We start from the raw sequence: 120656 nt of genomic DNA on the forward strand, positions 1-120656 counted from the left end.
GGAATACTACAGCAAATGCTTTCAGTACATGAAGGACCTGCAAAATCAGCTAAAGTACGTTTTGTAGTTTTAACTTTTTTTTTTGTTAACAATACTAGAGAGTGTTAAAATCCAGATTAAAAGTTAAAAGATATGCTAATATAATGAAAAACATTATATAATGAAACAGTTAAAATAAAAATATTGTCATTGAAATTTAAATATTTTTCTCCTTATTTATTTTGTAGTTTAAAATGCAAATTGCTAATGTAATGAAAAGTTTGAAATACAAATGTGGTCATTAATATCTAAATTTATTTCTCCTTTAAATATTACTTTTGAACAAAATACTGTTATGCATATAAGTCAAAAAACTATTTACATTCTTTTGTGTATGTCCATTGTATTCATATAACTTTTACCCTATTACAATTTTTTTTATAATTTAAGTGTTATTGTCAGATTTTATTTTATAAAGTATATATTTTAAATAAAATTTTAAGTTCTTTCAGATAACAGTTTAAGAAATTAGATCATTGTCTAATATTTTAATTTATTTAAAGTGTTTTAAAATTTTAACTCTTTAGTTTAATTTTAAAGGCTTAATTAATATAAGAAACTTTAATTGTTGTAAATAAAAGTTTTTTTATTGTATCTAACCATTTTTATTTAAAGATTTTTTTTACAAATAATATACCATTGTTTTAAGTAACTTTAAACAACATGAATTCAAAAGTAATGATTAAACTCAAAAAAACTTAAGCATGTATCTATTAGATAATTAATTGTAAATTATGATTTGAATATTAACCACTTAGTTTAAATTCAACTTTTATATTAAAAAAAAGTAAAACTAATTATACTATATTTGTTCTTGAAAGATTTTTTTATTTAACATAATTAGTATGAATATTTTTAAAGAATTAACTACCATTTAGTATTAATAGATATATATAAACATTTAGTCAGTCACATTATAAAAAAAATAATTAAAAGTTTTTTTTTTCAAATTCCCGTTAATTTTTCTTCTAACCAAATTAAACAATTTAAGTTTCACTTTATTTTTTATTTATAACAAAAGTATACTTGAAAAAATTCTAAGCTCCATCATACTCGAAACAACGAATATATATATATATATTGAACAAAAATAATTTTTAATAAATTTTCAAGCAGAACAACATAAATGCAGAGTCACTGGTCCTTCTCCTCACTTTCAAACATTTTCACAGGTCACAATTAACACGAACATTTTCACAGGTCACATTCACACGAACATTTTCACACTTTTCACAGGTCACATTTCACACGAACATTTTCACAGGTCACATTTCACACAAACATTTTCACAGGTCACATTTCACACAAACATTTTCACACTTTTCACAGGTCAGATTTCACACAAACATTTTCACAGGTCACATTTAACACGAACATTTTCACAGGTCACATTCACACGAACATTTTCACACTTTTCACAGGTCACATTTCACACGAACATTTTCACAGGTCACATTTCACACAAACATTTTCACAGGTCACATTTCACACAAACATTTTCACACTTTTCACAGGTCAGATTTCATACAAACATTTTCACAGGTCACATTTAACACGAACATTTTCACAGGTCGAACGACCATTCTCCTTCGTTCAGCAGGAGCAACCAGGCCGGTGACAATCACCACGCGAATAATGTCAATAGTGTCAATTCTCCGCCGCCCTACGAGAAATGTCAACTGAAGAGCGCCAGGGTGTTGTACGATTACGACGCGAGCGACCAATCAGAACTGAGTCTGCTCGCTGACGAGGTAAAGTTGTTTTTTGTTCTTTAAAATTTTGATTTTTGAGATAAACTAATTTTCAAACAATAATATTTTAATTATAACATAAATTATAACTGATATATTATTTTTTAAATTGTTAGATAGTTTTGTTTGGTAGTTCTAGCTTTTATTACTTAGTAAACCTCTAAAGCTTGTAAAATCCCAATGAACAAAAATTATGTACATATACAGATTAATTTTTAACATGTTCCAATAACACTTGTGTAATAAACATCTCAATCTTCAGTTGTTAGTGACAATTTTTTATTGAAATTTATTTTAAAACACCTAAATACAAAAAATTTAAATTTTCAAACAAAAGTACTTTGTAATTCACAACCGCTAAACTTTTAAAATATTTTATTAAACTATCATTTAAACAAACCTATAAGAAAAACATTTGTCAAAAAGTACTAGAAAGCTACTACTTAAAGTCGGGTATCTTTTGCTTTAGATTGAATATTTTTATTTAGTTTAAGAAACTATTTAATAAAATCTTAGGCTACCTAGATTTCAATATTTTGCAAATCTTTGATTTTTTACAAAATTTAAAACTCATAAATCTCTAATCCAGATTTGGGTCCACTGTGCAGTAGAAGTGTTTTTTTTAAGCAGAAAGTTTATTTAAAGTTTTGAATATTTATTGATAAAAATGTAGCACCTTAAGGAATATTCTTTTTTAAATAAATAAAAAAATTGTTTACATTTAAGTTGAAAGTGATTAATAAAAAACATGCAAATATTAATTAAAATACTTAACATGCTACGTTCTAATACTGTTGAGAGTGAGTAATATAAAGATCTGTAAAATATGTTAAAACATGATGTAATCTTGAAAGATGTTTACAATTTTTGTTTTACTACAAGAATTTAAACAACAGTGTTACTTAAAATAGATTTTCTCAATGGATTTAAATTAACTGGAAAGCTTATGAAAAATATTTTTTTATTTAAAAATAATTTTTAAATAAATAATTTTAAAATTTAATAGTATAGTGATTTGAAGCTGGAAATGAATGAATATTATAGTAAAAGTACCAATGAGACAATTTGAAATTTAGAGTTTTTTGCCTAAAACTTTTTCATGCGCTTAGGCAACGATCACGTTTAGAAATAAAATCTTTAATTCAAGATTGTCTCATTTATATTTATATTACTGCTATTCAGTAGAGCTCTCTTTTTTTTGTGGAGTAATAATTTATCTAAAGTTTGTAATTAATTTTTTGTAATATTTTCTATAATATTTACTTTTATCAGGTGATTGAAGTGTACGAAACGGAAAATCCCGATTGGCTGATCGGCAAGCGTGGTTCCAAGAAAGGGAAAGTCCCATCTTCGTACCTGACCATGATCGAGTGAGAAACTTGAAGTTCTAATGATATCGGTGTTGTTGTTTTCTCTGCTGTATTTAAAACGCGAAATTTGCTGATCAGGCAAAAAGTTTTGTTTTCTCACTTGTAACTACTGTTAGAAGTATGTAGTTGTTTCTATTAACCTTTTCCGTTGGTATGCTTTTTAGTTTTTTATAACTAGTACTGTTACTGAACTGGATTTACAGTAGCATATTATTCAATATGTGTCCTTTTTTACTTGCTTGTATTTATATGTATACTAGTTCACAAGTTTTTGAGATTTGGCTTATAATTATTAGTATATGATCTGTTGTTTAAAATTAAATTGGAATTTTTTATTTAATTGTGGCTTCTTTTTTAATCCTAATATTCCTACTTAGTAGTAGTTTCTAAAAACTTAAATAGCAATACATACAGACAAAACTTTAAAATTTCTTCAAAACGCTTCTACACAATTACCAAATTACTATTATATTCCTATAAACTGACACATTTTTACAGGTAGATTATTATTGACTAATAATACTGCTTTATATTTGGAAACATCAATTAAAATCTTAGTTATTATTGCATTTCGCTTATAACTCATACTTATTTTACATCACATGACTATTTCTTTATTATTTTGTGTTTTTTTCTACATTACTCAAACTTTCATTAAAATTTTGTATCATAGAAATGTTTGGTTTTTATTAATAAAGTTGCATACTTAACAAGTTTCTTAAATTTTTTATTCAAAATATTACAAATTTAAAAAACAAATCGTAACATTCATTTGAACACTATAACTTTTTTAATTAAATAGTTAAAATAATTAAAGATTGATAACTTTGTGTAGACTTTCATATCAATTTCTTGTATAAAGAAAATATTTTCAGAATATTGGAAAATTGTGTTTAATAACTTAGTAAATTTTAAGTTTTTTATTCCTTAATTGTATTTTAGAATTTGTGAAAAAATTATTAAAAAGTTAAACAACTTTTACTTTGTTAAGAAAGTAAAGATGTTTTATCTTTATGTAGCAAAAAATACAAAACATCATCAAAAGAAATTTGGAAAAGTAAATTTTTATTCAATCAAAAGTATAAGTATTTAAAAATCGTACTAGACCACTTATTTTACTTAACTCATAATAAATATATAACTGAAAAAATAAACATTTAATAATTGCTCGAGTGAACATAAAGAACTTAACTAATTTCTTTTAATCTTCTTATAAACGAAAGAAAATCTGCACAGCAGAAATTTGAATTAGTTCTTATAAAATTTTAAAGGCAGTTTTGGTTTTTCCACTAAACCTGAGTTTATAAATTGTAGAAAATGTTCGACATTCAAACAATTAAGTGTGTCGTTTGAAATTCTTGTTTTGTTTAAACCCATATAATAATTTACTAGATAATTGACAAAATGATGATAATGTTTTTTTTTTTATTAATTTTTTACTCTTCAGTCAAAAATAAATGTTCAGGTTGAAACATCTTAATAACAAAAGATGCTAAGTTAAATACTAAATGTCTTAAAATTGTTAAATAAGTAAACTTTGGTCTTTTTATTTAAACTTTCATTTCTAAAAAGTTGAAAGCAAAAAGTATAATACTGATCTGTAACTTGAAAACAAAACTAATGTTCTTATAATAAATGACTTAATGACTTCTAGAATGAGACTTCTTAAATTTGTAGAATTAAATAGATTAAAGCTCATAAAGTTTCAACTTACTTCCTTGCTTACTTAATAGTCATTAAAGTTATCGAAAACTATCAGAAATAATAGACTAAAGAATATGATTGACTAATTTAGTTTATGAAACAAGTATTTGACTAAATCTTGAAACAAGAATTAAGTTTTAAAACCAGTTTGTCCAGTAAATTAAAAACAAAATATTGCATACTTAGTTTACATATTTTGAAATCTCAAAACTAAAAAATTGTATTGCATAAAGTGGGTACAACGCAGTCCTTATTTAGAGCGGTAAATATATTCAAATGTTAAGCTATACAAAAAGTTCGTTTAAATAACTAGGACACTGAGTTATAATTTATTTTATTTTGATAGTACAATATGAAGCCTTTTTTAGGTTGAATGAGGTGCGCATATTTGTATGGTTTGTGTAATTTTCACAGACTCAATAATACTCCATTTAACTGAATACCTTATACTAATTTTCTTTAGGTTTAATTTTTTTTTGATAATTGAGTACAGTTTTGGGCTTGTTTTTATCGGCCTTAGGGTGTATATATAATAAAAAGTTTCAGAAGTATAAACTTTTGCTTCGTAGATTACGTTCGATTAACGACACTTTTTGTTGACTGGAAAGTTTTTTTTGGATTTATAATTGCATTAATTTTTTTCACAATTTTTCATGTTCTTGAGTTTTTTGCTATGCTTATTTATAAAGACCAGTATAAATCAAAAGGACATTAAAACAATTAGTTTTAATTAAGTTAGTTACGATGAATCTTAACTTACGATATAATATAAAGTACTATTTAAACTTTATACTGAATTTCAGTAAGTATTTTTCTGTTATAAAAATTTATAACATTTTAACTTGTTTTAAAAAGGTCAAACAGGTAAAGATTAAAAACTTTAATAGTTAAACTGAAAGTAGAGTAAAAATAAAAAACTTCATTTTTACTACTAAGTTAATCAAGCTAAAACTTTTATTTAATTATAATATTCTTAGCATATTAGTTTTATATACTTATTACTGTACTATATTTTTTCTACTAGTACTACTTGGTTATAATACTTAATATATATAATGAGATATAACTTAGTTATCATTAAAAGAGCATCAAAAGCTGTTTTTGTAACTTTTGTTTTGCACATAAATACAATTATATTACATTGCTCTGTTCAACTGTTAGCCAAGTTAGTAAATTTTTGTTTGTTTTGCTATAAATCTAATTTATAGTGTTTTAGTAAAAAACTGATATTTACCAAAGCAAAATTATGTTAAATAAAAAGGCGTTAAAACAGACGTTTAGAACAAATAAAACTTGTTTTTATAATGTTAATTAATTCTTAAATATATTTTTTACAGCTGAAAATTCACTGTTGTGCCTAACAAGAAACAATAGCTTAATCTACAAACTGTCTAGTTTATCATCGATTGGTTAAAGTAGGGCAACGTTTTTTAAAGGCAGCCAATGAAAATTTGTGAAAAAGTTTAGTCCTTTGCAGGCCAGTACATTTCACTTTCATTCAATTCACAAAATTTACATAGTTATCCAAATCATTTCGACAGAATACTAAAATAAATATATAAAATAAGAAAAGGCTTAAATTACAGACTAGGCGACCTATTTAAAACAAAGGGAGGTAAAACAAAACGACGATAAACAATACATTTCCTAATCTCTTATGGTTTAATATCTATGTGACTTTTTTACTACATCTAGTGTTAGTTTAGAAATAGTTTCCGAAAATAAAATTTGCGTAAATCTTGCTGTCCATAATTCATTTGAGTTGTTCATGTCAGTTCTTGAAGTATAAGTAGCTCTCTTGACGAAGGATTTATGAAATAAACAAAAGAAAAATAATTTTATTCACAGAAAAATAAAAATAAAGTTTTTCAAAGTTGATCCTACGGCATAGGGTTGAAAAAATCCAATATGAACTATTAATGTAATGTTCAGAGATTAAGTTGCTAGAAATAAATTTATCTGAATACTTAACATTTAAAAAACTTTTTTTTACATTTAAGTTTAGTTCTTAAATATTATTGAAATCTAAATAGAGACTCTACTGGTATTGGCAAGTATGGTTAAACAAACAATATATCATTTATACAATAGCACGAAAATGGTAGGAAATACTTCTCAAGAGTTTTTTACAAAAAAAAATATTGACTGTTTATTGATGTAATAAAAGAAAAAAAAAACGCTAGTCTGTAATATATAGTAAACCTAAGTGTTTATAAAAAAAAGTAATATTAAACAAGAAAAAATAAAAGTATCCTAAACACTTACTTTAGTCGAGTTTTAATGGAATATATTTTTTATGTGCTCTTTAATTGTTTGAACCTTAAATGTTAAACATTTTGAATTTCGAGTGTCACAAAATCAGTTGACTAAGTATCTTAGGCAATGTTATCATTATTATAAGATAAAGTTGTTGGTAAGACCTAGAGACTGAGATTTAGACACATATTGTATATTTATAACTGCATATAAATTTATTAGTGTTTTTTTTAGTTCAAGTATAAGAAGTATCATTTTTAAACAGCATACAATATTTTTAGAGTTCTTTAAATGTTTTATAGTTGTTACGCTAGTTGTAGTTTATAATGTTTTTATTTCACTTAAACAGGGTTGACAAAAAACCTGGAATTTGACAATTTAGACTAAAAAATCTGGAATTAGGGAAATTTATAAAAAACCTAGAAATTTGAACAAATATTATATGTTAAGAAGAAAATTTTTAAATTGACACAAAAATCTACCATAAAGATAACATTTTTTGTCATCATCAAAAAGTTTTCAAATAAAACTAGCCTAACAGTATATTTTAATGTTGTTACACTACTTAGCACAGTTTTTAACCTTAAAGTTAGCTTTAGACTAAAAACAAACTCAAAAAAGTGTACTTTTAAAAACCTAGAAAAAATTCAGAAAATCTGGAAGAAATTTCTCAAAAAAAAAGTAAGGCAACCCTGCTTAAAGTGAAATTGTTGTTCAGTTTTATTTAGTCCAAATTATTTTTATAAGTGACTTTTTTTTTGAAATAGTGTTCTTGTAATAGTGTTTTGTGGTTATTTATATAAAAAATACAATTTTGAAACTTTCTTGTCTGATTTATATAAAGTAAACTAAAGTAGCATATAGAATTTATAAGGTAATAGTTAAATAAGGTAGGATTTAATTGTACCAATAAATTAAGTGTACCATCATCCATATTTTACAAATGAAAAACTTAGTTTATTCTTTTTATTCTAAACTGACTTTTGTACTAAAAAAAATTTAAATGCCTTAAATAGTGCAGAAATAACTATTTTGGGAATTTAGACTTAGACGAAGATTTTTCATTCTTTATTGGTTGGTACCATTAAAAGAAACAAAATGATTATACTTGCTGGTAATACTGAACGTACAAAAACTAATACTTTTTTATTTTATCTAGTGTTTTTATTTTGAAGAAACACATCTAGCTTTAGATAAATTTAATTTAGTAACATAAAAAACCTAATCTTTTTTCATTACTTAACCTAAAATTGTATAGCTTTTTACTTCACTTCTACCTGGCTAATTTTTACAGCGTTTAGTTATTGTAAAGGATTGTTTTTATATTTAAAGCAAAGGTTTCTTTTGGAAGATATGTTTTTTTGGGTAGCTGTATAAATTGCACGAGCATAAGAAAGTGCACGAAGGGGAAAAAATTAAACGAGGAGATAAAATTGCACTAAGATACTTTTGCACAAAGACAATTTTGCTCGGAGACAGTTTGCACGGGTTAAGTTTTTTTAATTTTTTTTAAACTTTTAAATTGATTTAATTAACTTTTTTTTAATTATTTTTTTTTTAGTATCATTCTTACCCTTAACCCTTACCCTCTGTCAGTAACTTTTTTTTTATTAGATTTTTGTTTTCTGATTTTTTAAGAAAAAAAAATTCTGTATTTTTTTACTCTCGTGCAAAAATTTAAATGGTGCAAAACTGACCCTTGGTGTAAAATCGTCTTCGTGCAATTTTTTTCCCTCGTGCAAATTTGGCTTCGCACAATTTTGTGCACTCGTGCAATTTCGTTCTCGTCCAATTTAGTAACCTCGTGCAATTTTGTCTTTGTGCAATTTAGACCCATTCCCGTTTTTTTTGCTGTATACTTTTATTAATAAATATACTAAAACTGTGAAAAATAAGTTCAAGTAATGAAAAAGCATCATTTGTTCTACATATTACATGCTTTGAAAAATATAAAACTATAAAGCTTTAAAAAAAAATAAAAAAACTATAAAAAAAAATCTACTTGATTAAGGATGTTGAGTATGTTCGCATTCAGACTTGCTAATATTTCATTTTTTTAAATTAGCTTTATAAACTCTTGTAGTTTTTATAGTTTTTTGAAATTTTTAAATCCCTCATTAATAGATTTAGTGGTATAACAAATAAGTAAAACTAAAAAAAAAAAAAGCTTTTTCTTTTAATAATTCTGTAACAATTAGTGTAATTTAAATAATAATTTTAAATAAAGTTATCTGTAAAAAGAAAAATTGTGGTTTTTTAATATATTTTTAATGGTTTACTATGGTATTTAAAAATCAAAAAATAAATTAAACTTTAAAAGTGAAACTTTTTTAAAGTTTATTAAGTATTAACTAAGCCAAGTTTTGTAAAAAGTTTTACAAATACCTTTTTTTTTCTCAACATACTCGTAACAACAAAAAGTTACTTAAATATTAAAAAAAAATACACAATGATCTTTTTTGAATAAATAACTTAAGAACTTTTTTTCGGTCTTTTATTTTGTTAACAAGTTTATTATCAAGTTTTCTATGATTAGGTTTAAGCTTGGTATTCAATTTAGATAATATCTTTACAAAACATTAACTACATAGTATTTAATTTTTTAAGTTCTATCTATTTTTTATAATTTTGTTGTATGCTAGTTTAGTTTTTAGTCTTTAAAAATTGATTTTAACCAATTTTTAAACTTTTACAGAGAACACATCAGTTTTTGGATAGTTTGTTAAACAAATCACAAATTTTAGATTTAAATTAATTTTAATATTTCCTTGAAACAACCATACAAGCATTATTTCAAGAAAACATTTAGCAACAAAATAGTTTAGTTCTTAAAACTTATGTGACAAAACATCAAAAGTAAAATAGTAAGAAAGACTTTGAGTAAAATTGGTCTATGAATGTACAATAAGAAAAAATAAACAAAGTTTTAACTTGAAAATTTTATTAAAAAGATTCAATCCAACTTTATATACCACAAAATGTCATCAATAGTTAATAAAAACTTTTTTTAGTGTGTTAACACACTATTTTATTAAAAACTTATAATTTAAGTTGATAACATTCATAAATACAGTAGATGCTGTGTAAACTTAAATAAGTTAGTTGTAATATTTTGAAAAATGTATTTAGTTATGAAATAATTTAAAGTTGTATAAGAACTAACACAAAAATTAGTTTATTGAAACTTTTTATGTTTTTCTAGAAGTATAAGTTTCTTTTCTTTTTATGGTCTTTTATAAAACCTCATTACTTTACCTCATAACTCTGAGTATTAAAAAAACATTCTGTAATTGACAATAGCTTTTTTTAAGAATATTTTCGAAATTTTCATTTAAATATTTTAATGCAAAACATAACAGTAATACACTTAAAAAAACTGTTTAAGCAAATTTATTTTACAAATAAACTGAACTTGATAAAAAATTGGTATCAAGTTTAAACAAACAGTTGAAAACGAGCTGATTTAAAATTTCGTAAATTAAAAAGTAATTACAAACTTTCAAACCCTAGAAATAAATTTATTAAACTTTAATTGGGTGCCTAAATCATTACATTGAGTATAATAATTTCTTTAGTTTTGTATTTCTAATAATTTTAATATAGCGCATTAAACCGCAATGTTCAATATGTGAACAGTTCTAATAGTACATGTAAGGAGCCGAAAAGTATAAAGAAATATAACTTAAACTTTAAACTTTTTGTTTTTTAAGAAAACTTTAAACCAACTGGTATTAAAGTTTGTTATACTGTACAAACATTAAAAGTATATGTATATATTTATATATAGTTTGTAACGTTAAAAGGCGTTAAATCCTGGAGATCCTGATAAGCTAAGCTTATCGGAATAAATACCACAGATGTTTTTGTGCTAAAACTTTATTTCAACTAACGGCGTTTCACTGCTCTCAAATAAATTTAAGAACACATCTACGGAGTCTCAAAAAGCTCTAAGAATAGCTTATGAGCTTTTTGAGACTCCGTAGATCTGTTCTTAAATTTATTTGAGAGCAGTGAAACGCCGTTAGTTGAAATAAAGTTTTAGCACAAGAACATCTGTGGTATATTTATATATATATATGATTTGTTAAAAGAAAAACTTTTACTTTGGTAAAATAATGAACTCTTTCATAATTTCCATTTAGAGACTATCCATTCATCTTAATTCGTCTTTTTAGTTACATACTATTGTTTTTGTTAGTTTTCTACCTTTCGAGAAAGCCGGTAACAATACTCACCAATATAAAAACACTTATAAATTTATATTAATTGTAGTTTTTCGAGTTAAAGTATATAAAATATCATCAAGCCATGTTACCAGAATATTCTCAGATTAACTTTTGTGCAAAGAAAATAAAGCTTGATAGAAACAGACAGAATTGTGAAGATATTTCGAAATCAAGAATCTTTGATTTGGTGAATTTATGCAAGAAAAACTATTTTGAAAAATATGAAAATAAACATATTTTTGTTGATTCTCATCAAGGTAGTCATAATTTATGTTAATACTATATAAACTGTTACTTTTTATAGTAATTGGTTACTAACAACTAATATTTTCGTGTTTTTAATAATGTAGTGATACTTAGTTAAAGGCAAACGATATAAGTATGTAAATACAGATATTTTTTAAATGTTAAAGACATAAAAATAAATAAATTAAAAAATTTTTTTACTTAGTAGTTTCAATTGCATAATTTTTATCTTAAACTGAAAGTTTTGAAAATTTTTATGTGTTTAATAGTCGTTAAAAGTCTTTAGTGTGTTTAATAATGTTCTTTTTTTACAACTTCAAACCAAAAAGCAAATAAGCAATAAAAAAAAGCTTATATGTTAAGCTAAATGACTGTTAATTGAAATCAATATGTCTTTTTTTTCACAGAGCCTTACTATTTTTCAAATTATAGTGTTTAATTTAGGTTTTCGGTAATAACAATGTTAAAAAATTAGGTAAGTATAAACTTCTCCTTGTACGTATTTTTTTAAAGCTTTAATTGTAAAATTTTAATGACAGTAATTTTTGTATACAGATAGCATACTTCCAGATGTCAACAACCTCATTACAGTTCTGAATTTACAAAAATTTTTGCTAAATGAAGATACGATAAACAGTTATATCGACCACATTAAAAATAAAATAGTTTTTCAAAATGTGGTTATTTTTTTTCATTTAGCAAGTTTTTACAAAATAACTATTCTAACCAAACAGATGATTGCTTATATAGAACGTTGTTTCCCATTGATAGTAGAAACTAAAAGCTTTTTAGAGCTAAGTTTCAACGTTATTTCTAAAATACTGTCAAGTAGCAACTTAAACATCACATCAGAAATGGAAATATTTGAAGCTGCAAGCAATTGGGTTGACTATGATGTTAGTGGAAGGAGCAAGTTTGCTTTAGATCTTCTACTAAAAGTTCGTCTCCCTTTGCTCTCTGAACATGCTTTGAAATATCTTTTAACTAAAAAGTCACCGATCTCTGAAGTTTGTGAATGTTATACAACTTTGAAACAAGCTTTAAAATGTAAAGAAAAAAAACAGTTTCATTGTATGTCTAGTATCTGTCATGAAAATAGATACTGTATGCAAAAAAGCTTCAACTTATTAATTTGTGATGCTAATATACTCAATTCAAAACTAGATCATGAGAGAAAACAAAACAGAAAGTTTACATTAGTTGATGGATGTAACTTTAAAAATATCAATGTTCTTCCACCGAGCATAAAATTAAGAGATCGCTTTTTTGCAACTTGTGTAAACGAAGAAGTTTTTGTTTTTGGCGGCCGAGACATCGCGGGAAATGATATTAATTCCATTGAAAAATACTCTCTCAAAACAAACGGTTGGAGTAAAGTAGCCGATATGTTTGATAAACGCGTTGGATTTGCTTCATTCAGCTTATGTGCATTTATGAACAAAATACTCGTCATAGGGGGAAGAACCGAACATGCAACTAGAAGAATGTGGTTTACAGACACCTGCCTAGAATTTGATACAAAAGACTACAAGTGGAAAGACATCGCCAAGATGAACGAGGGAAGAGAGTACGCAGGTTGTGCGGTTTTCGAAGGGAGGGTGGTGGTGGCAGGTGGATGTGTGGGTTTTGATAATGATAGAAATGATGAATTCATCCAAGAAGCAGCAACAAACACCGTTGAGTCGTACGATCCTTTTGCAGACAAATGGACGCCGATGGCCAGTTTGAGTGAACGTGGGACCGATATAAATTTGGCGGCGGTCAGAAGCAAGCTGTTCGCGTTTGTATGCAACGATGATGGGTTCACGTGCGAAGTTTTTCACAGAACTTGTAACAAATTTGTTGTTGTCAAATCAAACAAATCGCCGCGCAGTCACAGGCCTTTACTAACCACTTCGGCTTCGATTGGAAACAAAGTATTTGTTATTAGTTGCGACAAAAATCATCCGACGGTGTGTTATGATATCGACAAAGGCAGTTGGTCGGAAGTGTCATTTGAAGTTACGAAAAATACGACCTTAGAAGAGAGAGGCTTTAATTGTTTGAAAACACCCAGTTTGAAATTTTTATGTTAGAAAAACAAAAAAACATTTCATTTTTAACAATACTATGTCTTGATCTTCTTTTGATTAGCACAATTGTTACTTTATTAACATATTAATAATTTTCACAAAATAAGAAAAAAACATTTAAATGTAGTTTTTACTTAATATTTTTATTAACTTTTAGTGGCTGAGTTATTATCTAAATTTTGAACTAATTTTTTTCGGTGCATAGCTTGTTCAAAAAATTTGAGGAAACACTTTTTTTAAGTACCTTCGACCAAGGCTTATCAAAACTTTAATTTAAGTTTGTTTAGGATCAAATTTAGAACTTAGTTTTTTTTTTAATTTACACTCGTTTTAAATTACGCTTATACGACACTTTATATTTTATAAACTTTTGAGGTGGTGACTTAAGTATAAACTTATTTTAGTTTTAATTCACTTTATCTATTTAGATGAAGTTTTTGATAAGCCTTGGTCGAAATAATTTAAGTAAACAAATTTGAAACGTATTTTGTTATATTTTAGAAAAATTAAATTTTGCAAGATACCATTTTACTTAGTATATAAAACTAAACTTTTAAGATTTTAGGCCTTTTTTAAAGCTAATTATTTTTTCGATTTTAAATAATTTGAATTTTTAATTGGAAATTTTTTGTTTTGAAATTGCTGAAAAAGCTTGTAATAAGCTTAAAGTTTTAGTTTATGTGTTTGTTAGATAGATTACAATAAAATATTAAACTACACAACGCTTGTTATTTTGTTTATATTTTTTAAAGCTTTAGAAAACTTTAGTGATTAACATAAGTAAGCTAGGGGAGAATTAAAAGATATTAAAACTTAAATAGCTTTAGTTTATGAAAATAAAACAACTTGTGCCTAACTAACAAGTCCCATTCTACTATTACTCACCTTTATATAGTTCAACTTAATAGAAATATTTTTGTTTCAAGTAAGTTACAAATCGGGGTTTTTGAACTTTTTTAATTTTACAAAAACTTAGTTGACAAAATAAAGCGGAAACATTCAATTTAGTAAATTACTAGGACCAAATTTAGGACACTTGATTTTTATCTGAGTCTATTTTTGATAAATAGCATTGTGATATTATCAGTAATAACTTATACTGTATTTCTAATATTTAAAATTTTCCCTATCTTAGTTTTAACAACTTGTTTATGTTTAAAAGACCCACCTGACTTTTCAAATAAGCCCTTTTAATTTAAAACCATTTTATACTACATCGTGCAAAATAATACAATGCTAAACCGTAACAACTTATGTTGTAAACAAAATAAATTATGTTTTATATACATAATTTTCATAAACTTTAACTCAAATTAATTTATATATTACATTTATGTGTTCTGTACAAAAAACTAATTAACCATTCTTTAGTATTCAAATTTATAAAATTTAAATACATTTTTACCGATGTTTTATCAATTTTTCCATGAATTGTCATTTTAATAAATTCTTATTGCAAAATCTCAGTTTGGAAATACGTTTTGCTATGAAACTGAATAAATTTTAATTGCGTAATAAATATATTTCTTAATGGTTTAAACTGTTGTCTTATCATGTAAACTTATAATAAAGTTATAAAAATTAATAGTCTTCCTTTTCTTTTAAACATTTTTCAAAACAATCTTAATAGGTTTTATTCGCTTTAATCACGACTAAGGTGAAAACTTAAATAAAAAAATTATTTTAAGTTAAATACATTTTATATTATGGTTGTATTTGTTATTCTAGTATCAATCCTTTTTTTAAATTTATACGTTTTACTTAAAAAAGTTTGTAAAAACTTCAGTTAAAAAAAAAAAAGTTTGTAACGATAACAAGTAGAAAATATAGATAGATTCCAAAAATTTAATACTTCTTATAATTACCGTTAATTTACGTAACTGTTTCGCAGAACAATATAGCTAGTGTTTTGTATCAAATTTATTTTGATACGTACAAAAAGTTATATATAGAGTTTATATAACTATTTTTTATTAACTTGTGAGAAGAAAACCACTTGCTTGGTAGCAAAGCAAACAAGATGCAATGTGCAAGAATTCTCGCGCGTACAGTATAAATACTGCATCGTAAAATTCTAAAAACATAAAGTAGTTCAAATACAATGAAGTATTTAGTAGCACTTGCTCTCATAGGCTTGGCCTTTGCCAAAAGATTCGACGGGTAAGCCATAACATTGTGTTAACAACAAAAATATATTAATACTTTTTTTTATCAACGAAGTAATAAAATTAAAAATATAAACATAAAACAAAAACAAGTGAAAAATTTCAGCGATCAAGTTTTGACGTTGTACCCAAAAACCGAAGGTCACCTTCAAACCATCAGATCATTCGATGCTGTAAATGTAGGTTGTTTTTGAAACTAAATTTTACACTGCTTTGAATGTAAATAACTGTTAAGGTCGACTACTGGAAACCAGACAGCTCAGAATCAATTGAAGTTAACAAGATTGTGGAAATCAGAATTCAAAGGTTTTATTTAAACGTGTTTCGATACAACAAAATAAACATTGAAAAATACAAGCAACGTTTTTAAACTGTGATTCTCAATTTTTTAAGAATAATCTTAACAAAAAGCGCATGTTTAGAACCTTCACAACATATACTTTATCTTTAAAACTTCATCTCTGCAGTGAGTACGTGAAAAATGTGAAGAGGTCCCTGGTGAAGGAAGGCATCAGCTACAAGGTCAAGATGTTCGACGTTCAGGAAACCATCAACCAGCAGTTTGACGTCGTCAGGAAGAACAGGGGTATCTTCGGCGACCAGTCGTACGACTACGACGTCTACCACACCGCTTCAGAAGTTTGTGATACGTTAATGTCATATGTAAACTATTTTTATCATGAATAATGTCGTAACAAAATGTTTTTATTAAAATCAACATTATTTAAATATCGTAAATTTGATGTGACAAAAAACTATTTTAAATGATTGTAATAAATAAGAAAATATTTAATGTTTATACTGTTTCCTTAGCTGGTTTCAGTATTTATTTGATTTAAAAATCAATCGTATTAGAAACAAATAACAATAAAAACTTAAACCACTTATTTATTTCAACTTGTTATATTTTTCAGATCGAACAGTGGGTTTCCGACATCGCCGCCGCCAACCCCGAACTCGCCCGCGCTTCCGTGTTGGGGAAAACCACCGAAAGCAGGAACATCAACATGCTCACCCTCGGCAAATCGGCCAACAACCCCATGGTTGTGATCGACTGCGGAATGCACGCCCGTGAGTGGATCTCACCAGCGGTGTGCCAGTGCTACGTTGATCACGTGAGTAGATATTTCTAACAAAAAACACATTATAAGGAATAAACACGTTGTCGCTTGAAGATGAAAATGTTTGAAACTTTTTTACCAGATTTTAAGTAATTTTTTAAAGTAAGTTCTATATAGTTATTTTTCTTAACTAATAAAAAATTCTCAATTCACTGATTCGTAGTTTTTTTGTCACTGAAACCTTGTTGTAAATAAAATATTTAATTTGCACATCTTTGATTAAAGTAAGTTTTATAAATGTTTCATTTGGCTTAAATTAAATTTCATTCAATTACTTTTGTAGCGTCTGTAAAGTTAATCGGGACTTTTTATTTAGTTGATCTCTGGATACGGAAAGGACCAGGAAGTCACCGCTTTGATGGACTCTCTCACCTTCGCCATCATTCCAGTTCTCAACGTCGACGGATACGAGTACTCGTGGACCAACGTCAGTTACTTGTCATAAAAAATTTAAATATTTTTATACATTTTAAAGTAGGCTAATGTGAGCTGAAATTATAGATTAAGATTTTTTTTTCTCTTCAGACTGAATAAAAATTTAAAATTTACCAATTTAAATAATTACCAACATTTTATATATTTTATATTTTTTCGATATATTCAACTTAAAAACACGTCGCAATGTATTTCGTTCAATAAGCGCGCCATCAAAGGACATAAAAAAGTTCAATTTATAATAGTAAACACTGATTAGATTTTGAAAGTGCAATCAACTTTGTAACATGTTGTTTTTTATCCAATGACCAACAGGACCGCATGTGGAGAAAGACTCGTTCTAACTACGGAACATTGTGCGACGGAGTCGATCCAAACAGGAACTTCAACGCCGGGTGGTCCGGTCCGGGCGCCTCCAACAACCCATGCTCCGAAACCTACTACGGACCATCGGTCGCCTCCGAACCGCTTTCCCAGGCACTCCAGGGATTCATCGAAGCCAACATGGGAAAAATCAACGTGCGTTTTGGTTTTTAAAAAATCATCAATCATTAACAGAACTTTACTGTATTTTTAAGTCAATTCTAACCATTTTTATTAATAAGAAAAGTTTTGGATCAAAGTTCATATTGTTTTGGTTCAAGTTTTTAAAAGTTATTGATTGTTGGTTAAAACAGAACAACCATAAACATTTTTCACTTTATTGCAACTCAAGTTGTTGAGCTTAATTAATATTAATCATAATTTTTTTACCAGATGTACGTCACCTTCCACTCTTACGGACAAGTTTACATCTACCCTTACTCATACGCTGTTGCTGATGTTGACAACAAGGACGAGCATGTTTGTTTAACTATTTTATTTTTTATCACTTCGCAGTTTATAAAAATTATTAAGGTTCACAGACTTATAAATTTTCAAATCATTAGAAATAAGCAATTCTTAGAAATACAAAAATTATCAGAGTTGACAAATTTATTGTTTGTTATTTTTGGATCAATACTAGCTCGAATTTGAAACCTTTTGATAATATATTTTTTACTTGAACTGATTTGACAAATTTAAAAATTTTTAAAAATAACACCCAAAGCTAAAACTTAAAACTAATCGTAAATTGATTTTTATTTATTTTCCAGGAAAATCTTTTCCAAGACGCTGCTGCCGCCATCAAGGCCGTCCACGGAAGAACTTTCGAGGGAGGCCCGGGATACGCGTCCATGTGTCAGTTCAATTTAATTACATTAACTATTTTTTATTGAAAAAAATTAAGAATTAAAATGACAACTTTAACCGTAAATAGTTGTTTAGGGCGTAAAGTGAAAGCTTCTAACATGTACTTCTAACAATTATTTTAATCTGCCTTAATTGAAACTTTCTGCACAATTTTGTTTATCAGTGAACATTTAAAACTGAACATTTGTTTGAGTTATCAATGTTTTTCAATGTTACTTTAGACTTGGCCGCCGGTGGATCCGACGACTACGCATACGACTTCGGAGCAAAAATGTCGTACACAATCGAGTTGAGGGATCAAGGAAGATACGGATTCATTCTCCCAGAATCTCAAGTAATTTGCTTTTGTTTATATTTAACTTTTTTAGTACTTGATGAGTATTATGTGCAATTAGAACTTGATCCAAAAAGATTAGTTAGAAAAAATTATGTTCATTTTGAATATCGAAATATTTGTACTGCGTTAGACAAAAAAAAACTGTTTTAGCAATTAGTAAGACTAAAAACTTCAATAAATAATATTTTTAAATAATATTTGATAATATAACTAAATACTGAATTTTAAGTAACAAACTTTTGTTCAACTTGTTTGTTTTTTAGTATTTAAAAAAAACATTATAATAAACATTCAAAAGGGCCTACTTTCCAATTAGTTTTGTTACAAAAACTTTTTTTGTTTTCTATAAACTTATATCTAATACTATTTTAATCAAAAAAACTACGGATCTTAAAACCAACAACTTCATGAATTTATTACATGTAAGTAAATACTAAAATATTATGTTCTAGTATTTTTTAATATCATAAGTAAAGACAATTTTTGAAAAAATTTATAAGTTTATACATAATATTTAAGTATTTTAAAATTTAATTTGTTTCAGATCCATGACTCTTGCGAAGAAATCTACGCCGGATTGGATCTCATGTTCAAACATGCTAAAGACATGAAATAATTTTAAAATGATTGTGATTGTATTTAATGAATAAAAAGATATGCTAAACAAACGTAGTCTTCTTTTACTTTTTATATGTTAATAAAAATATATTCAACTTTCTAAACATTAGAACAACAGCAGTCAATTACTAACAAATAACTACTATTTTTTTTGGAAAATCCTTAGAGAATCTTTTAGTTTATCCTAAGCTAATATACTTTGAATTGTATGGTGTATTAGCAAATACAAGAATAATAAACACATTTTACAAAGAAAATGTTTAATAGGTAACATAGAAATATTTTAACAAATGTTGTTTGTTACATAAAATCCTTACTTTTATTTCGGATCTAAAGAGCTAAAATCAAAAAAGTTTAAGATGATGTCTTTTTTCAGTAAATACTTAAAATATTTACTTTAAAATCTAGAATCTAAAAAGATTTAGGTTTTTTTAATGCAAAACTCTTTCTAACAAAAAAAACCTATTACATTTATTTAGTTTAGCTTTAGATACGAATACACAGCAAGGTTATGACTGTTCAAATTAAAAAAATTACGAAGTTTGTAAATAAAACTTTGAATATTACTTTTAATATAATCAGAATCCACACTACTTGAAGCAAAAAACCTTTGAAAAATAAACTTTAAACCTTAAAAAAAATAACTTTAATCAGAATATAGGAGCCACAATAAGTTAATAACACCAACTTTTTAAAATTGAACTGTTAATGTTAACATCATAAATCTCAATTTAAACTTTCAAAATACTTTAAATGTTATACCAAAGCAGAGTTACATACAAGACTGATAATTTTATTTAGTAATCGAGACTATCTATACAAAGTAAAGTAGAGAACAAGATAACCAAAACATAACAAGTATTGAAAAAAGAATTAATTCAATCTAGTTTGAGTTTTAACTTAAAACTACCTTCAGTTTTTCGAACAAACTCAAAACTTTTTTCAAAATAGCTTGAGTTATCTAAATTTCAAAATATCCTTATAATGTTGTTATAGAATTAAAAATCATCAATACCTATTTTCAAAGTTTTTTAATGCAGAAAAGTCTAGATTTAATAAGGTTACCTGGAGTTTAAAGCTTGGGATTTAAAGAACTTCAAAGACCTTTTTAAAACTGGTACCATTTTTTACAATACTAAAAAAATAAAACTAAAACAAACAAACTGATAGTTATTTAGTTTATTGTCGAACAAAAACACGTCTAATGACAGAGTTCCTAATACTTCAACTCAAAATCTGATCTAAATACGTAATAAAAAAACTGACTGAATACTTTTACAAACTGAATAGTGTAAGCATGGGTTTGAATTAAAACCTGTTTTATAAAACTTTCTTTCAGATTAATAAAAGATTCACTAGATTATTTATTCGTGTTACTTTAAAAAGTAGACATCTTTTAAAAATAGAAAGTTTGTTAACAACAAAGAAGACTTATTATACAGTTTTTAAAATTTTAAATCTCGTTTATCAATTGCAATCATAGTGCGTCTGTGTAAAACTTTTTATTTAAATCTGTAGGTAGAAAAAAAAAAGAGTTTTTAAACTTGCTTTTGAGGTGAATTTGATATTTTGACAAATTTTTTTTTGCTTATACAGAATTATTTTTGTGGCAAATCTCACAAAATTCAATAATAAAACTGTGGTGATAAAACAAATCAGAAAACTAAAAATAAAAACAAAATATTTTCAAGAGAATTTGAAATATCAAAATATAAAAAATGCTACCAAAAGTTTTTACATCATTTAGAAGTTCAATCCATTTTAACAAATCTAATATGTTAAAATTTTTATGATCATACATTAATTTACAGGCCTTTTTAGTAAAAAAATATTCTTCATCAAAAATATTTAGATATTATCTACTACAAATCGTATTTCATTTAGTTCAAAATACAAATTAAAAACAACTATAACCATTGAAAAATATAAAAAATGTCTATACATATACTTATAAAATCCATTTGGTAAAAATATAGTAAACTACATTAAGTTTATTTTATAAAAACCATAATGAGGTATAACGGTATAATATGTATTATTTATACTAAATTTATAGACCTTAAACTTAGCTAGCAGATGCTTTTTACTGCTTTGTAAAATTCAAACTAGTTTTTGAGATATGAGGATAAAAATTCGAAAAGTTAATAGGTTCCTTATGTAAGGACCAAGATTAAACATCAATGCAAAAAAAAAACTTATTTAAAAATCTACCTTCTTCTACAGTTTTTAAGCAGTCACTCCGAAACTTTCTTAGTTTAAACCTAATTTATAATAATCAACCTTATTGTAGGAATATCTTTTTTCGGTCATAAAAGTCTAGAATTTGAATCTTTTTATTCATAAAAATACAACTTTTTCTGTTAATTTAAGGAAAGTAAACTAATCATATAAATAAAATAAATACAAACTAAAAATAAAGTTAAATAAAATAAAAAATCAATAAAACTACCGACCAAAGGTAAGGGTTAAGAGTGATAGTATGAAATAAAGGAAATATAACTTATTAAAAACATAAAGTAACAAAAAAAAAATAATTTTAACTCGTGCAAAAGTGTCTTCACGCAAAATTGACCCTTTATTCATATTTGATATCTACACATTCAAATTAGAATATTATGAATTTTAATAATTTTATTTTAACTTTATAAATTTTTAATGCTATCATGATAAACTTTAATTTTAGCACATTAATCTAAAATACTAAATAAGAGTAGAGCTAGCTGCAGGGTAGAAAATTCATTTCAAATTACTAAAAACTAAGTGATAGAAAACAAATTAACAAAATATCAAAAACTGAAACAATCACATTGAAGTTATCAAGGTTGCCAGAGGTTTTTTGTAAATTTCTTACAGATATTCTGAATTTCTTCTAGGTTTTTTAAAAACAAGTTTTTAGTCTATTTTTTGTATAGAATTAAACTTAAGTTTTAAAAGAATTCTTGAATAGTAGAAGTACATTAAAAACATACTACTGTAAAGCTACTTTGTATTTGTATTTTTAGAAAAACAATGATAAAAAATAATTATTATTTTAATGACAGCAGATATTCATATCTAATCGAAAATATGTAACTTTATGTGTTAAATTGTTTAAAATTCCCGGTTTTTTAGTGATTTTTATTCAAATACCAGTTTTTTTCAAAAAATTTTAAGATTTTCTTCTTTTTTTTTGCCTAAATTGTCAAATTCTAGGTGTTTTGGCAACTCTGAGTTATGATAAAAATGACTGATCTGTTAAGACATCATTTACTTAGTCCAATTTCTAAAAAAAAAATTTAGACTCAGTTAACCTGGATTTATTTTTTAGTTAACGTTTAAACTAACCTGAGTTGGCTCAAGCAAGCCTGTACAATTTTACAAGTGTGGTAAATTTTTCGGATCACATAAAGAAATATTTTTCCTTTTTAAATGCTGGGTCTTTATTTTTACTTGAATAATTTTTTCTTTCTTTTTTTTATGAATATACTTACAGTTATTAAAATAACTCATTCTTTAAAAACTGAGGCTGCTGGGGCAACTTTTCTAATTGTTTGGCATAAAAATCCTTCTTTCAAAACTTAATTGTTTTTTTCAATTTTCACCAACATAAAAGCTTAAAGTAATCTGTTATTAACCTCCACAAAATAACATAACCCAGAAAACAAACTGTTGAAAACAAAAAATTGTTTAGTCATTCAATACATTTAATACTGTAGTAGCATGTGTATGTGCTCATAATCTTGGGAGTTTCTTTTAATCAATCTTGGCAGCTAATTGGATTTAAAAACTTAAGCAATTTAACAAATATATATTGTTGTCAACTAAGAGTGGACTTGAATATGTTTTTTCAGATCATTTATTGCCAGCCAGCTAAATTAGATGGTTAAAAACGTTTATTTAATTTATGATGGTACATAAAAAGCTGGAATAAAAAAGTATTCAAACGATACTTACTTGAATTTTTATATTATGTGTTGAAATATCACAAATAAAATAAATTACAAAAATCAAGTGCATTTTTATAATAAACCCTTTTAGTATTTTTTTTTAATTTAATTAAATGTTATTTTTTAAATTGTAACCAAGCATTTGATTTTTGTAGCCTTAATTTTAGGGAGAATTAAAAACATTCCGGAATGTTATGTTCAAGCTCTGGAACTAACAAAACCAGACATTTTTACAATGTTGTAAAACTAATTAGTCTAATGCGATGCGAACAAACCCTGTATGCTACCTTCAAACTATTATGGTCTTTTGTACGCCCATGTTTTTGGACCAAAACTTTTAAGCGCTTTTTTTGTTATTCAATAAAATTTGTGCAAGACCAGCAATAAAATAGGACATAGTCTGACAAATTTGACAAAATATAATAATTTTAAATTTCATTTTCATCGCAGGTTTGACAAATGTTTTTGGAAAACTTTTTTTAGGTTTTCAAAGTTTCCTCCAGGTTTTTAAAATTACACGTATAAGGGTCTATATTTGATTTAGAATTAACTTTAAGGTAAATATATGTTAATTAGTAGAAAAACGTTGAATTGATACTGTAAAGCTACTTTAAATGTATTTTTTGACAACAAAAAATTTGATGATGACAAAAAAAAATTATCTATAGGAATTGATTTTTATGTCAAATCGAGATTTTAATACTTTACATGTTGAATTTATTAAAAATTTCAGGTTGTTTATTCTAAATTGTCAAACTACACGTTTTAAGTTTTTTGGCAACCCTGGTATGTGAGAAAACATATTTGTCCTTTATTAAATATTGATATTATATTTTAAACATTAGCTAACTCAAATTTATCTGTTTATCAAATCTAAAATCTTGAACACTGGCTCAAAATTAAAGCAACTCTTCACTAAATAAAATGTTAAAATATTATATAATTCTTTTCAGTTTTAAATAAAAAATAATAATAATTTAAGTACAAAACAAACAAACTAAATCACAGATATCTTAAAATCTTAACACGTAAAACCATCTATAAAAAAAATTGACAAGTTTGATAAGTAATTAAACAAAACTAGCCAAAACTTGCTATTATATTTCTTACATTAGCTAACTTAAATTTATCTGTTTATCAAATCTAAAAACTTGAACACTGGCACTAAATTAAAGCAACTCTTTAATTTTATTCCAACAACTTCACTAAATAAAGTGCTAAAATATTATATAATTCTTTTCAGTTTTAAAGAAAAAAACAATAATAATTTAACTAGAAAACAATCAAACTAAATCACGGAAACCTTAAAATCTTAACACGTAAAACAATCTATAAAAAAAATTGACAAGTTTGATAAGTAATTAAACAAAACTAGCCAAAGAATAGCTGTTTAACTAGGCAGAGGAAGATACTAATACTGATGACAAACTCAAAACTTATTTTTACTATAGTTTAAAACTTTTGTTTCACATAAACACTGTTTAAATAACTGAAAAAAGTTTGGTTACACAAATAATTTATTTAGAACTTTTGAAAAGATAGTTGTAGAGTTTTCTGAAATGATAATTTAGATTTAGATCTGACTTTTGATAAATGACACAACAAAAGCCATATCTAAATCTTAAAGTATCATTTAGCAAGAACTTGATTTAAGGAAGCTTGTCTTGAAATTTGGTCAAATTTGATAACAATAATTTGTCCATTTTGTAAACAAGCCAAATTAATGTTTTTTCTTTGTAAGTAGGTGTTTTGTTCATAGTTAGAAATAGACTGTTTAAATGTATTAGTTAAGAGCCATTGTTTTTGACTTATACTTTATACTCTGAAGCTGATGGTGAAGAGCTAAAAAGGACCTAGGATTTGAGCTTTAGTTTTCTTGAAAGGGGGGATATAGTTTTTAATTCCATCTAAGGGGGCAAGGGGGCTCTATGAAAAAAGTTTGGGAAACCTTGTGTTAAATATTATTAAACTATCAATATGAATTATAGACATTAATATACATGTACTACAAATTAATCCTTTAATCTAAATCATTTAGCTTGGACTTTACAGCATTAAAAACTGAATATACTTTTTGTGCTTTGAAATAACAGCAGTGCTTTAGTTATCAATTATTGTACAGTTTGAATTCAACTCCTTACCGACATGTTTATAATTGATATAAAACTAATTATTGAGTATACAAACTCAAAGTTATTGCCTGGTTTGTAGTGTACCGAAGTTTCTTTGACAAAATTAAATATAACTTTACTTGTAGGGGAAATGAAGTAGGGGAAAATTTCAAGTAGTATAAACAACATTTAGGTTTTTATTTATAAAACAATACAAATCTTTAACATTAATTGTGAAAAACTTTAATTGCTTATCTCCTTAGAGATGGTTTTACAGTGTTTTCAAATATGACTTAAATAAATAAAAATTTATATATTTCAACATAATATTCTGAAATATTTTTACAAAAAATTCATGTAGTAAGCTATTGCAAAACTGACGTGGATTTTTGTCCATTTTTAGTATGGCATTAAATTTAGGTAAAAAACACTCCCTAAAATTGTACATCAATTTTTGAAACATACAGTAATGCTACTTTACAGGTTTCCTATAAAACAATTAACTATTAATAATAAAAAGTTATCTAGTTTATAAAATAGATTTTAAGTAAATTAAGTCTAAATTGTAATACTTTAAATTTTCTATAACTTCAGTTTTTATGACAACCGTGTAATTTTTATAAACAACACGTATACTTTAAAATGCTGAATGCAACTTAAATTTATATCTCTAAACCTTTTTTTGAAATACTTTCTTACAATCAAAACTTTTGCAAAGTAGTACTTAACCTTTGAAAAAAATGTTTACAAAATCCCAGTTGCCTTGAAAACAACATTTTTATTACCTCTACTTTCAAGTATTTCGTTAGTATTTCATAACTAAATGTAAATTTGTAATGTAAATTTATTTTGTTACAATTATTCAAACTCTTATATAAAATTTGACATTTAAGGGTAGAACTGCTTTTATGTATTTGTCTTATTTTTAAGTTTTTGTACTTTATTTCTTTATAACAATTTAAAACAATTAAAGTTTTTTTCTCTTAATTTCTAAGTTTAGAATATTTATTAATAATAAAACTTTAAGTTTATAAATCTTTAACAACTGAAGCTTAACTTAACTTAAATTCATAATTTGGAAAAACTATTTAAACTCAAGTTGAGACATAAAAAATCTCAAGCCTATTAATACAATTTTCAAATTATTTTTCATTATTTTGATTTCAATTAATGAAAAATTCCATTAGTCTTAAGGTTAGATGGTCACCCTGTTAAGTTGTCAAAAATTTGTTTACATAATTTCAAAAAAAGTTTTTTGTTATCAAAACACTAATTTTGATTTAATACTTCATATATAATATAGTGTTTCCATATCATATCAAATATTTTTTAGCAGTTTAGGGGTGTATCACTTTTTCTAAATTTTGACCTTGTATTAATTTGATAGCTCTGATAATACCATACAGGGGAAAAATCTATTTTTAAAGCAGGTCTAATTTTTTGAGATGCATCAAGCTACATGATGCAATTTTACTATATTCATGTATTAAGTTTATTAAAAGTTTATATTCATGTACAACTTTTTAATATTTTAACTAATTTAAGAAGTAGCCTATTCAAATTGGAGATGGCAACATGTTCCTTACGAAAGGAAAGGGCTAATTTAGTTAATAAATAATTATCACTAAAAATATATCCTCTCCTGTGGTTTTAAGAGCTTAATACTCAAACTTATAGGAATTTTTCTGCACAAAGTTTTAAAATTTTGTTGTCAAATTTTTTTTATTCAGAAAATAAAAATTTTAAGTCGTTCCTTCTATAGGTAAATTTTATTATTTTTGAAATATTTTTTTTAATCTCAAGATCATTTTCCTGAATATTAGAAATGTTTATTCCCAAAAGTTTATAACTACACTTTTAACTTTCTTTTTTCATAAGGAACCTGTTGTACTCCCAGATTTTAACATTCTAAAGTTATTTTAACATTTTTGTTAAGATTTTTTCTATTCAAAATTCCAACTTTCTCAAATTAAACAAAAGGACTCTCCAGTTTACAATAGATTTGCCACTCTTTAAGGAAAAAATCCCAAAACCTTAAAACTATTCTTAAAATACCTTTAATTATCAATACAATAGTTTAAGGAATCAATTTAAACATAATTAAATATCAACTTTATTTTTAAGTAGCCTTAGAAGCATAAATTGTGTGGGAACCCTGTCTTGAAATTGCATATTTTAATAAATATTTTTATTTAATTTATTTATTTTATTTGTGTCAATATATTTATATTTTGGTTATTTTAAAATAATTTACAGGTTACTATTTTCTAAATCAAATAGTTAATATTTTCAAATGAATGGCATAATTTTAAAAAAACTCATTTAATCAACCTTTATATAGTAATTATGGTCAACTATTGTAATACTAAAAAGTAGATTGTTTTCAAGTTTTCTTTAACCTTTTTTTTTCAAACAAGTTTGCCTATCCTTCAAAGATGAAATTTTCAATTTATGGCATAAATTTAATTAAGAGATATTTTAACTTTAAATTTTTTTCTTTATGTGTATTTATTTATTTTCAAAATATCATTACTTAAAAAAACTTGGTTAACTTATTGGTTTACTTTAAAAAAATTACCAAGAATTTAGGTTGCCAGATAAAATGGGTACCCAAGCGTTAATTACTTTATTAACTTTTGTCTTAAATCTTGGTGATAAAATATACTTGACTATACTTGATTATAATGATAATACTTTATTAATAATAGTTGATTTTAGAACTGAAAACTATTATTTAACTTTTACCTCCAATAATTCAAGTCATCAACTTCAACAGAACTCCAGATGTTCAGATCCATTTTAATTAAGACAAAGTACCTAATTGTTTATATATTCATTAATTTTGTTAAATTTTTTAGTTCAACAAATTTATCAAAATACTATTTAAGAAATTTTCTTTTATAAAATTATTTATTTAAAATTATTTTTGAAACTACATCTTTTAGAGGTTAAATAATATAAAACGTAGTCTAATACAAATTACTAATTTTAAAAAATTTGAGGTCCCTAATTTTTTTCAGCTACAAGAATTTTATAAGATATACTTTCATGTTTTTTATGTGCACATATAACAAAAAACAACAAGAACTATAAAGGAAATAATTGCAGTGACTTAACTTATAAAAATCATATAAAAATTCACCAAACTTCATGATAAAATATTGTAAAAAAGCTCAGCTTAAAAACTATGTATAAAAAATGTGGCTAACTCAGTCATATAAGAATAAAACAACTGTTTATTTATGTAATTTTTTTATTGTAAATTAGTGTAACTTTTTTTTACCATTTAAAAAGCACACAGTATTGGTCTTATTAAAGTTTTTTTTTTACTGGGAAAATTATAATTCTGTTTCTGAAGAACAACCTGAACTTTCACTATCATTTGTGAAAGCAAGTTGAGATTTGGCTGAACTTTTTTTGGAAATAGAACTTTTCTCAATAAAATCAATTACTTTTCTAACATTTTCTTCCCACTTATCAGGACAATTAGAATCACAATCAACTACGAGGATTGGAAGCCTTTTAAAAGACTCACCAACATTGGTACTTTTGTGATAGAAGAGGTCTTCATGTTTTTCATGCAGCGTTTCAATGTAACTCTTGGGTATGCTTTTTTCCTCAGGTCTACCTCTTATCATCCTGCGGCCTATGCAGGTCTCAGGTGAAGCCTGAAGGTAAATTAATCCCTCCAGGTCGTAAGATCCCATTGAGTTAACCCAGTAATCACAAAAATCCTTGTAAATGCCCCACTCTGTTGTATCCATGTGACCAGAGTTGAAGCAGTTTTCTGCAAAAATATACCTGTCTGAGTAGTATGAGCGCTCATAGATTTGAACTGGTGAAGAGTTATTTACTGAATCTACAGACTTTGAATGTAATCTGAGCTTGCTGAACAAAGCATAGTACTGGAAAGTGAAGGCCCACCTGCTCTTGTCATCATAGAAGCTCTGCAGCAAATTGCCACCGTTTTGCTGAGACGCAGTCAAGGTTTCAGTGTTTGATGAAACACTGGTCCATCTGGTCACTGGTTCTGGAAAAATTGACCACTCAGGCCTTCGTTCTTTCAGTGCATCAACCAAAGTTGACTTTCCTGCAGCTATGTTACCATCAACTGCAAACTTCAAAGGCTTAATGGAGATACCATTTGAAAGTTTCTGCTTCTTCTTTAATGGAGAGTGAACCATAGTTGTGTTTGGCTTCTGCATTGAATGAATTTTGGCTCTAATAAATTTGCTTTCCACAAATGTAATTAACAAATCGAGCGCGAAAAGCAAAGTATCTCATGTCCAGCTTGTATCATGTCCCAAAAAAAAAAGAAAAAAACTATTAACTCATATAGACTTAAAAGGTAATCGTTAATGTTTCTACAAATTTTTAGAACAACGTTTAGTTAGAAAAAAGTAATTTTCATTCACTTAAACTTGATAAAAAATTATTTTTAAGTCATTTCTTTAAAAAAGAAATAACTGCTCAATAACTGTAATTAAGATAGCCCCTAGTCCCCACAATTTTGTTAGCCATAAGTGATGGAACAAAAATTTTTAATAAAGTTGTTATAATTTATTTTTTCAGTCGATTCGATTTAAAGCTTCTACTATTTTATCATAAAATTGTCAAACTAGACGCTTGACGTCCTTAGTTAATGAAACTATAAAATTCACAACCGCTTAATTTACACCTTACTCTAGCAACTAATCTTTTGGGTTTCTTACTATTTATAACTACTTATCAAAATATTTGAATACATTTGTTAAAAATTCTTTTTTTATCGTGATTTTTTTGAATAACCAATCAGACTATAGCGGTGAATTTTTTTAATGTCTACTAAAACAAGCTTTTACCAACTACAATTTTAGTATATAGTCTTCTAAAAAGCTCATACTAAACAAAAAGTACAAAGTTTGACAAAATTTTATCAACAATTAAAACTTAGCTTATTGACAGTCAACTAAGATTGCAACTACGGTTTGTTCAAGCTTTTTTTATAGCTCAAATTGTATCTTTATAACGTTGGTAAAACTATTTATAGTATATGAATTATATGAAAGTTAAAGCTTATCATTTAGCTTTTATTATCTTTTAATGTTTTTCAAAACTTTTTTTCCAAGTTTATAACTGTTACTAACAACTTTTTTTTTGAAACTATTATTACTTTTTTAACACCAATACATAAAAAATTAAAATTAATTTTTTAGTAGAGTTTTAAATATAAGTTTTTACAAAGCTGATTTTCAATGGTGAAGTTTTCTTTGACATGTAATCACATTTATAAAATATCTTATGTTCTATACAAATTTTGCTATAAGTAGTACAATATGCTTCTTTTAGTATTAGGTATTGTTAACTGAACGACAAAAAAGTGCTCAAATATTCGGTCCTAGGACCTGGTGCACAAAAAAAAATATTTCAGTTTTCGAGTCGCACACCACTTGGATACTTTTTAACGTCTTGTCTAGGACAGTAATCTCATTGATGTAGTTATTGCAACTAAAATTAAGCAATGATAGTTAATCGTTATTGTATTATTAACTACTTTGAAGTGCTATAAAATCTATTTAGTACTAAAATAGCTTCATAACTACATACTTATAAATTGCAATTTAATTAAAAACGACAAAAATACTCATAAAACTATTATTTTGTTTTAAGTTCGTTTAAAAAACTGTATGATTAAAGTTAATAAATTTTAAACGCTTAACTTAATTTTTAGCAAGCAACATGAAATGTTTTAGCAAGCAACATGAACAAACAATTTTGAAACAGTTTGTATATATACAAGTATAGCCATTGCAAATGCTATTGTGTTACTAAGATTTTCATGCATATAGTCTTGCAAACTTAAAGCAAAAGAAATGTATGATTTAATTCACCGAATTCAAAGAAGACTATTTTAAAACAGATCTACTTTGAATTTAAAAGAAATTAAACGTACGAGATTGTAGTAGACACCTAATCTCACAAGGATAATGATATGATTGGTGCTAAAAACTAAAACTCTGGTAGACTTATACAACAAAAAGTCAATCTTTTTCTGGGATACAGTACTGATAGATATGTGTTTAAGTCTTTAATTATGCCTTTAATAAAAGCTTTTCTTTTCCTATACTTGAACATATAACTTTATTGTGTACTTTTTACTTTGTAGATCACAATAAAAGTTATCGACTTAATTCAATTTAAACTTACAAAAAGAAATCGTCACGATACTATAGTTGGATCTTTTTAAACAGTAAAAACAGTAATTTATTATGTTGTTTTAGTTGCAAGTGTTTATTTTTTGTTGTAAACAAATTTTACTAGCCAAACAAATTGTAAGTATGTTTAATTGTTGCGGTTTAAAAATTTATAATATTATTATGTAGCTTATTTCTTCTAATCTTAGCATGAACTAATCTGGTAACAGTATGATTTTCTTAAATTGATAGTTTTAAATTATAAGTTTTATTTATTTTTGTTTCATACACACAAACGAAAGTTTTATTTCAAGTTTAGCCTAATGTCTTCTTGCATGTTATAGATTATATTCAACTTATGATCTTGTTTGATTAAGTTCAAACAATAGAAACATTGTTTTTTTAATGAAATTAAACTTAAAAAATTTAAATTGATAATATATTTTCATAAAAAATTAATCAAAAATAATTATAAGAGTAATAATTCCATAATTTAACGTCACACAACTATCAGTTGTAATGAATACTAGAGTAGGGATCCGTAGTCTTTTGTAAGTGTCAGGATTTGTTAAAAAAATCTTGAAAGGGATTTAGAATAAATTTTTCGCATGCACCCGTAGATTAAAAAGTTATATTCGAAAAAGTTTAAGAGCAAAAATGTAATAAAATAATTGTTAATAAAACTCTTTCTTTCCCTACATTTAAACTTTAAGAATATCTAAAACCCTATGTTTTAATTTAATTTCTGTTATATCAGCCGAGTCTAGCACACGTTTTGTTGCCGTTGTTTGCCAATTTTTCGAAAATTTAATGTTAACGAAAAATATAGCGCCAATTTTAAATAGCTGATTTCTACTTTTAAGTCAGTAGTTTTCCAGTTGTGAGCTAGTACGTTTTTAGTTAGGGCCTACTACTTTAAAACATATGTGCGATAAAAACTTACGCATTAACTCAAATATGAAAACAGCAATCGCTAAGTTTTAGCTCCGCCATGTTGTTTTTGTGGACTAAATGCACCACTCCTTCAATCAGGAACAACTAAATGCTTACTTTACAGTTATACATATGAGATAATTCTAAACTTCTGACGCAAAATCAGGGTTTTCCAAAATGAGCAATGTCGTCCCTTGAGGGGACATTTTTCGCAATGATGGGACATTAATTAGTTGGGGGGGGGGAGGGCGAAAAATTAAATGGCTTATTAACTAGTAAATGGGTGATGTCCAAAAAATTTGGGCGATGTTTTCAACTTTGCTTAGGGAAAATGAATATGGAAAACCCTGCGCTAAGATGAGCTAAAAAAAGTAAAAAATTTCAGACAAGTGTGATTACAACAAAAATCAATTTGTAATAATATAGATCAAAAATATATTAAACAAATAAGGGTATATTTATAAATCCAGCTCTAAATGAATAAATTTGCATAAAAGGATTAAGATCTTTATTGTATCTAATAATAATTAAGTTAAGAAAGATTTATATTTAATATTACAAAGTTAAACTATTACTTCTTCTGTGAAATTTGCAAATTGTTTTAAAAGAACAAATCAAGTCTAACCTATTTGTTAAGTAATAAAAATTCTGAAACAGAAACTACGAGCATCAATTATTATAAGCTACCAGTATTATCATTGAAAATTTCAAGTCTGACTTAAATCTATGAGAACATAAATTAAATTAACAGTTTTAAAACTCTAAAAATAACTAAAAATCTGATAAAACTCTAAACTTTGTTAAATGTAATTCTATAGATACTGCTTAAATTTTTTTCTTAATGCTATAAAAACTACTGCCTAATGTGAATGTCGATAAAAGTCTAACTATTATTCTGAAGTCTAGATAAACTCTTTTAATAAAACGTTTTTGTAAACGTTTAATTAGTTAAAAAAGCAAGCAGAGCTTTTGGTACGATTTACAAAATATTGTATTTGTTGTAAAACTATGCTAAAAAGATTAACTTATTTGAGATTAATATAAAAATACGGTATTTCGTTTTGATTTTTTAAAATTAATTTTATGGATGGTTAGAAATTTTTTAATTTGTATAACTTCGCACATTTCAGTAAAAACTGGATTGAAAATTCAAAAATATACATTGTTATACATATTATAGTAGATTATTTCTTAACTAAAACTGCTAAAAATAAGCTTATGATAGTTTCAACTTAGAATAAATACATTTTTATCAACTCAAACCTTTATGTAGACCTATTCGTAAAGTGAAAAATAATTTAATTAAAACTATTGCATTTGTTATGTGTTACTGTGGTATTTAACAATAATGAGTTCTTTCTATTCTAAAATTTTTTTTGGTAGCAAGTTTGTATAAGTGAAATCTGTAAATAAATAAATCTTAAATCAGGGTCGGAAAATTGTGGCCCGCGAGCCAAATGCGGCTCTTGAAGACAAAACCTGCAGCCCGCGAGGTAAACTTCAGCTAAAAGCATTATTAAAAAAAAAGAGGAAAACTTACAACTAGGGTTTATTTTAAGTAATTACTCATTACTAGTGTTATCATATAGCTTGTTTTGTCCCAATTTTTGGTTAGAATAGTATTTTTGTATTGTTTATTACAATATTTTTCTATAAACTGCGGCCCGCAAAGACTTTTTTCTGTATAGTGTTGGCCCGCGAGCAAATTTTTGTAAGAAAATCGGCCCGATCTTTATATAAGGCTGTCAAAATTCAAATTTGTTTGTGTAATTGTTTTTTAGTACTTTATTAATCTAATAAAAGTATTGGTTAACAAATATTTTGTGTAAAACTCATTGAAGACCCGTCTAGTTTATTTTTTATCTTATTACGAATTTACTTGATAAAACAATGCATGATAACTTAGTTTTGTTTATTTAGACATAAGAATATACATTTAAAGGCATATTTAAACAGCGAATTGGTTTGTATTATTTGAAAAAAAAAACTTTTACTAAAAAATTATTGTAACAAAAACTTTTGACCGAAAAAATTAAAAGCATATAAAGTAATGGTATATATATCAAAATAAAAATTTGTAACGAATTTAGTTTTCAGATTTTAAACTTTAAAACAAGATGTAAGATAGAAAATGTTTTATTTTAAGCAGTTATACTGCTAGAAACATGAATCGTAGAAGAAATAATAATTAAACACGCATGTAAAAACAAAATCGACTTTTATGAGAAAGTCGTACACATTTTGATTGTAAACACTATAAAAGTCGTATGTACTCATGATTTTATGTAAACTTAATAAAAAAAATTGCAAAAACTTGATTTATATAGCAGCTTTAATGTATTTTCGAGGGTGAAAGTGTTTATTTCAAATTTAAAAGTATTTATTTTCCAATGAAAGCAGGATTTTCCACACGAACTGATGCTTTGTTGAAAAGAGGATTTTCTCCCTGGATAAAATTTTCAGTCAGTTTCGTAAATAATAAAACGAAATATCTCACAAGTTTTGTACAAAAAAACTGAAAAAAGTCTCTAAACACTGTTAAAAATGTTTAGTTGTTACAAATTTAAATAAGACTCAAACTTAAAAATAAAGTTATGTGTTAAGGATAATACAAAACATGAAATATTGTGCCAAATTGTGAAAAGTTCGTGTTTTTTATTGGAAATGTTTTATAAATCTAGAACTAGCGTAATATCAGCTCATTTAATTCTTAATCTACTAACTGTTGTAATATTATTTTTTAGCATTAGCAGGTCGAAAAAGTAACAAACTTAATGTGTTTAAAAAACAACTTTTATACTAACTTTTTTAACAAATAAAAATACAAGATTTTATATTTAAAGACAACACTAAAGTTTTTGATAAGTTTTTTGAAAACAAATTTATATTAAATAAGTTGAAACAAAATTTTGTATGTGGCCCGCGGGCTGCAGTTTGCCGACACTTGTATATAGTCAACTTAGAAAAAGATTTACATAGGAATAAATGAGTAAAATATAACTAAAATAGATTAAAATTATTTAATAAGTAGTTATTACAGTACTGATTTTTTGTTTGAAAATAGTTAAGTATATATTTAAAGGATAAAATTTGTAACACACGTTTTAAAATAATTATATTCATTAACTAAACATACATTGCAAACTTAAAAATAAAAGCTAAGAATTATTTATTTAAGAGTATATTTATACAAGATTATATAATCAAGATTTTTATTTGCAAACCTATGTTGCACCCTTTTAGGGATCTTCAGTTACAGTTAAAATCAGAAAAAATAAAAGTTAAACAAACATGTTTTTGTTACAGAGTATATTTACTATAATGTATTAAACATAATTAAAATAGCACAACTATTTACTATTTTTTAAGCTTTACAGTTTGTTCAGTTTACACTTTAATTAAGTTACAATTTCTTCGGGCAACAACCATATTAAAAAGCCTTATAACTAAAAACAGCAATTGTCAGTTACAGTTTTCTACAATACATTATTTATTTGAAGCAGCTTTTTTTAAAAGTACTGTATAAAATTAAAGTATTTTTTTATCAGCAATAACATAAAAAAGTAATTTATTTTTTTGTAAAATACTATTTAAACATCTACAACTGTTAAGGTGTGCAGTTTTTTAAATCGAATTACTGTAAATAATTTAATTAATTCTGATAAGTTTTTTAGTAGATGTTATAGGTCAATAAAACTTAAAGTTGATTGAATTTTCGAGTATAAAAATTTCAACACTTAGAAAATATAGAATGTTTAACAATGCTGCACGATTATTCAAATTCTAACAATTCAAATTCCGACAACTCAAGTTCTAATTAACTCTTAGTTATTGTGAATTATCTCTATTAATAAGCATTTTTTTCTAGTAGTAATGCCATCATAATTTTAGTGATTAGACTTTGATGTTATAGTAAAATAAAATTAACTTTTGTTTAATAGCTAAATAAAGTTTTTAAATTAGTATACAGGGTGTTTTTTTTTAATTATAAGTTTTTTCTTTTAAAATGAATTAAAAAATCTTACTTTTGTATTCTTATATATCTAGCTATTTTAGTTTATTTTTGGTTTGAACTTTTTTTAAAGGATTTGGGCTCTAAAATTCTTTGTAACAATTCAAATTGTTGTAGTTTGATTTTTTATATGGCCATGATTTAGAGAGTAAACTTATAGAAAAGTTGTAGGAATACACAGCATGATTTTACAAAAAAAAAAAGAGAAAGAGTTGCATAAAACTTACTTGAGTCCATCTACTTTTCTTTTGGTCTTCAAGAAACTGTTTGTACTCAACTTTGTCCCTGAAGTGGGTGTACATCTTCCACACAATAAGAAGAATGAGTCCTATTAGCAGTATAGCGCCAACTACCGAAAAGACGATTACCAATGGATTTATTGGCTGAGCACAGTCTGTTAAAATTATTGTATTAAAAAGTTTGTGACAGATTTAAAAGTATTTAAAGTAATTTAGGTTGTAAAAAATAAACTATAAAACATTTTAGATTAAAAACACGTATACAGAATATTTTTTAAAGAAAACTTTTATTTTAAAATACTTCAGTTTCAAAGTTTTAAATTTAAGTTCCATTTCTTAGTTTTTAAGTTTTTCATTATGGACAATAGACTTAAATTAATTTTCTATATTTTATAATTTATGTTCTTGAAATTCATAATTTATTTAACTTTGTTATGTTTTTTTAACAATATTAAAAGCACATTTCAATGGTTTTTGATGAAATCAGCAATATCAAAAACAAATTCTTTGTAATTATATAGCTGATCTATTTCATCTATAGATATACATCAAGGTTTATAGTAAAGAAGTTTTTTTTTAGTAAAGAATAATGAATGATCTATATGACAATTTGAACCTAAGTTAAGTTTGTTTTTAAGTTGGATTCGGAATAAAATTATAAATGTTGTATTAAGCATTAACAAATACAAATTTGCTTGAAGTTTATAAAAATTAAGTAGCAGGTAAACTTTTAATTTATTAAACGTTTAAATAAAGTGTTTATCATATTGGGCAGATTTTTACTAAAAAGTGTTATGTGTAAAATTTTAGTAACAAGTTTTAAGAATATTTATACAGATTATATAATATAAGATTCGGACGGTTAGGTTTTGTTAATTAGTTTTTAGTATTTGAAGTTTTGTATAAACTTAGCAAGTTAATGGTGTTCTTCTACAATTAAGTTTACCAGAAAGCTTAAATTGTAAACAAAATAAACAAATAAATGTTAAAAGTAAGAACAACTAATTTTTAACAATTTAAATCTTAAAAATACCTCGATAGTTATTGACTTTATCAATATAATTGATATTATTATTTCATTATAAAAAAAAAAGAACAAGTTTAAGTTGTTTTATTCTTAATTAAAAGCTTAAGTAGAAAGTTAAAAAAAATTACAAAATTGAATTGTTTTAAATCTAATCATTTAGTAAGTTTGAAAATTATTAAATTAAACTTACCAGTTTCCTGATTAAACTTTTTAATGTATAGAAAGTAGTCTTTTTGTTCGATATCCCATACAATTCTATAAATCACATTACAGGCTATTTCCGGATCAAGTTCTGTGCACAGGTCTGAACCAAAGTTTACACTGTAAAAGTATTATTTGTTTACTTATTTTTTATTTAAAACAAAATAGCTTAGTTAGAGTAGTTCAAGTTATTGTATACTTCATAAGTTCTTATTTAATTTAAATTGTTAAAAGTTTGTTAAACAAATTATTCTTAAATTTTTTGCTAAATATTTCTACTTATCATAGTTTCAATCTCATTTTGTACGAGATTCAAATAAACAATCTGAGTTTAAACTTTTTCAACTTAGAATTATGATCGAAATTGCATTGAACACTATCATGTTTCAACAAAACAAACTTGAGGTTTTCGCATATTTTGCACTCATCAGTTACGAAATTGCTGGAATTGCTGCATGCCCTCGTGCAGTCAGGTAGTGTGTCAAACGTTTTGTATCTCACATCCTCACACAGTTCCTCACAGTTCGCATCTGGATCCTGGTTAGTATAGTTTGTTAAGATATAGCAATGAGTACAGTGTGGTTTACTTCTAAAAAATCTCAACAGTTTTTAGTACTTTAAAATCGTTGAAAATTAAATTCTAATGTCATCTTTTATTCAAAACTTTTTCATTTGAATACAAACACATTAAGGAGAAACTAACTAGCTATCGTATCATTTGGTATAAATAAATTCTGTAGATTATACAAGCAAATATTTTGTACACGTAAATATGATTTTTTTTTCATTTATACGCAAATAGTATGTAGATAGTTTTTTTATAGAAATACAATTAAATTATTCTTAAATGTTTCATTGTGATTTTTGCAAACCAAAAAAACCCTAACACTATAATTTTATGTACGCATTGAATACTTACTAGGTTTTTATTATTAAACAGTATAAGAGATGTTAAAAAACTAGTTATGATTTAATAATCAAAGTTAAAGTTCAAGCTGTAGTTTTTAAGCTTTACTTAAAGAACATTAAAAGGAAAAAAATATTTATCTTACTACTTTTTTAGTAACTTTTAGAAGTTAAACTAGTTTTATATTGTTTAGTAAGTTGGTTTTTAACATGAATATACATTTTTCGAAACAAAAGTAAACTACAGGTTTTACATAATAAAACAGCAATTCATTTATTTAGTTAATTAAAACGGTTTACATTTATATATGTTTTAAGTCTAAGGATTGATGATTAAAGATTTCTTTGTTATTTAGATTATTAAATTAAGTTTGCTCATGTATTTAAATTTTAATGAAAAAAGATGAATATTAAAACATTTATTGATAAACAAACATTTTGCCATATACTAAAATTGAAACTACTACATTAAAACTCTTGAAATACGGTTTGAAAAATTAAAGCATATTAATTTAGCATTAATTTTATAGTTGATATAATGTAATATTTTTTTCATGAACAGACAACATTTTTTACTAACTACTTAGTGTATATAAAAATACTTAAACTATAGTTTTATAATAAACTGCACGTTATACATATATCTAAAATAATCTGTGAAGTGTGATTAAAAATAGACTAATTATTTTCTTCACTTTTTCAAATCTAAACAACAAGTATCTTATATATGAATGATTTATACAATTTTTTTTTGATAAATTAAACCATTGTAAACTATCAACTTGTCCACAAAAACTAAAATAAATAAGTTTTGGAAAGCACCAAATTTGCAATGCTTATAAAATGTTTAAAGTGTTGAGACGGCAGCACTTCATCAAATGAACAAAATTTAACCTGGCTGGTTCTGATGCTGTCAGAAACGCACTTTGCACAGCTCTTGAATGTCTGGTCGGAACATTCGTTCTTCAGATCTTTACATTCAGGATGGATACACTCCTCACAAAATTGTCCTTCGTAACCGGGCTTTGAAAACGTAGGTTGAATTAGTTTTGACTAATAAAATGCTACAATTTTTAGAGTAGACTTGTAAGTTAAAAAACATGTTTAAAAATGTACTTAAAAAGTGTTCCTGCTATCTTACAAATAGTTTTGACTTTAGTGTACTTTTGACAAACGAACTATAAATGTTTATTAGGGTTTGAAATAATTCTAGAAAAAAAAAAATTAGATTACTTGCCTTGTAAAAATTGTAGGCTTATTTTTGCTTAGTTGAAATTACTAATAGTGTTGTAAATATAAGTTTTCCGAAAGTGAAATGTTTTACTTACTAAAAATACTACAAGTATTATATGTAATAGAATAAAGCTAAAGCTTAAGTAGTACTTTTAATATAATCTTATAGAATAAAACATGGTATACTTTTTTCTTTTTGTTTTCATTTTAAATCCATTTTACTTCAATTACTAATTAAACTTTAATCAAATATAACTCCAAGTACCATTATCTTAAAAAAAAACTATTATAAAACTAAACTGTGTACAAACGAAAAATTTAATTTTAAACCACCCAAATTATGTATATTTTTTTGCTGACTCAGCAGATATTAAGGGAAACACCGTTACATTACAACAAAACGACAATTCAAACTCACCAGTCCGTTGAAGAAGTCGCACTCGCACTTGTCGCAGTTGCAGTTGCCGTTGCCGCTGCACTCGGGCAGGCTCATGTTGCCTCCCACCCTGCACAGCCTCGTGTTGCACGTGCACAGCTTCGTGTTCTCGTTCAGCGTGTATCCGTTCTTGCACTTGCACTCCTTGTTGTTGTTGCAGTTCTGGCAGTCGCCCTTGTCCGGACCTGCACAAAGAAAAAGTTCAAAAAAAAGTTTAAGAAATGTTGAAGGCTTATTAAAATGAACGAGTGATTACAAACAAAGAATTAAAATCAACAAACGCGTTAAAGTCTTAAATGCATTTTTAACATCGTTAAAGATTTTTTTAAAGAGCTTTTTAACTTATCTTATATCAAATAAAGTTGTTGTTAAATTAAATTTTAAATTCCTTTTTTTTTCAACTTAGCAAGTAATAATAATATGAAGTTTTTTGACAAGTTTTTTTTTGGATTATAGAGAAAATTTAAACTACTTTCCTAATACGAATTCGAAATATTTAGATGTAATTTATTTAAATCTCATTTAATTGGTATATAGACAGACAGAAACTTGTGAAGAAAATGTTTCGCTTGTGTATTATAGTAAGATTCTTATTTTTATACAGATTTTAATACTACCATAAAGTATTTGCAACGATAAGTAGAACTATTTTAAATTTAAACTAAATTATTAAATAAATACAAGCTAATTGGTTGATTTACTTTTTGCTAATCATTGCGAATTAATGGTTTAACACAAAATTAAGCCTTTGTTTTTTTAGACGTTTACATAAAATTATATTAAGTTAACAATCTAAACAATTATTTGTATTTTTTTAAAATAAAAAATAAAAAAATAATATTTTGCAAACCCGTAACCTTAATACCTGCTTTAATTAGTACTTATATTTAAAACAAAAAAATTAACGAGTTAAACCTCCGCACTCTCCTTCATTGTTACCGCTGCACCCGCTGTTTATGCACTCGCAGTAAGTTCCAAATCTGTCGTTGTAGCATTGGCACTCTCCACACTCGCAGTAACCATTTCCACTGTAAAGTGTTTCAGTTTATTTGGTATTCAAATTACTGTCGGGGCTATTTTGAAACTTTAAGCGATAACTAGTAAGCAGTAAAAATTAACATATTTCTGTATATTTCAATTTTTTAAAGTAAGAGTAAAAAAAAATATCTGAGAAATAATTCACCGAAGATTTGAAACTTACGCTAAATAATTATTTTAAATACCAAAAAAACAATTTTTGTGGTAAAGGCTCACAATTAAGCTCTATTTAGTAATTGCTTTTTATTGCTTATTTGAAGATAATTTCGGTTTATGATAGTATTTTTATATTTATTATTACAATTAACATAGATTAACTGCGGCCCACGAAGACGTATAGTGCGGCCGCTGAACGTTCTAAGAAAATATTCTTTGGAACGCGACTTATTAAAGGCTGCTGAACCCTGGTTTGAATTCATATGTATTAAATATAAGTTTTAGTCGAACATTAAAGCTAAGTTAATTACTTTTTTAACTATATTAATAACAAGAAGATGTTGTTCTACAACTTATTAGGTTTTATTTTAAACATAAAAAGTATGAAGAGGTTTATTTAGTTTTCAACCTTACAGATTTATTAGACTTATACTATAAAATTGTGGATCACATGATATTAATATAAATATATGATAACAAAAGTGTACTACAAATTATACAGTTTTGTCTATCACATCTAACATTTAATAACAAATACATTAGAAATAAACTTTTAGACTAAAAAGCAGTAAATAGGATGCACAAATTAATATTGTTTCCATTTGAGCAGACGAAATCGTAACAAAACTTTGTTTATAAAATGAATAGTATTTCTTTCAACAAATATAAATTTAATTTACAATAAAGCTTTGTATTACAAATTTCTCTTAAAAAAGAAATCACTTAAAGTTTTTTCTAAAAGCATAGAAAAATAATAAACACTTAATTAACTTAGTTATATTTTATGGTTATTTGTTTTCATATTTTTAACCTGCAAATTGGACCTGTTTTACCGGTGGGGAAGGTCTGTTTGCACTGATCGTCGAATGAGACACCTGAATTGACTTCACATTGGCAACTTTTTCCTGTGAAACCATCACCACAAATGCAAGATCCACACTTGAAGATATCAAGACATAAGTAATCGTCATAAAAATATATAAACTAGTTTGTCGAAGTAAAGATTAGTCACTGAAATTGATTATTGTAACAAATTGTAAAAATATAATGAAAATAAATTAAAATGAATGAAGATAATTGATTTATTTTTCGGTTTTAAAAAGCACAGTTCGTATAACAATTAAAGTACAAACTTGCTTATTAATAAAACATTCGATCATTAAACGGTTGACATCTATGTCTAGCAATTATTTTTTAATAACACTTATTTACTAAATACTTCTTTAAGAGTACTGTACTATTATTTCCATAAGATACTGCATTATTAGCAGTTTAAATATTTTCTAATGTTGGCATAGTTTAGTTTTCAGTACTCTTTTAAACTTATATAAGTTGGCTTTTAGATAACTCTTGGTTGTAGTTGACTGACTAATAGTTTTTTTACATAAAAAAAACAGGTTTGAACTCAGCTGTGAGCGGTTAAAGTTTAATTAATTATTGTTTTTGATAACTTACATCGTACGTTCCCCTGCCACTGCACTTGGCACTGTTCGGTTCTTGTGTTCCTGAGCACTCACATTCACATTCGTACTCTGTTGTCAGCAGTATAACATATAAAAAAATTTAAAATAAAGTTTTTAAGTTTGCTAATATACTATGCATAAAAATTAGATTCTTTACGGATTTGTTTTTGTGATAAAAAAGAAATCAAGAAAATGTAAATTTATAATATTGTTAAGGAAACTTTTTGGGTAAAAAATCTAGCATTTTTAGTTTATATTTTTTTTTACATAAGTAAATTATATTTTTTACAATAAAAGTAAACAATAATTATTTTTTTGATCATTAATATTTTAAAATTTACAAAAAGTAAGTTAAAAAGTTACAAAACTTTATATTAAATTTTTCTTAGTCATTTTGTATTAGTTCATCAGTTTTACTTATTCAGTAATAAAACTATTTTGAATTTTTTTTAGAGCTATTAAGTGTTAGTGTATAACTTTTTTAAAACATTTTTGTTTGTTATCTATCTAAAGATAAAAATGTTTTCGAAAAATATACTTTTATGTTTTATATAAAGTTGTTAGTATTTAATTTTAAATCGATTTAAACTTGACAAAAAATAATGTTTTGACTAGTCTCCAACGTAAAGAAAACAATTTGAAAGAGCAGCAATCGATCGATTAAACAGGTTTATAATTTTCAATTATCAATTCTTAAAAACATTTACATACAACATACACCGATTTAAAACTATGTAAAATCTTATAAAACTTTTTACTCTAGTAAAGCATGTTACACATGCACATAAATATCTTAATTTACCAGCTTTTATAAAGTTTGATAAAAGCTGATAAATTAACTTATTGTGTTCAATTTAAAAGTTAGCGCCTGTTATTTACGAGTTGTTTTAGTCTTTACAAATTATATTTTATCACCTATTTAGATTGTTTTTAACTTGATGTAATACAGCCCGATAAGATAGAAATATTTTAAGATTAAAAAACTCTTAAACTATATTGTTTACATTAGCCATTATTAAAAAAGAGATAACCAAATATACTTTAACTTCACCACTGTCAAAAAAGGTTAAATGATTTAAATCAAATATTAAACTTTTACTAGCTATTTAAAATTAGTAAAAAGAAGTTTTTCTACAAAAATGATTAAAAGCTAGCTTGCGCAAACAATCTTTCAAAACAAATACTATTGTTTCAGTACACCTACCAATTTCAATTATAGTTTCATCTTTCAACTGAGGAGACTTGATATTGAGCAGTTCCTTTTGAGAAGTGTCACTTGGACATTCTTTAGCGTTAAATGTGAATTGAAACCTTACCTGTTAATTTATTTGCATTAGATGTTAGATGAAATAAAGTGATACTTAAATAAACATTTAAGTTAAAAATCAAACGAAAAAATAAAATGAAGTACATATAAAGTAACTTTTAATAATTAAAGAATGAAAAGAACCTTTAAAAATAGTTGCTATTTTAGTTGTTTTAAGTAACATTTTTAGGTAAAATATCTAAAGCTACTTAATTCAAAACTTGTTCTTGAGTTTTTATTATATATTACTTTACTACTGGTGTTTTTTAGGTCATAATGGCTAAATTTTGGAAGCTCAAAAATTCCAATTGAAATCGTGCTGCATTTTAATTCTAATTCTAGGAATTTTATTTGATAAAACCTGCAATTTCTTATTAAATTATTTATAAGATTATGGCTTTTCGTATGTCTCGATTATGTTAAAAACAAGTATTTCAAAATTTACAAAAACTTTTGTAAATTGATGAAAAAATTTAACGTGCACATTAAAAACAAAATTAATTACTATTTACTTAGTTTTTATATGAAATAATTGTAAACTTAATTTTGGATATATACAAATATTTAGGGTTAAAATCTATTCGTTCGAACCTCAAGTGTACAAAATCATAAACCTTTATTAATGATTGGTCGTTAAAAAGTACCACAATAACATAAAAGCGTATTGTTTTGATTAAAAAAATCTTTAAAATGGCAAAATACAGTTTAAGAATAATAAATTTTAAATTAAACCTCATCGTCTATATCTCCCGCATTGTTGCAAGTCAAAGTGTTTTCAGTGAAGTCAGCACTTCCCGGGCATTTCACTCTGTACTGCATTTCTATATTGGAGGATACTTTCGGAGGTGTCAGAGTAATAATGCTTTTCAGTTCCTGTGCAAAAGCATAGCTTAATAGGTATTAGTGAATTTTGTTTATGACTTGTTTTAAGACGCAAAATAACAAAAAAAAACTTAGTTGAGAATTAAAATGCACAGAACAAAAGAAATTTTTATGAAGTTTTTAATAGTAATAGCTTTCATTTTTTTTAAAACTATGTAACAGATGAAACTTTGGATTGTAAAATTTATACTTTCCTTTATAATAAAAAAACTTAGTTATAATAAAATATGTAAGTAAAGTATAAAAGCTTGTTACAAAAAGAAAACTACCCATAATATTTTTAGTTTATTGTGAGCTAACCATCAATCTAATTAAAAGTTCATATGGACTGCTTTGAAAAGTTTTTACCCGAATTTATTAAGCTATAAGTTCTTTGTATGTTAGTTCTTTATAAATTAAGTTATTAAATCATGTAGTACATCAAAAGTAAAGTTTTTAAAATTTATACCTTTTTGTATTTATAAGTAGAGTTTATTTATCTTTTCTTAACAAATACTTTTACTTTGTATTCTGTATAAACAAAAAATTAACAAATTAAGTTGCGAATGTAAAAAAAAGTTGTTTATTTAATTAGCTACATGAAAAAAAATTAGAATAACTTTTGCAGATAAGTAGTAAGTTAAAATGTTATTAAAAGATAAAAGTTTAACTTATCACGGCACGCAATATTCATGACTAAATAATTTAAAGATTTCACGAAACTTTCTATACTAATTACAACTATTAAAATAATTGGAAGTTTATTGGAAAGTTTGATATAAAATAGTATCAGTAGCTAACGTAAATTAACTCAACGGTACAAATAAAATTCTTAAAATTAATGTGATGTCGTTAATTATAATACATCGGTACCGATACTTATAAACTAATACAATTTCTGAAATATTTGTAGTACAACAAAACTTGATAGTAAGTTAAATATACAAGTTGTAATATACTTACTTGCATATTGTATTATAAAACATAATCTTTTTTCTAATGTTTTATCTTTCGATAGTTTTTTTCAACATTACTGAGAAAGTACACTAAATGTTTAACAACTGTATAACTTGAATATGTAACAGAATAACTATGAACAATGACACTAAAAGTTCTATAAAAATATTGAACTACCATTATACCAAGTTCTCGTACGTAAGTTGTTATAAGACTTAGAATTAAAAAGCCGTCAGTTAATATACTACTGAGGAAAGTTAACTACGCTTTATAAATTTTTTAATTTATATTTTTTTCAAATCTAATAAATAAAATTATTTAAATAAGGTTTTGACTTTTATATTACTTATTAAATTTAAAGTTGTTAGTATTTCTTTTACAATTTTTGATAATATTGCATTGAATTGATAAGATGAATTAATTCAATACTTAATAGAAAAAGTTTAAAAAACCTTTGATATTTTAGAGTTTTAATTTTGTCTAGACAGTTTGCTAGACATTTTAGAGATTTCTAATTTTATAAAAAACGAACAAAAATTTTATTAAGAAATTTATTTTAATTAGTATTATACTTTTTGATTATAAACTATCTAGCTTTTTGTTTACCTTTATGTTAAATGTCAACTTTTATGACTAAATAAACTATAGACACTATGAATTTCCAATGAATGGTAATATTACGTCATAACAACGGAAGCTAAGTCATAACTTAAGTTTGTATATGAATGACTACAAGAGTAGTCATAAAAATAATAAATCTGTTAATTTACTTTTTTTAATGAGTATTTTATAACTATTAAGAAATAACTTTAAGTCTATTTTTCAAATCAAACACTAAAGAAATTTTTTTTTTATATCACTTAGTATAAAAACTTTTATTTATGTATGTTTTTGAAATTCTTTGTTTTTTTTCCTAATTACAATGTTTTTTACTTATTCGAACTCGATTTTTTTGAACTGACAAAACAAATAGTTTTTCTAATTTAAATTTTCAGTATAAAGTTTCTCTTTTGATAAAACTTCAGCTACAAAAACATTGTTGTAAAGTTGCAACAGTCTTAATTTACTATACCCTATAAATATGCCTGAAATTACACGAAATTGAATACCAAAACTTTTAACAAAAACATAATATAATATTTTTTGTCAAAATTTATAGTATGCGAAAGTTATGAAGTATAAAACTGACTAATGTAAACGATAAAACTTAAAAGACTATATGTAAACTTAGTTGTACAATTTTCATTGTCTATGTTAAGAAATTTGTTTTGTTAAAACATATATTAAAACTAATAATAATTAATTAGAAATTTTACGACAAAATAAATATATACATTGCATTTCATTATTTTTTTTATTAACTGACTTGTTGTAGCATATATATTTCGAAATTTTAAACTACTATTTTAACTATTCTAAAACTTTTATGCAAAAATAAATACAAACTGAAACACGTGTAGCTTTCCTGGTATAAAGAAACGACTTACATTAGAAGTGACAGTTCAGGTTGACTAAACTCAGCTAATTAAAAGCAGTAACTTACGTTGTAGGAATCTTCAATAACTTGGACGACGTTTGCTGAATCAGCAGCAAGCTGGCCGGCGAATGAGGTCGTGTCCAAAACCTTTGTCAGCTCCTGAAATTTAAAACTTCTGCTACAGTTTAATCAACTTGAAAGTATTTTCAGCAGTTGTTTTGAACAACATGATAAAAAATAAATAAAAACTTCATTTAGATTATTGTTTTACATACTACTTTACTTGTAAACAGTTGAAAGCGCCTGAAACAATGTAGGGATACTTACTTCGTAAAGCGGATAGACCTCTTCAGTGACAGCGAAGATAGTTTGAATCTTGTTGCCTCTGAAAACATCTCTTAGCTGACCAACCGAGGGATAGTCCAGCTCTTTACTTTTAGCGTAAACGATATCGTCTGGAAGATATGTATTATGTCCCTGTTGTGTAAATTACCCGTTGATTTAACTTTAATGACAATAAATGTTTTTACAATTTGTTTATGCTAACATCGAAAAACATTTTTTTTTAGTTACAGTAGATCAATTTTACTTTTAAAGATGTTTTGTTGGTTATAAAACAAATAAAAACAGCAAGTCTCGACAATAAACACTTTTAGTAATTGGTTTTATCAAAATAAGGATGTTTTTTTGAATAAGTTCAAAGTCATCAAAAATGTCGAATAATCTTAAAACTTAAACTAAAGTAGTTTTAGAAAATTTTATTTTTAATTTTTCAAACCCGAGTGAGGTGGCACTGCTTGTCGTTGGCTTCCAGTATCGCCGCCAGCTTTCCGTCCAGGGCAATGTGGGGCGAGGCGTCGGACGCGTACAAGATGACCCTCAGCGCGTCGTCTCTCCACCCTATTTCGCTCTGAACAAGTTTAAGAATGAGTTAACTGAACGAACTCCATTTATAAGTTTATCGGCTGAAAACTTTTACGTTTTTATTGGATACTTTTACAATACGCGCAATTAAATTGTTATTGCAAGTTTATTGTCCTACGATGGACCCATTGGCATCACAATCTCGGCCACTTGTTATGAAAGAAACTCAATGAAGAGACAAAAATAAAACTTATTGCGTTTGAAACCAGAAAACATAATTTAAAAATTAAGAAAACATCAGTGTGATCGAAGTAAAAATTTTCAAAGACTTAACCAAACAAGCTTCTACCTGGCAAACAGCGATCTGCATGAGCGCGTCGAAACCCCCCTCCGGGGAGTCGATGTTGCCTGATATGGTGGTGTTCTTCACCGCCGTCTTGAACTTCTCGCCGTCGTCGGTGATCGTCAGCTGGTGCTTGAACCCGAACACCGGGCTGCAGTCTCCCTTGTCGCACGGATTCTTCAAACTGAAAAAAATTTTGGTTTGATATTGATCATGCTTTTGAGCTTAAATTACATGTTATATGCAAACATGTAATTCACACTAGTTGTAAACTTTGTTTAAGTTTGCTTCTACAGTATTTATTTATGAAAACTTAAACACTGTATTTTCTGATCAATTTGTTTAATTATTCTTTGAGTAAGCTAGTTTAATTTTGATGTGCTACTTTTGTACAGAAACGTTATTAAAACGGTTTAGATAAGTTTCAAACTTAGAAAAAGCTTGTAGTTTTTAAGCTGAGTAAAATAAAAACTAAACTAACAGATGACTTTATGTAAAACGTAAAGTCTTAAAATTAAAACAGTAAAATATAAATACTTAAATTTATAACTTAAAAAAAAGCTTATCTATATACTTTTTTCATTTATAAAAACTTTATTTTATTTTATAGTTGCCAAAAAAAAAAAGACAAAGTATATTTCAAGAACCAACTGTTCAGTGACGGTACTGGCGTAGGGCATCATCACCTTATCAACAAATGAACCAAAACCAAGATGGACGTTGCTTGTAATTTGCTTAATGTCCCCAACCAAACTGTCTCCAAGACCCTATCAGTTTGAAAAAAGACTACAAGTAAGATTTGTACTACAAAGTAAAGGATAAAAATAAGTCAGGAGGTTGAAACAAAAACCATAAAGTACATAGTAAAAAGTAGAGTATTTTGAATGTTCTTAAAGTTCACTGGTGTAAAAGTAGTACAAGTTGTCTAAGTTTTACTTAAAAAATAATCAAACTTTTAGTGTTTGTAAATCATCGCTCATAGAGTTCGACAAGTCCATGACATAATACAAATCCAGCGGGTACTCAACAGTCTTTTTGAAGTCAATGTTGACTGTGACTGAATTTCCTAATAAAACACAAAAAATTTTAAACAAATATATATTATTATTACACTTTTAAATTGAACTGTAGTTAAGCATATATAAACAAACCAGGGCGCAATTTAATGTTCATTTTTTGAGGTTTCAACTGGACGGCATCTCCTGCAGACTGGTCGGCGAAGTCTTCGTCTTCGGTGTTGTCCGAACTCGATCTGGGATTTTGCCTGTGCTCAGCGGGGCACGAGTTGTCGCTTTGAAATATTTTCGTTAAGCTCTTGTAATACAATAAACAGTGTTATGAAATATACATTAGTATATATATATACTTTATTTATTCATACTTTATAATTGATTTAAGTTTTAAGCAGTCCCATACAGACAAAATTTATAAATTTTAGTGCATGCAAAAATAAACACTATACATTGATGTCATTCATTATTACATGATTTGCTTGATCTAAAATTCAAAAGAAATTTTTGTAGCTTAACAAAGTAGCTCATACTTATAAGCTGTACATAAAACACTTACCTGACAGTCGAACACCTGAATATGGGAGCTGTTGAGTTGTTCTCTTGGGAGCACCACTGGCACTCAGGGTGAACTGATATGCACTGTTGACAGTTCCTTTGCGCCCTACATATCGATGCAGCTGCAAAATTTGTTAAAGTTTACTAGTTTTGTTGTTGTTATTAAATGGTTAGTTAGACATACTTTGCATGTTCTTAAAGTCTAAACTTTTACTGATATGTAGTAACATATTACACAATTTAACGCTTTACAAAATTAAAATTTAAAACTATCAGTTTCTAGTAAAATGTTTTAACTTACTTGATACTGGCGCCTGAGATTTGCTGTAAGCAATTAGTTGAATTAAAAATACAAATAATAAGTATTTTTTCATCTGAAATATTGAAACTATGTGTTTAAAATAGTTGTAGTAATTCTTACTTTGAAGCATTTGTTTATATCTTTATTTGAAAAAAAAATTTTTAAGTAATATTTGCTTGTGAAAGTATCTTTTTAGGTAAGTTAATAATAAACACTATCTAAAATGTTTTAAAACTGTATTTAGAGTGTAAAAGAGATTTTTAAGTTTAGTTTTATTTTAGAAAGTTAGAAAATCTATTTAGTTTTTATATATCTATAGAAGTTTCAATTGCTAGAATATTTTGATTAGGTTATTTTAAATCTTATAAACTTATCATTTGTTAAATTATATCTAAATTCTTTGTATTTTTATAATAATATAGCCTCGCAGTATTTTGTGTCTTTACACCAAAAAAGCTTAATTACAAAGGTAGTTTGAAATTAAAGAAAATTACAATTATTATAAATTGTATTATGTTAGTTGCTATCTTTTTATTTCAGTCTGTACTTATGATTTTTGAACTTTACTTATGGCGTTTTATTTAATAAATTTAAAGAAAACATTGTTAAAACTTATTTTTACAAACTAAAAAACATTACTATCTAAAAAAATACATTAGTTAAACTATAAAATTGAATACCTATTGTCTCTGTATTTAAAAAAAATTAAGTCTATTATCTAGCTCTAATTAAGTAAAAGTACAAAAAAAGGAGATGATATAAGCACAAGTATACAAATCTGCTTTAGAACTTTTTAATGTAAAGCAAAAACGAAATAATGAGAAAAAAGCAAAGTGCATGACGTCACTTCCGGAGTAGTCACACTACATTGCGTAAATTAATATTTCTATATTAGTAATTACTTTATATCATACACAGAAGATATCGTATGTATAAAAAAAAGTAGAAATTAAATCACAAACTTTTTTCGGTTGTTATGCTTTAAAAGAAAATACCTTTTTAAAACAAACATATAACGAAAATGTTGAGAGAGGGGGTAGAGAAGGATTTACATATAATCAAATTAAAAAAAAACATGTACCTAAACTGAACTCTTTTAATTTGTTCAAAAAATTTTTTTTTTAAATGTACTTGCGAGAAAAAGAAAAAAAAGCATAAAAACTGTACAACTTGTACATTTAGTAATGAATCTTAAATAAAAATAAATCTGAAAAAAATTGACAATGCAATAACTTCTGGAAAATTGTTTGTTGAAAACTTTGGTAAAAAAAGTAATAAAATGTTTGAAATATTTAACTCTCCAAAATTTAATGGAAAAAAGAATTATTAAAAAAAAAGAATTATTTGAAATTGTAATTTATTTATGCTTTAAGTATTAAATCAATTAAAAAAAAATAACACATTTTAGCACTTAAAGATGTGAACTATACCATAGCCAGTTTCTTTTTAATCAAAAAAAAGTTAGAATACTTAAAACAACTATATTTTCAACGACATAAACTAAACGAATAAGTAGAGAAGGTATGAATAATCAAAAACTTTTATTCGTAGATTTTAAAAACATTTTACCAATTTTTACATTGGTTAATCAAATTTACATTTATTCTTCAGTGTAAACAAAAAAAAAACATCTTTAACAGTTTGTAAAGCTTATAGTTCTCAGAGTTTTACTTAGATTAAATATAAAAGCAGATATTTTTTTTCAACTATAAAATCGAGCTTAATTTTTTTGTTTGTTCTCTATAAAAGTAAGTACCATTGAAAAAAAAATCATACTTACAAAAATAATCATCCTTGGTTAATTTAATCTATAAAAATTCTAAACGTTTCTTAAAACTTTACTGTTCTTAAACAACTTCCTAATTAGATTGAATACACAAAAGATATTTTTAATAACCCTAAAGTCGAACTAAATCATTTCTTGTTTGTTATTTATAAAAGTAAGTAACTGTTTTATAAAACTATTGTTGTTTAACTATATCAATGAATTTTTTAAAAAGTTCGGAAAGCTTATGGCTCTCAAATTTTCTATCTAGATTTAATATAAATACCGAATAGTGGTCCCAGTTTTGACTAATTTTCTAAAGATTTTTTATTAGTATTGTTTAGCTCTATTTGTTAGTTTGTGTTCTCGGAAAGACTCTTATTAATTTTATAGCCATCTGCGTGTAATAAAATAATTTTTTATAATTTAAACTTAAGCTAACTAAAGTAATTGTTTACTTTATGTATCAACTTGTTTAGTCATCACAAGAATGCAACAACTTATTTGAAATGCTGAATAAATTGTTTTTTACCTCTTTCATAAAGATGGTTTAAGTAGAAATCATTATGTCTATAAAGCCCTACAAATCGTTCGAGATACTAGTCTATTGAATTGAACAAAAAAAAAGCATGAGTGATTAGTTTTATAAATAAGCCACTTACTTTATAAAGGAAAAACAAGAAAAATTTATTATTAAAAATATTTTTTACAAAGAGTAAATAATTATAACAAAAGCTTAAACATGATTTATTCATAAAACGTATTTTTTTATTAATGATTTTAAAATAAGCTCCGGATCATTTTTACTAGTCTGGATCTGGCCGGATCTTCATAAAAGTTGGTCCTCACCGGTCGGATGCCATTACCATAAATGGATCCTAAATTTTTTGATCCGGTAGAACACTGGTTTTTCCGTTTGGAAAATTTGCATATTTTTTTAGTTTATGATTTTTATTCAAATTGAATGATAACGTTCATTATCATTACTGACGAAGTTACCATATCCTTATGGTAAATTTCAATAAAATTAGCAAATAAGATTAAAACTAAATAAACTGTTTTACAGTTATCGTTTTATATAATCTAATAAAAAAATATAATTTAAACTTGAATCAGTGACAGAATAAAGCTTATTTAGAGTACTTATTTAAAGTATTTATTTATTTAAAGTATATTTGAAATACTAAAACTTAAGAAATTAACTAAATTTTTTATTTTGTATAACGTTTCAATACAAAGAAATATTTTAGACATTTTTTTTTATAAACAGTTAAAAAAAAATCATAAAACAAATAAAAAAATTTCATAGAAACTCTATTATCTTTGTACAGATTTTTTTGAGTTGTCATAATTCAATATTATAGGTAGGTGTCAAATACGCACGAAGGGTCACTTTAGCTCGAAGACATTTTTGCACGGGTAGAATTTTTTTTTGTTTTAAATTTTCTATTAATTTTTATCTTTTTTGTTTTTTCTTTCATCTATTACTGTTACCCCTAATTCCCTGGGTAGGTAACTTATTCTTCTATTTAAATTTTAATTTAGTTATACTTTTATTCTATTATTTTAACTATCACTGTTACCCCTAACCCTTACCCCTGGTAAATAACTTTTTTTCTCCTTTATTTTATATATATTTTTTACTCTCGTGCGAAAGTGACTCTTCGTGCAATTTGACCCGTCCCGAAATATTATAGTGTTTGTAAAGGATAAAACAATAGTAAAGCTAGATTTGCTTTTCCTTAAAGGTACTGTTAACTCAAAGGCATGTTTTAAAAATATATAAGTTGGATTAAATTAAGCTTATGTTTTATTCTTCACCTGAACGTTTACCTAGATATTCTTAACAAAACTCTAAAACATTTGTCTTTATATTAAACACCTAAATGTAAAAAAAATCTAACATTATAAAACTAACTTTAATACATATTCTAAAACTAGTTTTATAACAAAGCAATTTAGATCAAAAAAAAATACTGAATAGTTTAAAACTATGTTGCTAACTTTGATTTTATATTATCTACTTGAGCTTTAAAATCAAGTTTAAAGAATTCTTTATAAAAGACATTAATTTTAAATAAATGATAATTTTTTTTTTTGATCTGCCAATAGGGCAGCTGTTTTAACTTTTTTCATTGATAACAAGTTCTTCTTAAACTATTTGACTTTCAAAATACAGGGTATACTTTAAAAAAATATTGCTTTTTTATCTAGTATTTATTATTTAAATTAATTTTTCCATGTTAATCATCGCTTAACTTTTACAAATAGCCGAACCAACGGGCGATCAGGCCCGCAACAGCGGCTGCAATTACAATCGTGGCTACGATGGTTGCAGCCGCTGTTCTCTCGATTCTCTCACCAGCCGCCTCACTCGGCCCGCCATCTGTTGCCGCACCTGCTGGGCCGGTCCCGTACCTTCGCCAGTATGTGTTCTTATCCAATCAGCGATTACACGGACGTCCGTTCCGTAGCTCCACCCTTCAGGAGTTTTCTCTGAGTCTTGTACTACCTACACTGTGAATTGCGAACACGGGCCCTTCTTGCATCGGATCCTGAACTGCTCTCATCGCGCACCGATCGGCACACCGGTGACGAGCACTGCCCCATTCGGCAGCCGTAAGAAAATATCGCGGTGCTTTCCCAAAAGAATCATGCTTCCTTGCCTCGCAAGATTCGCATCTGCTGTTTCATCATATTCATAACTCTGGTCTGGATTCCATACGGAGTGCCTGATCTCTGATCTTCCCCACCCTTGAACGACGCACCTCACGTCAACTTCAGGTTCTCCGATGCCGTATGTGAGAAGCCTCGCCGGTTCAATGTACCTTGGGACTAATTGGATCGCTTCATCAATGTGGATGAGAGCCACGTCGAGAGTGATGCTGTATTTCGATCGTACTGGTCGTGCAGGTCAACTCGCGAATTGTGTCTAGTTAACCATTTTATCTCCGAGAAATCGCCACCTACATAGTCTTTCGTGCCAGCGGTCACACGTACGCTTTCTTGCCTGTAACCTCTTAACAATTTTTTTTGGAAGCAGTGAGCCGCAGTCAGGACCTAGTCCAATTTTATAAGGCAGCCGGCGCAAAATTTTGTACCGAATTGTTCTGGCTGTCCATTATATGAGAATGTTATATCGCTTAAGTGCACCAAATGCCTAAGCGTCCTTTCCCTGGCGACCTGATCTGACAAAAGAACTTGAGTCTTCGCTACATTGAAGATTATAAAAACAACGGCAAAGCGACAACATGCCTTTCTTGCGCTCCAACACATTTGGAACTTACTGAAACGAGTGTGTTTGTTAAAAGTATTAGTTATTGCTGCAAAAAGTTAGAATGGTTCAAAGGGAGTCTGTCTTTCTCATATAAGAAATCGGACAGCTTTGAAATCCAGCATACAATAAAATTGGTTACAAAAAAAGCTCAACTTTTTAAAAACAATAGATTTAGAGATATTTCGGTTTATTAAAACATTGTAAAAAAAAGATTATAGAGAAAAAAAAAAAACATTTTTTTAGTTAGACTTTTTACATATTTATATATTATTTTTGATAAGTTTGAATTTTATTCCTTACTTATACATATCGAAACCAACAAATGTTTTTATTATATTTCTTGTAAGTAAATAATTTTTTAACAGCTTTTTTCTATTGTTTTTTTAAAACAATTTTAATGTATATTGCTGCAAAAATTTAGAACATTTGAAAAAATTTATATGAATGACATTACTATTCATACAATATCTGCAAGTTTTTTAATAGAAATTCTTTTATATGACTTATCAATTCGAATATTACATTATAAAACAGTATAAAAATAAAAACCAAAAAAATCAACTACATACTAAAAAGCTTAAACCTTCTTTTGGTAAAGTTATAATAGAAACTTGCTAATAAAATATCAAATGAAAATACTAAATAAGGTCAGGAGGTTTCTTAAAATGAAAATTCTAACAAAAATTATTTTATTTAAAGGTAAATTCTGACTTCGTCTTAAAAACCAAAAGAAAAATATAATGTTAACTTTTTAAAAGGTGATAAAAACTCGTAAAAGCTTTGGTTTACTTCGGTAAAGTTATAGATAAAAGTAGTAGTTAGATTATTTTAATCTCAATAAAACATTATAACTTTAAGTGATAGTTAAAATAAAGAGTTACTCAAATATCATTAATAAATCAACAATTTAACTTACTAACTATTGCTAGGAAGTTTCGAAACTATAGGATATTTTAACAACTAAACTGAGGTGCTAATGAAAGTTTAAAAAAAAGACTTTTGTTTAATATGACTTAAAATTATGTTACACGGGCTTAACTTGAGCAAAAAATTTTGAAATACTTGCTTGAACCTTTTAAATAAATAAAGCAGTAAAATTAGAAAAAAAATAGAAGTATATACAACAGAATTTCAGATTTTAAGACAGTAACAAATCGTTATTACCTTAAAGCTGATTTTCTAATACTAAAGTAAAAGTTTTATATAAATGATTAACATAAGCAATTTAGTTTATATCCATCCATTATTTCATAAAAGTATTTCGCTCAGAAGGTTTTTCGAAAAATAATTTTTTATTGAACTGTGTAAATTTTAAATAGTTTTTACCAGGGTTTCCAAAAGTTTTTTCAAGGTCATCTAAATTTCTTAAAGGTTTTTAAAAATACAATTTTTTAGTCTGTTTTTACTATTTACAGTTTAAAATTTATTCGCATGACGACGTTTCGACTATCCATTAGTCATTATCAACAAAATACTGTGCAAAAATAACTAAAATTAGTGATAAACAACTAGGTGTACAAAATTTTTTTTTTTTAAGTGATAAATTATATAAAGTTTTTTATAAATTAAGATTATAAACTATAATAAAACAATATTTTACTTGAATACTAACAAATTGTTAAACTATTATATATCAAACTAATCGAAAATTCTTAGAGTATGGGTAGTACCCGGTTTAATTAATTGTTTATTTAAAATTGGATTATATCGTTTAATTAGTAAAGCTTCACTTATCAGGGTCTCATATTTATTTCTACATTCTTTTAAAATTCCAAAATTATTAACAGTTATATTTTCATTTTTACAAACATTACATTTACTAATATGGTTCGGTACAGATGTTTTGCCTTTTAAATGTTCTTTAATTCTTTCTACTAATGGTCGTGAAGTGAATCCAATATACTGGATACTCTTATCATAAGAGCATTTATACTCATAGACCACGTTTGATTTTAATTTATGGGGTGTCTTATCTTTATTACTGAAGTAATTGCTTACTTTTGTTGTGGTGAAAATTACTTTGAAGTCTTCGATGTAAATGTTTAGAAGCTTTTCTAGTTTCTTTTTATACTCGATGCTAGGTTTTCCAATATAAGGTACATTTACAATATTTTTGAAGTCTGAGTTACTTAGTTTTTGTTTAGTGCAGTCTTCATTAATACTAAGCGATCTTTCAATTATGTCATCAACAAATTTCTTTGGATAACCATTTTTAAAGAATTTTTCTTTTAAGTTTGTGATTTTTACTATTTAGTTAAAATTAAGTTCTTAAATGAAATAGAAGTATTTAAAATATGTTGTAATGGTACTTCAAATGTGTTTTATAAGAATATAACTTATTAGAAAAACATAGATTGTTTGTGATAGATTTTTCTTATATAGTCTTAGTTTCCTTACTTTACATGTAAAATTCCAGGTTTTTACAAATTTATAAAATTTGACTTTTTTTTGCCTAAATTATTAAGTCTTTTTATGCCCCTTTTGGTTTAAATTTAGTAAAACTTTTAAACAATACTTTTGAACTTTTGGGGAAATATTACTATACTAAGTAATAAATTTATTAATTCTATAGTTTATTTGACATATATTAAAGCTATTGTAATTTGTTTTAAATCAAACAATTCAAAGTTCACGAATTAAATAGCTTTAAGGAGATTTTTATCTATTATTTATTTTTACAGTTTATTATTAACAAAACAATGTTTCATCAATTGTTACAAAAACATCTTATTTAAATAGAATCCATTTGTTTATAACAACTGATGATCTCCTATATGCCAATAGAGGAGTGAAACATTGTTAATAATAAACTGTAAAAATTAATAATAGATATATTAAAGCTTATTAATTAAAATTCTTGAAACACTTTATTTACTAAATAAAATGTAAAAGTTTGTTTTTTTTGTTAAAAAAAGCGTTAATTGAAAATTAATTTGAATAGTTAATGATTTGTTATTATTGATAAACTTTACTAGATACGATGTTTGAAAAAATAAATACTAATAAACAACTTTTAGCCTTTAAGTTAAATCGGGAATTTCATTTTACAATATTTTTTTATATGTGGATTTTAAACTTGAAAATCATAACAATAGTAGAAAAAATTTAATGCCACTAAAAACCACTAGCGAAAAGCTTAAATCTGCGTTGAGTAAAGTTATAGTATAAACTAGCTTATAAAATATCAAGTAAATTTACTGAACAAGGTCAGGAGATTTCTTAAAAAGAAAGTTCTAACAAAAAACACCGCATTTAATGGTAAATTCTGACTTCGTCTTGAAAAACAAAAAAAAAAAAAACACAATATTATTTTTTAAAAAGGTGAAACAAACTAGTTAAGATTACCAAAAGCTTTGGTAAAGTTATAAATAAAATTGTTCTTTATACTATGCAAATCTTAATAAACAATACAAAACTTTTAATGCTAATAAAAATAGAGAGTTATTCAAAAATCATATATAAAACACGTTAACTTACTAATTTTGTAAGTTGTATAAATGGCCAGGAAATTTTGAAATACATTCTGAACAACTGAACTGAAATACTAATGAAAGATTTTAAAAGAGCTTTCATTCTTTATAACGTATTTTAATGTTAATTTCATGCTAAAATTGAGCATACTTACTGAGCAATTAGATTTTAACTGAGACACAAATATGTTTGCAAGTGATTTGTTTTAACATTGTTTACAGAGACTGAAGTGGATGCATATTTATTACTCAGATCTAAGTTTTAAAGTGAAGCTTCTCAGTTCTATGAAACCTTTTTTACTTTCTATTATTTATCTGTAAGTAAAAAAAATCAACCACCAGTTAATAGCTACTAACAATATTTGTATATTTAACAAATATTACTTAATTAAAGTTACTTAGTACGTGTTTCAAACTTATAAACTGTTTTATATTAAAGTTTTAGTTGATATTAATGTCTGGTCTACTAACTTTATTTTCTAAACTGAATAACTTAAATGTTTTTTCAGATTTGTTTACTTAAACTCATAAGTTTAAACATTTTTCCGCTGTATAACATGTTCAAAAAACATATTTCATTGTTATTTATTTAACTTATTTCAATTTCGTAATCACCCGCTTGGCAGAAATTTATCAAATAATTTTACTTTATATTAAGTATATATAGGAATATATTAAAAACCAGCATTCCACCAAACGCAATATAAACTAACATAAAGGTAAAAACGACATTTTATTGACTTTTGAGCAAGGAGGTCTGCCATTCTGTATCGCCAATTTATTAAAAATAATTCAGCTTTTGAGAAGACAATATAGTAATTTTAATTTTTTCAATCTATTAAATGTATTAACAACTTTTCAAACTTCCTTATACTCTTGACCTATTTTAATAAGACAAGTTTAGTTTGGTGGTAAAGCAAGTAAATTTATTTAATTTACATTGTTTTCTTTATAATATTCAATTAATTTTTTTATAGAACTGTATTTTCTTTTCAATCTTTTTGTAAATAACTGCTCTGGTATTTTTTCATTAAATATGTTATCAGAAGGACTAGAATTGTTCACAGTTTCTCAAAACAAAATTTTGAATACCAAGTATACCAACAAAAACAAAATCGCAGGGACAATAAAGAAAATAATCTTTAAACTTAACAAATCTTAAAGGGTAAAAACGATACTTTTTGCTGGCTTTCTGTTCATCTTATTATATACTAAGAGGATCAACTCCTCCTAGCAGTTTTTTCCAGTTCCAGTTTTCATTTACTTCAAAAGAAATTAAAATGGGATGAAGGTAGTCTGCCTTTTTTGATTTGAAAAATTGGACAGGATTGAAAATTAGATATAACAAAAATAAAAAAGGTTAGAACCATCAAAAAAAAAATCAGTCTCAGTCTTATATACACACTTAAAAGATGTCTTTCTTTTATTAGAAAAAACATTTTCAATTCTTATTCAAATATAATTCAATTAGATTATATTTGAATAAGAATTGAAAATGTTTGTTTTTTAATAAGCAAAAGATCTCTTCTAAGTGTGTGTATAAGACTGAGACTGTTTTTTTTTTGGTTCTAACCATTTTTTTTGTTAGTTCAAAAGACGGATAAATTTACAAAGATTTTTACAAAACTATTTTTGTTCTGTTTTGAATCGATAAAAATACATATTAGGCATACATAGACTTTTGAGCAAGGAGGTCTGTTCTGGTGTATCGCCAGTTTTGAAACTAGTGAGTTTTTGGCGCGGTCTATGTTAAAAGAAAAGTTTGCTGTGATATTCATCTAAGTGTTGAAAAGTTTTTATTTGAAGCATAATGCGATCAAGGAATTTTAGTTAGAACTAAAACTTATCAAATAACTATTCCATTGCAGTTTAGTAAAACGTTTTTTTAAAACTACTGCGGCTTTCCTAAAACTTTATATAAGTTTAAAGCCCGCAAAAGATTTTTTGGTTAATTTGGTCCCTTGATTTGAAAAGATTTAGATGTTTATATTTTAAGAGTTTAATATTGAAACTACTATGCATAAAATATTTTCGTGTACAACATAACAATTTAAAGATATGCATGTTTTTTAACTTTCTTATTATTTTCAAGTCTTATCAAACAGTTGTTCAAAAGATTATTTTTTTAAAACTGAATTAACGTTTTATTAAAATTCGTAAACAATAGTTGTGAGTTGCATTTGTAATACATGACTAAAATTTAATTTGATCAATTTTTGCTTCAAAATATTAAAGTTAGTTATTTAGAATACGAGATTGAGAAATCCTGGTTTCAAAGCAAAACTTAAACGTAATTAAAACTTGAACGAAACCAGCCAAATAAATTGAATCCATATTAAATGATAAAGAGCTGAACATTTTTTAAAGCCTAACAAAATATTTAAATATTGCTGAGTCAAAGGTTAAGCTTAAAAATTATTTTAGACTAGTCACTTGGATAGTGAAAACTAAAAGATTGAAAAATAAGTAGACTATTGAACTTAACTTCTGTATGATGAGATAAACTATACAGTAGATGTTAAATTATCAAAATAAATACAGCAATTCAAGCCAATTTTAAAATTAATATAGAAACTAAACAAAGTTACGAGAATTTTTTTAAGTAAACAACGAAATAAGTTAAAGTAAAAAAAAAAACATAAAAAAAATAAAACAAAAAAGAAAAAGGTTGATTATACAAGTAAAAACAGATATAGTTTTGAATAAATTAAATTGCATTCATAACTGAAATGACTAGAGACTATAAACTATATTTAAGTTATAAGTTTTTATGAGTAAAACTAAGCTTTGATAAAAAAAAAACAGAGAAAAATTATAATCAGCGAAAAGACACTTCTATAACTGTTATATGATTATCTTAAATAGTTTTAAGACAGTTTGTAATTACGATAAGATATTTATTTACAAAAGTAAAGTTTTTTACAGTGATAAAGTCTCACATTTTGTTTGTACAGTATTTTGCATGTCTCAAAAATTTTACTACATAATTATTAAACTACATTCAAAGTTCATACGCAATATTTCTCTCGTTGAAGACAACATCAAGCTGACGTTCCAGCCGCTCGTTGGTACCACGCAGCCCGTCCACCACTTTGTACGCCCATCTGAAATACTGCTCAACCCTCTCTTCATCCCAACCTGTATGTTTGATAAAATTATTAACGCTTAGAAATATATGGTTGTTATCATCTGACTGGTTATAAGATTTATTATAAATATGCAACTCTATATTAGTATATTCTTATTTCTTCAAACATTCTATAGGTCTACAACAGGGGTCGGCAGCCTCTAATTTTCTAAGAAAAATGCTCGAGGGTCGCAATCATTTAAAGATAATCACAGTAAAAAAATACTATTTAACAAAAAAGCAGTAAAATATCACCTTTAATAGTATTTATTAAACTAAAAGCCTAGTTGTAAGTTTTTATTGCACACCCTTTTATTTTTAAGTTTTTAAAAAGTATGCTTTTAGATAAAAAGTACTTCTTAGGCAGCATATTTTGGCTTTGAGGGCCGCATTTGGCCCGCAGGCTGCAGTTTACCGACCCCTGGTTTACAACAACTGTTGTCCTGCATTGTTTTAGTTTTAAACTTGACACGAAAAAAAAAAACAAAAAGGTTCATAGGTTAAAAAAAAGGTTAAAAGTCCGATCTAATTACTTTGAGTTTTTAATTATTTCACTCTGATAGCCTATGTTCTATTGAGTTATTTTTATGTATGAGTAATTTGTGAAGTAGTCATTAAGTTTAAGTTGACAAAACAACTTTATTATTCAGTTACACCAGTTGAGTTAGTTATAGTTATGATAAAAAAGTTTCATTTAGACAGTATATATCTATATTTAATAATCATTTTTTTTTACAGATTTATACTATGACAACAGTTATTATTTTACTTACTAAATGCACATATCATTTAAAGTACTAACATTTTTCTTTGATTTTATAAAAAAATTGTTTAAACAGTTTGTGTTCAGAAAAATTCTAAACTATTTTGGCAGGAAGTCTAAAAAAAGTTCACATACTACTACAATAAATTTTATTTAGTAGTAAATAAACTTTAACTTATTAATTCTTTATCTGAAGTAGCTGCCTCTAAATACTAAAATATAGTTTTAATGTCTTGCTCAGGTTTTCCCAATTTTTTTTTCAAAAGGCCACCTTAAAAAAATTAAAAAAGCTATGGCCTCCTCAAACAACTCAAAAAACTACCATCAAAAACTTTAGACCTTTTTTTGCTCTTCATCATCAACTCCAGAATATCTAGTGTAAGTATCAAATTATGACCTCATGAACCTCCTCTGGCCTCTTTGCTGCCGATTGCCCCCTAAAATTCTGTCATGGCCCTTTTTTGGGAAACCCTGGTCTAGTTTCCGATTAATTCTTCTCATTTATGTGAAAGTAACATACAATATGTAAGATTAAATCTAAGTTGAACTATTTTAGTGGTAATATATTTAAATAAAGTTTTTCAATTAAGTTTTAAAACATTGAAACTTTTTTTTAACAATATACACGCTTGTACCCTTAAAGTGTTGTAGACAATAGACTAAATAAGAAAATAAAGTTTTGAAACAAAGTTATGACTTATTTTTTTTAATTATATTCTTTTACTATTAATTGTTAAAGTTAAATGAATAAAATAGAAATCAGTACATTAAAGAAGGTTCTCTTTTTAAATAAGTATTTAAAAACAACATAAAACTTCCATTACACACAACATCTCATAAGGTACAATAAAAATTTTCAATATACATAAGTGTTGAAACTTTCAAAATCAATTAAAATTAAGACTAGTAAAAAGTTGAAGTGATTGATGGCACTACTTACAAATTAAATAGCAAGGTTGGTTTTACATAATAGTACTGAGTTTATTTAATGAATCACCAAGACCTATTATACAACTTTAACATCATGCACGTTTTAACTCAAAATACTAAATAGTTTTTGAATTTTGTAACATCACATTTATATATATATAACTTTTGTTAGGTTATTCTTAAGTAACTTATCACTTTGTGAAAACTTATATAGTCTTGCTTTGTACCTAATCGTAAATATTAAAGTAGTAAACTTGGTTGTTTTCGTTTTTATACTCAAAATCCGACTTGGATTTTACAGATATTATAAAAAATTGTCTAATAAGCTTTAAGTTAAAAAACTAACCGCTCATAAAAAAACTGTTAATGATATAAAAAAAAATTATGCGGATTTTATCTTAAACATACACAGCATTAAAAAGAAACAAAATTTGAAAATTGTAAGTTTTTGAAACTTTTGTAAACAAATAAGCTATTTATCTATTATTAATACACGCACATTTGATTTTTTTAGTTTAAAAATTTTTAAACAATATTTTTAAATTTCTGATATGTTAAAAAACTACTAAGTATCAGCTTTTAAAAACTTACAATTTAAACACAGTTATTTTTTTAAGTAATCCTGACAGTTGATTTGATAATAATTGTCTAACAAATATAAATTCAATTTGTACCAAAAAAGTTACAAAATCTACAAAAACAGAGTATTATAGTGAGAAATATTATATACACCTAGAACTATTAAAAAAAATTGTATAATAACGTTGTTTAAATTTTGTTTACTTAAAACATACTTAGAATAAAAAACAGACAAACTAAAGATTATAACATAATTAATCAGTGTTGAGTAAATTCTTTTATTTTACTTTTTTATATAGGTCAAAAATTTTCACTGTAATGTGTAATTAAGTTATTTGGTTTGAAATAAATGTAGAATAACCTTGTGGGGTGCATCTTTTTAAATCGCGCAAATTGTAAAGCTTATCTGCCAGTTTTACCAGCTTGGCTTCCCGACTTTTGTTCGGAGCATTCACTATTTGAAGACGTTTTCTTTCCATCTTGGGCAGACTTTTGTCATCAGTAACTTCAGCTACTATTGATCTACAAAAACACTATTGTTAATACACAAACTAAAATATTTAAATCATTTTGTTGAGATTAGTCGAAGCAAAATCAAAAAGTTTGGAAAAAGTCAGTAGTAGTGAAAAGTTGGAAAGGAAAACGCTTTGCTATCTAGGTTATAAAGAAAATATTTAAAAGCTGAACCTGATTGTTTGTCTTAATTTGTTGAAAGTTTAAGTAAATGTTAATGAATTACAACTAAAAAGTTTGCTTGTAATTTATATAAAGTATCTATTGGTTACAGCAAACAAAACATGTTCACTTCAAATACAGATGAACATACTTTTACAAATTTTGTTTAAATAGAATCTACCTACAATCTATTATTCGTATTTTAAATTTTTTAAAATTTAACACTAAATTAGAATCTAAAATACTTTTGTGAGTTTTAATTTAATGAACTTGGATTTAAAAACATAAACTATAAAAAAGGAAAAGACATATCATCTATGCTAAAAAAGTTACCTTAATAAAGCTTTGAGTAAAACAAAAGAATTCCTACTACAAAAAATTATAACCACAAGACAAGTTCACATTTTTTAATTACATTATTACAACATGTTGTAACATTATTACAACAAATAAGCCTTATATAACTATAAAAAAAGCTGATTGCAAATGAATTTGTAAATACAAAATTTAAAAATAAGAAAATAAAACTACATAGTAAATATAAAACTAGATTAGTTAGTAACAAAAACCTGAATAAACCTTGTTGAATCCAATACATTTCTAGGGTCTTATAACATTTAATTTATAAAATCAAGAGTAAATAAGAAAATTAAATAAATTTAAGTTTCTTAAGAAGATTTCAAAAATGCTTTTCATTTTTAAACTTTTGAACATTGTTTGAACTTAAACGTTTTGGCGTAGAAGCTATTATAAAGACCATAAAGAGGTAAATTACTTTATTTTAAATTTAGTAGATGCTTTTCAGCATTTTTTAAAACTCAATTTAAATTCTAAGATTTAAAGGGTTCCACAGGCTCCTTGTTAAAGGCACAAATTAAAATTTACAAATCTTTCACAAAAGTTCGTTTCTTATAAGTTCTAAGCTTTTTTTTCAGTGTAAACTTAATAAATATTTCAAAAATTCTGTTGAGTAGATTTTTTTTAAATTTGCAAAAAAATATAATTCGTTTTATTTTAACTTTATTCATAGAATTATTATGAAAATATATTATTTGACAAAGTTTTAATATAATGTAAGGATAAATTTTATGTAAATTATCTAAAAAATGTAGTGGGACTGGGAGATATATTTTAAGTACTTTTCTTTTAATTCAAAGAAAATTGGCCAAAAAACAGATTCCTTTATGGTTGTTTTTGTTTCAAACATTAATTGAAAATTATAAAATCAAAAAAACATTATTTAAACTTATAAACTTCTTCTTCACGTTGTGCAACTGTGCACACTAGTGTGCATAGAAATTATTTTACTGTGCACAGAGAATTTATTGAGGTAAAAATATATTTATTAAATAATGTTTTTTAATCTTTTTCAACAAAAAAAAGCAAATTATAACAAAAGCTAACAGATTTATTTCATTATTTGTATATTCAGACACTCAAAACATAAAAACAGTTATTTTTTATAGTTTAGTGTGCACAGAATTTATTTTCCAGTTATTTAGTGTAAACAGCTTATAAAGAGATTGAAGATACACTATAGGCCAATGTTACTTTAAAAAAAAAGTTGTGCTTTTCAATGGTCTTAAATGTTACTCAAGCATAAAAAGTATTTCTAGTATTATAGTGGTAAATTATTTAAAAATAGGTTGCAACTTTTTCCAGAAAAAAGTATCATGAGCAATAATTTTGTAGTCTGAGTGTAAATAAAAGCCTTTTAAGGCCATAGGGGGGGTCCGACATTTTTTTTTACAAAAAATAACTTTGGCTTTTATATGAAAGCTTTAAATACAAACTACAAGCCTGTTTTTACAGAATTTAAAAATATTGTTTAACTTTTGAGATATTTTATTTTTTGTAAATAGTTTCCAATACAAACGTATGGACCGCAAATTTTTTGGGGTCAATTTTCTCGGAAATTTAAAAATTCACTAAAAATCTATCTCCTCCTTCATTTTTTAAGCAATCTTCTTCAAATTTTCAGGAAATGTTCCTTTTAATATTTTGAAGAATCTTAATGTTGGAATTTTTGAAATTTTGAAAAATAAAAATTTTATCCAAAAAAAACTAAAAAAAAGGGCAGAATTTGTGCTTACATTATATTTCCGTTATTCTTTAATATTACTAAGGGCATAAACTGAAAAATATATGCTTTAAGCAATTAAATTTACATTCATTTTATTGTTATATCTAACTTTATTTTCTAAATCATCATAAATTATAATTTCAGAACTAAAAAAAATTTTTTTATCCTAATACAGAAGTAGATATACTTGAATGTTATATAATAAATTCAAAAACATTATAACATTAACAAAATATAAATGGTTGAACATTAATTAATTAAGATGAACAAAATTATAAAAACTAAATCAACTATATATTGTTTAGTTACAAAAATTTAGCCAGAATTAGCCTGATTTGTAGCAACCCTAATAAAAGAAAATACCTTATTTCCTGTCCAAACTTTTCTTCTATTTCATCTATAGTAGTTTCTGTATCTTCTACTGTATCATGAAGTATAGCAGCTTGTAAAACTTTAAGTTCTGTTATCCCACCTTCTGTACATAATATATTTGCTACACCTGTACACAGAAAGTTTAAATATTTTAGTAAATAATAATTTTAAAACATTCAGTCTTTTTTAGTATAAAGTTTGTTATATACACATTGTAGTAATTGCAGAACAGAAAAATTAATTTTTTAAATAGTATAAAGTAATTTTTACCAAAGTTTATGAAAAAAGTTTTTATTGATAAGATATTATACTTTTATTAAGACCAAATTTGATAACTAAAAGTTTTGACGTTAACAGTATAAACTATTATTTATCAATTGTAATATAACAATTGTAATATAATAATAACTAAATGTATTTATCAATCCGAATATTTTATGATGCTTTCATTATCTTAAGTATTACTTTCAACCGACAGTGACCTAATAAAGGCACTAAAAAGTGCAGCTACTAGATCCAATAAAGCATTTTAGTAAACAATTTGATCTAAAAATGGCATTATTATCAAGAATATTAAGCACACTTTGTAGAAATCTACTAATTAATTTTCTGGATTCTTACTCAATTTTGTTGTAATAGTTGTATAAAATTAGTTTTATAGGTATTTTTATAGCAAATATAAATTGAAAGTTAATTTAAATGTTAGTTGAGTTGCCATTCTTTAAGAGAAAAAGCTAGCCAAAGTCTTTATAATCTACCTTGACTTTTAAAAGGCTAGCCTGAGTTTCTTAAAATCAATAAAACTATCAATAAATAGCTACACTGAGATTTTTAATAAGCCTCTTAAAATTTATACCTAGCCTGATTAAAAAATAGCTTGAATTTATCCTGGGTGTGTGGCAACCAAACAAAGAAGAAAATTTGTACTTATTTTGATGCAAAGTTTGTTTTTTAATAAAAACAATGCATTAAACAGGTAACTACTGACAATAAAAAAATAAAAAGTAATTAGAATATTTTCAGGTCAAATTATTACAAAAAACGTTTATGCTAAACAAGATGCTTAAATCTAGACAAAATGCTCAAAAATTAAAGGTGTTTATTTCAATATGTCACTAGATCCTTTCTATCAATTTTAAATAAAGTTTTGAAGATAATTTCAACAAAGGAATACATTTTTGGAGCTTAGGTACTTTTACTAAGAAGTGGTGCAGTAAGTACATTTAACCAAAAAAAAAGTTGGTATAAAAATACTTTTACTTTTTTAAAATGCTTAAAAAAAATCGCTAGCAATACTAGAGTAGTACTTAATTTACATGCAGATATGTTTCCATATTAAAAAATGACTTATAAGTTTTACTGTTTAATTTACTGTTTGGTTTAAAATATTTTCTAATTTATATTCAGTTCATGTAGGAAGTTATAGTATTATTTTTGCTTTTAAATGTACTTCCAGTAAAACTTTTTGTTTAAAGCAAACTTTGTTTAAAATTTTGATTTTTGTAAGTTTATTTATTATGCTTTAAGTTCTTGTACTTAAAGTCAATTGAAAATAGTATTTTGTATATTTTTTGAAAACTAGTTTTTTATTTAATATTTTTAAATATACAACATTTTCTAAGGTTTTGATTTAAAAATTTAATTTAGCTCTATATAAACGTGTAAAAGTAAAGTTTTTCTGTGATTTATTATCAAATGTTTTGTTATAAACTTTAAAGATTTTAAGTTATTCAGTTTTAGGAACATACATTTTTATATTTATTAAACTTAAAAACCATAAGTAGATCATATTTCTATCAATATTTCTAGTTGAAAAATAATTATTTCTAGTTTATTAAAATTTTTGCTCACTGCAATTCTATAAACTTATAAACACATAAAAATAGTTACTTATATACATAATGTGAGTGGTAATCAATTTATAATACTTTAATAATTAAAATCACATCACTTAAGAACAATTATTTAATAGTTTTAAAACGGAAAATTTTGTCCAGTTAATTTGAAAACTTGTCTTTGGTTAAAAGCAGATTGTGTTTCTATCAAAACATTTTTATTCAAACTACTCATAAAGTAAATGAGTCTGGATTGGATTGGATAATTGGATTAACATAATTATTAAAATATGTATTCTGCGTAACAACATAAGTTTGAATTTTCTAAACTTGAAAAAAAAAATACTTTGAATTAAAAGTACTTATAAAAATACATCTAAATCATTGTTTACAACATAATAAAACAAAAAATTGTTAAAATTTGTATTGCCAAATATCTTAATAGTTAAATGTGCTCATATTACTCAAATTCAATTATTAAAAAATAAAAACCACTAAATAATTTTTTTGAGCAACAATTACATAAAAATACAATTGTATTACCAGAAAGTATTTCTATTAATAACTCAAATTAAAAAACTAGCATAATCGAGTTGAAACTAGTAGATAAAATTTACAGTAATAAATAGCCGTTCTTAATGAAAAAAAAAAGTTATTTCTCCCACATATTAATGATTAACATTATGTTTTTGTTTTATTAAAATCTATATTATATTTTTTAGAACAGTAAGTTTTTATGGTAGATAAAACTTTTTTTTACGTATTACTGTAAAAAAATAATTATTTTGAAATAAAAAAAGAAGTTTCAAAGTTAAATAATTTGTACTGAAATTATTAAGCTGTTTACAAAGATATAGGATACAAAAATGGTTTACCTATGGGATGATTGATATATGGTGTCTTTTCCTTATCTAATCTTCTTTGATCCCTGTGTTTTTTTGCAGCAAAATCTATTACATTTAAGAGATTAGCTAGTTCCATTGTTTATTATTATTTTATTTATTAATGACTATCAAACAACATGTTGCTACATAAACTTAGTAAAAGTTGTTTGAAATAATAGTCCCTAGTATAAAACAGCTTTTACTTTTTGCAGAACCGTTTTCGAAGTAGCCTACAAAAATTTGTAGTAAATAATAATTCAATGCTTATTTTTTTTTTGTAATTATTAGTCTGCTATAAAAGTTTATTAAATAAAAGAAGCAAAAAAAATTATAAGATACTTACAGAATCAATTACTGTAGCATTTTATTCCTTTAAAAACAGATTATACTTTAAGGATAATAAAAAACTGCCTACAGTTATAGTAAAACTTATTCTTAAAATGATAACCAATATGGATACTTTTTATATAAAAAAGTTTAACTATATGAGATTATATTAAATTTTAATAGAAATTATAACTTAATATTATTATTAACTTAATAACTATATTTAATAGAAAAAAAAACATCAAATCAACTAATTTGTATATAAAGAAAAGAGAATGTAGATTCATCGTATTAATATATATAAAATCATTAAATAGGATTGGGTTGTTTAATTTTGACTTGCTCACCAGAAATATTGAAAAAAAATTGAATAAGTATTTATTAACCAAGAAAAAAAAGAACAAATAAATTTGCAATTAAAATTTAAAGAGCTTCTACGAAAGTCCTTATCGATTTTTTTTTTAAACAATAAACAAAAGTATTATAAAAAAAAGTAAAATCAAAAGAACCTTTAAGTACATAGAATAAGCAATGTTAAATTATACAAAAACTTTTTTACTAGCTTTAGTAGTGAACGGACTATCAAGTGTATGTTTTTATATAAGCCTTGTTTTAAACAGAATGTATAAAGTTCTGAGAAAAAACTTTAAATCTTTTTTTTTTGCGTTTTAGAAAACTTGCTTGTGAGTATTTAGTTTGTTTTCAAAAGGGAATAAGTCAAAATATGAAATCAAGGCTCAGATGTATTAATAAAATTAAATAAAAAGTTTTGTTTTATTTGTAATAAGTAATACTTAAAAGTATTGCTTTACAAAAAAAAATCACTGTTTTTGATTTTATGTCTCAGTTTTAAAAGTTTTGCATTCATTTAATGTTGGACTTTTATTATAAAAAAAAAAAAAAAAACAGGGTTTTATTAAGTTAAAGACATTGCTCTCTTTTCTAAAATTCATGTATTCTAAATATAAATTTACTAAGTTTTGTTTCATTAAGTAAAGTGTTAAAAAACATAAGATATTGCATTAAAAAACAAAACATATAAAGTTAAAGTTAATAAAGCACTGTAATGAACTACCAATCTGTTGTATTTATGAGCAAAATGTTTGTCTTCAATAACTTTAACTTAATATTTTTTGATAAATTAAGTTATCCTTCACAAAAGACATTCTTTTAGTTTGACTTTATAAACACTTTATGATCTTACTATTTTCAGCAAAAGTGGAAATTAAAAATTTTCCAAGTTTATTTTTTGTTGTTTTAGCATGGTGTTATAGTTTAATTATTTATTTTAAAACTTTTGTTTTAATTTTCGGTAATTGCCACTTACTTTTGCTATAACTCATGTACAGAAAAAACATAAAACACGAAAACTTATTTGTTTTTATTATAATTGAATATGTTAGTTAAATTATAAAATATTAGTCTTTTAAACGATTTTGTAATACTAAAGTAGTCTAATTGATAAAATGTTTAGTTTATTATGTAAAATAAGGGTGGGAAACGTATGGCTTGCTAAGAATAATTTTATAATGGTCACATGTTTTTTAGTTTTACATAAATCTGAGAAAATCAAGAAGATTTGAGATTATTTTAACAGATTTATTATTTTTATTGATCATTCAAACTAGTGCTAAATTAATGACTGTTTTATTACAATTTTATTTTTGAAAAGTTTTTTGCTTATAACTCGGTCGAAAATTTTCTAAATTAAAAAGTTGTTAAGCCATAGTGTAAAGGTTTAATCGCTGTTGTATAGTTGACCAAAACAACAACTAACTATCAAATCTTTCGATTAGTTCACTTTACTTTTAAATACTTAATAAACTTCTAATTACTCTATCAAACAGAAATTAACATTAGGAATTAGTTAGGATTAAAGTTTCATTAGATTTGATAAAACTGTTGTTTAAGAAAAACTTGTTAGCATTGCTTTTCTTCATGCTACATACAAATAATTAAAATACCAAGACATTTTGTTTTTGAAACTTAAGTAAGTTTTCATATGTGCTATAAGTATCAAACATCATAAATTATAATATTATATTTAAGTTTTTTGACCCAGAGCACAATTAATAAAAAAAAAAAACATTTTTGACCATGAAAATATTTCAACTTTATAAGACCTAACAATTAGTACTTTACAAACAAATAAATAAAACATTAAACACAAACTTTTATATGATAATTGTATGAAATAAAAGCACAGACACTTGTATTTTTTCTATAGTTTGATCAAAATGTTTACAGTTCATAGAGAAAAGTAAAGGTCTTAAACTTCCATAGTAAAAATTTGACATCAGACAAAATTTGTTTTCTACCTTAAAAAAAAAATTAAACTTCCAAAAAAAAAAGTCTTCGAAAAAGATAACACTATTTTATTTGCAGATAGAAAAACGACGAATCAAACAGCAGAAATTTTTTTTGTCTAAAAACATCTATTTCAAATATGTTATTGCAAAATAAAGGGTAAATGAATCAAAAATAAGTTTAGCTCCTGATATGTACAAAACTTTTGATATCTTAGTCACTTTTTTTGTTTTCATAAATGTTTAATTAAAAATGGTTTTGTTTCAGTTTTTTCAAAAATAATTAAATTAATTTTTTGGTAAGCAGTACTAAAAGCTAAGTAACTTGTAAATACAAACAGTTTAGTAATAATGAAATAAAATAACTTATTAGTATAAATTTATCACTGAACAATTTAAGATCTATAGATTAGTCGAATTTTTTTTTTCTTATATTTTGATAATTAAAAACAGTTGTAAAAACAAACAAAGAAACTAGTTAAGTAATTAAAATCAAACTTGTAAAAGTTCTATTTTAGTTTGTAAAACTAGTTTTTTTTTTTGTTTTAAGAAAATAAACAAAAATGCTCAACCAAAATCAGTTTGTTTTAAACATATGAATGCTGTAAACTTAATAAATAGTGAAATAAAAAATTAGCACGAAAAATGTTAGTTTTTCTACCAACGGCTAAAACAAGTCTAAAAATTCAGTCGCATACAAGAGTCTCAAAATTTTGACTACCTACTCAAGCATGACGAACGTCGCATGCATTGTAATACGTATTTATGTATCAAAACTGCGTACCATCTGATGCATTAAAAACAAAACAATTATCTTCAACGTTTTTTTGATGTTAGGTTTTTTGAAATTTATCTTGTATGCATTTGAAATTAAGTATTAGAGTTTTAAAAATATACATGTGCATAATAAAACATAAGTTAGTCATTACTAAGTTAAAAAAAACTGGCATTTTGAAATACAATGCTCGTTTTAAACTTTAAAATTAATTTAAATAAAAACCATTCCAAAATTCAATTTCTGAAAATTACACTGATCTACTGCAACAACACATTAAAACACTTATTGCTAAAATTAATCATTTCAAAACACGTCTATAAAACTAATTAGCAAAAGATAAATGATATGCACAATAAAGTGATAGGCAAAACATGAAAAGCACACAACAATTGAACGCGGCACCGTAGAAGTGTCCATCAACATCTGATTGAAAAAACAATTGAAAAATGAGTGCAAATTCGCAAATTCCGACTTTCATGATTCTTCATTCCACCTAAAAGTGAAATAAATAATTTTTTTTACTGACTTTGTCAAAAAAAACTGAGAGTTGGAAGATGTTAATGTTTATAAACAGATATAGCAGATCTTATAATTTGAAAATTATATATCGATGTTTTACTTAATATTTCTAATAAACTGTTAATCATCATTTGGAATTGAATAACTATTATAAAAAAATAGATGGATTAAAATCATAAATCTAAACTGTAAGTAAATGTAATCTGGCCAGATTTGCGTTAATTTTTTGTAATCAAATCGATTTTTAAAAATTGGTATCGGCATACAGTTGACAAACTTTTGAGCTAGTTGAGTGGAAAGTCATAATAAACAATCTTGACTTAAACTGAATGTATCTAAAGGACTATACAAACGTCTAATAGTACTTTTTAAAATTTAACGTATATTATTTTATGCTGTTATAATATTTTATTTTTAGATACCTTTGTATACATTTTTGCATAATGCGTGTGCTTTTTATTAATTTAAGCTGGTCTTCTAAACTCTACATTTTATAACAAATCAACTATATTTTAATTATAGACTACGTGGTGTTAAAAACACCTCATTAGTTATTTGTTTACTAATTAAAACTTTAATTAATGTTTTTTATTAGTATGTTTTACTATAATAAACAGATCTCCAGGATGTAAACAAAAAACAAAATATAAAAGTCTGAAGTGGATATATAGAAAAATAATTAATATTATTAAAACAAAAAAAAGTAAAAATAAGACTAAGAACAAAAGTAGTCATGAGATAGATGATCTTTAGAGAGACAATATTTTAAATTTTGATGAATACATAGACTTTCCTATCTTAAACGTACTGTGATTTATAATTTACCTAAAATATAAACTTTCAAATAAGATAATTCTGTAAATTTTATAAGCTATTTTTTCTGAATCAAAATTTAGAAGTTTTTAATTTTGTGTGGATAGCAAAAGTGCCAATCGTCTTGGCATGTTATTGTTTAAGATTAAACTTAAAATGATCAAAAAATTATGGTTAAAAAATTTACAAACATAAGTACTTATTTTAGTTTACAGAAAGGAGACATATTTATTATTTGTGACACAAAAATAAAGCACAACTGTCACGTCGCTTTACAAACACAGTTTTTTAAGCTGCATTGATGTGAAAATGACCGTGAAACGTCCAATGTAAGTATTGCGATTGTTAAACGCGCGAAACTTTTCAAACACAGTTCTCCGACAAGCTCAATTTAACAACAGGCTTTAAAAAGAAATATACGACTTCATAGAAAAATGAAATAAAGTATCTTAGCGTAGTTTTAGTTTAAACTCAGCTCGATAGACTGAATTAGAAGACTCACCATTTAATGACTTCATCTTGATTATGATCCGTTGTCGACTTGGTCATTCTCCGGCGAATCGCACATCTCTTTTTCCTGCGTTTCCAGCTTTATACACTCACCAGTGTTATCTTGAAATTTTGATAAATATAACTGGTAAACTAAATACTTTAACGTTAATTAAGACTTGGAACTTGAAAAATTTTTAATAAAAAGCCCAACAGTTTTAGCTTGTACTTTACTATTAACTTCAGTGTACTGAAACTATTAACACAATAAAAACAAATTTTGTTGAAAAGTAACCTTTGTATTTAAACGGGGTGGGCCTTATTTCAAGCGATTTGAGCCACTTCATCCTCGTACCGACGCTGCTCCTCAAATACTCTGACACCTGTGCATTAAAATTGATTACAGGTTTTAAAAAATTTCTAAAGGTAAAAACTCACAAAACATTTGCATAGTTTACTAACAACTGTGCAATAAAGCGAATCGACAACAGCATTTCAGTAAATTTCAGTACATTTCAGTAAATTAAATTTCACTGAAATTTTTAAAATGTATTCATTTTTTTTAAACTAACGGATAAGCATTCATTTAAAAATAATTTTCATTAAAAGCAAACTAAGAACAACCATGTATTAATAAAATAAAATATATAAAAAAACTTGAAAAAATAAAGAATATAAATAAATACAACCTTGCTGTCTCTCTCAATTGTGACATCACATACATCTTCATCATCGTGCAGCGGTAATCTGAAGGATCTGTTTTTCAACACGTGCAACTTGCAGTCCGCATGCTGCTCGCAAACGTACGCTTCCTTCTTCTTCGACTCTGCAATATTAATATTTTTTGAAAAATAAAATCATCATTAACAGATTATCTAAATTGAAATAACCTTACTAAGTTGTAAACAGTATGTACTATAAAACTTCAGAAGACCATTAACTGTTGTGAACTAAAACATTTTGTGAAAATTATTTAAATTAGTATGATTGAAAATAAAGTATGAAACAAAAAACAAACTTTTTTTATATTAAAATACAAACAACTATCGGTTCACATGAAAATAATCTGAAGAATATTTAGCTGAAGTAAAAAAAAATTGAATTGTTAGTTAAAAACTAACATCTTCATAAGAAGTTGAGTTAAATATAAAAAAGAGGTATTAAATTACTATTCTGAAAGTTAAAAAGTCAAAACAGTCTAGCAATATTTCTTCATTGATGACTTTTCAAAGCGACCATGTAAAAAAACAAGCTAATTAAATATTTAACATTTCTAAAAGTACTTTTGTTGCCACAAAACTCGTAAAAACAAAATTTTGTAAATAAAATTGTTTCAGGCTGCACAAAATATCAGAACAAAAATCCTTTTGCAGCAAAATACAAATATTTAACTAATAAAATTTCACTAAAAGAATATCTTATCAGAAATGTAAAAGTTTAAATTTTAAACAAACTTTTAGATGGAATATTTTTAGAGGTGGTCACGTGACAAATGCTCACCACCGCCTCAAGCGGCGCGATTTCGCAAAAGTGGGTGGCAACCAGCTCGTTGCCATAGAAGAGATCGTTGTCATGGTGAATGGTGTCCTGGTGCCGGATCAGGTGGTACCCGTACAAGAACTTGTCCCCACTGAGAATAATAGTGATTCAAAACATTATAAAAATATAATTTACGAAGAAAACTATATGGAACCCAATTATTTAATTGAACAATATATAAAAAAAATTTTTGCAATTTCGTGCAACAAAAAACTTTCGATTTATTTTTTTGTTTCTTCAGTTTAGTTATTAAAAAATAGTTTCAATTCTTTACATTGTAATGATATCTTTTTACCTGATTTACTCATGAGCTTGATGTTTCACAAGTTAAAGTAACAAATTAAGTTTCAAATAAAAAAGGTGTACAGTTTTAAAGGTAATATTAAACTTTGTACTCTGTAATTGTATTTTAGCAAAATGTTTATCTGTGCTGAAAAATTATTTCCCTTAAAAGTAAGTACTAAAAAGCGCTTAAAATCTCAAGGAGTAGTTTTTAGAAAATATTACTTTATTAGATCGTCAAGAATTTTGTATTTAAAAGCATCAAAAGTTTATAAAAACAATGTATTGTACAGCAGACGTAAATTGAAATCAACAAAACTAAAAAACTCTTTAACAAACCTCTCGTCAGTCCACAGCTTCTCAATGACAATAAAGTTGGTTTGTTCGTTGCTGTTGGAATGGTGACTTGATTTTCTGTTCGAGCTTCTGGTATTCGAGTTGTTCGTGGAGCACTGACGCAGCCTGTGCTTATGGATCAGCTCCACGCAGTCTCCTATTAATATTTATTATTGTTATTATTTATTAAATATTTATAATTCATTACGCCAAATCAACTTGGTTGAACAAATGTGAAAAATGTAGTAAAGAGAAATTGTTAAATTAAAAGTAAGGGCAAAGAAGGAATAAAATTACAAACATTCTTAAAATATAGTTTAGATCTTTAAAAAAATTGTACAATATCAAATAAAACTATATTCATTAGTAATTCCTTAGAAAATTACAAGTATGATACTTACAGTTACAAATTGTTTGTGCTATCGTGTCGTAAAAGCTTAAGTTTCTTGATTTTATTGTTTTCTTTTTTAGTTTTCTACAATAAAGTAATTTCACAACATAAGAACGTTTATATATGTTTTACCCAAAAAGTATTATCTATTTTGTTGAATAAAAAAAAAGATACCCTGAGCATATATAAATTATCTAATAACTTATCTAAGTTAAAAAATTCAAATAGAATAAGTACGTAATGTAGAGCTTTATCTTTTTTACTTTGGTATAATGCAAAATTACAATTAAAAATAAAGAATAAGCTTTTTTAATGGAAAAACTAATTTTCAACTAATTGTCAGATATATCGTTTTTTTTATCACCAACCTATCTTAACAACAAAGTTCTGATTGGTCATGAGCGAGCTGAAGTACTTGTGGCCGGGCGGAGAGTTGGGCGGCTGCGGTTCCAGCTTCACCTCCTTCAAGCTCCCCTCCTTCCTGCCTCTGCGCATCTTCTTCGGTTTGGGGGAATTCCCGAGATCGCTACACTGCTGGCACGTGTAAGCGGTGTGCTTCACCTTGAGGTGGTCGATTTTGACGCATTCGCAGTGCTGCCACATCTGGTGTAGTAAATAAAAACTCAAATTGACTGTACTAAATTTGAACTGTGATGTTGTAATAAAAAGCAATTATTACAAAATTTAAAACTAATAACTGATACACGTTTGAATGAAATTAAAAAAAAAAACTGATAAAACAAATTTGCACCGAGCGAGATTACATCAGCATATGAATTAAACAAACGTAATTTCATTGAACTATTTGTTTTTAAAGCTACTGTATACCATTACATACCTTTTCAGATTTACAGTATAATACGAATTTATAAATGTATGAAAATTAAATAAACAACATTTTTTTTCATACTTAAAAAAAGCGGTTGAAAGTGACAAGTTTATTTAATTGTTTTAATAAATTCTAATATATATAATTACATTTTGTTGCAATAAACCGCAATTTTATTCTTAATTAAAGTTTTTGATAGCAGATAGGGAACAAGGTTTTGTTTTATATGAGCAGAAATCATTGAAGCTTAAAGTATTCATTTTATAAAAGATTTCTCTTTGTAATAGATGTCAGTAGATATTATACTTGCTCTTTAAAGTTTTAGTTTACAATTTTGCAAAGTGAATTTTAAATTTAATTAGCTGATCAAAAGTTAAAACTCAATACAAAACATTCATTTGTGTAATAGAACTTTGTAAACGGAAACAAGCTGTTGTCTGTATTCAAATATCAATAACAAAAGTTTATACAAATAATTATACAAAACTTAAGTTTTGTTCAACTAACTTCGCACTTTGATACATTCATTTGTTAAATAAAACAAGCTGTTGTCTGTAAATATCAATAACAAAACTTAAGTTTAGTATAAATTCAACTAACTTCGCACTTTTCGCACTGCACCATCGGACCCTCATCGCGATTCGAACCGCAAACACAATTGATGACGTCTTCCACCTGATATTTGAGTTTTGTATATTCAACATTGCAAATACATATAGAATCAAAAAAGAGAGGTTTGAGCTTTGAAAATATCTTTTAAGGTGAATTTTAATTAAACTTTTGTAATTTCTTTTAAAATTGTTCATTACCTGACTTCATTTCAACAAACTATTAAGTAAAAATTTATAACTTATTAATGTGTTTTCCAAAATAAATAAATGGGGTCTAAGATATTTTTAAAACACAATATTAAATTAGTTTTATATAAACAGAAAGTTTAAAGTGAAGCACAAAAACCTTGAAAATAAAGTCATATTGGTACATTGAATTTAATCAAGATAGCAAACAAACAACTAACTTTTTTTCGTTTACGATTTTCTTTGGTGAGAGACCCTAAAAAGTTGTTATACCAGTTAAAAAAAACTCTGCTTACAATCAAGTAAATAAAAACTTACCCGAGATAAGATTTTCATTGTGGTTTTTGTCCAATTCTTTCTGCTTGAGCCAATACTGTTATATAAATTGAAATTAGTTTAAATATTGCAACAACGTAGATATTAAGTTTTAGAACACTTGTTAGAAAGTTCGCTGTATACTAAGTCTTATTTTTTATGGATTACAATTAGATTACATAATAGTAATAAAACACATTCTTTATACAATTTTTAAATTTATTTATGCATACACAGTTTAAATTAACATATATTTTCATCCATTGATCATTTGACAACTCTATATCAATTTTTATAAAACTTAAGTATCCCTTTAAAAACTATAAGCTGGTAATTAAATTAAAACATTTATTGAAGTATAAGCAGATGTGATAACTTTCAAATAAGGTAAACTATTTAAATAGGAAACTGTTTTGACAAATTTGTAATTTGTTCAGCTAATTTATTTTTAAAATGTTTACTGCAAGTTAATGTACTTTATACTCATATAAATAGCTATGCCTTGGTAAATTACTTGTTTTAAAAAACAATCACTTTTATAATTATTAAATATTAAAAACACATAGGTAATTATTTTGAAGAATAAACACATATTTAATTGAAAACAATAATCTTATTAAAAAGCAATGTTTGATTCAACAATAATACCAACCTTATACGCTTGCCTCATATTTCTCTCCAAACATATTCTGTTGTTCTTTATCAGCAGCTTTTCATTCTCAGTGTACGAGGGAAAGCTCTTCTGAAACGGGTTGAACAATCTTTTTGTCTGTAGATTAATGAATTAATTATTTTTAATTGCATATTCAATTTAAATTAGTGAATCTGCGTATCAATGCTTGAAACAACAAGTTTCACCACAAACGTTGCCTTTACGATGAGCTATATAAAACAACCACATGCGGAATCATCTCGTTAATTTTAAGGAAATGTATTCCCAAACTTACAATATAAACTATTTTGATCTTATTTGAGCAAAGTGTCCAGCTTATAATGTTTTTACTTTTTTTTAAATTCATTTCAACAACGAACAAAAAAGATTAACTTAGTTTTCATTAAAGATTACTAATACTTTTTTTTCGTTTTTTTTTTTAAATAAGTTACGACATATTTTTTTTTGAAAATGTTTTATTCAATCATGAAACGTTTAAGCTAAGTTTTATTATAATCACAATTTGCAGATTTTTGATCAGCAGTAAAATAACAAAATGTTTAAAAATTAGTTCTATACAAAATGTAATGTTTACATATAACATAAGTGAATAAAATAAGTCATCTACTCTATACTTCAAGTTAATTAATTCAAGTATATTGAAAACTTGTACTGTATTACATAAAAAATTAAAGTATTTCGAAAAAAAAACAGCCTAAGCCAAGAAAACTATTCCGCCAACAACTAACATTGGTTCGTAGAGGTAAAATATCAACCTAATCACTTATTAGTTTCATATAAAAATCAAAGTTCTGCTCTAAATTGAGCTCTTATATTATCAATAAGTAAATATTACAAATTAATATAAACTATAACTGTAATTAATAAAAAACAAACGTATGGTTGACTCAACTTTGTTAAATTTTAAATAAATTATTAGGTATAAAAAACATTAAAACAATTCAATTAGCTAATTTATTTTTGCAAAAAAAAAGTAGCAAATAAATTAGTCAGACTAATTTACAAGTCAGTATAAAACAGAAACTAATTTTATACATAAACACTACTTAATTTTTTGCTCATAGACAACATTTTGTATTAATTTATTTTTTTTAAACGTAGTTTTATAAAAAGTGCTTAAGGTGTATTACTTATATATAAAAGATCATGTGATGCAACACAACATTATGATGCTTTTCACAATTATAAGTGAAGATATAGACTATAATTTTAGTATTAAAGCATTAACGATTTTTTATTTATATAGTATAACAGTTAAAAATTACATATTAAATACTGATTTCACTAGCTTTAATAATGTAAATTCAAACAGATTATTAGTAAACTCTTGTTTTTTAGAAAAAAAAGACAAACTAAAAACTATCTCGTAAGTTTTTTATTGTCAAAATATTATAAAATATCTAAAAGTTATTAACTGCAGAAAAATTGAGATTATTTTAAAAAAGCACTAGTTTATTAAGTTCAAACTTACATTGTTCAAACGATGTGTTCCGTTCAAATTGTTTTTTTGAGTGGAAATAAGGCTGTGTTGTGGCTTTTTGAGTCCGCCGAAACTCTTTTTGCAATTCGTTGAACCGCATCTAAAGATTATAATTAAATTTTAAGAAACATTAAAAATAAACAAAATCAGTTGTAATTAATTCAAAAACAGACCTAATTAAAATTTAACTTACTTCCAACATTAAAAATTAACAAGTAAAACTTAGCTTAACAGCAATTTTAAAATTATCATAGACACTTTAAACTATATATGATATTTTAGCAAAACTTCAGTTTAATTTCAAACCATAAGTTTTTGAATAAACTATCAAGTTACGTGGAATACAGTTCCATGTGTAAATATTATCATAAAAGCTTTATATTTTCCAAAATTAAGTCTAAGCAATAGAAACCTTAAGCTAATTAAATTTTTATGTGGTTAAAAGTTTTGGAATTTAATTTATAAACTTGTATGGTGATATACAATCATATCGTTGCAGATCTCAAGCTGTCAGCTGCAAATTTAAGGCGCTTCTAATTGGCTAATATTTTACTTGTTTTATTACAAGTATTGATTTGAACTTTTTTTGTTTAGTTTTATATATTTGGTTAAGGCGGGCTAGGGGTAAGATTAAAGAGGCTAGAAATAGGGATTTAGATGTTTAAAATATACTGTTGTATCATTACTTTATCTCTTTTGCATAATGTTACAAATCAAAAACTACAAAATCTTAAAACTGCAGCCGACCCATCAAAAATACTACATATGAATAGTACTAAAAATTAAAAATACAATTCTATAATTTTAATTAATAAATTTAATGTATACTTCAAACGAAACTTCTATTTTCAACCACTTTACGATAATATTAAGTTAAAATAACTATACTAAGAATGTTTACATAAATCTAACTTAGAAATTTCGAGTTGTAAAACCCAAAACGAATCACGACTGTAATTTTTCAAACTTATAACTAACAAACAATAAGTCTTTTAAGTAACAAAAAAAACTAATACCAAAATAACTGGAGTGCCAACCAGTGAATTCAAATAATCTTAGCACTTGTAAATAGGTGAAAACTAGGTATATTTTAATAATGTTGTATTATTACTTTACCGCGTTTGCATAATATTTTGATTGGAAAACTCCAAAATCTTACAACTGCAGCTGAACCATCAAAAATGCTACAAACGAATAGTACTAAAAAATTATTTTAAATAATCAATTTAATATAGAATTTTTTAATATTTATAAGAGGGTTGTAATTTTTTAAACTTATAACTAATTAACGTAAAACCTAATGTAGTTAAAATGACTAATACGAAAATCAGGTAGGAGTGCCAGTTAAAAAACTTTCAACCAGCAAATCTAAATAAATCACCACAAAACACTTTTGGAAACCAACCTGCAAACTTCGCACTGCCCGTAATCCACCATGTGCTTGTTGTAGTCTATGGTGATCTCGCTTCCCGATTTTATCGACTTCTTCGACACCACGAACAACCTGCCGGATCTTTCCACCAGCGAACAGTTCTCATCGCAGCTTGAAAGTACGATGTTTATTATAACTGACAGCCACAGTTTTGTATATAACAATGTACCAAATTTAGTATTGAAATTTTTATCAATAACAAGGCTGCCACTGTCCTGAGACATCCTGAGCTTTTTTTTTTAAATCATTATATCCTTAGATTTTCGTAAGTTTCAAAATTCCCGAGTTACCCTGAGTTTGTGGCAACCCTGCAATAATAATATACTAACAAATACGTATTGCATATACCTGTGATTGATGAAGCGACTGAGGTTTCCCGCGGAAACTTGCGATACGACGCAGAACTCGTCAACGTGCGCGCAATACGACCTCCCGCAACAACCGATCGCGTGCTTCTGCTTGAACTGCGACGTCTTCATCAACTCACCGACGTATTCTATCACCGTATCTCCTGTAAAATGTATATAGAAATTTAATGCATTTAATATTTTATTTTGTTTTAGTTTGCAAAGAGTATGAATACAGTTTAAAAGAAAATATTCAACAGAATATGATACTGGTGATGTTAAGTTGTAAAATATGGGATTATACATCTTTTATTAAAAAAATTTACTTTATAGAGCTTTCATGTTGCTTTACATAGTATGGTTTTGAAGATTGTAAGAAATTTATACATTTGATTTTTCTAGCATAATATTATAACTTAATAAAATATTTTTTTTTAGCTTGCAAAGAGTATAGATACAGTTTAAAGGAAAATTATTTCACGGAATATAAATAATACTTGTGAAGTTAAGTAGTTTTTATATAATATTTACAATTTTTGAGAACGTTTGAAAATCAACAATAAAAACAGCAATATATAAATTATTATAAAACACGTATACTTTATTTAAGAATCATTATTTTGTACATTATTTTTAAGAAGAAAAAATTTTACAACATAATACAAATTAACATACAAATGGCAATGCTTAAACAAAATTTTTATTATGCCAACTTTTTTCAAATAATAGAAAATAAAGAAAACGGAAGATTTAAAACTAATATTTATAATTTGTTAAGACTATGTCTTAAGTATTTCTTAACTTTTAAAAATACATTAGGCATTATGTATCTAAAAACTTAACACATTTATAATTTTCATATTTTTGTGAAGCATTTAAAAAGTTATCTTTTTTCTTAAAACATTACCACCTTAAAAAAAACTTGAAACTTATAAAAACACAGTTTTTTAATCATTATACAGAAAGAAAATAAACAATAAGTATACATAAAACTTGTTGAAGAATTTAAAATAAAAGTTAATTTTTAAAAGAATGATAACTCAAAACTGACCTTTTCGAATATTTTGTAAAAGTCGTAAACAGAATCCTTTATCCGTTGTCTTGATTTTCTTTACTTGCACTTCTTTAAATGACTTTGGGGGCGCTATAAACATTATGGAAAACGTATAAGAAGCAATTGCATGTTTTCAATTATTTTGGATAAATTTTACATGTAAGTTATATGTAAATAAAACATTTTGTAAGTAGTTTAACGCAGTTTAAGTATAAATTTTATTAATAACTTAGGGAAAACTAGAAGATGAAACACGTTATAGTGAAAACAAATTTAATAAAGCTAGTCTCATCAAAAAATACAAAAACTCTAAAAACATAAAAGCTCATGGCTGAATACAAACACACTTAAAAATATGTTGTTCAAAAACCTGATTCAACGTGGTGGTACTTTTTGAAGATGTTCTGGCTGAACGAGCTGGGTTTCTTCAGCATCGCGCCCCACAGGTCATAAGGGAGCTGAAATTCGTTGTTGTACTTCATCATGTTGCACGGGTAGGCGGGAATTTGCGACGGTGTCCGCTTCACGTCACCTGTCGATCTGTATTTGAAATAAGTGTTTGAATTTTTAAAAATTGTATGTTTAAACGTTTTTTATGTAGACAAGACTAAAAATGTTCATATTGTGGCTCTGATGTATTAAAAACTAATTGTTTGTGTTTTAATAAATGCACGCTTGAAAGTGAAATTTAGAAAATAATAAAACGTCTTCTTGTAAGTGTGTCGGCATAAGAATTACAATTTGAAAAAAAAAGTCAAAGTAATAATGTGTTTTATTCACAGTTTAAAAGTACACATGATTTAGAATGTTGATTTTAAACGAACATTTCGTCTTCTTGGGGGTGCAGAAGTCCGTGGTACGAATAATCTGCTTTCGAGGGCAAACTCGTGGACGGGACAACGAAGCAGGAGGGCAGTGTGCTGAAGAAAGTTGAAACTTTTACTTTAAATAGTTATTTTTTACATTTGAAACATAAAATGAATATTTAAGTTGATTCGTTGACACACAGAAACATATGTTGGTAGAATAAAGGAAGATTACTGTATAACTTGTTTTTATTTACGTTATATAAAATTAAAATTAACATATGCAAAAAGAAAGAAAAACTTAAGAGGTTTTTGAATGAAACAAATGATTAAATGTTCATTCTTATTTAACTACTAATATTAACACCTTAAATTTAAACATTTAGATATTATGACATTTTTATTTTAGATCTATTTCTTATTAGCAACAGGTTTCAAGTTTAAATATTAGTTTTCACGATATTTATAAATTTAAAAATAAACAAGTTTCTGCACCTGAATAATGAGGAACTCAAGAATACTCAATATGATAACTAACAAGTAGAACCTGGAAATTCTTAATGGAGGAACAAGTTTTAACATTCTAAATTTACTGTGAACCTAGAATTCTAAACATCAAAAAGTACAATAATTTTTTATTGAACAATATTTGTAAAAAGGTTTTCAATTTTATTAATACAATAAAACATTATTTTGAACTTTCTGTGTGTATAAATAAACTGTATTGTTAAATATACTGTTTAAACATAAATGCAGCTATATTTTATATGAATATTTTTTATCTTTTTCTTTTTACTTTAGAAAGCTACTAAATTTTCAAAATTTTAATTATTCTACTAAAATTTTTGAAAACATTCAGTATGGCTAAAAAACTTCTTTAAGTTATTAATTAATTATTAAGTTATTATTAAAAACAATGAAAGTTTTCTAATTACTCTTACATTATGATAAGCAACTGTTTTTGTAAATGCTTCAAAATTAGATGGTTTCTTTTGAACATCAGTTTTTAAGTTTTATATGTATATCTAAAAAATTTAATATATAACTACCAATTATCAACAGGATTTTGATCACTCAAGACAGCTTCATCATATTTGTGTACCAGTGGCTTCTTTTGGCGTTTTATTTTACTGAGCGAAACCTAAAGCATATTTAATTTTTAGTTACAACATTAAAAAATAAAAAATTGTTCTATTATGTTTTTACAAAATTAAAACTTTGTGTAATGTATTTATTTTTAGTTTATTTAATGATCAAAAATAAAAGCTTAAAAATTATTGGTAAATAAAAAGAAACTTTAAGCTAGCATATTTTTAATAACTTTCTGATGGTAGTAATTAAATAAAAAATAAAAATATTATAATTTTTTAATCTCCAAATACAAAAGCATCAACTCAATAGTAAACTATTATACTAGCAAAACAATCAAAAAAGTTGATTAAAATAAAAAATACTTAAGTCGTTAGTTTGTTAGAAATTAAGATTTAACTACTGTGATTAAGTTCTTAACGATTAACTAGTTCTTACTTACTAACCAATTATTATCGCAATGAACTGACCTTGTTTAATGTTTTTGAAGATATGTTAGGTGAAGTACTTATATTAATTCTTCTGACAACTTCTTCCAAACTTTTCTTTTTGATTTCAAGATCAGCAGAGGAAAGGTTTTTCTTCAAAGATTTTGAGAAACTATGGATATTCAGAGGTGGAACTTGTAACACTTTTTTACCACGGTTGTTTATACTTATAATATTTGAACATGTTGACCTTTTTCTACTTTTGGAAGCCTTGCTTGCCCGTTTACTTTCAATATTTTCAACTGGGCGCTTGTTTGGATTTCTCAAATTTGTTTCCCTTAAAAGTTGACCTGAAAAAGTTGTAGTTTCTTCCGGCTTTACTTCAGGCTCAGATTGATGAAGCAAAAATTTTGAAGTATCACCCGCAGAACTATCAGGATTTTTGTTGTTATTTATTTTGTACTGTTTGACTGCCTCGTGAAACGTCGTGTTCAAGACATCTGAAGATATTTTGCCCTCAACCAAGTTTTTGTCAAAAGCTGCTTTCAAATGGTTTAACAAGTCAACATCGACTGGTTGAGTGCTTGTTTGACCATCTTTTTCTTCTACACTTTTCAGTTGCTCAAGGTTCAAGTCAAAAAAATTACTGCTTTGTTTTTGATCACTTATTTTTAAAGCTGTATTTTTATCATTTAAATCTTTACTTCTATCATCTGAGCTGTCATTAGAACACACTGAATAAGTTTCATTTCTGTCAGAAAATTTCTTATTTTTTTTAACTATTTCTCGGTCTGCTTTTGTGAAGGTACTCAATTCAGTTCCATTATTTTTAAAGGTTTTGTCTTTAAATCCAAAACAAGATTTCTCTTGGTTGACAGTAAATATTGCACTCTTTTGCACAGGAGGAGAAGTTTCTAATGGTGGTTTAATCCAACCATGAGTTTGAAAAAATTGTGCATAGCAAAAAACAGATAAGTTTTTGTACATGCTGGGAACTTTATTGACTTTTGGAGTATTGCTAAATTTTAAAAACTTATAATCTAAAACATCATTTGGAGGCATGGATTGAATAGAATTGGAGTCTATTTGTGTGCTGTTTAAAACACTAGCTAGTTTATCCATTTCATCTAAGAACTGAGGATCGAGCTTTGAACGCCTTAAAATTTTCTTTTTTCTGATTTTTGCCTTTTTGAACGCAGATTGATCACTCCCAAACCTTTCTACGGGATCTACATTGCTAAAATTTAAAGTAGAATTTTTAATCTCTTTCATGGAAGTTTCATTAGTGTTTTCAATTGTTGAGTCACTGGTTTTTAATCCACCAAAAGTAGAAACCTTATTATCAGCTAAAATGTTAGATCCAAATACATGTTCTACTGACTTGACAGAACAATTTTCATTATTTGACTCCATATCTACAACAGAATCAACTTTTGCTTCTTCATTTGTAGCTTCGATTAGTAAAGCCTTGTCTATGGAATTTGGACCCAAGCTACTTAGACTTTTTTGTTTTTTCAACTTCTTTTCAGACTTTTTACTTTCACTTCTCTCTTTGTTCTTTTTTCGTTCTTTTTTAGCTTTCTTCTTTTCTTTTTTAAGTCTCTTGAGTTCTTTTTTGAGCTCTTTACTTTTAGCTTTCTTTTCTTTTTTCTTCTTTTTCTTAGATTTTTTGGATTTCTTTTTAGTTTTACTAGGTTTAGGCGGACTTTCGGATTCTACAGGGTTAGATGGCTGAACTTCAGAACTTTTTTGACCATCTTGCAAGCCATTTAAAAATATAAAAGTATTTGCCAAAGCCTCTGTTTCCTTTATGGGATTAGCGCTTGGCATTTTCAGTTTTATATTTGATCCATGAAGTGCTTTATCGTGCAAAGTGATGGATCCTCTTACCTTTGTTGGGGACGTATCTGTTATTTTGTAAAACGTTTTCGTAGATGTTGAATTTGTTAAAACTGATGACGAAATCAACGAAGTGACTATAGAACTGTTGGCTGCCGTGCTGGAAACTACTTTTGTTATTTCATCATTTTTCACAGAACTCTTTTTCGAGCTGGGAACTGCATCCAAGTGGCGGTCAATAATAGAGTTGGAAATTTTGTACTGCTTGGCTAGCTCCTCAACCACTGCCACATCTTCCTTGTTCATCCTCCTTGGAAGCTGACTCGAAACCGTGGGAATTGTAGAAGTAGGATGGGTACTTGGTGACAAGCTCAACAATTTTGGTGGTGAGGGAATACTGACAACGCCCACGGGGGTTGTGATGCTTTTCGTGCCTTGAGCAATCTGGTCAAGCAAGCTCTGAAAAGCTTCGGCTCGGACTTTGTTCTTCTTGTTTTCTTTAACTTTCAAGTCGACTTTCTGCATTCTGCCGGAATCAGTTATAGTGTAGGTTGAAACAAGCTCGCTTATGGTGGCGGGAACGTCTTTTATCTGAACTTTTTCTTTCTTTTCAACGTGCTCTGCAATGGAGGACTTGTCAGGCCTCTTGAACTTCAAATTGTTTTGCGCGATCTTTTTAGACGGGCGCCCTCTCTTCGGAATTCGCTCGTTGTCGGACATTTTCGGGGGCATCTTCAAAGCTTGAATCGCCGTGACCGTCTGCCATTTTCCTGAAAATTATTTTTTTATTGCAATTACTGAGAAATTTTAATGTTTTTTGTTAAATTGTCAACTTTTGTTGCACAATTATAAACTAAGCTGGAAATATGGTAAAAGCTTTATAAATGACAATGAATGAATAATTAACTTTTTAATATATTTGAGTAAATGGAAAATGCATTGTGCATCTGTATAATAGCAAAAAATTTAATTGATAAAATACTAAAAATATTTTCAAAGCTACAGTTTAAAATCTATTTAGTAAATAAATTTTATATATTTTTATATGTTTATGACTTCTTTAAGTTCAACTTTAAGTTTTGACAACTTTAAGTTTTTTTTCAAAACACAAATAAAGTTTAAAAATACTCTTTTAAAAAAGTTTTTATAGTATGGTAACACATATATATGTAAACTTAAATATTTTTCAAGTATCACAATTAATAAAAGATGAAGAAAATCATAAAATATGTGGTAAGTAAGTTATCAGATATTTCTGTTCTATAAAAGATAATAATAAAAGGTGATACTTAAATTATAGGTAAAAGCTTTTTATAAAATTTGTAAAAAAAAATAACAAGTTTTTTTCTTTAAGGAAGGAAAAAAACAAAAATTAAATAAGCTCGACAAAAAAATATAGTATTGAAAATTATTTTCTATTGTTTAAAAAACACTTATATTGTTGAAAGCTTCATTAAAAAATTACAGCAGCGAAAATTATAAGTTTTTTTTTATTCTATCAAGTTTCCTATATGAAATTAATTACATAAAAAACTGTCTTTAAAGTTTATGCACATCATGAACACTAAAAAAAAAACTTTTATAAAATTCCACGTTTTTAACAACTATTTGTCTAAAGTGAAAACTATTTTATTTCAATACAAGTAATTTGAAAGTAAAAACAGCAAAACTAATTTTTAAGAGATTGAAAACACAAAAATAAGCTATTTAAAAAAACACTGTAACAAAAATTTATTTTTTTTATATGAAAAATAAAATTACTTTAGACAAATTAAGTTTTCTTACCAGGATCTGGGTTGTTTTTGTCTTTTTCTTTCCTAATAATCTTTGTTGTTGGCTTATGGTTTTTCAAGTATTCTGGATTTTTCATTCTTAATTTGGAACTTTTATTTCTTTTGGAACTTTTTTTATGTTTTAGTAAATAGTGATTACTTTTTTGATTATCATCAGTATCTTCATCATAACCACTACAATTTTCAGAAAAATCTTTTGTGAAGCAACTATTTATACCTGTATTTTCCGCAACTAATGATTTATTGTTTAAAACTTTACTTAGATTAGCATAGGATTTAGATTCAGTTTCTAATTCTTCGGAGTTACTGTTTTTACTTTCAGGATTGTCAAATGAACCAGAATCTTTATCGTTTGTTTTTTTAAGATTATTGTTTTCTACCGTAGTATTATTTTCTTTTATCTGCAAGTTTATTAAAATTTTTAAATATTATAAAATATTATTTTTTTTTACCTAAATATTTTATATTAGAAATTGCAAAAAAAATAAATCAGGAGATATAAAAAACTATTTTACAGCTAAAAAGTATAATTTAATAAATTTTTGTAAAATATTATTAATGTATATTAAGTATAGACACTTGTTTTTATATAACAGTTAGAGATTGAAATAATCATCTAAAAAAGTAAACTTTTTTAGGGTTTTCTTTTATGTAAAAAAAGTTTAAAGTAGAAGTACAAGAAGTATGTGATAAATGTTAAAAAAAAAATTTAATTATTAAAACTTAGTTAGGGAAAGAATAAAAAACTGCAAATTCAAGATAAATTAAAAAAAAACTATACAAAAGGTTGAAAAAAAAAGTTAATTTTGTAATTATTGTTTACAAAATAAAAAAGAAAACTATACTTTTTTTTATAAAATTTTCTAGATTTGAATAAACATTGTGTTTAATAAACAACTGTATTTGAAATTAATATTATAATTAAATTCTACTTAGATATTTTTTTATTTGTACTGACGAGCTCTTTAAGCAAACACTACTTATAACAAAAGTTTTAGAATAAATTAAATAAAAACACTTATATATTTCATTTACAATGTATAAATAACTGTGTTTTGTAGGAAACATCTTATTAAGTTCTAACTAATTTTACAGATTATCTTGTATAAATTTCTTAAAAAAGGGTTTCTGCATATATTTACTTCTTTAAACCTGTTAATAAAAAGTCAAATTAATACTTTTTTAAATTAAATAAACACATTGCTTTCGTAATGAACGACTCAAAAAATGACATTTGAAAAAATCTATTAGTTATTGAAAATAAATTAAAAAATAACATCATTATACTATGAAACAAACTTACTAAAAATATAAACTAGTGTCATTTGATTTATATATTATATACACAATTTTATAAGTGATATACTACTTTTAATATTAAGAAAAAAATAAAATTAAAAATTTTGAATATACTTACTGATCTTATACTTAAGCATTTGAAAAACAAAAGTTAAATAACATTTAGTATGAAAGTTTAAAATAGTACAGTCGTAAATCATTTGCTATACTTCAACTTATATTTTTATTTACCGTACTTGCAGTTATAAAATCTATTTAATAAGTATGCTTCAGTAAATTAACTGAAAATACTCCGTAGAAAATATCCTTTTTTATGAACAAACTTCATAAAATCAGTGATTATCACTAAATATAAAAAGTTTTACCTTGATTGGAGACTTGGAAGTTTTATTTTTTGATGTGTTGTTCATGATTTTAATATTTCATTTTACTGCAAACATTCTGAAATATATAAATTAAAATTATTGTTTCTATCTGATATTATTAACTTAAAATACAAGCTTATTCTGTCAGACTATTTTAAATTACTAGATAAAAATATATAAATTAAATCAGCAGTATATCATTGAGTACTGTAATTGTACTTAACCATGGTTTTTTTATAAAAAATAATTAAATAAAACTATGAAAAATTGCTTTTCTTATTACAAATTATTAACAAAGAAAATTACTTAGTAGTTTTTTCTGAAAGTGTTATTGACTCTTATTAAATTTTAATTTTCTATAATGATATCTTAAAAGATGTTGTAGTAACAGGATTACCACTTAAACTTAGTAAAACAATGAAAAATTTAATAAAACTTTTTGAAACAAATTAAATCCTGCTGTTACTGTTATATTTATTTTGAAATTATTGTTAGAAATGTTTTTGAAGTAAAAGTTTAGCCTGAGACACAAAAACTAACTTGAATTTATGAAAAAACAGAAAAGAGCAGCATGAGCCAAAAAATGAAAAAAACTACTTTAAGTCATAAAAAGTTTTGAAAAAAATTCAAACAAGCTTGAGATAGATTAAAATAAGCAGAATGCAATTCCAACAACTCAAATTCTTAAAAAAAAATTAAAACAGTCACAAATAAAAAATAATGTATACTTTTCAAATATAAAAATTATACATGTAGGTTATATTAATATCTTATAATATATTAAATATTTTTTTAGATATAGGTTAAATAAAGTAAAAAAACATAGTTATTTTTAGTAATTTTAGAAAATCTTGAAAAGTATTTTAGATTTTGAAAATATGAAAAAAGTGGCTAGTAGATATTAATAAGATCTACATATGTGTTTTTTATTTTTTCAAATTTATATTAATATCATTTTGAGATATATTCTTTTAAATATTTTTTTAGTTTGGAATTTGAGTTGTCTGAATTTAAATTGTCATGTAACCAAATAAGAATGATTGTGTGGCAGGTTGCAACTCTGATATTCATTATAACTGCATTTACTTGACAACTTGTACTATTTTTAAGAGTTAAAGTAGCAATTACTTAAGCTATTGTTCATATGCATCTTTAATTACTTTTAAATAGCAATATATTAGTTTTGGTACTTTATTTATTATTTATTTGGAGTTTATTTAAAAAAGCTTACAGTATTACAACACAGTTTGACAAAGTAGAAAATAATAATTCTGGCTATCAAGGGGTAATAACTAGTAAGTTTACAAAAATAATAGATTAATTGATTAGTAAAGAGAATAATATCTATTAAAAATAGCAACTATAACAAACTTCTGCCAAGTTGGCAATTACAAAAATGAGTCAAAACAATTTTGATTTACAATTAAAAGGATTATTAGGAGCAGCATTTAAGTGGATTACAAAATAAAAAAACTTTTTAAATAAATTTTATATAGTTTTTTAAAAGCATAACTTTACTTTTAGTCACCCAAAAGTTTATAAAAATTGTTACAAATAAACAAATTAATATCAATAACAAAAGAACAAAAATTATTTATCAATAACAAAGTCATGTAAACAATAAAAATTTTATCTATAATGATAAAAAAATGACAGTTTATTTAAATTATTTTTTCAATATTATTCAGTACTTTTTGGAATAAAGCAATTATCCAGGGAAACTCATCAACGAGTAATTGAAATAGAATTTTAACTGTATTGTAAAACTTAAGGCACAGATTCAATTCTAAAACTATTTTTATAGTAATAAATAAATATTATTTTAACTAAAAAGTAGTTTCAAAACAAGTTACTATAAAACATAAGAAATTAAGTCAGTTGATTATATAGGGTTGGATTTCTTAATGTTATTTAACACTATTACTTTTAAGTTTGAAATATATAAAACATATACAAATATATAAATGCTTGAGACTACAAAAGTTTGCATTTTCTTATTAGCATGAACTTCATGAAAACACAAAATAAATTATATTTTCTAAAACTTAAAATAAAAAAACAACTTGAGCCCTTGTTGTGAATAAAAGTATGCTTTAAAAAAGACCATGAATAAAATAAGTTTTGATAAGTGTAATTTGAGGAAAATTGTTGCAAAAAATTAAGTTGTTGTAAAAATGTTTTGAAAGCAAATGATGCTTTGTTTATTAAAATTTTTCCTGTCAATCTATTAAGAAGGTGGCCTTTTTTTAATTTCTCCCATATTTTAAGATTTTTTTGTTAGCCTTCAAAAATTAAAAGCTGCCTTGTCTCTTAAAAATTATTTTTAACAGTATAATACTACTGAAAACATATAGTAGTGCTACTTTTAATACGTTTTATATTAAAAATTATTAATAATGTAAATGTTTCTGTGTGTAATTGTTATTTTTATCTAATCAAAATTTAATTTATTTACATTTAAAAACTGTTCGGAACTTCAGGTTTGTCAAATAATTTTTGTTAGAAATTCAGATTCTTTTCAAAAAGTATCGAATTCCAGGTAAAATACAGTTTAAAACAACCCTGTATTAAAATTGAAAACAAATAGTTTAAACTTGATACAACTTTATATGTACATGATTGAGTGTTTGATTTGATAGAAATGTTTTTTTTTATTTACTTTGTAACTAAATAATCAAATGCAACTTTTGGTTAGAATTTTTAAAATAGTCTAGTCATAATTTTACTCTATTAAAAGAAATTTACTTTACAAAAACTATTTAAAACATTTATTAAACAGTTTTATACAACTTGTAAAACATATCCAACACGTTTTAATAGTTCAGATACACTAATATGCTTTTAATTTTGGTTTAAAAGTTTTTTATGATAAGACTGAGAGTTTTTGTTTTTGAGTTTTACTATATCGTTCTAATGTAACCTTTTTAAAATTATAAAGTAGTCAGATTTATTCTTTGCTTCGAAGTTAAACAAAACATTATTTGATAATTTTGCTTTGATATTGAACTACTTAAATATCTAAGAATTTTATAAAAAATCTTTTTAGTTTATCAGACATCTCTCTATTGGTTCAGATGTCTGAATTTCAAGTAATCAAGAGCATAATAGGTCCAATGTTTTTATATAACTGAATATAATAGTCTTAAAAAATAAATATATAAAACAGATTAAGTAATAATATATCTTAAGGCCATAGGGGGGGGGTCCACTTTGTTTTTTACAACTTGATCTTATTTTGTAGAATTTAATCTGTGCTATCAGACACTTTTAACCGCTTAAAAAAACTCAAAGTAACTTTTGAGATATAAGCGATCAAAGAAAGGGCGTTTAATAGGTTCCTTATGGAAGGCAAAAACTAAAAATGCAAAAAAAGACTATTTCACTAAAAATCTATCTCCTCCTTCATTTTTTGAGTAATCTTTCTCAAATTTTTACAGAATGTGTATCATTAAACTTTAAAGAGATCTATTGTAGGAATTTTTTTAATTTTGAGTAAAAAAAAAATTATTGTCAAAAAACTACCCTATTTTTTAGTTTTTTGTAATTAAAATTTTTATTTTTCGAAATTACAAAAATTCCAACATTCAGATTTTTCAAAATATTAAAAGGAACATTTCCTGAAAATTTGAAGTCTCTAGGTCAAAAAATGAAGGAGAAGATAGGTTTTTAGTGAATTTTTAAATTTCCGAGAAAATTGACCCTGAAAATTTTTCGGTCCATACGTTTGTATCGGAAACTTTTTACAAAAAATAAAATATCTCAAAAGTTAAATTATATTTTTGAATTCTATAAAAACAGGCTTGTAGTTTGTATTTAAAGCTTTCATATAAAATCCAAAGTTATTTTTTGTAAAAAAAAAAGTTGGACCCCCCCCCCCCCTATGGCCTTAATACTTAATCAGTCATATATATTTACTTATTTTGCACAGTTTTGTTAATGATTGAGGAAAATTCAAAACGGCGTCAACATTAATAAACTATGAATTTGTAATGTGTACCTCTTTGAAATGGTTTTTAAAAGCTCAAGTATCCCCTCATTTATTTTAGACTGAATATCAGTTATCTACCATTCTATTTGAATAAGATTTAGTGTTGATGTTTTAAATTGTTTGTGTTTTATTTGTCTTAAAAATGAGTAGCAAGGATATCCAAGAAGCTGTCAGGTAGCACAAAATGAGAAAATCTGTCATGGATCCAACTTTTTCCAGCCATATTCAATGGACCGTGTTAAGTTTGACCAAAAATTTAAAGAAAATCAGAAAGTTAAAGAGAACTTATACACCCTTCACTATTTGAAGATAGCTAGATTCCTAAATGTTAAGCTACCAAAGCATCCAAGATAAAGACTATTTCAGTTAGTAGATTTTACAATAGTTAGTAGACTTAAATCTTTATAAAACTAAATGAAAGTTATGTTTTTTAGCGTTTGTGATTATGACATTTAACTATTGTAATAAATTGTTTAGTAATTTATGGCTTAACCTTAATGGACACTTGCTTAAGGATTTCTTGCTTAAGGATAAATTTAATGTTATTGGACTAAGTAATTTCTAATGAAGAGTTGTTTAGTTATTATTTATAATTAATTTATAAATGTCATTAAGGACATAAAATATATATTTATATTTGGTTAAATAAAAATTAAATACTTAAAGCCTAAATTTAGACTAAGTGAAATGATAAGGTAAACTAATTGCAAGGGAGAGTGTTATCTACTGATGGTTTTTATCTTTGAGAGGTAGTCAATTTTTTTTACTTAAATGAGAATGAATTTTATAAAAAATTAGCATTATATTAAGGCCATAGGGGGGGTAGAAGCCATTTTTTGACCAAAAATAACATATAGACTTATATTATAGTAAATTTCATAATCTTTCAGATGCTTTTTTTAGATTTTAAAAATATTAAGTAACTTTTTTTTTATGACCGGTTATATAAAGGGTTGTCTTTATAAAGGGTATATAAAGGGTAACTTTAAAGCCGTTTTTCTCGAGTTTTTAAAATCGGGCTTTAAAATCTATCTTCTCCTTCATTTTTCAAGCAATCTTCTTCAAATTTTCAGGAAATGTTCCTTACATTATGAGAAAAAAACGTTATTTGTGAATTTTAATAATTTTAAAAAATAAAAATTTTATGACAAAAAAAAAAAAAAAAAGTGATTTTTTATCAAAATTTTTTTTTTTTTTTCAAAAAAAAAGGTATTTTTACTTGAAATTTTTTAAAGTCACAAATAACGTTTTTTTGTTATTGTATAAAGAATAGACTGTAAAAGTTTGAAGAAGATTGCTTAAAAATGAAGGAGGAGATAGATTTTGAATGCATTAGTCTTTTTTCGCCGTTTTAGTTTTTCCTTCCCTATAAGGAACCTGTTATGCGGCCCGGGTCATATCTCAAAAACTAATTCGAATTTTTAAAAACGGTAAAAAGCTTAGAAAAAATATCTTGAAGCTTAGTAAAAACTCTATAAAATAAGATCAACTTGTAAAAAACATGGCCTACCCCCCCCTATGACCTTAATTGATCAGCGTATAAATTCCTCATTGTGCAAATAAAGAAAAAATCATGGATAATGTACCCTAATGAAGAGTCAGTTATACTAGTTAGCATAAATCTATTTAAACAAATAGAACGTTTTACATGGTTTAAAACTTTTGGGACAATTTATTTCTATGAACTTGTTTTAATTTTGCATAGACATAACCTATTTATTGAAAGTTATTTGTGAACAAATTCTATAAAACAACAGCTTAAGATACCAGCATGTAAATTCCTTGTTGTACAAATCAATAAAAAAACTATAGATTATGTACCATGAAGAATAAAGTTAGCATAAACCTATTTACAAAAACAAACATTTTAATGTTATAAAATTTAAAAGAGAAAAAGTTTTTTGAACATAGTCTGCAATAGCTTAACCTATTAGACTTATTGAAAGTTATTTATTTTGTGTTATTTTCAAACTTAGGCATGTTGAAATTTTATTCAACAAAGTACAATTTTTAACAAAATGTATCTTATCATATGTGGTTATTATCAGGAGTACGAATTAATATTTTGTATTAAATTTTTGTTTATTAAATTTACTAAAACTGCTAAAACCTGACCAAGGAAAATTAACTATGTTAATATACAGTAAAAATAATTTAAAACATTGTTTTTTCGATCAGCATACTTTTTTCGGAAAAAAAAATGCAATTGATAAAATGTGTACTAAAATGCATGAACATGCTAGAAAAACATTTTCTTTCAACAAATCTTCTTTACTCTAAAAATTGCGATACTTTTTAAACAAATATAGTCATAAGTTAAAATCAGAATAAAAAACATAATCCTTTTTCTGTGGTATAACAAACAGTTTAAGTATGTAGCTTTTTTTATGAAAGTTTGCTAACTTAGTTAATTGTATTTAATATAACATAATTAAATGTTTAAAATAGAAAGCAAACATTTTAAATATTTGAGAATTAAAACAATTAGAAACTTAATTCGTTTAATACAACTATTTTGCGCTTAAGTACAAACTTTAAAGACAGTCCTAAATGGCATACTCAAAAAGTTCTGAACAAAAAACTTTATACATTAAGGTTTATAAACAATTGTTTTTCAGAAATAATTGTAATTGTCTTAGTATACTAGTAATGTGAGACGGCAGACTAATTTAAAAATGAAGTTTTGCGGTACCTTAATTTGAAAACATGTTATAAAAAAAAGAAAAATAAAGAATAATTTAAAAACATGGTTTTTTAACATGTACTTCTGTCTCTATCTATATTATAAATATAAACAAAAACAAATTTTTGAAGTATACTGTTAAAAAAGCCTATTTTTTTGTGTTATGCAAAAACTGTAATATAATAAGCCGCATACCAAATATTTCCTTTTTGTTGGTCATACGTTTCCCACTATTTATTTATACAATGATAACCAACAGTTTTCAAATAAAAACTTTCATAATTTTTTAAGGGTGCTGTTTGTGTTTGTTAGGAAAAGCAGCTAATACTAACAATGCCTCGTAAAACATCTGAAAATCTTTTATGAAAGCACATTTGACAAGAAATTAAAACAATTTTAAGTACTTGAAATAAAAGTATTATTGAGCTTTTTATTAATTTTGATACAATAATGACAGTTTTTAAAGGTTTTCGACTTTTTTTGTTACATCTTTAAATGTAACTCGGTACCAAACACAATGTTAGCAGTAGTGTTTTCTAATTTTATTTTTAGATGAATTGTGTAGTATTGAAAAAAACAGCAAAAATTATTAAAAGAACAAGACATTTATTTAAAAGAAGTTAAACCAACAAAAAAAACAAGTTTTTTTAGTAATATTTGCGATAACATATCCTTAACTCTTAAGTGTTTCTGGTCGAAAGAATTTTTAATGCAAAAATTAAAACAACTGGTTTTATTAGTTGTAGAAAACTGCCTTTGATAAATTTTAAAACATAATTTAAGACATAAATTTTGAAAATAAAATAACACTTTTAGAATAAATGAAATTTTTTAACATATTTCAACCTTTAGTAATTAAGAATTTTTTTGAAATAAAGCGATAGTGCAATGTTGATACTACTTGCAGTCACTGTAAATTTTATATAAAGTTTTATTTATACATTATTTGACGAAAATTAGTGTTTTACATTTAGTTACCTCAGATTCTACCTAAAAAAAATTTAAGATAAAACATAAATTAATAAAAAAATAAAAAAAAAAGGATGTATGATATAGTTCATAAAAAGTATACATAAAATTAAATAAATATAATAAATGTTGTTTTCATAAAAGTTTATTAATATTGAAACAAGTTCTAGTCATTAGTTAACCTTTAAACTATAAAAAAGAAAAATACTTATTAGTTAAAGTAAACTAAAACATTTTTATTTAAACGTTGTTAACAATTTATTAAAAAAAAACGTGTTGAATTTTTAAATTTCTATAACAAAAATAAACATTTTTGTCTACTTTAGGATTTTTCTAATATTGTGCTTGTCGAACATTTGTAAGTTTTGTTGTATTTCCTATCTTAGTTTTTGCATTATAAACTTTTTTTATTGCTTAATTTTTTTAGTTTAAAGGTTAGGTTCTGCAGTTACAAGTTATAAAGACAACTTGTAAGAAATCAAATAGAGTCGACAAACACAACTTTAAAAAACAGATAGCTTAATCATTAAAAACAAGATGTAACAAAGAATAATCAAAATATACAAAATTAATTAAAATATAAAAAAATATTAGTTTCGAAGTGGGACATATTCTTCAGAGCTAAAACTTCGAGAATAAATAATATATATACTTTAAAAGATTCAAAACCTAAAAAATAACTCAACAAAAACAAATAAACAGCTTATGGTAGAGATCAATGCAACCTGCTAAGAAAAATTTTTTGGTCCCTTGTACAACATGCAGGTAAAATCTGGCTTACGACATAATTTTTAATGACAACAATTTGTACTCATCAAATATATTATAAACAATGTTCGAACAAAAGTTTTGATGTATGGTATAAACTAAATTTAGAGTAAGCAGTGGTAATAAATTTATTGTTATATTGTTATAGTTTGGTACAAGGAGAAACTAAAAAAAAAATTGAGTGTAGTTACAAAAATTACTAGTTATAACTTTACACTTAGAGTTATTAAAATGTAAAGTGTTTCATGCATTAGACCAGGGGTCGGCACGGCACTCGGCAGCCTTTTATGAATATTCGAGTTCATAATTTTCTATGACGTTTACACTTTATTCATTGTGTTTATCTATTACCATAGCTAGAGCAATTTATTAATGTTTTATAAATTATTTATTTTATGTTTAGTTTTATAAGCAGTTTACTTTCCTACAAGTTTTTTAGTTTTCTTAGTTAACTTAAACAATTAATGTTAGTTAATGTTATTAACACTAATATATTAATATTAACACTATAAGTAAGAAAATTTACAAACAACTACTTATAATGATAAATAGATAAATTTTGTACTAATAAAAATAATGAGTACTTTTATGTTTTAGTTAGTAAATTGTTAATTATATAAGTAGCCTAGTCAATTTTGTTTTGAACAATTAACTATTTGTAAACACTGCCTAGTGCAGGTGTCGGAAAACTTTGGCCCTCCAAGTATAAATCTGTGGTCTTTGAAGTACCTTTTTAAAACATCATAACATTTAGTTTTGCAGTAAAAAAACTAGGCTTATAGACTAATATTTAGTATTTACTAGTTATTTATTGCTCCTTTTTGTCAAACTTTTGGTCTGAAATAGCAATTTTATAGATTTCTATTGTCATTTTGTATAACTGCGACCCGCGAGCAACTTTTGCTTAAAAAATTGGCCAACAACTTGTAAAAGGCTGCTGACCTCTGGCTTAGTCATGAAACGCATGGTCATGAAATGAATATATGTTTTAATATACGTTAAGTGTTAAACTTTACTTTTTTATCTATTGCCTCCTATAAGTAGAGTTTTAAATTATATAAACTTATTGTTAAACTTTTATTGCGTTACGCCGTTTCCCTGCAGAGCAGTTCATAAGACGCTAAAAAAAGCTGAAAACAAAAGTATACAGAGCGATGAATTGGAAAATAAAAGTACACACATAAAAGAAAAATAAAATTTACATTTAAAATATAAGTTTTAATTAATATGTAGTCTACAAAAGTTAAATTTTAAATTTAAATTAGTTTAAAAGGAAATATAGGTAAGTTTAGTTTAAACGATTTACTAACTATAGATTTTATATATTTTGATAACCTATTTACTAAGCATTTAATATATTAAGCTTTGGAAAAAATGTAAATACTAAGATTTATAGGGGATTTTTAGAAAACAGAAATGGTCTTTTTACGGGAAGGTTGTAACTTTAAAATAAAATCTTTCTACAATACAAACATAAATACAATGTAAGAATTAAATTACATAGAATAAAATAAACTGAGTTAATGCGATAAAAAATAAACTAAAAGTATTCTTTAGGGTAATGAGGGCATTGCGTGACTAGTTCATTTCTCTAATTAAGGATTTTTATTTGGTTAGCGTTTGCTATTAACAGTCTTTCAAGGTTACAAAGTATTTTTCGCCTTTTTCATATAATTTCTACATGTAGTTGGCGAGTTGTGTACAGTTGGCGGGCTTCTTCTTGTTGGGTTTTGGAAATGATACTCTATGCTCGTACAATATATTTTTGAATGCTCTTCGGGTGGATCTAATATATGACATTATCTTATTTTTCTCGGATGAGACAATTTTATATAACTAATACTAAATTTATATAATTCATATCTCCCCACCAAGGATTGATAACTCTGTCTGGCTCTGTTTTTTACCATAAGAACTTTAAATTTAGAAAAAACTACTTTAAAAAGTTTTTTAAATAATTTTACATGAGTAAAACAACCCGCAAGAGTCCACGCCGAACAGTTCTGGCCCGTTTGTAATAAGGCTTCCGCATCTGGCTCAGCGACTAGAAATTTTTCAAACCTTTGAACAAGTCTTTGGAAAAAGTATACCAAGAAAAGTTGTTTAAGAATTATAAAATACAAAAATTAACACGAATCAACTAAACAGCATGTTTTTATCCACAAAGTTAAACACATACTAATAAAGTACGAGTAAAGAGTTATTCAAAGAATTTTTATTATTTTTTTGCTACTTCGACAGCAACGAAACATCAGTTGTAAATGTTTGTAAGCTTACAGTATATACATACCAAATTTAGTTTGTAAAAATAGTAAAAAAGTGAAGTTGTTGATACTTGATGGTTAACTTGTGTCTTTTCAGGGTTCAAAATATATTTGTTTTGTTTCTGTGAAAAAAAGTGTTAATATTTTAAAATTTTAAAATAGGGATTTATTATAAAAATCAAGACCCAGCCGGATCCGAGTTTTAGCAATAAGTGACTAGATTCTGGATCTTATAAATCACTATTTTATGTGTTCTGACAATATGCAAAGAAAAGTTGCAATTATAGATGTATTAATTTAAAGACTAACTTCGCATGAAACTAGTGGCAAGAACATAATTAGTTAAAGTGTTATGTCTACATCATTGTGTTATAAAAAAAACAAAGGAATAAATCAGTTTTCGGTTTTCAGCTTGAAAAATTAAAATTGTTTTCAGGATAAACTATAATAACTTGTTCATGATTTAGATAGGTGTAAAAAACTTAAACATTCTCTTTTTTGTTTATTTGTTAAAAATAATACTTATAGTGTATAATCAATTGCTTATCATTAAAAAAACCTTTTATCTTATTACAACATTGTATTATCATTATTTCCAGACAAAGTAGAAACTTTTTTTGTTGCTGAAGCTAGCAGGTGTACAAATCAACTTCATTAGTTTAATTAAAGTTATTTTGTTAAAAAAACTCATTTTGAACAAGAGCAACTCTGTACAATTTAAACTAAAATCCTTAAACCAGTTTTTACTAAGTTTTGAACGTTCTGTATTAAAGATTCCTTCTTATTTGTTAAGACATAAAATAATGCTTTAATACCAGATAATATGTGCTCTTTTGACATTATAATCCACTCTACCAATATACCGGTAGATGGAACTATCAAAATTTGTTTGAATAAACTGATATTTTAGCTCCTTTTATTCCAAAAGATGTTTGTCTTAGTTTTTTAAACGTGGCAGTAAAAAAAAATAATTCAGTTTTAATCCTTATATCTATAAACAGATATATGGAGTAGCAATGGATCCACTTTGCCAACATTTTGGTTATCAATATACTTTTTTGTTATGATTTTTGTTATCAAAAAGGTCAGTTTAAAACAAGGCCCATTCAAAATTTCAAAAACAAATAAACTATATTAGATATGTCGATGACATTTTGTACCTTACAATGGTGATTACAACACTGATAAATTATTTATCAAAACTTATTATCTGCACTCAAATTTAGAGTTTACTGTTGAAAAAGAAATTATAATTAACTACCTATATTCATTTATACCGTACATCTACTAAAATACTTAATTAATATTTTTTACCAAAAACCAACTTATGCTGGTAAATACATTCCTTTTCGACCGTTTTGTCCTTTATCCCAAAAAATTGACTTAATTTCTTGCTTGGTATTCAGAGCATACAAGACTTGTTCAAAGAAATTGTTTAAGAAAAATTACATAAAATTAAAATTATTTTTAAATTTTTTGGTTACGCGTTACATATCATCAGTAGAACAATCTTTAAACAGGAAAAAACTATTAAACAAAAACCAAGAAAGTGCCCTATATAACTAAGATGCCATATTTAGGTAAAGAAGCAATAGTTCTTAAAAAGAACGTCAAAAACATTATCAACACTACTTTTAGATTTGTTCAACTAAGAATAAGCCACTTTACTAGAAAACTATTGAATGGAATTTATGAGATTGTCACCGCTGATCTAGAAAAAAGTAAAGTCATTTAAAAATTCAGATGCTATTGTGAAAGTGTGTATATCGGCAGATGTTCCCAAACATTTTATATAAGAAGAGACCAGCATTTATCAAAAACCAATAGAAGTTGGATAGACACGGGTTTAAATAAACTATTAAAAAGTCATTTGAAATAAAATGAATACCACAAAATGAATACAATCTAAGCGTGTTTAAAGCAATATTTATTAAAAATTTTAGACCTAAGTTATGCAAGCAAAAGTACATTAATAAATCTAACCTATATACTGTCATAAAAGTCGTGTCTAGTTTGTCGCTTATTTTATTTATTGTTTGTTATATTTTATACATATGCTTATCTTAGTTAAAATAATAATTAATTTATAATTATGTAAATATGAACTATTAATCTAACTCTAGTTAATTTACTTAGTTTATTAATTGTGTATTTTCAGGTCAAACTTAAAACTTTTTACTTGATTAAAATTGAACTTAAAAATTAGTTGCTGACAGTAGTGCTTATCTTACTGCTTAGTGTTTGTTTGAAAAATAAAACTTTTTTGAATAAATTGTGTCTCAAGGTTTTGTACAAGTTTACTTATAAAACACAAGTTTAAGAATAAATTTAATAACGAACTGAGTATTAGCAGGGGCGTAGCGAGGGGAGGGACACTGGCGCATGCGTGCCACCCAAAAAAAAAAAGAAGTAAAAAAAAAGAATTTAATGTCTTTATCTATTATTGTTTATTTTTCTGCTTAGTTTGACTTTTTTCAACTATGTTTATCTAGTATTCTAAAAGTTAAACAAAATTTTGAATACCAACAGTGACAAGTTAGGGAAAATACCCAATATTCTGATTCGGTGCGCAAGCAAAAGTGCGCACCGATGTTGATGAAAAACTCCATAAGGAAAAAATTTATAACTTCATAAACTTTATAAGAATTTAGACTCAAAAATAACGCAACTAATTAGTGCACGCAGTAGTATAACAACAGATTTTTCTACAAAAAGGTTACAAAAATACGTCACGCTTAAAGAAAATTTAAGAATTTTACAAGTTTTTTTTTATGCTACAATAAATGTTAAGACTACTGCTAGTTTTCTGATCTTTACTTTTGTAAACATACAAGAAAAAGCGTGTCGGCCTATGAGAAATAAACTTTGTTTGTGATTATTATTTTAAACAAATACAATCAGATTAATTAAATTTAAAAATTATACTTTTAATTATTTTACAAAGTTGTAAAAAATTGTAATAACAGTTATAAAGTTGGTCTATTTTAAATTCTGTGCAACTTTATTCAAATTATGTGCAATGAGGTGTTGTTATCACTGTTGTATTGTATATTAAAGAGATTGATATTTTTTTCGTAAATAAAACAGATACTTTCGTTACATTTTTAATTATAGTATATTCAATTTTAAAGATACAAAGTTTACTGTAAGTAGTAAAAACAATTTTTATTTAGTAAGTTTACATTTGTGCAAGTATAAATAAGTCTAATGAAATTTATAATTATTTTAAATTGTTTAATTTTGTAATATATAAGTATTTTTTAAAACAGTTACTTCGAACTTATTTTACTTTATGAATTTATTTCAATTTTATTATTTATAAAAAGGTCTTTTTAAAGCTAATTAAAAAAGTTTTATATTAGGAGATTTTTTGAGAAAAAATTTGTGCACCCCTGACCAAAATACCACGCTACGCCACTGGTATTAGCAAATGCAACTAAACTTATAGCTAGTAGCTTGCTTTTTTCATCTTAAATACATGTGTAATAAAACAAAAATTGAAATAGTTTTCTTGTCTTATAGAAATCTAAAAAAAAACTATTTTTAAGGTAGGTTTGTAAAGTAGTATTGTTTTTTAACTGATTTCTAAAAGTATTTTTTCACTAAAGTTTTAGTTTGAAGTATATTGTCTTTAATTTCTGTAACTTTACAAGAAGAAGTTTTTTTACAAACTTCTGAAATAATTTGCAAGCTAATTAACATACTTGTTTCGACTTTTGTTTTGAAATGCGTATATATACTCAAAAAATTTTTATAAGAAAAAAATCAGATACTATTTCGTTTAATTTAAGTATTTTTTTCGGTTCTTTTAGTTTCAGTTTACAGTGCTCTATTCTTTATAGATAAAAATGAGCACAAAAGTATGTATATAAGTAGACTTAAAGCATAAATATTTAAGTCCGAAACATTGTAAGCTATTGTTTTTTTTTCTACTAGTAAAAAGAACTTTTAATATATTCATAAAGTATTGAGCAATTTAAACCAAATTAAGATGAAAAGTAGATTATCTAAGTCATTTTTTTACTAGAGTAGCTGTCAAAGTTGCGCGAGCGTACAAAATTGCAAGAGGGCACAAAATTGCACGAAGATAAAATTGCACGAAGGGTCACTTTTGCACGAGCAGACAATTTTGCGCGGGTTGATTTTTTTTAATTTAGTTTTTATTTCATGATAAAGTATTTTCGTGCAATTTTGTGCACTCGTGCAATATAATCTTTGTTCAATTTTGACCCGTTCCCTTTTTACTGAGCCTTTTAAACCTTTTGTAAGTGTATGCGTTAAAATATCATATAAGTAAACTATACAGGTTTAATAAAACAGTTGATTAGTAAGTATGTATATTGATAAACATGATAAAAAAAATCATCAAAATTAGGTGTTAGTATGGTTAAAAATAGAAATTATTTGTTTTAATTTGCAGTTGTAACTTTTTTTTCACTGATAAGTTTCGACGGGCCATTAGGAAAAGGCGACTGAGTTAAAACTTGTAGAAGTTCAAAAGACTCTGATTGTCTTGGATCCTGAACTATGTTGGTATCAACCTAAAATTAAAAGAAAAAAATGCATATAATATTTGTATTTATGATTTAAAAATTTGAATAATACAGGAAATACACTTAATAATTTCTTTATACATAACAACAACGTTTTAACTACTACAGTTAAAGAAACAATTTTGATTTTATAAACAGAATTTTGAAACATTGCTTATCTAATGTTAGTATTTCTAATCGATAAAAACGATATTTTTTCTTCTAAGATTAGCATCAGTCTTGGTTTTTTCTCATAAAATTTTACTGATTATGCAATTCAAAAGTTTGAAGTTTGAGCTGGTTAACAACACATCATAAATATTATAAATCTACTTTAAAAAATTTTTCTCTGTTTATAAAACAAAGAAACTTAAAGACTAACCAAGGCTTCAAATAAAATGCCATCTTTTTGTAACTTAAACTTCCATAGTGCAAGTCGAAATGTTGGAAATTTTTTGTCCTTGTTAAACTATGAAAAAAAAATATTTATATTTACTTTATAACAAAGCTTGATAATCAAAGACTAGATTTTAATTAAAATATATGGAAGACGAGTTAAAAAGTAAAAAAAAAATTTTAGAAACATTAAGTGGATTTTCAAGTTCAGTAAAGATAATACAAAAACTTTAAGAAACTAGTTTAGACAAGCTGTAATAATATAAAAACCTTTCTAATATTTTTTTAGTATTGAAAGTTTGAATTCAAACAAATTTAAAAAATTGTTATTTAAAAAATAGGATTACTAATGTTTTAATCTTTATTATTTTCCATTTGTCTTAAAACATTTTTATAAATTTTTATTTTCGGTTTTTGTAAAAAAAACAAAATATAAAATCATTTAAATATTAAATTTGAAAATTAAGTGTTAGTTTTTCATGAATTTCAATTAGCAAACTATTTTTACTGACTCTAAAGCTGTTAGCCAAAGAAAATTATATATTTTACTTGATTGATGAAGGTTTGGACATCATCTGTAGCATCAAAAACGGAACTGAAAGCTGTAGGAAAATATATAAGCACGTCAAAAACTGAAGGAACCATTTGAAAATCAGTTATGTTGCAAGATCCATCTTCAGTTAATTCAACAATCACCACAGCAACTCCATTAGGCGCAAATGAATCTCTAAAACCATCCACTATGTTTTCATTTACTTTGATCTATTGAAATTTACGTTAATGAGAGTGAAAGTAAACTCGAAGTTGAAGACAAAATACATTTAGTACACGTCTTTAATTTGAAAAAAATAGTTAGTGTACTGTATATGTAGCTTGTGAAGACTTTTGTTTTAGAGGTTAATTAGTTTCAAACAGATACGAAAATAGCTTGTTTTGAAACTTAGTTTAGATTTTTAATGCTTCTATTTTAAAATATATAGCTAAAGTACTTTTTGATGAAACGTTTAAAGTTTGAAAACTTATATTTTCTGCAGAAGTGTAGCAAAAACCTAACTTAAAAGAAATTTTGACTTCATAAACTTTCAAAAATTAAAGCACAATATTTAAACGATAAAATTAAACGCTTTACACTCAGTACCTCTATCTTCAAAGTTTTAATGACAGAAACGGCTGCACCAAGTTGTACCTGATACCTTCTTGGTACATACGTATTGCTCCCACCTGCCACTTTACCTTGCACTTCTGTTTGAATCTGCAACGAAGGTTGTGGAAAATAATAAAATTAATTTTTTTACAACTGTACTAGATTCACTTATTGAAAGTAAAGTTCTTTCGTCCTTTGAAGTAAAACAAATTAGTATTTGAACTTTTGGCTACATTATAAACATTACGATCATTATAAAATTACTTTTAAAGATATTTTTAAATAATATCTACAATTTTTTTTTAAACGAAAAAGCATATTTCTTTACCTTTTTGGCAACTTCCTTGACTTCATCGGTAACAGTCTGCCAATCAGAAAACCCTCCTACACTTTCAGAAGCATCACCGGGAACCGGCTGGCTGCTTACCAAAGCTATTTTGCTCAAGTCTTTGAAAACGTTTAAAAGCTGAACGTTTGAAATAGTTCCATCAACATCCTTATCACCTACCTAGTTTTAAGAAGGTTGTATTGTTTAAATTGAACGTTGTATATTTGTCTACACATAGATGTAAAAGTATTTAACTGTAATGCTAAAGCTATAGTTTAATTTATTTTTTACCATGTGATAAACTTTTAGATAAAAATTGTTTAAGTAACAAACCAAAACATAGTAGCGCCTTCCATCATTTTCAAGTTGGCAAACGAATGAAAGAGCGACTGGATTTGGGTCCTTTAAAATTAAGATGCTTTTAATTATGTTTTACTGTTAATTCATAAATTTGTTGCTGAAACTTTTTAAAGTAGAACTAAACACATAATAAGTATAATAAAGTTAAACGTAAAATATTAGTACAATTGAATACATTTTGTGCCAAGAATGTTCTATAAAAATATAGATTATTTACTATTTTTGTTCTATGTTCTGTTTACAAAAATATCACAAATTTGTAACGACTTACAAAAGTTAGTAAAATTAAACATGTAATTAGTAAATGCTTACTAAATAAGAGTAATGACCGACTGCGTTTTTTATTCGTACTCTTATCGCTCAAATTAATTTTATGTTTACAAGCACTTAATTCGCTTAAGTTTAGTTTTCTTGTTTACAAGCATCCCTGCACGTTTTAGCAGTTTGTTGCAAAACTTGTCACTTGCGTAACGATATTGTATGTTTTAACTTAAACCGTTGTGTTTTGATTCGTTGTCATTTGTTTAATTAAAGATTAGTTACATTTGTTATTATTATGTGTTAGTTTGTTGTTACTTTTTGCTCACATTTAATCATTGTGAAATACACTTTTCATTCACAGAATCGATTTCAGTTATACAATAGTATGAGTTGCTAAAACACGTAATACACCTATCAGATTAAATCACGAAAGTAGTTTCATATTTAATTTAGCGTTGTGCATCGTATAATAAAGCGTTATAGTCATTTAACCGCAAGGCCTGCGTTACATACATAACACATTCTCTAATTAGTTTTACAAGTATTTATAAACAGCTATATATATGTTTCTGCATTAAGCTGTTTCTATAACTATTTCAAATTTATATATTTCTAAACAAAAAAATAATACCTAAAAATTACTTGCGTTCTTATGTCAGTTAGATTATAAATATATTCATTAAGTTAAATACATTTCGAATAAATAATTTTATTTTATCGTTCAGCTTAATCGAAGTTTAGAAAAATACAAAAATCTTAACTAAAACAACTTTTATTTTTTCTACTTATCAATAATGGTTTAAACTACCCAATTATAACAAAACACTCAGAATATACCGTAACTTTGTTGACCACCATGTCTTGAATGAATTTAGTTGCCGGTATGAAAGGGCTGTGGGCCACGAAATCATCGAAACTGTTTGGTTCTGCCGATGCCACGGACTTGGGTTGCGCTTCAACAAAGCTATGACTCACCCCAGGAAACCTTTTGTTGCTGACCCTAACCACTTTGAATTTACGATTTCCTCCGCAGCAAAATATATTGCAAGATGTTCTGCATAACAATTATTGAATACTCTGCAAGCAGAATCATTTTATGCTGGTCTATTTTACTTAAGTATATTTTGAGAACACAAAAAAAATATCTAAATGCATCATTCTTTTTTAACTTTGCATTTTGCTGAAGATTTTTCTAAAGTATTAACCAAGATTTTTCTAATTAACAAAAACACTTTGGCCTGTTTTGTTTTAATTAACTAACAAAGGTTAAACTAACCCAGCGTTTGTTTTTTCTAATTCAACCAGTATCATTGAGCCGTATGCCATGTATTTTCCTCGTTTTACTTTCACCTGGATAGTTTATGACTTTGCTTTTTATTATATCAAATTATTTCAAAACAATTTTAAACTCTTATAACCGTGAAAACGATAGTTTTAATTTCTAATGTAGATGTTTTTACAATAGATAAACTAAAAATGTCTTGGATAATAGTATAAAGTTAAAGTAGGCTAGTACTAATTGTTTAAAAGATAAAATAATTTACTGACGGAAGCAAAAACATTTCTGCTTGTCACAAGTACTAAAATAATTGAATGAAAACTAGCTAGATTGTTATATTAGCTGTGTTTTAAAAATACTTTACCAGATAAAAGTTTGTTAAAAGATTAAAATTATTGGAAATTTAATTGTTCAAAATAATAGAAAACTATTACCAATTACAGCTTAATATATAACTTTAAATACAAACAGGAATAAACTAGTTGTTTATTTGAAAACATGTCTTTAGAAGTAAAAAGTTTGAGCAAAAAAATGCTTAAAAACTTTTTTAGTCAAAATAAAGTAAGGACATAATTATCTATTGTATTTATAAATTTTATTTACATATGAAAAAATGTAGCTAGCTAATAATTTGCATAAGCCCTTACCACTAACTGAAGAGAGTTTTCGTCAGTAGAGAATTTCCTGTACTCAAGTTCAACATATACCTCTGTCTTACCGATTTGCTCCTCGACTTGAAGCTTTATCTGCAAAAGGTAAACACCTTTTATTCATGACACTTTTATTTTATATATATTTTTGTTTTGTCTTATTTCTGTAAAATTTAGTACTTTAGGTTAGTAAATTTCAACGTCTTGTGCTGGACAAGACATTAAAAGGTATGCCAAGTGTGCAACTCAATAACAGAAAGGTTTTTTCGTGCACCAGGTCCTAAGACCAAATATTTTGAGCGTATTTTTTGTCAATCAATAAACCATATGCAATAAAAACACTTTACACAGTAATTTTTTATTTTTGAACTGACATATGTTTCAATAAAATAAATTATATGCACTGTTTAAATTGTTTTTATTGTGTTTTTCAGCGAACTTGCTTCGCTAGGACCTGTATCAACGAAATGAAATATTTAATATTTGAAATTAAAATTATCGATTTTAAACAACTTATATCGTTTTGTGTAAGAGCAGTTTACAGCTTTTAGATTCAAAACATTTGTTAAGTTAACTTAAAAAAAGTTGATGATTTCAGTCAGCAACAGAAGGAAGTATGAGCTAACTGATTGCTATTTATAGATCATCATTTATCATGAAATATTTAATAAAAATTGTAGTTTGTAATTTGAGAGCAATAAAAAATTAAACTAACATCATCACTGTCTACTTCATGGCTGGCCTTAAAGTGCACAGCGGGAATCCAATTTGACCAATGTCCATGATTGAAAGTCATTTCAGCAAAACTTTTGGTCGTAATTAAAACTACGAAAGCTAAATTTGTAAAAAATGGATAAATATATAAGGATATTTTTTTCTGTAAGTATGGTACTTAAGTTATCATTTTTTTAAATTCGCTAAATACTAATACACACTGAGAAAAAACTCTATTCAAAAGTAGCAACAGATTCCGAAAGTACATATTGGTTTAAAAATATGTAATACCTCCTTTTTTTAAAAAATAAAAGATCACGCATAAACATTTAAATTATAATAGCTTCTTAAAACTTTTTTAGGCGGTCCTATGGTAAGGAAAGCTTGTATAAAACTTACTAACGGAAATATTACGATTTTATTTTAAAACTAGATAAACTTAATTTTTGAGTTGTTAATAAAATTTTTACGAATAATATTTTAAAAGTCTTTTAGTAGACTAAGTGGTTGTAGAAAACGGTGAATTTACGTCGTGTTTTATTGAATTGAATTTTGTAAAGAAATATAATTTAATAATCATTTCAAATATTAAATTTTAGTTTAAAAAATGAAAGAATTATTTCTTACAAATTTATTTAGTATTTTTTTACTTTAAAAAATGAGTACATTTAACACAAACGGCAAAACAACTTTGTTTATGTTTTTATTAAAAAAAAAAACAATTTCAAAAAGTTTATAAAAACATCAAAATTTTAAAATTAGTCAGCGTTGAAAAAAAAAATTTAACACAACTATCAATTTCCAATAAAAGCAATAGATGTAAATATAAAGTACACATTATCAAATAAAACAAACTTTTCAACTCAGAAAAAAAAAGTCAATAGTGTAATTAAAGTGAAACTTGAGTTAGAAAGCAAAAACGATAGTTTTTAAGGAAGAAAAAAAAACAGTTGACAAAAGTATATATTATGAAGTAGAGATAAACAACAAAAATCTAAATAAAAGCATTATATTTAATTGTGTACCTACACTTTAGACGCTGTAACTTAAACTATTGCTAAAAAGTAGGTATGTTTTGCATATCAATTTGCTTTTTAGTAAATATGCAACAAATATCTTACATACAACTATTTTTATTAATAACAAACCCTTCGAGGTTACACTTTTTAATTTTTCAAACATATCAAAAAAAACTTTGTTTGCAAACATAGTTTTTATATATAATTTATGCAGCTACGAATAACTAATAAGTCTGATTTTTAGTGAACTTGTTTTATTATTATATACATATATAGCTTCATTTCAGCATTTGATATATTAAAAAAACTCAGTGTTCTATAGAAATATATAAAAAAAACCATTGAAGAAGCTATTTTTATAATTGACATTATTCTTTTTATAAAATTTGTTGGTTTTTTCTGTATTTTTAATTGTCACAAATTTTTCTAGTTATGCGGTTTTATACATTAAGTTTTGACTTACTTTTTTGATGATTAATAAAGTTACTTAGTTTTTGCTGTGCAAAGGATGTTGTTATTACATAACATTTTAAGATTTTTTACCAAATATGGTAATTCTATAGAAATTTTTACTATAAAACATATATACATAATTAATATAACACTTTAGATAATTCCATTTAATTGATTATTTAGCTTACGTAAATAAAGAAGTTAATTTATTTAACTTCTGATATTTGTATAACTTTTATTTAGTTTTGATTATTTTGATGATCTTTGAAACCTATTTCATAATTTAATACTTACACTAGATATTCTGCAGTTGATGATGAAGAGCAAAATAAAAAAAGGTCTTAGGTGTCCTTAATAGTACTTTTTTGAGTAATTTTATTTCAGACGTTGTATCTTAAATTATTGCTAAAAAGTAGGTATGTTTTGCATATCAAAATGCTTTTTAATAAATATGCAACAAATATCTTACATACAACTATTTTTATAAATAACAAACCCTTCAAGCTTACACTTTTTAATTTTTTAAACATATCAAAAAAAAACTTTGTTTGCAAACACAGTTTTTATGTATTAAATTGATGCAGCTACGAATAACTAATAAGTCTGATTTTTAGTGGACTTATTTTATTATTATATACATATATACCTTCATTTCAGCATTTGATATATTAAAAAATTCAGTGTTCTATAGAAATATATAAACAAAACCATTGACGAAGCTATTTTTATAGTTGTCATCATTCTTTTTATGAAATTTGTAGATTTTTCTTGTTTCTATTTGTCACAAATTTTTTAGTTATGCGGTTTTATATATTAAGTTTTGACTTACTTTTTTGATGATTAATAAAGTTACTTAATTTTTGCTGTGCAAAGGATGTTGTTATTAGACAAACTTTCAAGCTTTTTTACCAAATATGGTTATTCAATAAAAGTTTTTAATTTAATACATAATTAATTTAACATTTTAGATAATTCCATTTAATTGATTATTTAGCTTACGGAAATAAATAAATTAACTTATTTAGCCTTTGATAAATGTATAACTTTTATTTAGTTTTGATATATTTTGATGACCTTTGAAATCTATGTCATAATTTAATACTTACACTAGATATTCTGCAGTTGATGATAAAGAGCAAAAAAAAAAGTCTTAGGTGTCCTTAATAGTTTTTTTTTTGAGTAATTTTGTTGGAGGGGGCCATAGATTTTTTAATTTTTGTAAAGAAGGCATTTAAAAAAAAAAAGTTTGGGAAACCCTGGACTAGACTGAAAAACTATAAAAACATTTGTTTAAATCAAAGTTTTTCTATCTATTATAGCTGTGATACAATTTTCCAAAATTAAATTTGATAAGTAAATAAAAATAAAAACACAATATGAAACCAATGTTAAACCAAAAAAAATTTTTTTAACACATTAAAAATAATATTAAATACAAGAAACTTTAAATGCAATAAAAGGAGACATTCAATTGAAAGAAAGCTCTCAACCTAGATGAGTTTTAAAAATTAGTAAGTAAATAAAATATCTGGATCGCTACTTGTAAAAAGTTAGTTACATTAAAACATTTTTTTAATTTGTATATATTTTTTACTTATTTTAAGTATGAATAGAAATAGTAGTAATATAACAAGTATTTTATTTTAAATTAGTTGTTAAACTTTTTTTTTGATAAGATAAGGATAGTCTAATGAATTGTGTCAATTTTGCTTAAACATCTACCGACCCCTTTTTTAAGCTATTAAAAATTATAAAAAATCCCTTGCTAAAATGTATGGTGAACTACAGTATATATGTTATTAAAGTTTTTGTACAGTTTTTTGCACTACTTTTAGTTAATACAAATTTCACTCAAGTTGTGCTTTTCCAATAAGTATATAGCTTGTTTATTATTTAAAAAAAAATAATTATAAACAAGGTTTTAGTTAATAGTCTTTTAAAAAAGAATGAAGTCATTATACTTTACAAACAAAACGTTTATCTTCTCAGACTTTAAATTGTTATAATTTTTCAAATATTATTTTAAAATTAAATAAACCTCATGAAAATAGTCTAAGACAAAGTTTAAACTTAGTACTGTGTATAAGTTTCAATTAGTTGTATACTTGGTAAACTTTTATTAACTTTTACGTTTTAAAACCTATATGTATATACTAATTTATAACAAAATTACCTAAGAAAAGCAGTACTAAACTGATTAGTAACAAATAAACTTTCATTTGCTGAAAAACTAACAAATTATTTTAATTCATGGAAAGTTATTAATATATAAACTAACATATTTTGTTACAGCATTTACAAATGTAAAACTATAATCAATTTAAATAAAACAAATTATATCAAAAATTAAATTATACAACAAAGCTAAATTATCGCTAATAACAAGTATCGTGACTCATAATTTAATCAAAATGTTTAAAATACTTAAAAAACTAAAAGCATATTTTTTTTTCAAATTTAAAAAACTGTTTTCGGGTAGAGTTCTCATAAGGTTATTTTATAAATGTATAAATAATTCTAAAAGTTACTTTTATCATATAAAAAACACTTAAGGCTATATAAATTCTAAAAAGCTTAATTACTTCTATTTAGTACAAAACTATTTACAAATAAGTATCTAACATTATGATTTTTCAATACTTGGTAAAATTATAGTTAATGAAATGTATTTAATTAAAACTTAAATAAAAAACTGTTTTTTTTTTTAATGATTTCAACTTAAAATTTTAGCAAGCTTTAGGCAGTTTTCATTCATTTAACTTAAACAAGTTTTAAGATGTTGAATAATAAACTTTTTTTTTAGTTTCCTAAGTCTTCTGTGTGCATCTTAACTTAAAAAAAAACTTTTTTAACTAACACTATTATATAATTTTACTTTGATACCAACTTTAGTATATTATAGTAACAATTTCTATTTCAATATGAACAGCTAAACTTTCTTTATTGATAAGTTACTTTTAAATTGAAAAGAAACCATTTTTTTCTCACAACTAGTTTTAACACATAAGTGCACTTTTCAAAGCCGACAACATGTTAAGACTTAAAAGTCAAAAACTTCAGAAATTGCACTTTTATAAACTTTCTTAATTAAATCTAAAGAAAACTAAACCGGACTACTGTGATTTTTGTACAGACTCTTATTAACACTATTAAATGGGAATAACGCCGGAAAACAGCAATCATTTTTTAGTTTTCTGCTCTAGAAAGCTTTATATCTTTAACTATAAATCTGTGCAGTCACTGATTGTTATATAGGATTTTTTTTTTACCGGAAGGAATATACGTGTAAGAAAATTTCGTCTATCAATACATTCTTACGCCTACGGAAAATTCTTAAAATTTAATCATCAAATAAATGAGGTTGTAAAAGTACCAGGTGGTTTATACTGATTTTTTATATTAATACACGTTCTTTCTCTTCAGACTCAAATATTAGGTTTGTAAACAAGCGTGTAAACCACTAATTTGGTCACAGATTTCCTGGTGAAAAATTTTGTAAAAAAACCGATAAGCGATTGAACTATTTAAAATTCTTATTATTTTAGTGTAGTTAAAGAAATACTAGTAACGAAAATAAACTCTGTCCTTTTCAACAAGCTTAGTTAATATACACAAAATTTGTTTATACCGATAATTTTTTAGTATGTTAGATAAAACTGATACTTTAGAGTTTAGTTTATGACTTAATTCAATTTTTTATTTTTTTAAAGAATTAATTTCTTATAGATTTTAAAATATTTTTTTCAAGCATCTATTTTCATAAGTTGAAACTTGCTTTTGAAACTTTGACAAGTAAATTTTTATTCTAACAATGTAAGATGTCAAGTTACCAACCTATAGCTTTATACTAGTTATGTTTAAGGTTTTTAGTACTTAAAAAATCAAGTAAAAAGTATTTAGGTTAACTCAAACATTTAATTTAGTGCATATGTTAATAAGCAACCATAAAATGGTTTCGCTTAGCATGTTTAAAAAAATTTAACCAAAAAATATGTAGTACAATAAAGCGGTGTTTATGCACAGTCAGTATATTAGTAAATTAAGTAAAAAAAATATGTATTTTATAATTTTAAAATTTTCAAACTTTTTCGTTTATAAATAATTATAAAAACTAAAGTGATTCTCAAATATAAATATTAAAATTTGATAGGAAGTATAAATAAGTTTTTGCAATTACTATTTTTGAATTAAAAAAAAAGTTAATTTTACGAAGTTCTTGAACATAAAACTTAAGTGAAACTTATTGAGCTTAATTATTATTTTTTTTAATTATTAATTAGATATTTAAGTTATCAGCAAAGTCGAGATGTTAACAAATAAGTACAATGAACATTAAATTTAACTGCACGACCGTCTACAAAAACCTACGCTTTATTCTGCAAAATTGTTTATTATCATCTGAACTTTATAAGGGCTTTTATTTTTTACATGTTTGTCGAATTGTCTATATATAAAGTTTTACTAGCTATAAAACTAATATTTAGAAGTAATTTGTTTGGCTGTGGAATTTTTTTTTCCTGTCGTAATATAAAAATGAGGACAGTACCTATGCTTGCTGCAAAAATTTTTAGAATTTTACTAGACAAATAAGTTATTTCTAGGACAGTTTTTCGTTAAAGTAAAATATGAGTTAATCATCAAAGTAGTTGTAGTTATTAAAAATAAACTTAATTTAAACCAAAAATGTGACATATGTATAAAATAAAAATGCACTTATAACTTCAACATTATTGTTTAAGAGCAATTTTGTATATTTTTGCCACCAAAACTTTTTATTTTAATTATCTAAAACATCATTTAGACGAAAATTACACTGAAAAAAAAAATAACTGGAAAAAATACATTTTGTAAACTACTTTTCAAACAGAGTACACCTGACTTACTCTGAGCAAAAATACAAAACCAGTTTATATTCGTAAAACAAGCACTTTAGCAATAAGTTTAATAACAAAATAAACATTAAGAATTTAGTTATTTTTACAAGAAAAAATTTTTGATTTAAGGAAATATATTCTAAATACCTTATTATATAAATACTGCTTTGTTAATATGTAAATATAATTTTTTACTTTTCTATAGCAAACAAGATTAAAAACATTCTATATGTGTATGTTTTAGTAAAGCTAATTGAATTGCAAAAACTTCATATAACATTCAAATATTTTAAATAATATTTGTTTTCATTAGTTATGTGTTTTATTTATATTAATCGATGTATGTACTTTACAGTATACCTATACCAAATTTTAGATTTTATGAAAACATAGTTGTTTTAAAAGTATGACTTTAAACAAAAAACAATGGGTTGAAAAATATTAGTTTATCTATCCTAAAACTTTCGTAAATGAAAAAAAATAAATCTGTTTTGTAAATAAAACGTTTTAGTTATGCGCTATGTAAAATATAAACATTTTCTTAAATAAAAATTTACGATTATTAGAGATCACTACTGTTGGTCAATAAAAACATTAAAGTAGTCGAAGAATGCAAAGGTATTATTAAAGAAGTGGGTTCAACATTATTGAATGGGTTATTACAAACCTATTAACAACTGCTGTCCCGCTACTGGACGAAACGGTGATGTAAAAATATACCTCTCTTCAACAACAACTTTAGCTTATTTAGCATAGTTTTTTTTTTCTAGCCACAAAAGTAACA

At 25.6% G+C, this 120656-nt stretch overlaps 7 protein-coding genes across 7 annotated transcripts in view; 2 read left to right on the top strand and 5 right to left on the bottom strand.

Annotated features, from left to right (window-relative positions):
* LOC145842755 (endophilin-B1-like) overlaps positions 1–3751 on the top strand; it is a 13039-nt gene extending 9288 nt beyond the window's left edge. The window contains exons 6-8 of the mRNA XM_082950232.1: positions 1–54; positions 1610–1790; positions 3063–3751. The exon at positions 1–54 is cut by the window's left edge and continues 44 nt beyond it. Coding sequence (XP_082806358.1) covers positions 1–54; positions 1610–1790; positions 3063–3164 — 337 coding nt within the window. The 3' untranslated portion in view covers positions 3165–3751. The remainder of the gene's footprint in view (positions 55–1609; positions 1791–3062) is intronic.
* Positions 3752–15765: 12014 nt separating this feature from the next.
* LOC145842836 (carboxypeptidase B-like) lies at positions 15766–19571 on the top strand. Its single transcript, XM_082950315.1, has 11 exons — positions 15766–15824; positions 15936–16008; positions 16065–16135; positions 16297–16468; positions 16744–16944; positions 17267–17377; positions 17701–17904; positions 18142–18228; positions 18522–18606; positions 18840–18952; positions 19500–19571. Exons 1-11 carry the CDS (start codon positions 15766–15768, stop codon positions 19569–19571), a joined length of 1248 nt encoding a protein of 415 aa, XP_082806441.1.
* Positions 19572–28872: 9301 nt separating this feature from the next.
* On the bottom strand, positions 28873–29794 carry LOC145842837 (deoxycytidine kinase-like). The gene has a single exon (XM_082950317.1). The coding sequence runs from the start codon at positions 29792–29794 to the stop codon at positions 28949–28951; it is 846 nt and encodes a 281-aa protein (XP_082806443.1). The 3' UTR covers positions 28873–28948.
* A 4883-nt stretch (positions 29795–34677) lies between these two features.
* Positions 34678–51186, bottom strand: LOC145843381 (integrin beta-2-like). Its single transcript, XM_082950847.1, has 20 exons — positions 51105–51186; positions 50805–50925; positions 50387–50526; positions 50189–50301; positions 49887–50002; positions 49242–49419; positions 48807–48938; positions 48356–48505; positions 48095–48187; positions 45466–45606; positions 44632–44743; positions 43420–43496; positions 42776–42903; positions 41686–41798; positions 40753–40955; positions 39996–40124; positions 38596–38732; positions 38185–38315; positions 36956–37122; positions 34678–35162 (listed from the first exon to the last, which is right to left on the bottom strand). The coding sequence occupies exons 1-20, from the start codon at positions 51175–51177 to the stop codon at positions 35097–35099; spliced, it is 2520 nt and encodes an 839-aa protein (XP_082806973.1). The 5' UTR covers positions 51178–51186; the 3' UTR covers positions 34678–35096.
* Positions 51187–62422: 11236 nt separating this feature from the next.
* LOC145842112 (guanosine-3',5'-bis(diphosphate) 3'-pyrophosphohydrolase MESH1-like) lies at positions 62423–70977 on the bottom strand. Its single transcript, XM_082949497.1, has 4 exons — positions 70856–70977; positions 68137–68272; positions 65377–65537; positions 62423–62754 (listed from the first exon to the last, which is right to left on the bottom strand). Exons 1-4 carry the CDS (start codon positions 70959–70961, stop codon positions 62618–62620), a joined length of 540 nt encoding a protein of 179 aa, XP_082805623.1. The 5' UTR covers positions 70962–70977; the 3' UTR covers positions 62423–62617.
* Positions 70978–73802: 2825 nt separating this feature from the next.
* On the bottom strand, positions 73803–93268 carry LOC145843447 (uncharacterized). Its single transcript, XM_082950933.1, has 21 exons — positions 93191–93268; positions 91519–91927; positions 87937–90503; positions 87427–87518; positions 86396–86491; positions 85942–86111; positions 85569–85661; positions 84519–84681; positions 84144–84281; positions 82730–82838; positions 81238–81354; positions 80589–80643; positions 80492–80526; positions 80074–80148; positions 79013–79247; positions 78257–78410; positions 77551–77726; positions 76786–76922; positions 76392–76479; positions 76110–76219; positions 73803–74768 (listed from the first exon to the last, which is right to left on the bottom strand). The coding sequence occupies exons 1-20, from the start codon at positions 93233–93235 to the stop codon at positions 76131–76133; spliced, it is 5043 nt and encodes a 1680-aa protein (XP_082807059.1). The 5' UTR covers positions 93236–93268; the 3' UTR covers positions 73803–74768; positions 76110–76130.
* A 14918-nt stretch (positions 93269–108186) lies between these two features.
* Positions 108187–113678, bottom strand: LOC145842452 (uncharacterized). The gene is made up of 10 exons (XM_082949904.1): positions 113528–113678; positions 112810–112908; positions 112160–112233; positions 111721–111937; positions 110596–110664; positions 110263–110442; positions 109929–110042; positions 109340–109552; positions 108777–108863; positions 108187–108403 (listed from the first exon to the last, which is right to left on the bottom strand). Exons 1-10 carry the CDS (start codon positions 113606–113608, stop codon positions 108272–108274), a joined length of 1266 nt encoding a protein of 421 aa, XP_082806030.1. The 5' UTR covers positions 113609–113678; the 3' UTR covers positions 108187–108271.
* Positions 113679–120656: the final 6978 nt, after the last annotated feature.

The sequence above is a fragment of the Thalia democratica genome, chromosome 8 (assembly GCF_965202585.1).
Source record: "Thalia democratica chromosome 8, ktThaDemo2.hap1.1, whole genome shotgun sequence".
Classification (NCBI taxonomy): domain Eukaryota; kingdom Metazoa; phylum Chordata; class Thaliacea; order Salpida; family Salpidae; genus Thalia; species Thalia democratica.

What these genes read in the sequence shown, in the direction of transcription:
- LOC145842836 (XM_082950315.1), top strand. Translation starts at nt 15,766, where the DNA reads ATGAAGTATTTAGTAGCACTTGCTCTCATAGGCTTGGCCTTTGCCAAA. An exon ending in GTGGAAATCAGAATTCAAAG is followed by an intron (nt 16,136 to 16,296) that starts GTTTTATTTAAA and finishes TCATCTCTGCAG; the next exon opens with TGAGTACGTGAAAAATGTGA. An exon ending in GCCAGTGCTACGTTGATCAC is followed by an intron (nt 16,945 to 17,266) that starts GTGAGTAGATAT and finishes CTTTTTATTTAG; the next exon opens with TTGATCTCTGGATACGGAAA.
- LOC145842837 (XM_082950317.1), bottom strand. Translation starts at nt 29,794, where the DNA reads ATGGTTCACTCTCCATTAAAGAAGAAGCAGAAACTTTCAAATGGTATC.
- LOC145843381 (XM_082950847.1), bottom strand. Translation starts at nt 51,177, where the DNA reads ATGAAAAAATACTTATTATTTGTATTTTTAATTCAACTAATTGCTTAC. An exon ending in AGCAGTGCCACCTCACTCGG is followed by an intron (nt 48,506 to 48,806) that starts GTTTGAAAAATT and finishes TTTACACAACAG; the next exon opens with GGACATAATACATATCTTCC. An exon ending in GCGACTTCTTCAACGGACTG is followed by an intron (nt 40,125 to 40,752) that starts GTGAGTTTGAAT and finishes ACGTTTTCAAAG; the next exon opens with CCCGGTTACGAAGGACAATT.
- LOC145842112 (XM_082949497.1), bottom strand. Translation starts at nt 70,961, where the DNA reads ATGGAACTAGCTAATCTCTTAAATGTAATAGATTTTGCTGCAAAAAAA. An exon ending in ATATATCAATCATCCCATAG is followed by an intron (nt 68,273 to 70,855) that starts GTAAACCATTTT and finishes TTCTGTGTACAG; the next exon opens with GTGTAGCAAATATATTATGT. An exon ending in AAGTTTGGACAGGAAATAAG is followed by an intron (nt 65,538 to 68,136) that starts GTATTTTCTTTT and finishes GTGTTTTTGTAG; the next exon opens with ATCAATAGTAGCTGAAGTTA.
- LOC145843447 (XM_082950933.1), bottom strand. Translation starts at nt 93,235, where the DNA reads ATGAACAACACATCAAAAAATAAAACTTCCAAGTCTCCAATCAAG. An exon ending in CAAAATCCTGTTGATAATTG is followed by an intron (nt 86,492 to 87,426) that starts GTAGTTATATAT and finishes AACTTTCTTCAG; the next exon opens with CACACTGCCCTCCTGCTTCG. An exon ending in GTACCACCACGTTGAATCAG is followed by an intron (nt 85,662 to 85,941) that starts GTTTTTGAACAA and finishes TAATGTTTATAG; the next exon opens with CGCCCCCAAAGTCATTTAAA.
- LOC145842452 (XM_082949904.1), bottom strand. Translation starts at nt 113,608, where the DNA reads ATGACTTTCAATCATGGACATTGGTCAAATTGGATTCCCGCTGTGCAC. An exon ending in TGGTGGTCAACAAAGTTACG is followed by an intron (nt 110,665 to 111,720) that starts GTATATTCTGAG and finishes TTAATTTTAAAG; the next exon opens with GACCCAAATCCAGTCGCTCT. An exon ending in TCCAAACCTTCATCAATCAA is followed by an intron (nt 108,864 to 109,339) that starts GTAAAATATATA and finishes TTTTTTTCATAG; the next exon opens with TTTAACAAGGACAAAAAATT.